Raw genomic sequence first — 141,065 nt, 5'->3', positions numbered from 1 at the left:
ATTGCTCATCTTTTTTCACTCCGTGCTTCTCGTTCGTGGCTCTATTCGCAGCGTCCTGTGGACTTTTTGGTTCGGGTTAAGTCATCCAAACATTTTTTCATCATGCTCGTTTTTTTTTTCTGTCTCTCCCTCCACACTCTGTCCCAAAACAGCAAGGCACGAATGGCACGAATAGCGGACGATAGTGACTTCGAAGCGCTGAAACGACTGGTCGACAATCACGACGGCTGGACGCTGGAGCTGTCCAAATCCGACACGGAGGTATACACGCGGCCCGTGCCCGGCTGCAACTTCAACATGGTCAAGATCCACACCGTGTTTGCCGACGTCACGGCCGACATCGTGTTCGATGTGCTGCACGATCCGGACTATCGGAAGGTTTGGGATTCGCATATGCTCGCCAGCGAGGAAATCGGCATACTGAACGTCAACAATGACGTCGGTTACTACGCAAGTGAGTAGCCCGAGTGGACGCGAATAAAAATCCGCTTGATTAAGCGCGGTGCGTGGGACGGTGGTTTCGGCAGCGATAGGAGGAGGTGTCGTTGTGTTGTTCGCCTACGGATGCGATAAAACGTTCGATAGCACACTTGATACGAGGGAGCGGGGGGGAGTGGGGACAATAAACCGAAAATGCCGCATTCGTTTTGCGCTGATTTAACCTTCGCTTTTCACGGTAAATGTTGCCCCACATCCCTTCCCAATGGTGGATGTTTTATTTTCCCGCCATTCCTCGCCGGAATTGGGGGTGCGTGATGCCCTTTTTTTTCGTTGTTATTCGTCGCATTAAGCCCAAACGCCTTTTAATACGTCATGAGAGCCCATTTTCACCTCGCGCCCGGGTTGTTTCTTCCGGGCATTATCACGCCCTTCGCCGTATCACGTGGTGATTACCGTGCGCGGTGCGGTCGTAAAGCCTGCTTTCACCGTGATCGGGCAGGACGCGCGCCCAAACTACCTGGGACGGAGGTGTTGGTGTTGGAACGATTGCTTTATTTATTCACTTGTCCCATCTTACGTCAGTGTGGCTAACGGGTACGAGGGCCGACCTCGGTTTAACCTCAGCTTCCTACCATTTTTGGTCTCGGGAATTCGCGGAAGGTTCCAGCGTTAAAAAGCTCCACTGAAATGGGACTTGAGTAAATTAATTTTTCATAACAACCGAACCCATGTTTGGATGGGTGTGTGTGCGTGTGGCAAACATACACAGCGAAGCTGGTTAAGGCAGATTTACAGACCCATTAGCAGTTCAGGCCATGGCACCTTCATCATATTCGCTTATCTAGGGGTTTGCAGCTTATTGTGAGCAGGTTATGCTAATGCGCAAAAACCGCGATGGCGGTTTAAGATCGTCTTAAGATCAACAGGATGTGTATTTATAACACGGGCACGGTTTTCCGGCGGGAAAACCATTACTGCAACCTGGCGCACAACACACCTGGTTCGGTAATTTGACCTGTGTCACACGTGACGCTAATGGCAATGAATTTAAGCTGCTTGGAACGAACAACTTGTTAACCTGCTTGCGATGATTATCTGAGCAAACATAAACTTTCTCACACACACACATACTTTTTCGTAGAAAGACGAATTAACTCGAAATCTATTAATCTTTATTCATAACGCACACTCCACGGTTTCACATTAATTGAAAAACGATTGGATCATACAATTTGGCGGGAATTTGTGGCATAATTGCCGTTAGGAAAAATCCGGAGCAAACTTTGTACTGGAAAATTTTACGGGCGAAACCAAATTTTTGCCACAAGTGAAAGCTGAAACCATCCGCCGGCTCGGGGTAAACTTTTGGTTCCAACCGAACGAAAGTATAGCGAAAACTTGAAACCGCTCATTACCATACCGCGCCACAACGCGCGTCGAAACAAAACCAATTCCCCAAACATGGCTCAAAAACAAACGAAAGCGGCTGACATGCTTTGATTTTCATTGCCACAGCACATCCTTACCGCAGCCGGTTGGGCGGTTGGGCGCGGGTGACTTTCCGAACACGGCCACGGTTTTCCGGTGCGTATTTACCCGAAGAAAGATACTAATCAGAAATTCACACTCACTCGCTAAAACAAAAGCGAACCGAAAGTACCAGCCGTGTGCCAGCCCGGAAGCATGTGTAAATGTGCGCCACCACCACCGTTCAACCGACGGGGAAATCCGCTTTCCCCCGGCCAGCTGCAGAAAAGATGTAAATTGGTTTAAATTGCTTGGGATTTTGCTTTACCTACCGAGTACCAACCAACCCCTGAAGGGATCGGATCACTGCACACAGATAATACGCAGCTGTAACAGCAACGCTTCTGGAAGAACGTTAAGCGCCAATATGCTACGGCTAAGAAGCGGACGGGCAAGTTGCGAAACGTTTACGGGCTGGTACGAACGGACCGTCGCCAAAACCGTCGGGAAGAGTTCCCATTATTGTTGAAGAAAATTGATGAATGTTCCGATTTGTAAGCAGCCTGAAGGTTGGTCTGGTTAAATCGCTTACAAATGGGTCCTAAATGTAGCCGACATAATGACAGCAGCTGAAAGCGGTTCCCTTAATGGTGCGACAAATTCGTCCCTAGAAATATTCAAAATCGCTTTTCTTTTTGCAAAGTATTGTCGTATCAAGCCTTTAGTACATTAGTTACGCCTGAATGTATGCAATCGCTTTCTTCAGGATCACTTTTAGAACATTGAAAAGAAGCTAAAAGACGGATGGAAGTACGACCAATGTCTTTGAAAGTTACTTGGCTCTCAATAGAAAGATAAATAGTTAAGAAACTATCTCAATGGAAAGATAAAATAGTCTTAAAAATGAAGTTAATTTCATCATTTGCTAACAACAGTTGAGCCATTATTTTGACGACCCTCTCCATTCCACCACCGCCATTCAATATGGCGTGGTCGTTTATTTTACGCTTGTTATTAAGTTCGTTCCTAAACAATAGAACGCCCATCGCTTTAGGACATTTTCTCCGCATAAAAAAAAGAATCTTCTCTCACAACACCAATTTCCCGTGGGACAACGAAGGTGCGGAATGAGTTGATTGGACTGGATCCTGCTTATTCTTCTTTGAAGAATCTCTTCCCAAACCTGGAACCATTACCGTGGCAAGCTTCTTGAAAATATTGTTCAATATTGCAGAGTGGTACGATCACAACAAGAAGGTACCTTCGGAAGGCAGGGAATCCTAATCTGGGCCGCTCGAATGGTTTGATTATTTTCGGCCAACGATCGTGTCGTCCGATGGGACAAATGAGGTGATGAAAGTGTGGCCCCACTCCCCTTTGCCATCGTCCGTTTCTGTTGTGTGATTTGAAGGATAATCGCGTGAAGCGGATTTCGTGAAAAGAGGAGCCCAAAATGTTTCGAATGAAGAAAAGCTGTAGAAAGCTGGACTACATACAACAGCAGCTTTTGATCATCGTTGTGAGGAAGGAATGTTCTATGATCCAGCACTTTTGGGGGTAAAAATCTACAGCCGGGAAAATCTTTCCGGATGAAAGGAAAATCTAAAAATATCAAATATAAACCACACCGAGTGGTTGGCTAGAGCGGGGAGCTAAAAAAACAACAGGCCTGGTTTGTCTTAATTGAAACCAGTGCCGCTCTTCGTTACCGGCCGCGAATCAGCGTGAAGTTTACTTTTGTCCTCACTGCTACGCTTCACAAAGCTCCCACGTTCCTTGCCGTCTTGGAAACTTTCGAGCGTACTTACCGGTGGGGGATAAAGAGTCTTTTGCTCTTGACGGTAGGATATATATTGTTGTCGCTTGGGGGATTTAACAAGCGAACATGAAACATCAAACCATAGGAAAAATTACACCGCGCGCGGTTACACGATACCGTTTGCCGTGGACAAGTGTGCCGCTTCTTAAGGGTGGGTTTGATTTTTTTTTTCATAACCACCAGCACATAACGAAGAAGACATTATTTACTGCATGAAATTGCGCGTCTTGTTAGCAAAGCATGATTGATCCGTTCCATGGCATTTTGTTTATTGTACCAAAAAACAAAAAGCAAACACTTTGAGATCGCAATTTTCGTGATAAACACGGTATAAATCCCGCATCACAAGATAAATGCGCACATAATGAGCAAGAACCGGGCTGGCAGAGCCTGACGAGGATACTTGGAATTTGAGAACGCAGATGTTGGACGGCAAAAAAAAAGCTGGTCTTTTTTGTGATGCTTTCTCATTGAGTACGAAGCGATGTATTATATTAATTTAAAGAGAGAGTAGGAAGCTTTTACAATTCCAACAAAAAAAACGCACCTTATCATGCGCATCTTTTGAATGGAAGTCATCAAAAGGCTTCCCCTGAAAGCTTCGTTTTCTTATCAATCCCACTAACTGCAACACCTATTTTATCTCATCAGCGACATACGGACTCAGTATGTAACTTCACAAATTTACAGCAACTAGCTCACCACCACCGTCGAAGGTTTCCCCACGATAACCGCGCCATGTCCGGTGCGAGTGAGCCAATTTTCCCGCGCTCGAGTATCCCAACCCGTCGAAAAGGTTTCTCCGTAAAGCGATTAATGGAGCAGAATGTTCTTGGAACTGCTCAAATCTAATAACATCCAAACCCAAGGTATCGGGATTGAAAAGGACGGTTGAGCTGAACCGAGCGACCGACCGCTTATAGGAGGGCCGAAGCGAAGCCAACGAAAACCACAAATTGAATTTACTGCTACATAGCATTGCAGGAAATCGGCGCCATTGCACGGCCGAATCAGAATGGTCCGTCCGAGGGTTTCAAATTTTGTTACCAGGCGAAACCATTTGAACTGTGCAGCCGTGCACAGAGCGAAAAAAAAGGTGTAAAAGGACAGGACCAAATGTTTGATGTTGCTCGGGAAGAGGTATGCAAAATTCTAAGAAACCCAAATCAAATTTGCAGTTCGCCGGACTAATTGATCGGTAGAATGAACATTCCTGAGCAAGATTAAACATTACCAGCGACAAAGTGTGGAAATTAATGCTTTGGTTATTCGGAATAGCCAATTTTCGAACGATATTTACTTAAAGTTTGAAGGTATCATCAAAAAAGAATTTAATACGTACAATATTTATATATGCCACCGTGATGGAAATGAACATAATGTGTAAGACAAAGGAGAAAGAAAAATTATATCCCAATCGCCCTCCAGGGTGTTTCGTGGCTTAATGGAAAAAACTTGCAAGCGAAAAGAAAACTTGTACCATTTCCATTCTATACCCTCGAGGTACGGACTTACCAGCACTTCGACGTGCGATACGCGATCACCTCTCCAGGGGCCTCATATTTCACGCTCCGAGTGGATTAGCGTTGGGTTTATATTGCCTTTTTTTTGCATGAGAATGGGCAAGATGATGCTCTGCCAGTAGCCGAAAGGAAAGAGGAATTTTACGGAATAATATCGTTTGATTACTGTATTAGCATATTGAACCACTGGGGCACGGTAATATTCATACTCCCATGAAGGATATTGTGATCAAGTTTGTACTATAACTCACATCATTAACTATTCGTTTACGCTATTTCGTATAAAAACATATATTTTTTTAAATAGAACAAATTGAAGAAAAGATATTTTTATGTCTGATCTTCAAGTGAACATCAAATCACCTAAAGGTTAACCATTAGTTAACTCTATGATATGTTCAACTACATTTTTTTTTCGACATTTGCTCGATTGTTTGACAGATGTTCGTCTTAAGATGTAAACTTTCCAACTTAAACCATCATAGACTCCATTATCTTCTAGCCTCTATTTTTCTCTCTCTCTCTCTCCTTCTCACGGTGTGTCCATCCAAATGGAAACCCATGCCGAATAAAACACGTGCCCAACTGTCCGTCAATTCCCTGCGGCATTTTTTTTGCCAGCTGAAATAAAAAAAAACACAAAGTTCCAAACTTGTGCATGTCGTAATTTACACGCGAAATGAAAACTTTGGCAATAAAGCTTTACTTTTATCATCCCACGAGTGGGCCAGAGGAATATGCACAACTCATGTTAGCGCTTCGATCTATTCCAGTGCAAGCACATACGATGTTAAAAGCTTGTTTTAAAGATTATATTATAAATCGGTTTTAAGCTTTACGTTTGCGGCAAAGTAAGCAATCAAAGTTTAACACACGCAAAAAAAAACGATTATTTAAATCCAAACAGACAACATAAACCATTCCCTTTTCATCACCAACTAATAACACCCTACACATGGTACATACCCGATGAAGTATTTATATCACTTCACACTCCCTCTCCCGAAACTACTCCCACGGCACTCATTAATGGTGGACGGGAAAGCAAAAAAAAACAAAATCTCAACCATGTTTTTAACCATTTAACAATATTTACCCCGCTGCGGTATGCGCCAACCGTTCGACGGGGAGGGGGATTTCAAGAAAAGCCACTTGAAGAATGGCTCTGCAGGACTCGGAAACACGGTGATAGTAGGAAGCGGAAAACGGTGCGGTAGGTTCGAAGGAACACAGGCCAGCGGTTGGAAAACATTTTACGAGTTTATTAAACCTCTCCATAGCGTGCCGCGCGTTTCCCGAGCCTTTGGGGGCCAATATCCCTGGTGTTTATTTGTGCTTCGGGGCTTTGTTTTTTTTCTCATGTCCATGGTGAAACCACTAGGCAGTAAAGTAAGGTGAAGAATGCTAAAGTATGGCCGGGTGCATACATTAAATACTTTCCTGGCATCTGAACGGCATGATCGAGTTCGGTAGATTGTGGTACAAGTCCGTATATTGAGTGTCAATTTTAAGTTTTTGCAATATTTAAAGCAAAATGATTCTACTAGATTAATTTCTACACATTTGGAGAATCGCATAAGAAGACAAAAATCATTAAAATTAAGCAAATGTAAGGTATTATAATCACAAATTATAATTCCATAATTTGCATAAATGCACAACCAGAACAGAAACTAATGTCTTTTAAATGCTCTTCCGTGAAACATAAATACACGCGTCAACAATCAAATCACCGTTTTTATACGACGAAAAGGCAATCATTTGTATTCAAATTTAATTAAAACCCATCATTAGGACCACAGACAGTAAACGAAGCGGTGGGCTTAAAGCAAACAAAACAAACAATTCCCCCAATATTACGATTCCCCCCAGCTCATAAACACGCGGGAAACACACACAAATGCTACACCATGCGAACCCATGCCAAAAGCTTTATTTTTGCAGCTTGACTTTTCACCTTACGGGGCTCGGCAGTAGGTTAGGGCAGTGGTGCATTGGTGCGCTCCTGCGCTTACCTTACTATACACTGTATTGAATTACATGAATTAGCATTTTACCAGCGCCCAGTGCAGTGAAATGGACAAGGCCACACACATACACACAAGTGAGCCTTGATAGAGGAAGCCTTCCTATATACACAACAGTAAATTCATGTTTCATTCATGCTTCATACAAAAAAAAACGCACACCGATTGTCTAAGCTTCCCCATATCCCGGGCAGCAGTATATTTTGCACCTAACGATCCCATAACACATCCCCCATATGACGATGTGGTAACGCTATGATGGGAGGTCGTTCCTGTGTCCTTTTTTTTTTTTTTGAATCGACGAGGATACATAAAAAACAACCATTAAGAATTTATGAATATTGAGCAATTTCAATGGAACTTTTGAGTTTGTGTACATAATTTAAGCACATATTTGGCTATCCTTCTGTATACGGGGGCGCGCGCGCGCGTTTATTTATGAGCCATTTTGTGCACCATTGCACCACCGTGTATCAATATTATTCTCCATCTCGTGGTATTGATATTGCGAACGTTGTGTTTTGTGGTCAATACTACACACGCTCAGCAAGTCTCCTGTTGAGCTTCGGGGACTAAATTTTTCCCCATTGTCCATTGTTGCGTATCGGTTTCGATGCAAATTTAACGTTTTTCCAAGAGCTTTTATCCTGCCCTGACGACACAAAAACAAAAACCACCCAACACACTTCATTTGTGATGCAAAGTGAATAGGTTCGTTCGATGAACGGCTCGATGCCAACTGCTGCCTTCTCACGTTGCATGTGTTTTATCATTTAAATGGAGGTAGAAACAGTGTGAATGAAACAGCGTATTATGAATAATTTTCTTTTCTCTTTCTGTTCTAATCCAGTGTCCTGTCCGCCTCCGCTTAAGCCGCGAGACTTTGTCCTGCAACGATCCTGGCTCGATACGGGCCCGCAAGGCGAACAGATGCTCCTATCCCGCTCGGTACCCCATAAAAACTATCCACCCAAGAAGGGTTACGTACGGTGAGTGTTAATATTGTGTAATGGCAGCTTACAGTGTACTAATGAGTTCATTTACTAATTATCGTTCCTGATTTTTATTTCCTTCCCCCCATTGCAGTGCGATGTCGTACATTACCGGTTTCGTACTGCGTACGAACAAAAACTCAAAGACTGGCTGTATACTTAAGTACGTAGCGCACTGTGACCCGCAAGGTACGCTTCCGCCCTGGCTCGTGAACAAGGTAACGCACACGCTCGGACCGCGCATGGTAAAGGACCTCAAGAAGGCCGCCCTCGGGTATGTGAGCTGGAAGCAAACGCAACCGCACCTGCGAAAACCGTGGCGCTTTCCGGAAGAGATCCGCTGTCCAAGGATATCCATCGATGATGTAAGCAAAAAAAAAAATCGTTCCTTTCGTCGTTCCGCCCTACGAAAACATGATTTTTGAGCTCGAGTGGTAGGGTTGAGACAAATATTTTTCAAGATGAAGTAGAATAGTCGATTTAGATATGGTGTTCTTCCTAAATCCAGGATCTTTTGCACGCTCGAAACGACTGTGCCCAATGCTATCTCAATTCATTTGCGAAAACTTTATACCGGAACGATGCCAACTAGCAAAAGTTGAGGAGTTCCATGAAACTACACTTTGACGGTGACTAACTTTGCGACTTTGAACTTGAAAACCTTGTAGCATTGCGGCAGTTTCTGGATTCTTCTCGAGATGATATGACTCGAGATGATCAAAATATGATCCAGAAGATAGAAAAGACCATATTTACCTGAACATATTCTACTTCAACTTGAAAACACTCCAAAACTGGCTTCCCATTTACCACTTGAACTCGAAAACCCTGTACGATCATTAAAAAAACAATTCCTTTTTTCCCTCCCGTAGTGTCTTGATACGGTCGCAGTTCCACTAGCACTTCCAGCAGCAACCGGATCGCCGAAAAGCGTTCAGCAACCCACACCGCAACCCCCGCAGCAAACCCCAACCCAACGGAAGCTACCCCAGCTGAAAACGCAAACCAATGGTCGCGTGCTGCCGATACTGCACAAAAAGGCTCAATCGACACCGTCATCGCCGGTCGTGGAGGAAGCGAAGTTCCTCAAGCGGGACGAACTGAAGGAAAAGCTCGAAGAAAAGCGCAAGGACGAGAAGAAAAAGCAAAAAGATTCCAAAGAGGCCAAAGGCAAGGACACCAAGGAAAGCTTAAAAAGCACCAAGGAGCTGGAGAAGGAAGCAAAGGCAGCGGCGAAAGAGAGCAAAAAGCTTAGCAAGGCAGCGGCAAAGGAGGCGGCAGCGGCCGAAAGTGCAGTCGCGAAAAAGGAGAAAAAAGAGAAAGGACTCACCAAGCGGAGGTCTTTGTTGAACTTGAAGTTTTAGTTAGCGGCGTAGGGAAATGGTTGACACAACAGCCAAACAAAGAACATGACAGAAGCGATGAAGCTGGATTAGCTGATGTTACATACAGGGTGTTTTGATTGAGACTTTATCAGTATTATGCATCGAAGAAGAATGCGACTAAAAGGCGAAATGGCACAATCAATTCAGCTCGAATCGAACCTTTCTTCGACAAGCGGAGAAATCAAATTGGAACAAAATACAATAATGGGACGATACGAAAGCAAAGATAAGTTTTAAACGCTCGTAAACCAAATACATCGTTACGATTTTTACTGCAGCCCTGTAGAGCCTAGACCGATCGAACTGTTGTACAGACACTCTTTAACTGGTCGGTTGTAAGTTTACACATAACCCGCTGTACTTAAGCGCATCGAATTATCGAATCACATCCAGCTGGGATATCTATCGCACTTTATAAGTTAGGTTATGAAAAAAATTAACAGCGCACAAAACAATAGTTGAAAGGATAATTTAGCTCCCAATGAAAAAAGCAAGATATGAAAATTCTAAACAACTTTTATTTGCCTAATACTCATCACGTTTTTGGAAACAACCGACCGATCTTACACACACACACAGTCCCGCATGCTTTGCCGAAAAGCTTTCCACCATTGAGGTCAATTCTTGGCAACGAATATATGTTAAGCTGCTGGAAGTAATAGCACAAAACTTCTGCTTCCACTCCTCATAACGCTGTGTAAATAGGCATTAACCAAACCAAATACACAAACACAAACGAACCATGAACCAATAGCTGGATTGCTCCCTGGGGGGTGTGTTAATTGTAAATGTGTTGTTAGACCGTTAGGATAGTAAGTAAAACTGTACATCTTGTTTGAAAAGGAACCACAAACGAACAAAACCAAACAGCCATCGGAAACAACGTGATAACATACTTAGAACAGCCTCTGCTAACCGTTACCTTACTAGTGCAACGGTTACATTGTGCTAAAAAAAAAAAACTGTGTACTAAAGCTAACCTTGTACGTTCTGAGTGAGACGTATAATAAGATACTTTCTGATTAGTTTTACGTTCGCATACAAAGGCAACCGTAGTACGGGCTGCCGGTGCAACGAATCGGAATCCTCGATCTCTTTATGCCACTAATCGCTAGCAAAGTTAGTTAGGTAGCTCACACAACAAAACGAGGCGAATGACAATTAGCATGTAAGACTTTTCACTACGCTACCGCAAATAATTACTATTACTACTACTAATACAATAATTGTAATCCCCCTCCCTTTCCTGTGGCCTTTCTTCCTTCTTTCTTTAAGCTGTGTAAATTATTAACTAAAACACACACTAATACACACACACACACACACAACCAAAAAGTCAGACTTATAGACATGTAAGCATACGGACGGGAAGAGACGAACCCTTATAGCTAGGAGCTAACAAATATGAGAACTAAACACATAATTAGGATGGAAACGAAAGTTTTATCTACCACGAACCAATTACTGTCGCGTTGTGATTAGTAGGGAAACGAAAAAAAAAAAGGTTAAAACAAACGATCGTGTTGGCGGTAGTGTGCACATTATCACGGCACATCATAAATATCCAGATCGCGATTGTGTCGCGATCGTAGCGCAACGGTGTGTTAATCATTCGGAAGGTTAGTAGCGTATCGTATTCACCTGAGTGACAAACATCAGCAAAAAAAAAACACATTGCTGCAGTACAGTTGATCCGTTTTTCTAACAACTCTCGATCACTTTCCGATCAATGGTTTTTTTTTCTGTTTTATTTGTGCGTACGTTTATAAGTGTATGTGTGTGTATGTTGGTATGTATAGTTATGTACGTATGGCATATGTGGGTATACGCTCACTAGTGACGTTGATTAGCAGCAGGACTGATAGTAATTGTGTCCATAATGGAATGTGTTAATGGTTGGGGGGAGCGGTGAGTAAGCACTGACAAGTTGGTAGTGATATGTGAAACATGAAAGTTAAACCGGGTGCGTATGTAAAGCACCCGTTGCTGTAATTACGTTGGAGTTGTAGGTTGTTGAAATAAAATCAGTCAAAACCCGATTGTGTTAAATTGAATGGGACCATTTTGAAAGCTTTATTCGAATATGATGACATTCTTTTACTTCTTTCTTTGTGTAGCACAGAAAAACATCAAGAGGTCCTCTTGTCTAACTATTGACATAACCAGCCGTTTGAATGGTTCTGTTGGATTAACGGAAGAGGGCGCCACCAGCAGCGAGGAGACCTAGTACGAGGTGCTAGGGATTTAACACGAAAATTGCCATTTCTGACTTTCACTGACTTGATTTACTATAGCAAAATAAACAAGCAAATGTCTCAGAGAGTGTCCGACATAAATTTAAAACAGGTCCTGTTGAAACATCTCAGTATAGTGAGACACCAATGGTGGATTAATATGAGTCAAGCCTTTCAACACAATCTCCTTTTTCGGGCAGTTCTGACGGTTTGCCGAAAGAGGGCGCTACCATCAACAATGTTAGATTAGTAGATTTTTTACTTGTACTGTACGAAAGATGCGAAAAAGTTTGTGACATAAATAAAACATCACATATATTTTAAATTAGTTTCTATACGATCGATTTCGAATATTAAATTTACTAAAATACCAATAAATTAATCATACATATCCTACAGGTCTATCTAATGAACACAACAAACCCTTGAAACAAGGGTGCGTATTCTATCAACAACCGCCCTATATTTTCGATATAGTGAAGGAGAACTCGTATAGATACTAAGGTGCTTGATAGGTCAGCAACAAGCATTTATTGCAAGGCTGTTAATCATTCTACATACACCTTATTTCACTCAAGTGTCAAACGCCTTTGGGACTACGAATGATAATATTTGTGTAGAGACCCTGTTGATAACAATTCAGAGATGAGCAAATTCTGCACCAATATGCTTCGCGCGGTTTAATATTGACGGCCTTTGTCGATCGGCCAACGAAGCGACCATCAGTGGAGAGATAGAGATAGAGAGAGAGAGAGAGAGAGAGAGAGAGGGATGCGCTTCGCAAGGAAGGAAAATAAAATCCCTAATCCTCAACACTATCTCCTCCCCCAGGAGTGCAGCCATTTATATCCAGCGCAATAAACGCGGCAACCCCACAAGTTTTTTCCCACTTGACCGTTACCATCGCCGTCCGCAATCGGCCGCCAGCTGGAAACGCAGGCTAAAAAATGGTGTCATCTTACTCACCCCCGCGTGTGTGTTACCATGCCTTGCCGAATCTTTTCAATCCATTCGTTCGCCTGCGCGTTACCACCGGCCCTCCCGGGACAAACTGGATGGCCGCGGGCGCGAAACGCGGTTGACAGCAAACCGTCAAGCGCCAGCCATATATCCTGGGTCCTGTGTGCTCGATGTGTCAAACCGGCTGGCCGCGGGCACAGTACTCGGCCGGCAAGCAACAGGTCCGGATCTGGATACAGCACGCAGCTGTGCCCCGGGGCCAAAAACCGTACGCCAGCAACACTACGGTCGGTGGATTTGTGTGCTAAAGCTCGTACGCGGATCTCTTCCCGGGCGTGGATAAGCAAAAGCGCGCACGCGGGAAGAGAGATATGGATTATGGTGGATCATATTTCACGAGATTATTATTCACCTAGGCCGACGGAAGACGGACGGCCAGCTGGTGCGTGAGGCGAGTTTTCGTCCGAAGGTTTTTCGTACGTTGACGATCTTGCTCTGCTGGGTATTCCGGCGTAGTGTAACACAGCTGGCTGCGGTTTTACGGTGAAATGACAGTTGCGTTAAGTGCTTCCGCGATGCGAGATGATAATTAGATCCGCTGACAAATGCTGTCGTTAGCAATTGCCTTAACTAATTTGCGCCTAACTGGCAGTGTGAAGGTTGGCCGCGGTGAGATTTCATCTCATTTCTTCGATGTAACGAGTACTCATCAACTAATTCCCGGCGCAACACCGGCCGATGTAGACCAACCGATCTGATCGTCACCCGTGCGTGGAACCGTTCCGTTCGTAGCATCCTCCCAGGAGTGCTTTAGCATACGTGATTTTCAAACTTCCCGGTGCGTTCCCGGACACGCAACTGTGACGACGCGTATCAAGTGCCAAATGTCCCGCGCAATGCGGTCGGAAAGTGTTGCCGAGGAGACACCGCTCGAACCAACCGCCGACCAACCGTTCCAACCGTCGGCAATGGATCACCGGCACAACCGGTGCCGGAAGCGTCTACTGCACCTTGGGGACAGCCTGTTTTCACTGGTCGTGATAACGCCGCTGGTCGTCGCACATTGGCGCGGGACGTGGGGCTGGATGGATCTGAACGGGTCACACTTTCCCGGCTGGTTGTGCTTTGTGCTGGGGTTCACCCTGCACACAACGTTCGCACTGCTGCGGGAACCACTGAATGCCGCCCTTGCCCTTGCCCGGAATGCACCGAAAAGTCGCTGGAAAACGGTGAAACAGTGGCTGGTCAGTCGGATGTATACGTACGCGTTCAGTATGGCCTGCTTGATGCATTGGCGCGGTGGATGGAATGTGATGGAGTTGTACTTTGGTGAGTTACCCTTTTTTTTTTGTTTTGCCTCGAGCGGGCAAAACCCGTCCGCCGGGAAGACGAGAAGAGTTCTGTAAAATGTAAATTAGTGGTTTGTACCGGTAATGGATTTGCGTATGCATTATCATAAATAAGCTCGATCATTAGAGTAATTAGTGGAATACATATATCAAGCAAACGTGCGGAATCACGTGTTACCAAGTGTTGACGCAAGACGCTAGCAGTAGTTGGAGTAAATTTTTTATAGTACATAAAAATGTGTATAAAATAGCAAGGCAGTAGGAAAATTGGAGAAAAAATTTCATTTCAAAGTGGCATGATTGTGAAGAGAACTGAATCTTGAAACATTCATCAATGTTTTTAATATTTTACAACTATTTATAAAAACTTTATTTAGTATTTAAAACCAGCAATGCACGATCGATCCTTTGATGACTTGTGCAATATTATAAACGTGACATTCTGGGCAAATCAAATAACGTTAAAGCACCAACAGCCGGAACCGGGGAGTAACTGTAACCGCCTCCATTTTTAATTGCCGTACCATTCATAACGCATAACAAGCCCAACAGCAGCCCTTACACTTGATGAGTATTTATCAACGCGGGTGTTTTTGTGCTGCAAGATAACATCCACGGCAAATCACCTCTCTCCCTTCGCCTTCTCACCCGCACGAGCGCAACATCGCTGGACAACTCGTGCCAACTGCCCGCTTACAATGACATCATAAATTAACCTGTAAAAGCTACATCCATTTTATAGCTGGTTCCCATTTATCCTCGCTTTGCTAAAAATAGTGACACCGTACGGTAGTAAAACAAAAAAAAAAAAAGGAATTTCCACTCCCTGCGCGTGGACCATTGTTGTTGCCATTTTTCATCCTCGATCGAGTGCCAGCTTTCAGCAAGGGTTGCCATTTTCAGCCTCCCCCCGGTACGCGTTCCTTTTTATCCTGTTTTTGCATTTAACGGATAGCTTTGGGGGGTAAAAAAAATAACACTATAACCACCTATCGGGTACGATCGGACGTAGAACGCAGCTGAATGCATGCTGCCAATCAACCGTTGTGGCTATTTTACACACATTACGTACACACAATTACACGATACCGTGACGATAGTGTAATTGCAGCCACGTTCTCGACCAGCCGGTCGCCAGAAACGACTGCGCTGTATGCAGGCCCCGAGCACAATTGCTACCATTAGCACCATTTAGCTCGTGTGTTTGATGATCAAACACCGGTAGGAAGGGATATTGGTGCAGCTGGGGGAGGGGGGGGGGGAGCATCCCCACAGCATGTCTAGCGGTCTCAAATCGATTATTTAATCGTTAATTAAATCACCTATATGTAATACGTACGCAGTGCGCTCTTGAGAACACGTTGCTGGCTTCTTTACAGCGTGCTGATGTGTGCTGTCCAATTATTATACACGGTGACAATTCTAGTTTGTTTAGCTCATTCCGGGGCATTTCGCATTTTATGTGCATCCTTCCAATTTGATTGCCGTTCCATTCAGCAGTCGGGTGGTTGTGTAATCATCACCCTTTATCCTAACGTGACGCGAGCTTTTTTTCTCTCTCTCTCTCTTTCATTTTCATCTTCCATTCGCAGCGTTCAATCTTCTGCCGGCCCTGTCCATATCCGCGCTCTGTCTCGTCGGGCTCGTGTGGGCCAAATCGGTCCGAAATTTATTAGCGCCACCATTCATCATCCTCACCGATCGAAAGGAGGCACTGTTTAGCTTTCCGACGCGCTTCAGGATGAAGGTAAATATTAGCAAACTATTAAATCGATTACGCGCCATCGAAAAACGTGCCCCGATAGGGACCATCACGAGATGGCTTTTGTGTTGGGTTTGTTGTGTGTCGGAGGGGAGTGGATAGATAGGGTGGGCAGTAGACTATATTTCGACCTCGAAACGTTTGTTTTGAAGCGGAAAGCTCATCAGGAAAATTAAGACAGCTATCAGTCACCGGTTAGCGCTTACGATTGATATACTAAACATATTACTTAAGGAGTTTGAATAATGGAGATTAAAGGAGATTCTGAATTGTTTTTCAAGCATAGCAAACATAGGATAAAATATTAATGATCTACACCGTAAATACAGTTTCCAGCTATAAACAACAAATCTTTAGAGCAAAACCAAACTTTGTATTAATTCACAAGCGTCAAATGTTGCGCCGTGCCAGAAGCAAGCGGCACGCACGAGTTGCATGGGAATTTTGTCTGAGATTTAATAATTACCTTCTGAGCTGGTTCAAAGAAATTACTTTGAAACTGAGCTGAGAATCTACATTATACAGAACCAAACAAGAACTCAATAGAATTCAAATTCGAGGGGCTGGGATGCCACAAAGTTATGTCCAAAAAGTCGGTTAAATCATTCAGAAACCAAGGTTTGATATAAAATCCCAAATGTTCTGGTGCACCGTCCTGCTGAACACGTAGTGCTCCATCTTCGCAGGGGTTCCAAAGGCTGGAAGCAACATACAAAACCTCAAAAACTAAATGTTAAAGTAGGCCGCGTTGTTTTTCAAAGAATACCAAGAAGGAAGTTCACATTTGGAGACTGTGCCTTAAACCATCATAGACGATGCTTTGGAATGCTTCGCATGTTCGTATTGGTTTCAGGATTGCTGTCCAATGTTCGAGAAATACCTCCATTATAAGGTCATGTAGCAAAGCATGGGGCTGCTGCAGCACGAACAGTTTCTCGCCGGGAAAAATGAATAACCCCCAAAAAAAACGACTCGTCAACACAACCTCTTTGCGCTAAGAAAAACAAACAGAGAGAAAGTCGACAACATGCTCATTTTAAAGTGAGTAAGTGTAATTTAAACTGACCACAAAATCAGAACATTATTTTAACATGGCGATGCAAATGTGCATTCGAACTTTTCGAACACGGTGTAATGCTACGGTGTAGATATCTACCACCAGAGCGTTATGTCGCTCGCAGTAGCTTCTCCGTTTGGTTAATTAATGTTTAATGATCAATTAGCGAAATCTCATCAAACGCTTAGAGTGAAGGTAACATTTCTCAATGTATCATAAAACAACACACTCTACAGAAGGACCATTGCGTTAACTACCAGGAAATAAACTCCCTGCCAAACACTCGAACGGCGTTCATTTCTTCCGCATCTCAAACACAGAATACACCACTAGCGCCGAATGCATGACGTTTTCCAGTGAAACATGATCGATCATAAACGGCGTGCGTGATAAGAGATCGGTTGACAATGATGCTAAATTAAAAGGCGCCGACCAGGGTTTATCATCGCGCGTTAAACAGGTCCCGTACGGGTCGCTCTTTGTCTCTTTGGCATATTTTTTCTCCCCCACCCCTAAGTGCACAGGGTGATCACGTGTTGGGTTCCGAAAGGTTCCGAGAAGCGTCGGTATGTTTAAACCCGCAACAATCGATTGTGTTGCTGTGTGATATCACAGCTGAAACGAAATGGGGAAAAAGGCGGTGTGAAAACCAAGATGTTGATAAACAGCATCTCATTCCTTAAGTCATGCATGTATTTTCGTAGTATAGACGAGAAAGTTTTGTCTTTTTACTTCTATTAATACCAAATTGATCTTCTGATTGCATACTTTACGGGGTTTTTTTGCCGTGCCGATAACAAAGTATAAGCTCATCAAACAGCACAAGAAAACCCCTTCGACAGACTTAAGCCTTGATGGTTTGACGATAGAAAGTGGTTCGTAAAAGAACCTTCGTGAAATCAATCACCGAAGCAGTACCGGTAGCCCCGGATCTCGCCATTGATTGGGGCTTTGTTTCGCACGCGATGTGCTCAATTTGGTTGGAAAATTTCGCACAAGCCGGTGTGACCCTCGCGATGTCGTTAATGAGTGCGCGCATCGGTAGTGTCCGCTCGTAGCGACAGATTGGAGACCTTTCCAGTTGGAAATCAAATCATGCCATGGATTAGATAACCCGGAACAATGTGACAGTTGTGTCTGCGTCCACCGCGATATACGCTGTGCGAGATTGCAGATGCTCGCGTGCGAAAAAGCTTATCATTGGTCGTGATAGGAATACGTCTATGGAGGAGAAGGGAGTCATGTATGCAAAATTTTCCTATTGCGTACAGTATCAAATCGATTCCGAATTTGTTTTATGTACTGTGGACAAGGTACGTAACAGTGACGCACTGATGAATCTGACATATTTGCTCATTATCATTAGCGCTGCTAAACTTATCATTCCGCCTCGAATTTCTCCAATCGTAGTTGTTCAAGAAGGTATTATCACGTAGGAGGTTGGAACCAGGATCCACCGCTCAGGGCGTGGTAGGCTCGTGGGATGCAGAGCCACTCGCTGGTGATAAGACCGCGGACGCAACCGCACACCGTGTGTCCACAACAATCTTATCGATACCCATCTGGGTGTAGGAGATCTCTAAGACAGCTGCATCTTACACCTCGGCACCTGACAGCATCTCTCGAAACGCCCTGACAGACACCCTACTTTCGGCTGGCCAGACGAACGGGGACGAGGTCCACGGAAAGGGCACCGACGGCACCATACGTTGGCACATAAACAAAGCCACCGCGATGAAACTATAAAACCATTGACATACTTCCGACCGTCAGTCTTCCGATCGGTGTCGGCCCGGGGTGCAGTCGAGAGTGCGATTAGCGTGCGCAGTCAGTGACAACAGTGCGTCGGAAGAAGCATCCAACGGCAGCGAACATCACCCGTGTCCAGTGTGGGGCCTTCAAGTACGCTGGAGAAGTTTGTGAGACGCCATTGCGTCTAGTGTGTTCCGTAGCGATAGTGCTACCCTCGCGCATGTGAATGTACAGCAACAGGACTAAACGGCCAAGAACACGCCCAACCAGTGCTAGAGTGCGTGAAAGATTTGGGACATTATTGGGCGGAAAGCGAGAGTACCGGTCGAAAGATCCAGATACCTGAGCAAGCTCACTCGCGACGAAAGTACCTTCCGAATTCGTACGTCTCTCGTGCGTCCGACATCTTGCAGTGGCTGCGTGTCTTTAAAAGTTTTGCATTATGCGCGGTAGTTTCCTGCGGCTCGATCAGCTCACCGGCAGTGCCCGCAAGACATTCGAGAACGATGGTCCGAAGGTGCCGGAAATCGTCAACAACATCTATGCAGCGCTTGTGATCGGTCCGTTAGTGATATGCTTCTGGCGTGGCACTTGGAACTTGATGGACAGGCTGCTCTTCCCGGAGGATGAAGAGCTGCGCATGATCGCTCTGCTGGTGGCCGGCATGGGCGGACATCTGTTGTTCATGCTGCTGCAGACGAACCTTCAACGGTGGCTCGATGTCGACGAACGGCCGGTATCGTTCTACCTGCTATCGCGCGTGTACACGTACGTGTACGGTGCCATGTGTGTCAGTACTTGGCGCGGTGGTTGGATATTGATCGATCGGTACGCACCGTCGAGCCTGGTGTTCTTCATCGAGGCTTCCATAGTGGCGCTGCTGCTGTTGGGCTCGGTGCAGAGCTTTTGCAACGTTGCCGGGGCACCGTTTGTCAATGATTCACCGGACGGTTACTTTGACGTTCCAACGTACTTCAAATCAAAGGTAAGCTTCTGCCCGCGAGGTGTCGATCTTCGCTGGCGTCCCGAAGCCCCAAACACGGGGCCCTCGTGGGGAATTTTCTCTTATCTATTTGCACGCCGTAAGCTGATACTCGTTCGATGTGGGATAAGAGATTTTGCTATTTGTTCAATTGGTTGCTACCGAGGGATACATATCTGCCTACTTGATCTACTTTGTGATTTGTTTATGACAAGCAGGCTTTGATCGGTTATTTGACCGAGGAAATACAAGTGTTCCGCTGGTGGCGTTCGCAAATGTTTTTTACAATCAACAGTGCCTGAGGTTACTTGTGCAATAACATGTAACATTAATCTTGCCAGTGAAAGGGACACACGGCGATAATCCATAATCCAGGCGTGATAGGACAATGGCAACAGTTACATATTACTGCAAGCCTATCCTTTTGTAAGCATGCAATGAACTGAGTGGAATTTTACCTTGAAAGTATTTAATCACACTCCGCATGCACCGATGCATCGCTACAAAACCCATCATCAAACCAATCGCATACCGCATGCTCCCGTCCAAGCCGCCGTATGTGTAATCAACAGGGGAAAATTTTCCATCCCCCGGTTATCGGGAACTGGCCACCGTGTGCTGATACCGTACAAGAAACCGTTCTGTCGAATTCTTCGGTTCGTCACGCACCCACCGGACCTATGCCAAATCATGGGTACGATCCAGAACGCATTCAGCGTGCGTGCACTGTGCGGGTTCCCCCTTACGGCGACCGTCACTCGACACCGGCAGTGTGCAGGCGGCGACTGATCTCTTTATTGCCCTGATAACGCGCCAGTATGCGTTTGATAATCCGGTACGACCTAGACGATGCTCTCGCGTTGCTCTCCGCGATGTCACGCGCACACCCGAGCCGCTCACCAGCTGCGTGAGACGGCGCACGCTACGCTACGGCCCTAGCCGTCTGCCGTACCCTTCGTCGTTTCGCTGCACAGGGACGCAGCATCATCTGCGGAATCGAGTGACCCAACACAGACCCATTGCGCACACACGCTCATGAAGCCAAACAAATCAAAGCTTCCGTTTTTGGTCGGAACGTTTCTCCGGTTCTTCGAGGAATGGGTCACGAGATCTTCTGTAAACTGGTGTGCTATTTTGCCCGGATGATATCAACATAAAGGCCTTGGGTAAATATTTCTCTTCACAACATAACTTCACTAAGCGAGGCACTGGAATATTCTACTTTCAGTCAGCGCAACTATCGGTCGTCTAGAATTTTCTTGCGTCCATGAAGCTATGCGGTTGAGTCACGGAGCTGTAGAGGTTATCAGAAACTAATGAAGTAATTTTGTCATTACTAGATGACGATTACCAATGCCACTTGTGAGACACGAAGGTTTTCAATATAGAAATTCTTGTGCTTGCCCTCGTCTAATTTAGTGATTGTTAAGTTAAGAAATGTGGCACCAAATTCTGACCTCCACCAGCTGCGCATTGGCCTAGAACACTATATTCTAGGTTATATCAGGCGTTCAGCTAAATGAGACATGTTCCATAAGTATTGCTGACAATACAGAGACTAAGAGTTAGACGAGCCTTCATCCACTTCAGTGTCTTAAGAAATTGGATTAGAGAGCTTGATCGAGATTTCAAATTGAAGTTAGGGTAGAATTAATCTAACGAGTTCATCACTAATTTATTTATTTATTTATTATAATTATAACGGCTCTTAGCCTTAAGCAATACGGCCTGGCCGTTCTTATTGAATAAAAAAGAACGGCTCTTAGCCTAACCATCAGTCTCATAATGATTGCATGGATTACAAATTCCTCAAGGCATTTCCCTTCTTGTCTACTGCCTTATCCCGGGCATACTCGATTAGTGTTCACTAATATTCTTAGTACGTTCAAGAATTCACATCTCAGTAAAGAATTATACGCTAATGTACTTAGAGCATTCAAGAATCACAACTGAGCTGATGATCTCTAGGGTGCTCAGTCAAACTCTAATGAAGCGAATTGCACGATGCAACGGTAGATGCATTCGGACTCCCCTCAACGGATTGGGACATCGTACCAAAAAAACAAACCTCCCTACATATACGGACGAACCTCCATGTGTGATTGTTGCAGTGAACACGTCGGACAAACATCGTTACAAATTTCGCAACATCCAACCACAACACATTTCGGAACGTCAACAAATCTTCGCATAACGTTACACACATCGGTAGCATCGGTGCACAGATATGGTTTCATTGCCCCGGGGCATGGTTTGTAGTTGCAAGGCGCACAACCACTGCCCGACCGGTAGGGTTATGTACCGAGCTAGAGCTAGTAGCTCCGGTGGTGCTGTAAGGTAGTGTAGCACCGAAGCCGACCAAACCGGACCAACATGGGGTCTCACTGAACGGAGCGGCAATGCGCTAGAACGCAATCACGCACATCATGGAAAGGGACACCATCAGTTGTCGGTGTGTGCGAAAGTCTGATCACTCCAGATCAGCTATATCCATATTGTCTCACTCGTACACGCACACACTGGACAGTGGTGTGGAACAATGGGGGAGGTGGTAGAATGGGATGTTTAGCTCGAAGATCCCTACTACCCGGTCGGTGGCGGTGGTAGTTCACTCGTCAGCTGCGATGACGACCACGATCGCATTCTGGCGACAGCGACTGGCACAGACGTCCTACACACTCGTGTACCGAGCAGACGGGAACTGTACGCCGTGCGGCAAAAGCCAAACCCGACCAGTCCCGCGTCCAGTTTGATTAGAACAATTTGGATGATAACAGTCCATTCCCGATCTACGGCTGATTCGGATGATTCGGGCTAATCTGATTACTCGATCCCGTGCTGCCAAACCGATCGGCACCACATCGGACGCGCGCCCGTGGGCTTACATTGCACGGTCGTTACCGCGGAATCCTGCGTGCCATTAGCGTCTTCTAGCCGAGCAAGGATGCGATCGGTGTGGATGTAGCAAACATACATTTTTTGGTGAGCCTTCGAAACCCCGTTCGAAGCCGATGTAGTGTGTCGGTACCGTCGCCGTGTCGTGTCAGTTTTGTAACGCTGAAAAAGTGCGTGTCGGGTGACATCAGAGTGCGCCGAAAGTGACCAAGCGCGTACGGATATCAATTGGATTAGCATTAAATTGAACGCAGCACATTAGCGCACACGGGGGGCCCAGCGATGCCCATTACAAGTGATTTATTCAAATTATGAGCCGCAAAAAGTTGCGCTACACACTGTCGCCGAACGGTCCGGTGGCCGGTGTTCTGTGCGGTTCCCAAGGTTGTTTATAAACGGTGTGCGAGGAAGTTCTTTGCGTTTTAATGCGGGGCATACTGGTTGGTGTTTCTTTTTACGTTTCCTTTGCTGAGAAATTAGCGATCCCAACCGGAAAGGTAGTGTACCGGAGAGCGAGAATCGATGTGAAAAGTGCTAAATTAAGGCGGACTTCAATGCAAATTCTGATCATTACCATCACACCACAGCTCACGGAAGGGAATTGTTTGGTGAAGCAACCGATAAGCACGCTGTAGATCGTTCCAGGTTTTATTGCACACCATACTGATATTTATCGTGCTAGATTGACTTGTTATCAGCCGCTACTAGGTTTGGGTGACTTGTTGCCGATAGCAACAAATGACGGAATGGCTCAATTGACAAACATTCTTAAATCAAAGTGCACCATGGCAGTTTGATACAGCTTTTAGAAGGTGTCATAAAGATATTACTTTAAAAGACGGTTTGAGATCTTCAATCTCCGATCTTATCCAGTTTTTCGTACTAAGCTGCAACTGGAAGATTAACTATCTTTAAAAAAAAACCACAAGAGATCTTCAATTCGGATCTTATTCAGTTTTTTTTAAATATTTCAACTGGAGGACTAGATGATTTAGTCTACCTTGATAACAAACCCTCAAAATCTCGCTCGCTTTTGCTCTTTTTACCCGCAACATCTGTGCCTTTTTACGGGTGGAAAGTTACTCCACAGCGGGAAGAAATCATACGGTACGGCTTATCAGCACTCTATCTGCTTATCAAATTTGGGGGCAAGCATACACCTTCACATAAATACATTCTTTCCTGCTGGCCACCACCCACAGTGTGGTTGTCATTTATGGTGGTAATGATCAGGCCCTGCCACATCCTTCCTGACCTGTGAAATTGTAGCGCCGCAAGAAGCGCGCGGTTTCGCGGGGCGAGTAGCGCCAGCAAAGGTCGAAAACAAAACAACATGTGCCTTAGTTTTTTCGTACTCCACAGTTCCGGTGACTCACACGGGGGCAGTGCGTACCGTTGCGTACACGTTTGCGCTGGATGACGTTGCGAAGGTGTTGGTTGATTGGTTTGGTGCTGTGACGTGCTCTCGGTACAATTTGCTAGCGACAAAACAGACAGGCCGGCAATGAGTTGAACGTGTCGCGGGGTACTGGGATCGCGACTGTCCAAGCGTAGTAGCGTTTGCGAGCGCAACTGGTAGGTGTACCAACGCCACGGAACTACGGTACGGTCGTATGCTGTGCCGCAAGTGGATGCGAAAAAGTGAATGTACAGCTCGGACGCACGAAACGGCGGTGTGGCGTATCGATAGCGCCACGCTACTACTGCACTAATTACCGGGTACGAATTCCTAGTGCGTACGGTCGTGCGGAGAAACAGAACACGATCAGGGTTTCACGAGTACAGCCACACGGAACGGTACGCCGGGAGGGCAGTATGCGGGGTAGCATCGCCGGCATTGAGGACGGTATCACCGGCACACCGTTCAAACCGAGCTACCACGGGTTGATGCTCGAGCTGGTCGACTACCTGTACGCGTCACTGGTAGTGGCCCCGCTGGTGGTATGCTACTGGCGGGGGACCTGGAACCTGATGGGCGAGTACATCTACCCATCCGATCTGACCACCAGCCTGATCGTGTCCCTGGCCATCGGCATTGTGGGCCACATCGTGTTCAACCTCTTCCAGGCGACGCTGCGCCAGCATCTGAACGCGGACAAGCACCGGATAGCGTACTACATTGGGTCGCGCATGTACACCACCATCTACGGGGCGGTATGCGTTAACTGCTGGCGTGGCGGCTGGCAGCTGATCGACCTGTACACAACGCACGACGTCCTGTACGTGGTGCTGATCACGCTCGGCTGCCTCTTCATCCTTGCCTGTCTCAAGGGTGTACGCAATGTGATGGGGACGCCGTTTCTCATCGTCAACGACTCGAGACGGGAGTACTTTGACGTACCGACGTACTTCAAGCTAACGGTGAGCAGCATTGTACATTGTGTGCAGCGAGGATTCTGTACGCTCTTCACTAAAATCCCCCGCCCCCCTGGGTGCAACGCTTCGCATTAGATAATTAAATACCAGTGTTTATGTTTATCAAACGATACTTCAAAACAGCTTTACAGATGTTTTCACCTTACAAAACAGATAACCGGAATAATAAAACGTGACGGTGGAACAACTACAAACTAGGAAGAATCAACAATTCAAACCGTTGGCCGGATAAGGCTATACGGCTGCAAATAAATTGCATCCTTGCCAACGGCCAATCTACTCATCACTAATCATTTAAGCATTTTTAAGTGTTTACTTCCTTATCATGTCCGTAGCTAGAGCCTTTAATTGTTTGACTCGCATACCAGGCACTCGCCTACCGTAAAGCCGCTCCATTGCTGCATGCATTACATCGGATCGGTGGTAACACGTGCGGCACCGGGGGAGGGGGGGTTCTCGTTACGGACCCACCAAATAGAATTGTCCTTCGGGATGATTCCTACCTTCCGTGTAATTCCGTTCCATTATACCATCTTACGTACGGAAGGCATCGTATGTCTTAATTGTGGGGACTGCAGGGATTACTGACGCTTTCTTGAAGAGTGACTCAGGAAGATGTGGTACAACCATTTTTTCGAATAACAATATAGACAACTATTCGCACACTGTAGCTTGCCAGCCATGAATAAAACATAATCAATCAAACGAATAGGTTCTTATCGTTAAATTCAATTTACAATATTGCAGCGATAACAAAAGTCCCCAATGAAATGGACGGCTATTGAGGCTATTGATAAGTGAGTGATGAAATTCGCTTGTAGCATTCCACACACCGACACCGACAGCACCACATGCTTTTAAGGTTGCTGATAATCGCTGTTAAGCATCTGCCAAACCTTGAGAAAAAACTAACAATTCATCCACTCTTGTGTGCTTGTGTTTCCTTTCCGCAGGGCTCGAAAGATCCAGGACTTTACGTGCTGGACTGTATGTTTAGCGTGCTGGTGATCGGTTCGCTGGTGGTGTTTGTGTGGCGTGGCCTTTGGGTACTACTGGACATGAAGCTCTTCCCGGAAGATCATGGCACATCGGCATGGGCATCCATAGTAAGTAATCGCACACCGCAGATGGCGTTGAATAGAGCATAGAGCAGGCTGGTTGGAGATGTAAAATTGCTTCCCTTTGGTTGATCCGAACGCAGCCCGAACGCAACAGCGAAATGAACAGCGAAAACCGGCTAATCAGGTGACAAAAGAAAACCAATCGAGCGAACTACACGGTTTTCGTAATTGAATCAAGGCGACATCATTGCCACCTTTATGGTCACCGTCAATCGGACCAACAAAGCGGAAGCTATTTTGGATCTCCAATTCCAGCGCACTATTGCACTGCAAATAAGGCGCAAAGGCGTACAATCGGCCGTACGAAAAGGCGATTTTGCTCATCCGTTTGCTGTGGTTTTGCTTAGATTATTGGTTACGGTGTGACTGGGGTGACCTTCTCGCTGCAGCCGCTCATGCGGTGGACCTGTGACCGGTTGACCGGTTTCTGGCGCGTGGTCGTCGCCGATATGTTCCTATTCTTCAGCTTCATTGGCACAATCAACGTGTGGCGAGGTATCTGGCAGGCGCTCGATACGTACTTTCTGCCCAGTAAGTTCACAGCGGTGTACATCACCCGTATCGCCGGAGGTACTAATGATCTTTTTGTTCGGTGTTCCGCGTACCCTCCCACTAGACGAACCACTGCTGAGCAACTGGATAACGCACGGTGCCGCACTGCTGCTGCTGATACTGCTGAACTGCTCCAACTCGGTGCTGGTGCGCGGTGTTTACATCGATGCGGAGGAACCGGCCGGCCAGTGTGTCGTATTCCCCGTCTACTACATCAGGCTGTTCTTCCAGAAGGAGCGCAAGAAGAAGCAGCGGCGTCTGTTCGATGCACTCGAGCGGGCGGATCTTAACAGTACCGGCGGTGTGCTGCAGGATAAGAAGCATCATCATCATCCACAACATCAGCTCCCACCGCAGCAGCAGCAGGAGCAAAAGGAGCCACAAAAGGAGCCGCAGCATCACCATCACATCACGGCAGACCAGAATCATCAGGTGATCCGCAACCTGGAAGCCGTGCCGCTTACGATAATAGACGATCCAAAGAGTAATGGTGATCACAGTAGTCAAGCGCCTAGAATGTAAGCCTACCCCGTAAGAAGCACCTGGACCCTAGTTCGTAGAAGAAGCACTGAGGTTAGCACAATAGCCGGGCTATTGAAGCACGCATCACATGTAGCAAACAGCAACCAACCCTGCACCCTGTGTAATGTATTTTCCTACCGCGTAATACCGAGACTTCCTACACATTCCACTGAAAGTATTCAATCGCTGCAGTACAACAATACAACCGGCAATGCAACACTGTTGCGCAACATTGATGCATGTAGTGTCACGTTCGCACGTATAGGTCCTTAAAAAAAAACAAAGCAACCCCCTAGCAACCCAAGTCTCGGGAAACCTAGCAGTATACCTTGAATGAAGATGAATGTTTTAGCCGTGTAAGTGACCATTAGGCGTATTAGGATGTGCTTTATTATTTTGTTCCGTAATCGATTAAGGACTCATACTCGCTAAAATGGGCCGGCTCTGCTGTGGGTCGTACATCTGCTAAAAATTTAACCATTAAGCTAGCGATCGCGTTTGCGGCTCGAGGATGGAAGACACAGACGCTTCTATTTATGAATGGAAACCCAAATCGTTTTGTAAATATACCCCAGAATCGAAATCGTCACCCCAAAATCATACATTGATTGCTAGACTTGTCGTTGGTACATTAATTTAAACCGCTCCAACCAACCTTATCCGAAACTGATTAGTTTTTTTTTTTTTTCGAACCGCTATTCATTTTTTCCTCACATAGCATAAAGACAATCTCTCATGAAGACAATCTGCCAACATAACAGCAACAGCAAACAAAAGCTAGAACGGAAAAGCATTCCAAATTTAATTAATGACTACAAATACGAAATAGAAGCTGAAACTATCAACTCTAACCGACTGGGGCTAAAAAAAAAAGGATCAATTGACGTAATTGAAAGCAATACTGATAAGGCTCTTGTTCTAGAACCCTAGGCCCATGAGGCAGCTGACAAGAATAGCAAAGCAAACGATGCGAGATTGCTCGGTCGGTTAGGCTGAATGGCGTCACTGGACCTCGTACCATCAGCTTATCCAATCAAAAGTCCAACTAATTCGTTAACGGCAAACGCGTAAGATCAAATTAATCTTACCGTTCCTTGGAACCGTGCGCCTGAAGTGGTTTCTTGACCTTCTCGCTTTCGCGTTAAGTGCGGGACCTTGCGATGAAGTGGTTGACCAGTGGTACGAGAAGCTTCATTTCATATTCCTACACTTGCGCCATTCATTCCGCAAGCGGATATAGGCGATAGTCATTTCAATGTCACACAATTAGGACCGCCGCGTCACCGTACGCCGGCAGTACTACCGTTCGGCATTAGAATCTGCCCGGTGGGATGGAGCCGGCCAACCATAAATCACTTATTGGCAACATGCTGGCAGGCATTCATTGATAAATTGACGTACGCCAGCTCGTGTGCACCGGTACGCTGTGCCACTCCGTGCGTTTGTGGAACTGCACGGAAAGGTATTAGCCACATCCGGCATACCCCTATACGTGGATGTCTAAACGCCGGAAAGGAGTGGCCCTCTCCCTAGTTTTAACTGTTCCACGCAGTGACGCTTTCCTGTAATTTATTTGACTTCCCGCACGCGGAACCATCGCAGCGGCGCACATTTTATTGATAGAAATTTTGAAAACGCTAACGCCAGTCAGTTCTGATCCATGCATGTGGGTACACAGCACCATCTGCGCTTCGGGCGCAATGAATGAACGCAAATGAGCTAATTTTCATTGCGATTCCGTCGGAAGGGCTATTTGTTTATTTGTCCGTTGCATAATTTACTTTGATTTAATTAGCATTCCAATTCGGGGTCTTAACTGGCACGGTGAGTGGAGTGAGTCCTTTTAAAACCCTCATACGAACCGCCATCGAGTGCCAGAATGTAGGGAGTTTTCGAAGAATTTGGTTTCCCAGGGTTTTGTATTCCCAACATCATGACTATTTGGATATGAAGAACGTTGGTTATTTGATGCACAATGACGGAATCAACTCCTTTAAATTTTGGGGAAAGTTTATTAATGAGCAACTCAAGTCTAATCCTATCTTTAGGAATTTCTACGATAGTTAATTCTTCATTTCAGTTAGTGTGATCTTACAAATCGTTTACTGTAATTTCTTTGAAGGTTCGACGTGCAGCTCGTCATTCGTCGATTGTTGTCACTTGCTCACCCGAGAACATCATCTTAATTTTACCCAAACCCCCAAATAGTCAATCCAACAAAGGGAATAGCACGTTAAAGACAAGATCCATAACGAACTTAACATTTACATTGCAAAGACTTCCATAAAAAAAAATATCCAAAACTAAAAATAAAGCCACTTTCGTTATGCTAATAAGCCCTCTTCACAACTTGTCCTTGGGATAGGCAATCGCATCAATACTATGATATGTTGCTACACGCAACATTAAAAATAGCACTCGTATTTACGCAAATCAAACAACACGCTTCAACAGCACTGCGCTCGGCAAGTGACGTACGACCGGTAATGGGTTTTCCGTGGACAGATGCGGTGAAAGGTACACATGTGTGGTTCCAGTTTAGAAAAAACAATAAATAATGCAAAAAGTGCGACATTGACGTGTAATCTTACACCCATCTGTCACCCTGAGACTCGTGAAGAACGATAGAAGACGATAGAAAGGGGAATTCGTTAAGTGAGCTATGAGGGTTTTGCGCTTAACAAATGGTAAAGAAAGGTCAAAGTCAAAGAAGCATTTATCAGCAAAAGTCACAAAAATTCAAGACCCGAATGTTGAGTCGACGACCGGAACTAAACACTTGGCCCTTTCCCTATAAATCACGTGGTACCGAGAGAAGCGGGAACGAAATGCAAGTGTCGCAAACTACACGACCGATATTTATTTGGCACTTGTGCAAACGGTGGCGCTTGTTACGGAAGTGATGGTATGTTAATGAAATGCCGCGTAGCAGCAGAAACTTTGTAACACGCAGCATATGGTCGAGGTGGATGCGTTTTGGCATCGTTCCAAGATTCTAGATCGTGCGGGTGAATGAATTGCTGTACCTGCACGACAAGAGCAAGGTTGAATGTGAAGATCTCAAACTTCATGTTTATTATGTTTTTTAATAAAACTTAAAAATCATAATGACCTCTTTACCCGTGCACGGCCAGTTAAATAATGTTAATCTCAATATTTATCTCATAATATCGGCCTTAATAAAGAACCTTCAGTAAAAATTCAACCCACCCCGAACAAAAGGGAATTAAAAATATCAATCTTAAGGTTAATGTAAACTGAAACTGTACGCGGTGCAATTTCGTGCCAGCACATTAGTTTTCGTTCGTTGAACTTTAATTATACGCCAACACACAAATAATTGCAACGCAATGACAATGTGCTTGTTTTTGTCTTTTGTTTTGCCACAGTCACGCACATCGGCATGTGTTGATTTTTTTTTTCGGGCAAGTATAATGGTATGAGTGTTCGAATATAATGTTTTTCATGAGTTAAAATCACAAACACACGATAAGTTATCGTCATATACTGCAATGAAAGCAAGAATTCTACGGATTGAGATATGTTTACACTCTTTTGATTTGAGTGTTGCACATCGTAATACGGATAACTACGATACGATGATGGTGGTAGTGTTATTTAAAGTTAAGAAAATATAATGTTACGGCATACAAATTGTCAAATCAAATTGAGAGAAAAGAAGAGATAATTCAACAATTTATATTATTTCCAAATATACCTCAAAACATGTGTACTCACAGTGGCCAATCAGATGAAATATGCCAATCAGCTCAACTTAACGACTGATGTGGTCGTTTTTTTCACCTACACTACACTAATTCTACTAAAATCGAAACCATATGTCCTAACCGACCATGCGCCTCCATTAGACTAAGTGTGAAATACCAGGCACCTCCATCGGTTTTATCGCAGGAGCTCGGCTTAATTCTTGCGCCACCCTACGCTCGTGATGTTGCTAACGCTTGCTATAAAAATCTTTAAGTAAGAGAGTGAAACAACGTGTCGGGAAAAAAAAGATGTTGAAAAAATAAATTCGAAATTAACAAACCGCTGATCCTTATTAAAAACAACAAATTAACTGCATTTGTATACGTTCTCAAGAAACCTAGCGAAACTGTGTATGAAAACGTCTGAAAAATGTGAGCATTCCAATCTAACCGGCAACAGACGCCGTTTGGCCACTTACATACCTCTCTAGCAACTACCACAAGCAAGATATGACATAAAAATGGATTTTCAAGTGCCCCCCGCGCGCCGTACCCCGGTTGCGCATCTCCCTTAGCCTAAAAAAACCCCCGTCCAACAGTGGGCCAGTTGACTCTGTTTGTTTTGCTCTGGGCACCAAACAGACATGTAACAGAGCACGGCAAACAGAGAGCGACGGGGCAACAAATAATGTGACATTGTAAAAAGAACTAAAAACGCCACAGCGCGTACACCACCTCTTCTGGGCAGGATTGGTGTTGGTGGTGGTGATGATAACAACCGAACCAAGTGCCAGAGTGCCGAAGACGATCGCAAGTGGATATTTTCGTCCCACGGGGAAATCGATCGGTTGAGAGAGAGAAAAAAAAACCACCAACACGACGGTGGGAGCCTTCAGCGCAATCGCACTGCTAGGCATCGGAATTGCTATCGGGAATTGGTTAAAAAATGTTACCAAAAAAAAAAAAGAATAAAAAAGGAAACGAATACATATTCCCCGCCAACCTGCTGCCGCTTTTCCACCGTACCACCCGGTGCCCGGTGTCGCAAGGAAGAAGCATCGGGAAAGCACGAATACCCACCAAACACTCCGTGAGATGGTCGTGTTGCTATAGTCTAAATGAGCTATCCACGTACGCGACCATCGTCAGTAACCAGTGAGTTGCCCAACGGAACGGAAACCAACATTCGGAACTAGCAAAACGGGTACAGCCCCTTTCCAAACCGAGCGTTGTCTTGCTTGACACAGTTTGACCTTGTCAGTGAAGAAAAGTTCGAATAGTTCGCAATAAACAACACTAGTCGGGTAAAAGGTCGACTAAAGCAACCCGTTTGTGTAGCGAAAAAAAAAAACCAACAAACCAAAACAGAACCCTCTCATCGTCATCATCATGGGTGTTCAGGATCTGCAGGATCATGTGCTGGTGCAGTGTGACTTCGAAATCTTCGGTCAGGTGCAAGGTGCGTTATTCTTCCCGAAACACGTGGTGAAATCGAAGGACAGTTTGTGGTATCAGAGTGTGAATCGTGAATGGATTTCGTGGGTGAAACTGCGTGCAGCACTGAATGGATGTTATGGACAGCAGATCAATTCTCAGTTTGATTGATGTTTAATGGTCGTGTTGGCATCATTAACTCTTCAACTTCGAGCGTTTCTTCAAGGAAAATGTTTACACCTAAAATGATAAATGATTTAATGTATTTAAACCGGAAAAGACTTTAAAAGTTTAGAAGTGTAGATGAAAACCTCTTCAATTACACGAATACAAACAACATAACTTTTCTTGATAGATATTACTCGGACAGACAGCCTCTAAAAGTAGTAAGGACAAACAGAAAAACAATGAAGCCACTTGGCCACTAATAATATCTCCATGCCCTATTTCCGTCAGTTGTTTACTTTTACCCTCCAATCGGTCAATTGTCTGTCAGCATGTTTGACGATGCTCGGTTGGACCGATGTTGACAAGCGTGAAATATGTCAACATGACTTTGTTAACTTACTGACATGGTTTGATTTGTGTTATTTTTACATAGAACATATTACGTCGCCCAGTGTCTTACATGGAAACGGTAACCATCACTAGCACATGCAGTTAAACCAGCAGCGCTCGTACTTCACAACTAATAAACGTACAGTTTGACCGAATTTTGGCGACTGTCTAGAACGTTCGCCTCCCTTGCAATGGTGAAGATCAATACACATCGATGACTTTCGCTCGATCGAAGACGTAGATTTCGATGACCCAAACGAAACGCCACCGACATCGTATCCAATCGAATGACTTCAACCGTTGGCTAGTAGCAAACGGAGCAGCACAGGCGGACACACGGGGCGGGTGTAATCGTCCCACACATTAGCTATCACGCTTCATCAGCGTCTTCAGGCAGATACACTCCGAACGTACCAGAAAGTCGTACCGGTTGCATATTTTTAGCATCGAATTTTAGCCCTCGCCCGTCCGCGTGTTGATCTGCTGCCGCGAGTTCCTCCCACTGCTTCCTTCGCCCTCCGATGGTCGCATGTGTATCCTATTACTTAATTGTGTTTGGGACGCCGCGCATTGTGTCGAGAGCGTTATTTATGGCCTCGTCTCTTTTACGGTGCTGCGCGGCACGTCTCGTGCCGATTGCTTTCGTTCAAAGGGCGTACTGGGAACTGACGTTGCTCCTACGGTGATGGGATTGGATCGGCATCAATTTTGGGATGCACGTGTCAAAAATGGGACTTACATTAACATACGATTAGGTACCATATGGTTCCTCGAACAGACACATTTCAACCACAACAAACGAATCTTATTAGCTACCATAAACCGAAACGCAGAAGCATGATATTTCGTCTTGTTTTCCAGGATGTGGCTTCACCAAGCACTGCCGGGACAACTGTTTGGCGCTGAGCATTAAAGGATGGGTGAAAAACTCCAAACAGGGTACCATCATGGGCAAGATGCAGGGTGCCAAGGGCGATGTCGGTAAAATGTAAGTCTGTCGCTTCTCCTCATCCATTCATTCATTCACTAACCAAAGCTTACGAATGAAATATGGCTTCCTGGCGTGTAGTTGTGCCGAAGATGCTACGCTAGCAAGGACATTCGCAATAAGCATTGGCAAGATGCGCCGGGAGTAGCAATGGTAGCAGTGTATCTAGGTGAAGGTTATAGAACGAATTAATTACGCCACTTGTTGCCCTACATCAGGTGCCGGAAATCATGTTGACCTAGCGCAAAACTAGCTTTCTTAACGAGAAAGGTGACCGAAAAACTAACTGCGACCGGTTGTAGTGAAAGTGATTGTCAACAGGATACGCTCTAAACGGGGATTTCCCTTACCGACGAGCATAGTTGCATGCGTTTCGTGGACGAAAAAATGTCAGCATCGTCAGAATACACGGGCCAGGAGTGGTCGCTTGTATTTTTTCTAAAAATAAACAATCATAATAAGCATACTTGTTAGCAGAGGAAAGTGTATGTGGCTATAGTACTTGGGAGGATTTTGGCTACTTTTCAACCAACCAATACCAATAGCCAACAGACGGCGACGCCGCACGTACAGTAACCGCGTTAGCGTACAGTGACACTACCTACAGGCCGCAGACAGTAGGCATGAACTTTATTCTCGTCAGGTTTTTGTCCGTCGCCAAGACAATTGTGAAGTTTATCACCCGTCGCCATCCATCGTGATGCTCTCTTTTATCGCCAAACCGCGTACGAAAACGGATTGCAAAACCGATCTGAATTGCGCTTTGAAGAAAAACGACTACCAGGGTCCGTTACCATCAAATATTGCTCAATAAATTACCTGTCAACGTATGCAATCGTATGATAAAAGATTTTCGTTGACTATCACATGAACGTACGTTGTTTTCTACCGTGCTGATTGTAAATACAGGATTTTCAGAGAAATTTCAACCTTGACATAGGCGCTTGTTTACGATGTGCTTGACCTAATTGCGCTACTCGGGCGATCGGGAGAGCGTCGCGAGAGTTCTATAGGTTTGCATATAAACCTGCTAACACGTAGTTAACAGAGACCACACAAAACTAACTTGCTGCTTGTACATGTTTGCAAATTTGTATCATAATATTTTCATCGTGCTCTTTCCCTTTTTTCAGGGTCGATTGGCTTTCCAAAACCGGTTCACCCGGATGCAAAATTGACAAGGCAGAATTCACCAACTGGGGCACTTGTTCGCGGTTGGCGTTTACGGACTTTGCGATTAGATTTTAAGTTACCAGCGTTACTTACATAGACACCACACCCTTGCCACCTACTCACGCACCACAACGTGGGATGATAAACACGTTAAGCGCTAAGCAGTGATGTATTCTATTTTAATTTGGATAATAATTCTATAATAGACATGCATGGAAGGAGAAACCATGTAACACATGTGGCACTGGTCCGAGAATGCTTCTTGAGAGAGACAGAACAATGTTCATTCGCCATTCGCGAATGTGTGTGAGAAGCTGGTTAGATGATATTATTATTATGTGTTTTCTTTGTATGTCTTACTGTTTGTCCAGTTGGCAGAACAGGACGTATCTGTACTGTATTCGAGTTACCGGTATGGGAAGAGAGGTAAATTGACAGGGCGATAGTGTAGGAACAGCAAATCAATAAATGTACTGAAGTGTAGGGATCTGTTGCGGTTCGCTAAACACTTCCGTTAAAAATCGGTAGTCATCAGAAAGCGTACTTACGCGTAACACGAATCACACCTAAAAGCAGTAGAAAAAAAAACAAACACACATATTACTCATTACATGCAGTTTTATCATCCGCAATGAACGAACTCTTCGATAGGTTAAGAATATTTATATTGATCTGTAAATACTGTGAATGAGAAGAAAGATGAAGATGAGAGCAATAAAGCGCCAATCTAACCTGTGAAGCTTTTCTATCCTTTGTTTGTTCGACACAGCGACTGCACGAGATGGTACCACCCGGCTTCTTGGGGATGATAGGTTCGGGGAGATGCTATGCACCGTTACACAATGATTTTTTGCACAATTTGCCTTACTGAAGAGGGTCACGGGTTTATATAAATGAATATTTTACGCCCTTTTGTTATAACTCGAAGAAACGTGGCAAGAAAGAACGCACCGAAACACAAACTAGCCGAAAGCACACAGTTTACCCACAGCAGAAGCGCTAAAAAAGTGAAATGTAAACAAACACCGTGTTTGACAGCCGGTCCGTGCAGTGTTGCCAGTTTGGTGGATTTAAATGCGAAACACATTTTCCAATTGTACAAACACAGTCAGTAAATTAGATATGGGAGTCAAGAATGAGGCCCGATACCATCCAATTTGTGGAATATTCTGTTCATTTAAAGTTAAGATGATATGTTTCTCTTTAAACATTAACAGATCTCTAGCTGCCGGTGTAAGCAATTGAAAGAATTTTATTTATAAATCTTGATGATACAAAAAATATCGCACAACAAAAAGAAATATTTTACTCTAATCGATGAGAAACCCCCCACTTGCTCCAATCACCCATTGCCAGCAAACGATCCCAATCTGACTCGCAACAGGCTCTCTATTGTTACATCAACATTACGATAAGAGATGCGAACAATCTTCCAGCGTATGTACAAACGAAAAAAAAAACGAAACTAATGAAATCATTGCAACAGGAGCGTGGAAACGAGCGATCGGAACGTATTGAAGGCATACATGAAACACGTTGCAAAAATGAAGCTAACTGATACGCATAAAAGGGTATAGAAATAATACATCACAATTCGCCGATTGAAAGCATAAATGATCCATCGGTTTACTGCACCTGTGCGCTGTTGCCACCCGTATGCCACGAACGTCCGAAAACGGCCAGTGGATTAAACGAGGCACAAACGACGAACGACGACGGTAGTCGCGTTCGGAACAGCTCCACTCATCTGACCGCTGCCAGCGGTATGTAGTGCGCCCGATAGTAGTACGCACAGAACCCGACCAGTATCGAGAAAGCGGTCGTAACGAAGACAGACCGACGGGACAGTTGCAGATGGGGCAGAAACCGACTGATAATGGAGTTCGAGACCGGTGGTGGTTTTTTGCCGTACAGTTTTCGATATTCACGTTCGCGCTCTTCGTTAATTCGTTGCTGTTTCCTGTGCGAGATGGAAATGTGGTAAAGGTTATTAGATTCGGAAGGTAAGTAGCTTAAAATCAACGGTGCATACTCTTTGGCGATCATAGTTTCGACATCCTTTTCGATTACTCGTGGAGGATACTTTCGGTACAAATTTTCGGCACTCTTTAGCAAATATTCAAAGGGGAGATCTTCAGGTAGCTACAAAACAAAATGGAAAACATAAAAAGAAGGTGTTATTATTGTGAGATTCTTTTCAACATCGCACTGCTAATGGTAGTTACCTGTGAGAGTAAACAGTGCAACGATGCCATATCACAGTCCTCCTGAAATATCTCATTCTGGCGAAAGATCACGATCGCGGAGGTAACGTAGATTGGCAGTAGAAAATCGGACGCCAGAAAGTAATCGTACAATCGTACCACCGAACGGTACGAGTTGAGACTGTGCCCGAACCAGGTCAGGTACCATGGTAAGGCAAAGAGTGTTCCTACCGTCGATCTGGAGGGGAATTTAATTCAAAATTAATAGTGAGGTTCCGGCTAAAATAACTTATTTTCTAATGTTGCTTGCATCTGAATCACGTCCATGAAATTGAATGAATTTATCTAAATCTCTATTTTGAAGATTCGTAAATCCTCAAAGATTCATGAGAAATTATGAATCTCTTTAGAATCGACTCCTGATATGAATGACATCTCACTGATAAATCATATGAATGAATCTTCTCAAAAGATTCTTTAAACACTAATCTTTACCTTTCCAGGTAGCTACACAGTGCCGCATTTTCCCGGCGTACAAGCGGATAAATAAACATCAATCGCCGCTGCGTGGGTTCCATCGTTTCCTGCATACATTCGACCAAATGGTTCGTGGACAGTATTTCCATCACATGAAATGCAACCTCTTCACCCACGACCAGCAGGAACGTGATGGCTACATCGTGGTATCCCTTAAAATAGAATGAAGAAGTTTAGATGTTTGTAACAAAAGAAGCTTATGCAAGGGATAGTCCACCCACTTGGTAATACTTCAGATGTGGGTGCTTGATAATGACACGAAGAATCAGCACGGTTAGCTGATCCTGCAGTGCCACACGCTGCTCGTATGGAATGCCCGGTGGAAAGCGCTTCAGCGAGCGGTTCACGTCTAGCACCACCTGATTATACTCGGGATGGTTATTCAATTCCTCCAGCGAGGGTGCTGGATCGACCTGTTGTGGGTCAACACCGACCAGCAGTGGCCAGATCTTTCGTCGCAAGTCATCTGCGGGAGATAGGAAAATATAATATGTTGGACGCACATTTAATGTCAATTAAAGCATTTCCGCTCCGAAACCTACTCTTAGATTAACCTTCGCTAATTAATATATTCCAATAACACATGTTCATGTTAGGGTGCATTTTGAAGATTTGAAATGCAATAAAGACGTTCGTTACGCCTCGGTGCTTCGCGGTACGCTATACGCGGGTTTCCATTACGCGCAAAAAAACTCCTTCCTTTGTGTATACAAACACACCTACACACACACGTTATGAATGTTCGCGCATGAACACCGTTCGTGGAGTTGTTAACTGTAACTTTCACGCGCTTAAAGTTTCCCTCTTATTCGAATGGTTCGACCTTGGCAAAATAAAGTCTGTACGATCGCGCAGACAATAAATGTACACACGAACGCGCCAACTTACCATTTATAAGACCGTACTCCGATTTGGCAAACTGCTGCCAGGCCTCTAAAGGCGTTTTCGGGTCGTCCAGTGCGTTTTCGATCTTAATGCGTTTTAACTTTTCCTCGTGATTTTCAGGAACTAAAACGATACAAAATGGGAACTAAAGTTAATCGATTTGGCGCACTATAGAACGGGGACTGTATGTACACTTTTCGAAGCTTAGCTCGGTCGGTTCGTCTGACCGTCGATGATTGTTTGGTTGTACGAGAGCAATGTTTTTCCCGGCCAGCCCGGGAGATGTTGTGCCGCTGGAGGAATTTTCCTCGTCATTCATCGTAGTAAGGCGCGTTGATTCATTAATTTCATCATCATTTTCATCGGTGCACTGTTGCACCCCACTACCAGCTTCGGTGTCACTTCCACGAACTTGCTTTTCGGATTCGTTATCGCCGTTCGCGGTCGGTGCGGTATTACATGAAATATCTGGCGTTGCTAGAGATTCAGGATGCTCGTCACTGTCTTCAGCATCACGGTAGGACATGGTACGCTTTTCCAATGGCCCATTAAGCTGTTCCACCCGTTCCATGGTGCTGCCGTTCACATTCCAATGCTTACGGTACGCTATTAATTTATCGGTGTCACTGTACGGCCCCTTATCCGAAGCACTGAGTCATGTAATCAAGTACCACCACTTCCAACGCGCTCCAGTCGCAAAACGGCAACACGGGAAAACGTTCACGCCGCTCGTACGAACCGAATCTTATCGATTTTCCACCAACGAAATTGTGAAGAGCAGCTGTATTTCTTTTTTCTCTTCTAGCTTTGGTGTTGGAGATTGTTAATATTTTTTTGTTTTTGCTTTTTCTACGCGACAACCTTTCAAAACAAATCTTTTCCTCAAGCAAAATGACCCAAGTACCATCTTCTTGCCAGCGTTGGTTGACAACAATTTCGCCCGGGTGGAAAAGTTCGTTTTCGATTTGACTTGAATTCACAGTGGAACTCCGATTATCCGTGAACATAGAGTCGACGGTTGCATGATAACAACATATCTTCATTCTGGGATAAATTATAGTGATTAATATATGATGGTTGATCCGTTGTAGAGTGCATAATTATTTGTTGCTTGGTGTTACATTAATATAATTTTGTTTGTTTCAACATTTGAGCACATTTAATCTTAAACCATTGGACCTTAAAGACAGCTGCCAAAACCCTCCTATTTAAATAGATCTTTAACTCGATCAAAAGCTAACATTTAATTTATTGAACATTATTCGGCATGTATCGACAGCATGGGCCTGTTCTTGAAGCATTGAGCATTTAGTTTAGCAGGGATAGTGAGTTGCACAGTAAAAGTGAGAACAAGGAGTAGCGTAGGAATTGATTTGACAACCCTGTAATGGAAAGCCATTTCGTTACTTGGGGAATTGTATTTGCGGTACCCTGTAAATAACGCAGAAAAATAAATTTGTAAAGATCTTTCTAGTCTAGAGGCGGTAGCGTGATAATGTTATTGCTATTGCTTGTTGCTTAAGTAAAACCAATGTAAAATTTATCATCCCTTTTGCGTATATTTGAGCCTTTCAGCATAATTACTTGCGTACAAAAGCACCGGCTGCAGGAGCAACCTGAACACAGCGGTGTCAACGATTAAATTTTTATTTTTTGCTTTCAGTGAGACTTTTCATAAACTGGATCACCTCAGGATCACACATCAGGGAGCTTTTCTTTTGATTTAATATCATCGCAAATATGTCCATTCGTTGGCTGGGTTTGGCCGGCCTATCACCCTTGTCACATGCTTCCCGGTCGTTCAACTCTCCGTCCTGATCGGTTGAATTGATGCTGCTGTTGGTCGTATCATTACTGTTTGCTGCACCAGGCGACAGAAGCAGATCGTTTGTTCGAATACCTGTCGCAGGTGTAGACGAAACGACTGCAGTTGCTGGTGCATTTGATGTATTCTTAGAACCATTCTTGGATTTCTGTCTTTTCGTTCTTGGAGCACCGGTTGCATTGGCCCCTGCGGTAGAGCTGTTTTTGTCCTTGGGCTCATGTTTATCGTGTGGCGAATCTTTGACCGTTTCTTGCAAACGCTTCTTCACATGAAGGTTGAGTTTTTCCTTGATTTTTATATCACTTTTATCGTCACTTTCCATCATGTCCTCCTCCTTATCAAAGGCGCTCACTTTCACTTTCGTTTCTTATCATGCAATAGTGCCCCGTTTCATTGGTATGATGTAAACAAATCGGTGTGAATCATCGGAGAAGGTCCGCTACACCCAACAGCAGAAGCAGCAGCTGCATAGCGCATAAATTATACCTTTATTGCTTCTAAATTATTCATACAGCATTTATCTTTACCAATTTCTATAATTCATGCACGCAAAAGCAAAGAAAACAGAATCCACAACAATTGTAAACATTATTGCTTTGTGCGGTTAATGTCAAATTTCAGGTCGTTCATCAATACAGGGTTGGAAGTACGCAAACAAAAAATCTGATATTCTTTTATTTTTAAACATGAATTGTTGCTTTATTTGTTATCAAGTTATGAAATGCATTGTTTTTTTTTATCTTCAAATTTCACTTTCATCAAACTTAATTTATAAACATCAACACGTCATCTTCGATGCGTGGCTAAATTAGTTTACAAACCCTGCTAAATTGTACTGTTGTCACATGGGGAAGCAGCACAACTGTCATCTGTCATAATTTTCACAAGCGAAGAGAGATAGTTTGTGTTTCAATCGTATTGTGCTTAATTTTACTTAAATTTACCTATTAAAATTGTGTTGCTGTTGCTGAAAGGTTCATAAAAGCAAACTGCACCATGTCGGCGCATGATCAAATGCGAGCAATGCTTGATCAGCTTATGGGAACGGCTAGAAATGGTAAGCTAAAGTTGTGCCACCAGCACGGCAGTGATTCCGTGAGGCGGAACCATGTCGGTGTGTGTGTGTTGATGGCGATTGTTTTTATGCGAAGTGCTGATAGTTTAATGTTATCGACAATTTTTCTTCCCATCCCCATCAGGCGAAACCAATCGGTACTCGGTGAAGTTCTACGACAGCAAAGTATGTAAGAGTTTTTTATTAGGCTGCTGCCCGCACGAGATCCTGGCCTCTACGGTAAGTAATAGCTAACGGAGTGATTCGATACGTTGTGTACGCTTTAGGTATCAATGTCTTCCACTACTTTACACACTCTATCCAATCCATGTCGATGTCGTTACATCTCTTCCCACTTGAAGGTGTTTGTCCAAAATCGTCTAAACGAGATTCAAGTACAATTAGATTACATGTATAAACAAACCCATAGCTTTTGTCACGGAGACGGTTGTGGTATTTTGTTGCGCGTTTTATGAACAGTTTGCTCCAACTACTCTATTTTCCCACTCTTGTCGGTTCTGTTCTATTTTACAGACGGTCACAACAAGTCGCTTTTTCCTCATATTCCAAGCAAACAAATAAATAGAAAAAAAATCATTTCCAAAAAAAAGAAAGCATATCCACACTAAAAATGATTAATGGGAAAGTGAAGGTGCGTGTGATTGGTAAGTTGCTCTCACCGCAAACGTGGACACCAATCCGTAAGCTAAATATCAAAATCTGTCCAAAACTAGATGTGCATGTGCCATGCATATATAAACAAAAAATCCAATCTCATCTTTCGCTTAGGGAGCCCGGTCCGTGTTTTGGTTGTCGTTTGGTTCGTTCGATTGACTCACGCGAATGATAAACAAGAAAACTGAAAAACAAATTCCTAGTCGCAGGGTGGTAACACACAAGTTCTTGTCCGTCCGACAAAGCACAAGCTACTCTAGCGCACGTTAAGTGATGAAGCACTGGTTTTGATGAGAGAGAGAGGGAGATGGTTGGTGATAGGAGATATTATACTGAAGCAGAGTCGTAAGTACACTGTACCCAGCTCATCTTCACCTGTGCTACTTAAAGAACTCCTCTAACCAGTACCACCTTGTTCATTCGCTCATTACCGCTCCCCAACGATGGCCAACCGTTTGGTTCCCTACTTTACCCACTAGCCCACAAAAGGGTGGTTTCGCGCAGGAAAACCCACCGAAAACAGGGGTTGCGGTCACTTTAGTAGACAGGCTGCTGCTGCTTCCTGGCCGTGTACCGTAAGTGTTTCCTACTGCTTGCCGCAAACAAAAACAACATATCAATATTCCTTATTCTCTCAACCTACACTACCAGCGATAGATCTGATAATCTGATTTTTGTTGTATTTTGCTCGATAATGGCGGATTATGCGATTCGATCTCACCTTCTTCCCATAGTAAATCATCAAGTAAAAACCAAGTTAATATCCCCGTATTAGTAGTACAAATTGAACGCATCGCAGAAGAAACATGTGTATGGGTGTCACTAGTTATGTGCACCCTCCTACACCCCTCCCAGGCATTGTTCATTGGGCTCCGTTTAGTGTAATCAATCGGTCTTGGGTACGTATTAATAACGAAACGAAACCAAAATCACACACACGCGAGATTATTGTATTGACTTCATCGGACGAACGGGTACTGTCCTTGGTGCGCTTACGGGTACGTAAATAATTTATGTGACTGAAACCACAACAGTGTGTATACGTGAATGGATCGGATACACAATTTTACAGATCGATCGTTGTTAAAGGCTGCTATTGCATACAGGAAAAGCTGGAGAAATCAAGAAGGGATTAGAAGAGAATAGTAAAGCTTCATAAAATATTATAAATAATCGATTGTAAAAGATTTGCAAACAACTTTTCTCATATGTCTTTTTTCCAATGTCTCAATTGGAGCTATGGATAAATAGCGAAATATTTACTTATTGCTCACATTGTAATTAATAATAATTAAGAGTTTCTCTTTATTTTTTTTACGTATTAGTTCAACATTTATATTGTTATCTCTCCATTACAGAATTCCGTAATAGATAGGGTATGGCGCGTAAAAGAGAAGCGAGGCGATTTATCCGGAAATACATGCAATCTCTCGCATTCACTAAACTGTGCACGCGATGCCATATCTGGTTTTACTAATTCAGTAAAGTTATTTGTGTTTGTGCTATCAATCGACCCGTCTATCTTTTCCTTTTGCAGTATTCAGCAAGCACTGCACGCCATACTAATCTATTGCGGACTGTAGGTCAACTAGCGATATATTAGCATTACTAAATGTAGAAAACAAACGCAATTGAAATATCTACTGATTGTTTAAGAAACTTTAGTAATAATGCTGGTATGCATAGGGTTAGGAGGTAAATTGTCAGGGAAATAACTAAACATCCGTAACATTCAAACAATCTCACCGTTGATTTGTGGACGTATTTTTTTCATTATTTAGCTGTGTGGTGTTAAATATTTTGGTGAGTAACAAACCATCATCCAATGTACATTTTACCTAGGTTGATTTTACGCAAAATCGATTTCTTTCGATAGTAGTATTGTGTTTCTTTTTTTTTCAAAATAAGCTATTTTTTGATTTTCAGGTTCATCCTATTGCTTTCCATGCATGGCTGCACCATCAAAGCGAGTGATATAATTTTGTACCATATTTCGAATGAATTATTAAATCGTTTGATGTATGCGATTGGATGGTGCAGTGCAAGGGCAAATTTTATCGATGCAATTCGCAAGTGGCTACATTACATAAGAATAGATTTAAAATTAAGTCGCGTTGTCTCTTGGCCTTGTTGGTGTCAATGTATGTTTGTGCCGCCCGTACTAAACGATCGAGTGTTTTGTTTTTCTTTCCTCTTTTTCCATCTTTTTCCCCCCGTTCTTTGACGGTGTGTAGCGTATGGATCTTGGCGAATGTCCAAAGGTGCACGATCTGGCCCTGCGAGCTGATTACGAAAACGCGTCAAAGAACAAGGACTACTATTATGACGTTGATGTAAGTATTTTAACCGTATGAGCGCATTTTTCCCAAATAAGCACACAAATACATTGCTTTTGTTCTCCGTTCCCTATAGGCCATGGAACATCTGCAAGCTTTCATCGCCGATTGCGATCGTCGCACGGAAGCGGCAAAGAAACGGCTCGCTGAAACACAGGAAGAATTGACTGCGGAAGTGGCTGCGAAGGCAAATGCGGTCCACGAGCTGGCCGAGGAGATAGGCAAGAAGCTTGCCAAAGCGGAGGCACTAGGTGAGGCAGGACAGGTGGAGGAAAGCATGAAGCTGATGTCGGAAATTGAAGAGCTCCGGTCGGAGAAGAATCGTGCCGAGCAGGAGTATCGTAGCTCGATACCGGCCAGTACCTACCAGCAGCAAAAGCTGCGCGTGTGTGAAGTTTGCTCCGCCTATCTGGGCATACACGATAACGATATTCGGCTGGCAGATCATTTTGGCGGTAAGCTTCATCTTGGCTTTTTGGCCATTCGCGAAAAGTTGGCCGAGCTGGAGAAAACGGCTGGGCCGCGTCAGAAGGAGTTGCGTAAAACGGGCCGTGATCGCGATCATGAGGATCGTAGCCGTTCGCGGTACGTCGGCGGAAGGGAGCTCGATCGGCGTTCCCGTGCATTGGCTCGCAGCCGTGATCGCAAAGACACAGTTGGGTAGGTTTGACTCTAGTAAACAAAGTGCTTTAATTGTAAAGTTTCTAGTAATATTTTTTTGTCCCTTTTATCCATAGTCGCGAAATAAAACCTGCGGAAGAACGGAAGGATCGAAATGAAGGGTAAGTTCTAATAGAAGTTGTTCAAAATTTCAATTCCACTTATAATTTCTTTCCATTTGCAGTCGCGACCGTGACCGTGATCAACGCGATCGTGGCGAACGACGCCGTTCAGCCGAACGCAGTAGCAGGCGGTCTAGAAGCCGAGATCGTAGCCGCGAGCGTGATCGTCACAACGATCGCCGGAGACGATCGCGATCGCGTGAGAGATCCAGACGGTAAGCATCTATAATCATGTAGACATCCTAATAAAAAAAAAACAGGTACTAGAGGATAGGTAGCTGAAATGTCATCGATCATGAGGATGTAGGACGCAACAATTAATAAACACAATTATCTGCAACAACTAACGACACGCGGTGGATGATCCATCTGATCGGGCCGTGAATGGACCGGAGCATCGCTTAATTTGTAAGCATAGTATTTCTTTACTGTCATTCTTTTTAACTTAACTTTTTTTTTAACACATTTGTTACACACACACGCACCACATGCTGATTTGGCAAATAGTCAGAAGTGCGAATTGGGGATGTTTTCTCACGCGCTAGAGCGATTTTGATAGAATGATGATTCTTTGTTTTCCTTTCAAAATTTAATTATCTTCGTTTCCCGGGGCGTAGTGTGTTGTTGGTGAAGTTGAGTTAAGAGCAACGCTGCAATACGATATTTGTAGTGCGAAATTAGTTGCGAGAGTGTATTGCGTATTGTGCTGTATCGTCGAAAATTTCTTCGATTCCGACCCTAGCGGGTGAGCAACAAAATTGGCGGTTCTTCTGAGTATGTATTTCAAAGCGTGTTATACAATATTATCTTAAGTGTCTAATTGTAGGATAGAACCAACTGTAAAAAAAACATAAGAAAGTAAGAATAACCCAAGAAGAGTAGATATTCGCTCGGATGAGCGATAATTGAACCTGGCATAATGTTCTGTCTTAGTTTGTCTTTGATTTCAAGTAAATAGAATTTTAAAATATATACATTTCACGCATATGAGTCTATCCTTTTCGCCAGTCACTGTCCAGCGTGTTAATGTTGCGATCTTCAAATATGTTCGTGCTTTTCATTTTTGGTAAGTGAAAGATCAGTTTTTTCACCTTTTGCATGAAACAACAACCATATTACCTGCTGTTACTATATGGCAAAGTGGATCGCGTGTCCGGGTGGATCATTATGTCTGTTGAGGAACTACACAACACGTAAGATTTTGTATAGCGATAAGCATTACGTCAAATACAAATTTAGCAGATAAGCAATTGAAACAAACCCTAAATAAAAAGTCTGTACCATCCCATACAGATTTTGTAGCTGTATAGAAGAAATAAAATCGAGAATACGTGTCAATAATTGTGCTGCAGTTTTTGTAAACTAAAACCTTTGGCGGAATCCGAAAGTTTGGAAAATTGATCGGGCAAAATGTGGCACGTGTAAATTTCTGTGTTGGCCACTGTAAATCATCAACAATCCCGGATGGCAACACTGCCCGTTGGTGTATGTGACGTGTTTCAGCTGACGTTTGAATGTTTTGGTCGGCGTCGGCATTTTTTCAGCGGCTGTGGCAAAAACAAGAGTAAAGCAACAAAGCGTCGCACTATTCGTACGCGAGACAGACGCGTTTTACCTTAGTAAATCGGTATTTTAAGATAATGCAACATTAGAAACACCTGAACAAGATTACAGTTGCAACAATGTTGACCACCGAGTTTGTCCAGCTAGCGCTGTTATTTGGTTCCGGATCTATATTTTTTCTATTCGTTGTGGTAAGTAAACGGGTGCAGCGGAAAGGGTACTTGGAAACTGAACGATAACACTACCCTTTTTTTAGCTAGGGATAGTGCTCAAGGTGACGACGACACCGTTCCCAACAATTGTGCGACATAGGGATGAAGAGTACTACATGGATCCGGCTACAGGAGATGATCGACTGTTCGCATCGTTGGATGACAAACCTACGCTCAAGTTGAGTGTGATAGTTCCAGCATTTGATGAGGAAAACAGACGTGAGTGGCCCGCAACAACGGTAGAAACGTAGAAATGTAATATTTTAACCGTCTTTTCCAGTGCCCCTTATGTTGGATGAATGCATAGATTATCTGGAAAAACGTGCCGAAAAGGAGAAAGACTTCACCTACGAGGTGATCATCGTAAGTGATGGTAGTCGCGATCGAACGGTGGAAGTTGCGTTGGAGTACGTCGAATTGCACGGTGTACAGAAGGTGCGCGTCCTGGATCTGGTAGAAAACCGTGGCAAGGGCGGTGCGGTTCGTCTCGGTATGCTTAGCAGCCGCGGTCAATTTCTACTGTTTGCCGATGCGGATGGAGCGACCAAGTTTGCCGACTATGCGAAACTTGAACGCAGCATGGTACAAATGACCGACTCCGATTGGAAGCGTGATGCGCTGGCAATTGGTTCTCGTGCCCATCTGGAGAAGGAAGCCACAGCGCAACGAACAATCTTCCGTACGATCCTAATGCACGGGTTTCACTTTCTGGTGTGGACGTTCGCGGTGAAGAAGATACGGGATACACAGTGTGGATTTAAGCTGGTTTCGCGCTCGGCCGCCCGGAAGCTGTTTCAGGTGATGCACGTCGAACGATGGGCATTCGATGTGGAGCTGCTGTTCATTGCACAATCGTACAACATTCCGATCGAGGAGGTTGCGGTAAACTGGACGGAGATCGAGGGCTCGAAACTGACGCCGTTCTGGTCCTGGTTGCAGATGGGTCGAGATTTGATGCTGATCTGGTTCCGGTACGCGATCGGTGCGTGGCAGTTGCGAAAAGAGCATGTGAATTGAACACGGTAGAGGAGGTTTAGTTTTTAAAGGTTTTCTTTTTCCGATAGGTTAGTTATGTGCAACAGAATGATCTAAACGTAGACCTAGATGAAACAGATGGAATAAACATAAGCAAAACGCGGTAGCTTCTGTACACAATTGTAGTGATTCATGTTGAATGTGACACATGGAGGTTCAGCTCGATGATTACTTTTTTTCTGTACGAATCAAATAATTATGCGCAGTTTTCCATTCACGGTCCCTAAAAATTTTAAACCGTGGAAAATGTTACCATCCCCAAAAAATAACCCTTCTGTGCCGTGTCAGATCTGACGTCTCGCTCAAACGTAAACAAACTCCCCAGGCCAGCAGCTGTCAAAACAGACCGCGACTTCAGTACAGCAACCGCAGCGAAGAAAAACATTGCTCTTTGCGTGCATTTTTCGGTAAGATGCCTGTTTCGGTGACGATAAATTAGTGTTTGGCATCAGAGTGCTTCGGTCGAACGCATTCGAGGATGGAAATAGTATCGTGCAAGTGGCAGTGATATTGCAATGGCGTAGAATGTCCCACACACATTCCTTATCTGTTGCATTCTGCGCTTAAGTTCCAGCACATGCGATCATGTACACGATGTCAGGCAAGAAGGAGTGATGTGATGTGATGTTAAATTACACTTAACTCCGAACTCCGGTTTGGTTTTGCTGTGAGTGTGTGTTTATAGCAGCAGGCAAGAGAAGAAAAAAAACAAGGGAATAACCATCCGTGTCGCGTATCGTACCATACAAGCAGAACGTGAAAAAAGAAATCGTCGCGGTTCGGTGAAGTCTTGTCGTTCTCCAAGTTCAGTTGCGTGCGTAGGCTGACCGCGGAACCAAGTCCTTAACGAGAACGTGGCCGCCGACGACGACAGTAAGTGTTCGCGTTTGTCGCGATCGATCGCTCGCCGCGTTCCGGTTTGCCTCGGGAATCGCAAAACTCACCCCCGGAAAGGCCGGTTGTAGGGCATAGCGAAGGATCACAAGGTTTCGGCGGGTCGCGGGTCGCAGGTTACGGTACGAGGTTCGTCTGGCGATAAGTGGTTTCGTGCAGCACAATCAGCTTCATTGTGACGATTGATGATCGCGTACAGACGGTACAGCTGGTGCTGTGGTACACTTAGTACAGAGAAACAACGGCACATTGGCAAGCGTGCGTACATATGCGAAACATGTGCGCGAAGTGTTGTGCCGGAAGAGAGAAGTAGAGAAAACACGAACACAGTAGGCGCGGAAACGTTTAAGAAAAACCGATCGATTGATCATACCCTCTAACGTTTCTATTCGGTTGTGGATCTTCACGAACCCCTTCGCATCAGGCTGTAAATAATGAGTTATTAGCTAGCATCGCACATCTTTCTTTCTCCAGCACCCGCACTATTCAATTAAGGCAAATCACTTTCACTTGTTCTTTTCCCTTTTTAGTAATTATCTGCAATGTTGTTTCTACACCTTTACTGTGCCATAGATTCGAAAGAGTTTTCCTCAATTATAACCTTTTCCTCCTATTATAATCATCGCTTCGTATCGAGAAGAAACAAAGGGGCTCGTCAGGACATTCCGTACATCACCGTATTACCGGACTGACACCCAACGGAATGGCAAACATTTCCGGATGTTAACACTCACGGACCGGTTTCCCCACTGTCCACGGGACGGTCGGGAAAGAAGCGGTCAAAAAATATTGCTCAATGGGGAAAGGTAAAGAAAGCCACTGTTGGGCAGCAGGTTACACCATTCACAGTCAACCCAGCTGACTCACCGGCACCGTTTTTTTTTTGTTTGCCAGAACCGGTGGCACGCTTGATTGATCTCAAAAAACGCCTCCCGAAGAACCGGATGCCAGTGAAGGGCATTTTATGGCGGGTACCTTGACGCTGTGATATCACGCGCGTGGAATGCATTTTTGCACAGGTTCCCAATGACACGATGCCCGGGATACAGGTGCGGTGTGGTTATATAAATTCCATCCACTCCGGGCACGATCCGGGATATGGTTACGTTGGATGGGCATAATAGCTAGCGATTGGAACACGGTGAGTCATCACAGGGAACCTTCTTTGTTTGACGTTTAAATGGCTTTCTGTGGGTCAAACTTGAATTGGTTCAGATTACCATTTCGCAAGTGCTTTGGTGTGAATATTTTGAATATTGACCGAATTAATTTGAGGATCCCAACCAGAGCAGATGCTCCTCGAATCATCTTGAGGAGAAAGTGTGAACTTGGTGTGCTCAGGTGCTCAAAACAGTACACCTCACGATCAATTCGATTCAAATACAAAATGACCCTTATGTCATTTCAATGGAATAATATGGGCAAAGTTGTCATCCGAGAGGTGCAGGTGATTAATTTATAATTTATCTCCATCCCCAAAAAAACCTAAACTTAGCTTTATTCCTCTTTTTAGCACCATTTACTACGCGCTTATTTCCATCCCATTAGCACGGCGACATCATTCTTTTGCAAACAAACTCGAAATTTAGTCGCTTTAAATCGGCTGCAATGCCCTGCTCGTAACAAAAAAAAAAACTGGACACTTCCTAATCGGATCCTGCTACAACATACCCAACCCCACGGATTCTGAGAACCGAACCGATGACGGGTTCCGAAGAAACAAGAAAGCAAATCTCACCCGATGGCAACGAAACAAAAACAACAAAAAGCGATCATTTCGTTTCGTGCCTCCTTCGCGTTTGCGTCTGGCGCAAGAACCACGAATGCGTAACGCGTCCTGTTGCCGATCGGTACGATCGGTCCGGCGGTCCGGTACGCTGGCAGAATTAATTATGCCATTGTATCGGGAATATCGGAGCGGGTGTTTGTTGTGCGTTTTTTTTTAACTTCGGTTGGCTCCTACATCGCACCGCAACCGAATCTTACTGACCGTTCACGGGGCCGGGAGGTCCAGCAAGTTGACTCCGGGCTTTTACTTCACAAAACTTACGGATTGACCATTGCCTTTTTCGCGCTAATGTCTGTATGCAAATGAACCGGTTCCGCACCGCGTTCCGGCGGCGAGAACGTCGCTTTTTGTCGCGTATCTGTGGTTTTTGTTGTTTTTCTTTTATTATTTTTTTTTTTTTGTTTTTGTCCATTTCTGGAGTAAAGTGTATACTTTGATGAAATTTTCTGTTTCGATGTTTAAAGTTAGCTTAAGATTGCGAAGCAAAGGAAAAACTTAGTTTCAGTATGTTCCCTCCGTATACATTCAGCATACCTTAGATTGCGATGTGACATAATCAAAAACATAAGCGTGTAACTTGATCTTATCTACCGGTCTTTAGGTCTTTAGTGATTAGATTGTAAATCACCCGTGGCGATAGAATCATAGTTATGGGTCACCATTGCGAAAGTAATGTTGAGTGAGCGTGATTGATCACCTTTGTCGTCCATTTCGTTTGAAGGTAAAACCAAGTGCAGTGCAGTTGATTTCGCAGTTTAGAAACATGAAAGCAGGCTGAAAATATTCTGTTCCAAGTGTTTTTTTTTAAATCGGTGTGTTCAACGTTTAGTCAAATTTTTGGTTTAGTTTAAAATCAACTCGTACAAGTTGGTGGCCATAATGTGGAAAGCCGTGCAGTAAGAAAACCATTCTAGCTCAACGCAACCCAAACGGCATTAGTCCATTATAACGAAGGTCTTGGGCCTTACACTCAGCTAGTCGATGCCGCAAACAAGTGCAACTAGTCGCCGTACAGCAGCAGCAGCAGCAGCCATTGACAGCGATCGGTCCATCGGCAACGGTCCACGTGCGCGAAGATGATGACCGAACGGCGGAGCGATTTCGTGCTAAAGTCCGGCTATATGGTGAAACGGTCCCAAAACAAAAAACGCTTCACACCGGTCAACTACAAGACGCGCTGGTTCGAGCTGACGCGTTTCTATCTTTCGTACTATGATATTGGAAATTTGGAGGTAAGTTTGAAGTTTCGGCGCGGGCATCCCTGTATCTGTGGGTGCAAAACCATCGTCGGTTTACTTAAATAGGGCTGGCGGTTGTGCAGTGAAGGAAATGCATTTAATCCGACCGACGAAACGTCGCTTCCAGGGTGCTTTGGAGTGTGATGTATTTTAACATATTAATCGCGCGTGTGTGTGTGTGTGTGTCCTGCGATTAACTTAAATTAAAACCAAAAAAAAAAACATTACTAATAAAACCGTCTGGCGACGGTTCGATTTAACAGAAATGCTTTTAGTTCTAAAAAAATACTCCCAAACGTCGCATACTTTGATGCATTGGAAGTGCAGAGTTATGAATGTTGGGAGCATAACATAAACCTAAAAAGAAAAATATAACACCCGATATATTGTTAACAAAAAGAACACAAACCAAAACAACACCCCAAATGCTCGCTGACATCATCATTCTAATTCACCAGTCATCGGTGCGCCACAACAAGCCATTCCACCGCTTTACCATCATCAGCGCATGATCATCGGAAACCTTTCATCGATCATTGTCATCAGCTTTTCGGGCAGTGAAAGAATCATGTCGTCGCCCCGTTCAATTAACTGTAGTGCTTCTAATTGCGTGTTTAGTATGTGTGTGTATGTGTGTTTTTCCTTTTTACGGATTTTTTGGTGCATTCGAGAGTTTCTCCGTCTTGTTCTGCTCATGTACGGCGGGGTATGTTTCCGTACCGGAAGTAGAGTATCTTAATCTTGGCAAGATGTTTACCACCCAAAACGGTTCGGACTAATACAGACGCGGTCGCACAACGATAACCACCGTACGCTTAACAGACCGTCATCAATCAGTGTCATTTGATTTGTTTTACGGTTCTTCGTTCATGTTCTTGCGAGAAGCGTCGTGCAAAAAAAAAAAAAGACTTCGAGATTAGAGTGCAGAATCGATAAAACTGCACCAAATTTATTCATATGTTATTCCATATCGTTTCCTTATTTTATTTTGTTCACTATCGTTTCTTTCTTTTTGTGTTTTTTGTCTTATACTTTGTTCCTTTTTGTCACGATATTTTAAAACAATAATTTGTATAATTTGTGCAACAAACCCAACGCCCGTGCTCCAAATAATTTACTAACCTTCATTTACAGTTTGTGCGTGAGTGTGGTAAATGTGTATGAGTATAGTTTTAGCCATAGAGAAGCATTTGGCAACAGCGTGATGTTGCATGCGTCAGAGAGTCTAGTTTCGCCCTAGTGGGTTTAAAATATAATAGCTCCTTTTTCGGATTGTTTACAGTTAAGGTATGTAATATTAATATTTATTTTTTTTTCACTGTGTACCGTACCGTTTATCTCATCCAACCCGTAGCATCGTGTATTTAATGTTGATTTATGCTTAATACTTCACTGTAATGGTTTTTTAGACTTCAAAGTGATCAATTGCATACATTTAGGCTTAAACGGAAATTGTACAGTGATACCTCGAGTTGCGTGCTTTATTTCATATCATAAACTTGTATCGTACCTCAAAGCAACTTTTTCATTGAAGTTAATCGAAATGCCACTTGTCCGTTCTGATTAAAATGAGTGGGGCAAATTTGGTTGAACATCGTTTCGGGCTGAGGTTTAGTCTCGAACTCTTCCACTCTTTCCCAAATTCTCAAGATCTTCTTTATATGCTTTGTAGAATAAAAACGTTAGCTCTAATTAATATTCAAATTTAATTAATTGGTGCTACGAATAGGTAGCCTTTCGGTCGGCAGCTCCTTTGACTTATCCTCGACGAGGTCGTTCATGTGTCCTATTATACTGATACGTCGAGATCCAGGGCTTCGCAGGCCCTTTCAGCTGTAAGTCCTCAGACCACAGGAGCTTCCAACCAGACCAGACCTGAACAATAATTCTCAGGAATTCCAAGGTGCAAAAGTGATCCTTCTAGAACTCTCGAGGGCAAAGACTTGTGTTCTGCGTAATCTCAAAGGAAAATGAACGTCACTTAGTTTGAGGTTTCTATTGAGGTCTCGTATCTCAAAACAATTATATCTCGAGACGGTCGTATCTCGAGGTACCACTGTACATATTTATTTTTCTTCTCTAGAAAAGTTTGTTTTAATACGGATTTTTATAATTTCATTTTACTGTATCTGCACGCATGCTATTTTTTAAAATATCGTCTCATTTAGTAAAAAAATCGTTATCCCCTGCACATTACTCTTCGATTGCCGTTTTGACCCACATCGTCGGTTCGGTTCGGGTTTGATTGGTCCGATTTGTTCACATCCTCTCTCTGCTGTAGATGAGTTTATCTTCCAAGGCGCAGTAGTTTTGTACTGCCGTATCATGTTACTGGGGGTTTTGCTCGCGATAGCTTCTAAAAGCATATACGAGAATAAATTTCGCACACACTATCGCGGCGGAACGCGTGTTCTTTGCCGCGTAATAATAAACCAATCCGACAGCGTATGGCGCGATAGAGCGTTTTCCCATAGATCGCCACCAATCGCACCACCGCATAGCGCAGCGCTTATAACAAGCTGATTAAAGACGCCGCAACAAGACGTTTGACGTTGTTGGAATATTTGCGGCCCTTCCCACTTCGGTTCTGCTTCGCTATCCGCTTCCACCGCACGGGGCGGCAAAAACCTAACCTAACAAACGGCAAACAAATCATTCACATTATTCGACAACGGATGAATCGCGGAATTGGACTTGGGCAAAGGTGAAATCAGAAGAAAAAGAAACGAACGAATAACCACACACATCAAAATCCACACACATTTTCCATCGCTACCATCCCCCACGGACTTGCAGGGGGCTGTCTTGGGTGTCCGCATTCAGTGAGAACCACTGGTTTTGGAGGCACGATCGTGCCCCGCACACGCAACACTAACCGATGCAACCTTTTTTTTTTTTGGTTCGTCTATTTGCCTTTGGGAAGCTTTTGTTTTCAACTTGCCGCCCTCCTAAAATCTGCAAAATCGGCAAGATTTTAGTCGCCCCGGTAATGGTAATGATTCATCTTGATATCATCATGAACGGGCGCGGAGGGAGAAATGGCACACGAAGCCGAGCTGCCGCTGTGTGAAAAGTGCGGCTTAATAAATTTGATATTTACCTCAGCGATCGGTGATCGTAACGCACCGATAAAATGGCGGGTAGAGAAGCAACAAAACGCAAACCACCGAACCAGCGTTGGACCGGTGTACTTTAAGCCCGGTTCCGTTCCGCCGGTGGTCCAAATCCGAGTGTCAGCGGTGATTATATTTTAGCGGATGTGGTTTGTTGTTTCCTTTGGTCGGTTTTGCCGCCGCGGCGATATGCGATTTTTTGTTCCTATAATTTGCCCCGTTTACTAAGAACCGTCCACGGGGAGGGGATGGAATTTTGCACGCGAGAAGCAGCGCCTTGATTGTGTTTAAATGTATCGTCCAGTGTTTACCTTTTTGGTCCCGGTCTGTGTGCATGTGATGTGAACCGGGAGGACGCCAAAGGACACATCTCGACACGACAAGACATTTTTTTTTGTCGGTGATAATTTATCCCCTTCTTTTACGCTTACGCTTCGATTCCGGGGTGATCTCAGTCAGCGACACATTCCCACGAACAGCTCGATCGACTTTTACGATCCGGCCGATCGGACGTGTTGTTGGTCCGTGGTGCATTCGGACCGATGATGGGTGATGAGAGAGTTTTCTACGAATCTTCCGCCATGATTCATCTGCGCACCACGATTTTGGCCGTGGCGGCGGGTGGACATGTTTATTGTCGCACGGAGCTCATTTAAATATTTGTCGAACGATGCAATTTAATTAACATACTCAGTTTAATTGTTTCGCTGAACAATAGCGGGGCACATTTTTATTTTAGTGTTAGTTTATTTCGGGAACAATCCGGTACCCACTTTCGTATTATTTATGGTGATTTATGATGGACAGATTCGTTTTAAACGGCGGCCTTTTAGTTTTGAACTATGTGAGGGGTTTTGATTTTCGAATTGATTTTATTCATGTTTTATGGTTGTTTTTAATATTCGGTATGATTTATGTTTGGTTTTGTTGGGTTTTATTAAGGTAGTGTCTTGTCATTAATCATCATTCGTCCATAGTAGAGTTTCATATTTTTCAGGATGAGGAAATTTTCAAGGTCCTTTGTTATAAGCCTTTATTATTCTCAGATTATAATATGGTCTTAAAAACAAAAAAACCCCTTTTACAGTACTCTATTTTCTGCTTCTTACCTTTATTTTCTTCATATTTTATCTTCCTTATCTTTCTAATGATTATTTGTATAAGATTTTTATTTGATTTTATTAATTTAATCTTTTTTAGTTGGTCATTAAGGTTGTTTCCAGCCATTAGCCATGATTTGTGCAGTTTCATGAAGTAGTCATTCTTATATAGCAGAGTTTTATATTACAATGGGCAGTTTTTGTTATTGTTTCTTTGCTTGTTTTAATTCTGCATTATTCTCAGTTTGTAATATCATGTTACGCAAACAATCTTTTTCAAACTCTATTTTCTAATTTACATTACTTGCTTTCATTGTTTAATCAATTTGATCTTCCTTACCTTAATGATGATTATTTATGTTTTGTTTTTATTTAGTTTCAATAATTTTATCTTTTATAACGTTGCTTCCTGCCATTAACTATGCATTGTGTAGATTTATATAATTATCTTGCTTCTATAGCAGTGTTTTAATTTTGTCACTTAATGTGATTTATTTGTTTTCTTCTATATACCTTTATCATTTTCAATTTGAAATATCATCCCACATAAAAAAGCGCTTTTTTATATAACTTTATTTTCTCTCCAATGTTGTTTTCCCACTACTTTTATTGCACAAAAAATATCTCCTTCCTTCTGTCTCACACCATATCACCATATATCCTTTTGTTTTCGTTTTGTGCAAGAAAATTCGCCTTTTCTTGTATTTTTTTTTTGACCCACCGACGCGCATTTGTCCTGTGTCTCTTTGTGTGTGTTGCGGGGGCCGCAGGTTTAAATGCCCCTTCGTCACAATGTTGTGCCGTTCATTATGTTTCACGTGCCGACCGGGCGCGCTTCAATGGGTGGGAGGAACCGACCGGGTGGCACTCCCTCGAACAGGCCAAGCGCTGGGCCCAGCAGCAGTAATAATAACTGCACACTCGGTGCGCAATTTATGCGATAAGTGGTGGTTCGTCCCTGTCCTGCCGGTTGCAGTTTGAACCAGGAAGCGCGCTGGTAAAAGCGGGAACTGCTGTTGTTTTGCTGGAAGAGGTAGAAATGAAATGAGGTCGACGGTCTTATGGTGTTGGCATGGTTGTGTCGCATACTGTTTTTTTTTGTTGTTGCTTCTATTCGTTTGTGCTGTACTGTACGGTGGCTACATAACGAAACTGGCAAACAATACAGGGAGAGGATACTCGAACACAAAACGGTTAGATAGACAGTGAAGCGCTCGGAAGTTTTCCCACCTTGGTCAACACGTTTTGGGAGGGAAAAGGGTAGGGAAAAGAGGTTGAAGGGGGGGAGGATAGGGAAAAGTCATCAGGAAGGGAATTCTTTGCATTGCATGCGCATCGTTCAGCATGCATTGGAAACCTAGCAGATACAAACTAATACTTTGTTATATTTGGTGTACTTGAAGAGTTGATTCAGTTGTGAACGTTCGTCCCGTGCTTTAGAGGCGAAACAGTTTTAGTGGCATGAAACAACTCAATTAATGCATATTGCATTCAAAAATCCTTCAAATAACATAAACAAAAATATAAAAAGTATTAAGGAAATAGGCGAAGGAGATTTTGCCCGACGCTAGTTCTACACGGCCGAAGGATCATCGCTATTGCGCATCCTTTTCGCCAATCGAGTCTAGTGTTCCGTTTCACGTATGGGTGACGATAAGAAACGGATATATGCTTTATCTAGTCGAACCGGGCCACTGTATTAGTATCGATGGCCCTACTGATGAATGCGAAACACCACCAACACCAGCGTGCTGGTTTGAATTTGATTAAGGATGCGGCACTGGCGCTGGATGGGCCGCATTATTGTTGATGTAAGGGATTAATGGGGCGCCGGGGTTTTTTTTTTGTTTGTGATTCACCACACCCTTAGGTAGGGGTGCCCACAGTACGCGTCGGGATTTCCCCTTTTTCTATAGTCAAAAAAGTGCGGCGAAACTCTTCAATGTGTGAATATTGGTTTTATGCTTTGGGAGTTTCTTTAAGTGCAGTTTAAAATAAAAATTATTAAATTTTTTAAATAAAAAAAAAAATGTTGTGTTTTGAATGTTTAGTATAAAACAATTAAATTAAATTTATTAAATACCGAAGGTCCACCTATCACTCTTTTTTTTCGTACTAACCCTTGTTGCATTCCTGTTCAACACCCCTAAAAATTGGGTGCTTGTAGAATTTTCTCGCCCGCCACCGTAAGGGTTCGCGGGGTCGGAAAACTCACCCATCGTACACACACACACACACAGACGTGCCCGTTCCTTTCGGGACACTCCTCTCTCAGCAGCACACTGTATTGGTGCCATACATCAGCTGGTAGTTGGTTGCGGTATACAAAGCGCGCGCGCGCGCGCACACACACTCTCCTGTATTGGTATGGTCGCGCCTCCGCAAGGAACCGAGTTTTCCCGTGTGTTCCCCCTTTTTAGCGAGATTGGAAAACCGCGTTTGCGTGCCCGCTGATGCGAGTGTGTTGGTGGTGTCGGTGGCCAAAAAAAAAAAAAAACAGCCGTACCACGGTGTAGCGCCCAGGAGCCGCCCAATCCTGTTTTTACGTGACCACGGGACGGGATAGACAGGCGGTTTGCTGCGTGTTGGAAGGGCGTCCACAAGCGTCAAACGTTGCAAAACGTCGTTCGGTACGGTACGCCGCACGGATAGTCAGCCCAGTAGGCGTTAGTTTTGTTGTAGTCCGCGACACAAAGTGGCTGTGAGCCCTGTTCCCCCCAGGAAGCGTCGTCAAAGCGTTGTGAATTTGGTGGTGATTTTCCGCTTTACTGACGTGAGGTGATCACGGTTTTCCGGTTCGATTTGCTTTCTTCGGTGCGGGTGAAATGAGGAGCATGTTGGTGTGAAGTTGTGAAGCCGCTGGGAGGTGTGTTTCCGGTACGCTTGTCCTTACGCTTGTGGAAAATCTCTTCAATCTCGCTATTTTTTCCCCCGTGTGGTTCCAGATGTTGACGGCTTGGAAGTTGCAAGCGCCAACCGAAAGGATCACACTCAGCGCCCGAGTACCATACGCGCGTTGGTCAATGAATTGGATTAATCATCAGTAATCCGTGTGGAAGTGGATATTTTGGAAATTTTCATCACGCAGCAACACACGCCACCCATCGGTCGGGACGTGCTTTTCTTGCCGAATCAAATGGCAAATCTTACACCAAGCGGCTTTTAACACAGTAAAAGGCAAAACAAAGCGAAAAAAGGATTTTCGATTGACAAGCCGTGTGGGTGTGTCTGTGTGTGGAGGAGCCGCGTGTGTGTGTGTGCTCTTTTCGGTACGCAGAAAATACAGATCAGTGTGTGTTTGGGTGCGAGCGATCCAGTGCGTGTTGACCATCGGTGTGCGTGTTTGTGTTCCGGTTTTTCGGGGTGGACACACAAGAATTCATCCCGCAGTAGCAGCAGTGCGTTTGCCACCCTTCGCCACCCTTCAAAACAAGCCAGCAAAAAGGGTCGTTTGCGGGTTGGCAGTGTGTGCTTGTGTGTGTGTTTGTATTTGGCCGGCTAGACTCGGTTTTGGAACTGCGTTTCGAACGAACTTTCGATTTGGGATTTGGATTACGAGACGAAACTGTTGACGGGAGCGCGTGCAGGCGTGCTCGGGCGCACTTGATTAAGGTTTAAAGAGGTACGTTAGACGTGCGACGTGCGTTGTTAATTGTGGTAACGAGGTTATTAATTTCATGCTTTAAAACAAGCTATAAAACTTGACGACTGTTTTTTTAATTTATCTTGTATCCCTGTGTGTGGGTCCGGCAATGTTTTTGCTTAAATTAATTTCGTTGCAGCTTTAGCCAATCCGCATCTTGCATATCCTTTTAAGGCATTATATTTTATTGGTTAGAGTCGTGGCTTTAGCCTGCTCCTGGCTGCATTTGTGGATGTCCTGCATGATCCTATCCAGCGGCAGGAGTCACAGGGAGTGGAAAATAATTTCTGTTGGCAGCTTGCACTTGCAAACACCCCATTTTGCCGGAAGGCACACTCAATCTTCTTCCAAGGAGTTTCACCCTTGCCCCATCCCTGGCACACAGCGGGCAGTTTTGGCAGCTGGCCAATCAACCTGCTCGAACGAAAGCGGAAAACCTTGGACCTGTCTCCAGGTCCGGCAAACGACCCAGATACGTGCCCTTGTGTGTGTGTGTGTGTGTGTTTGTTGGTGGTCCTTATTTAAAACTACATTAATATCGATAGTTTAGTGATTATAGTGTTTTAACTTTATTGAATTAAAGTTGCGGCATTAAACAGTTCAAACAGTTTCGCTCGGAATTTGGCACCTAAATTGCCAACCCCTTTGAGGGCAGCTCTTTATCTGGGCAGGGAAAGTCTTCCTCTTTCGAGCCGATTTTCTCATTTCTGGTTGAATGCTGTCACATTAATTGAATCCAGCCCTACAAACAAAGCATGACAGATGTGTGTGTGTGTGTGTGTGTACGTCATTGGATCGGAAATCGAAATCGGCTTTTGTTTTGAACGAACCCGGTTCCCGACGCCTTGTTGCCCCCTTTTTTGCGCAGTCGGCATCCCCGAGGTCGCCAGTAGGCAGCAGGAGGAAGTGCAGCATCTTTTGTTTTTGGACCACTAGTGGCCCCGAACCGGTGGCATGGTACCGTCTCCCTACACTTACCGTGCAGTTCCTACGTGCCGGGGACATAAATCAGCTATCAGCTGGAACAACAAAACCCCTTCCTGGGCCGGTGTGCATGTCCATGCCGCGCCCGGGAGCGCATCGTAGCTCAGCCAGTTCTTTCTCACCCTCGTTTAATAAACCTGAAGCATGAATGGCTTCATCCGCCGAGTGGACCTAGTTTTCCGATCAACAATGCATCGGAACCACCCTGTTTGTACTGGAGGGCTGGCATCGCGCTAATGCAAGTCTTTTCACGGGACACTGCGCGGGACGGGACGGTCCCGTAACACGACACCCTCTTCCTGGTGCTTGAGATTTGGACGTTCCGTTGGTCGGTTGTGTCGCTGTGGTGAAAAGGATCCCCCGGGTGGGTGAGGTCGGACTGTGTAGCATGATTTATAGAACGCTACAAATCTTGTGTGTGTGTGTTTGACAATGTAATAGAAGTTGATAGAGAGATGCAGCTTGTTGATAGACGAATGCACGGAAGGATTGTGGTATGACGGGAGGTTGAATTTAATCTTCAATGGCAGTACAAGAATGGAAGCTAAAGAGGTCTCGATAGATCCTCGCCCTTATTTGTGTCCCATTTCTCAGACAACCCCTTGCTGTGGGCAGAAGAGATGGGTGAATCCGCTCGAAGCCCACGGGGAGGTGGGAACGTTTTGGATTTCTGTTACATACCGAAGACATGGTGCGGCGGCTGGAGTCCGTATTTCGAACACTATTGTTACCTTCAGTTTACATTTCATTTGCCGTATTGGGAGACGTCTTTCGGCGGACGAACGCCCTTTACTTTCGTTCGTAAACTGAACAAGCGGTTTTAAAATGAATCCCTATTCGGCTGTGATGGAAACGATGATTAATTTATGTCGCGTTTCAGGGCCTGATTGAGGGGGATGGATGTGTGTGTTATACACCTGCATTAGCGCTCTATTTGTAGCTTGAATGACCTCCGAAAGGGATATTGTCCCGGCAAGAATGTATTCTGTCTCTTCCAAGGGTCGGGCTTTATTGAAGATCCCTTTCTTGAGTGACAAATTGACAGGGTTTGATGAAGTTAGTTGTGGAATTTCGATCCCAATATACCCTATTGGTTGGCTAAAAGGTCAGACCAGATGTACTTTCTGCGTTTAGATTGAAGGAGCATCCCACCAGCATAATTAATGTACGTTTGATGACCACTTGAAATAATGTAATGATTAAAAGGATGCAGACCGTAAAGCTCCTACAAAGTACAAAACGAGGTTCAAACCCGCCTGAGAAACCGTTCCTACTGTCTTGCATCTTGCCGAAATAAATGGTCCACGATGATCGGCACCACCTTCCAGAAGCGGGTGAAAACCCTCATCCCGCAAAGGTCATCGGACGCTAATCCTTGTGCACGGTGAATAATTTAGATCGATGGCCCGGAACGGATAGAGTTCTGGGGCTGCGGTTTTAAAATATTACCTTATTCGTTCCACCCGAAACAATTCCGCCGGTGGCAGCGTGACGTGTACCGTCGGTTAGAAAATATGATGAAGCGTATGGTTCTCTGCTCCATACCTTGCTGTCTGTACATCAGCCGTCATATAGTTCTGGAACAGCCGTACGCAGCATGGAGCAAGTTCTGCAAAGCACTAGCGCCTTCGTTTCGATAACGCGGTGAAGACAGGAAATAAGACACGTTCACGGTTCTGCACGAACGCTGCAGAAAAGTGATATTTCCGGCACCGTTCTATATTTCTCGCAGGAAATATGCAGGGAATTGAGAAGATGTCCGTGCGAGGATGGATTTGATGTGCTTTTCCGGTGGTGAAGTTTTATTGTGAGGAATAACTTCTTCGTTTCTTGCAATGTTTAAATACGTATACGCTGTTTTGTTTATGTTCTAGTTGAAGATCTTTCTGTATCTAGTGCATGCGCATGTTTTAATGTTCTTTTAGTTTGATTGCTCCTTAAATATGATATAATTTCGTTAGTTTTATATTTTTTTTATAATTTATTGGCTTTATTTTCTTATTTCTAATCTATTTTTTACATGTTTTCTGAAAAAAAAAAACTGTCAGTTCCGTTTTATTCGCTCTCACTTTCTCCATCCGATGCAATTCTGCGCTTCTGTTCGTGTATTCTGTCGCTCTTTGCTTCTGCTTCAGCTTGACACCAAGCCTACTGCCTACTGAGCTTGAGTGTTCAAGCAAGCTTTTCATCTTGCATCATTTCCATCACACTGCACCACACAACTGTTTTGCTTCACAGCGCCTCAGCTAACTTAACCGAGCACCGAGTACTAACAATAACACTTGCGTTAATGTTTCCTCTAACAATACTTTGCCCTAATTCTGCGGTTTTTTTTTGGGGGGGTATTGGCAAGCGCGCGTGTGCATTATTAAGTGCAATAAAACTTTTGGGCAGCAAAAACACAAAGTTTTACTAATTGTTGTTTAACTTCTTTTTCCCCCCTGCTTTGAAACGACGAACTTGGGTTATGGTTCCGACCATCTAGAAACGGCGCGAACGGGGCAGAATCAGTGTGAAGGGAGTGCGGCTCGTTGAACCAGCCCTACTGCACGGTGAAGGCGGTGATGCAGCGGCACCGGATGTAAGTTTTCGCAGTGCGCTTTGCCGCACCACAATCCAACCGTTACTATTATCGTTCCTTTTTTTTTTTTTGGGGCTACTCCACAGGGCTATCCTTTTCAAGTAGGATACTGCGAAAGTGACGGCATCTTCCCTGGGACGACACTGCCACAGTATACGCTGTATCTGGTGGCGGATAGTGAAAAGGAACGCTCCGAGTGGATCTCGTCGATACGTAAAGGTAAGGATGGGCGCTGCCACTTTGACGCGCAGTTTGATGCTATATTTTATCCTTGTTCTTACGTCTTCTCTTTCTTTCTATCCGTAGTCTGCGAAGAGTATAGTCCGAAGTCGTTCAGCTACCATCTGGGACTTTGGCAGGGCAGGAAGTGGTCCTGCTGCCGAAGCTTAAATCGTCGAGCGCTCGGATGTCAGGTGGCAACGGTATGGCCGGAGTACAACAATAATCCAAGTAAGTGGCCACGATGATGCAGTTTTTTTGGGTTTTCGTTGGTGGGTTGACCAGCAAAGCCCCAATTTTTAGCAATCTAATTGAATTGTTGGGAAATCTTTGAGAGACACATGTGTGGATGCAAGTTTAGGAGATGTTGTATATATTATTTAAGTTAATTAGCCTTTTAGAAGAAGGAATTATTTAAATACTCTTCAAACTTGAAGTGTTCATGATATTGGACTCTTTGTTATGTTAAGCTAACTGATCACAGGCTCACAGGAATTTAATTGTGTACTGTTAAAAAAGCATATGGGGGTGTCAAGTAAGAGCTACCCGGGAATATTAACATTCTTCACAGGTTTGTTTCGTGCAATTACTGATGCCTATTCTCCACCAAAAAGGACCTCTGTACTTAAAAAAAAAAGAAATATCTCGCACTTGTTTCAACACAAAACCCAAATCTTCTCTGAAGGACAGCAAATTGTTTTATTTTCTTTTAACCTCCATTCTGCATGCGTGAACATAAAACATAACATCTTCAAAGCAATTCTCTTCAGAATGCTGATTTGTTATTCCGTATGTATGCGTTCAATTGACGTTTCAATTGCTTTACCACCTGTCACGTGTAGTAATAGGTTTTTGGGGTTAGGTTTTTTAAGCTGTTTAACTTTATCCCTATTCCAAAGGCAGCCCTCAAGGTCAGTGGCGAAATCGCCTTCTAACGATGGACGTTTTATGAGCAACCGAATGTAAATACGAAAACTGTCCCGAAAGGTGAATGGGGAAGAACCTTTCAGGAGGACAGGTTAATTCCCCTATTTCTGGTGTGTTTTGTAGGTGGTGGCGTTACGATACCACTTACCTGCCGTTCTGTCCCAGTTTGAACGTGCAGTTTATTTCTTCTCCAGTTGCTTTCTATGCTTTCTTTTCTGTCCTCTGCAGAAGCTGCCTGCTTCCTAATGGTGCCACCAGTTTGGCAGTGTGTGCTCTATTACCCACCGGCCATCCAGCACCACCATCCATCTAGCGAAGAGGGATTAATTTATACCGCAGCTCGGTAGTGCGCTCGTGCGTTTTTCTTTCCTCGGTTTCATGCTCTTCTTTTGCCGTAGGTGGTGTGTGCTGTAGGCCTCTGTAGTGAAAAGGAAAAAAAAGCTATCGCTTGCTACACCGGATGTCCCGGCAGCAGATTGCACCGTGCTCAAGTCCATCGCTTTGGTAGGCTTTCTTACCGCATTGGCACTGCGCCGTGTTCGTAGCGTTCGCAGGCGTTGGTTCTTATCTGCACCTTCTTGTGAACCCTAGACCCAATTTAACCGTTCAACGGTTTTCCGGGGTATTCGGTCAACGGGGCAGCTGAGTGTGGACCTACTGGCAGGGCGGATTGTTTCTTTTTCCCCTTCGCCCTATTACCACCAGATATATTGCCGTTGAAGAGGAACGTGCGGCAATTGCAACCGTTTATCCTCGGCAGGTATGAGCGTAGGAAATCCTTTTCTTCTTCTCCAGCGTTCTTCGCATGGGAAGGGAAAGTTTGCTTCTAAGGTGTCCCTACCGGAGCGCACGGCATGTTGTCTCGCAGCTATAGAATGTGCCTAGAAGTAGAATAAAATATACAGAAATGCATTCTTGGTAGACATTCTTCCTTTCTTACCTTCAATGAACAATGATGGGCTGAACATTGTGTCGTAAATTTTTTTCTATTCTCTTGCTCTTTATCCCGAAACGGAACTAATTTATCCATAATGAAATGGCACCAAACATGCAAAGAATCCGTGACAAATGTGTTTCCAAATACGAACTTCTTTCAGGGAAGAAGGAAGGATGGTTTCAAAGAAGTTTTCAATCACTAATTCCGTTTTCTTTCTCTCGTAGTAGCTGGAAGAACTTGTTTGCTGATGGATTTTGAGTATGAAGGATAAATCAATTCGGCACGGTAACCTGGATTCCTAAAGCAAGAAGAAGCAAGGAACCTTCGTTGCGATAACTCAGGAATGTGGATAATTAGGTGTGGCTTTACAGTCACAGCTTGTAGCCTTATTTTTTTTGTAAAAAATACCAAAACGACAATGAATGAAGCCATGGACGAATGAATTGGCGCCTTTAGCGAGCAAGATAAATCGAATTACTCTTGAGCGTTTAAAGCGTTTCAGTTTAAATATGCATATGAACCCGTCAAGTGCTGCAATCAGATAAACCAATTAACGCGTATCTTATTTGCATTGATAATAGCGCACCAAACAATGTATCACTTCATTCCCCACGGTACGCACCAGAACCGGTGGCGTGATCGTTTCCCACCCAAAACGATCTGTTGTATGCGGCCCAAATGGCATAAATTCTGAAATTGTTTGCAACCATGCAATGTGCCGCCCGGTTGTAGTGAAACTACTCCAACGTATTTACTTCCCCGTTCGCGCATGTAAAGGACGGAGGGTTGGTTTTTTCCGCTGTTCCGACTCATCGTGTCATTTTCCGGTTGCTTGGCGGTTGGTTCGTGATGAGTGAACGATCGGTTGGCATATCCATTTCCCATCTGCGGGGCAAACGGGTGGGGGGCCACGAGGAGCCAAACATTCATCTGTAGATGCACGCACTACAGAAAAGCCGGGGCTTTGCAACATCGCTGCTGCTCTTTTTTCTCACCTCCTAATGATTCACGATCACACACACGTGCCCACGGCTGGGAAGTAGTTAAGCTCCGAATTGCAAAGGAAGCAAAAAAAAAATCAACTCGCTGTAAGTTTATCAGCAATGAATAGTAATTTGCTTCTTAATCGTGCGCATCAACCGCATCCTTCGCCGTCCCGATCGGTGTTGTTCAACAACGCACGGAAAAGGTATAATCGTACGCTGTCGGAGCAGGTCAAAAACGAGTCGTGAGAGGAAGTCATCATCGTGCGTTTTGATTAGCTGTACGTTACATCAATCATGGCTAGAGGCGAAAGTGTTTTTTTTTCCTGTGTTTGTCTTTCTGCCTTTTCATTCATCGATTGGCGAGAGAGTAGTTCATGAAGATCTACAGAGAATTTGAACAAAATGGAGATTATATTACCATGGTACAGTACATTGAGGGGTAATGGAAACAGCAACAATCAATAATTTATGTTGTTATAAAATAACTCCTAATCAAAAGTTGCAGTGCAAATTGCCTACATTTGGGCGACAATTAAACATAATTAAGAACGAATAATGTTCGTTGTATATATGCATTTTTCTTTTTTGCAAATGACTGCATCAGTAACATGATTCACTCGATCACCCAAAAAAAACCGGAAACAACCGATTCGTACCTCAAGGGTCGATCGATTATTGAGACGAAATTCCTTTTCCCTGTGTCGGTGGTACACCGCAAAGAAGCTTTAACGACTTTAACCTCGTTGACGAACGTGTCCATCATTGAGGGCAACATGTGTTGTGGTTCGTTTCGCACCCCGGAACCAGCAGGAAAGGAGCACTGGAGGCGCATGCAAAAGCATAAAACCGGAAAGGGGTCGTGTGCCAAAACATGCTGTCCCAGCCACGGCTTTTCTAATTAGCGTCATTAGGCGTTTGGACCAACGATTCCAGCGCGTCCACTGCGATGCTGTCTGTGGCGAACCTAATGATGGCGAGCGGTGGCGTTCGTCTACTTTTGGCCCAAAACGAATATGCACGGAGGGCACAACCGGTACGTAACAATGTTGTTATGTACCATCTGCACACCCAAAAAAAAAAATTTGGCGAAGGAAAAGGGGAAAGGAAGAAAAGGTTTCTTATGCATGACCGTGATTCGATGTTTAGTACCGGAAACTGTATTCTGTGTTTTGTGTGTTTGTGCGAGGTGCACCTGTTGCGTTGCTTCAATTAGCATTTTATTCTCGGCCAGTACTGCCACTGCCGGAAGCGTGCGCGAGTTAGAAGTTAATTGGGTTTGGCACGGACGACATCAGTGCAGTTCCTAAATGCACCAGAACAAAGTCCTTCACAGTGCGCCATGTCGTTGTTAATTTGTAAGCAATTTTCGGCAATTTCGGCATTCGGCAAAGTGTAATTATGAGCTTAATTTTAAATGCATTCAAATACGCTAATTAGCGTATGCCCCCAATAGCCGAAATGACTTACCTTGGGAAGACGTCTGCAAGCCTTCCAAACTCATCCAATCGCTGCTCATCTAATAAATTCTAAGCGATTTGCATATGATTAAAATTAATTCACAGTGTTATATCGTTTTAGATCAAGTCCCATTAAAATAACAGATGTTTCATCGTGCCTTTATTAATCAATCGTAGCATTTTGTTGCGTTGATTGCCCGATCGGACGATCTTCATCGTTTCTTTCCCGCACCAAACCAAGCGGCCACCAAAGTTCAACGATTCCATGTTTGATCGTATTTTAGTGGAATTGAAACATGAAAATCATTCCAAGAAATGCGGTGGTGCGGCTTTACCCGTCGACAATAAATGAGACGAATGGGGAGTCCGTGTATGTGTTCAGGTGTTCCGGTGAACTCCCCGGTCGGAGGTGGATAGGAATAAAATCGAAAATGTTTAAATGCGATGAGTTTTACTACCGTCCGCCGGTCGGTTGTTTGAGGGTTTCGGTCGCGTTTTTGGTGAGGTTCGTCACTGATGCATGCATTGAAATTTATCGTTCGTTCGGGTCATCGTTGAGGTCTCCGGCCGTTTCCCATTCCGGCTGTCGCTCCCCCGGGAAAGGAGGCTTTTTTTTGTAACGGGTGGTAGTAATATATTTTATTCTTTCTCCACACATTGTGGTTTGTGCGAAGGCGCGATCAGTGACGGACTGTACGCATGTTTTGTTCGCCGCACTTTAATTTTTGTTCTTCCCCCCCCGAAGGGGTAAGGACTAGTGCGGCTGCATGCTGTGACGCTTGCCGTGCTGCTGTTCCCTTTTTGCCTTTCGGGTGGGTAAAGCATCGGGCATGTTGTGTTGTGCTGTTTGATGGGCATCCGTGCGGGTGCGCCCTCTGCCCAAAAGGCCAAACGCCAGTTGGTGTTTATCCGGAAGGCTTCATAAGCTTTCGGGCGAGTTGATTTGTTTGGTGAGGATAATTCGAATACCGCCACGGTCGTACCGACTCGCGAAGTTTTATAGCCGAGCTGTTAACTGTGGACCTGCGCAACGTGTGAGATTATTATCAGTTCGTTTTAAAAACCAAATGGAGGAGAGGAATGTAATGCGCTGGGATGGCAGAAACGGGGTTGACGAATCGGGAAGAAAGTTCATTCTTGCGCATCATCGAAGAAGATCGACATTTATGGTGCTTCGTTCCCGGTTGAATCGGGTCTTTTTTTCCCATCTCCGATACCACCAGAACGAAACTGAAGTGAAATAAAGCTGTATGGAAATTGTTCTTTACGTTTCTCCTTCTTTACCGGTTGGAAGCTGGTGTTTTTATTCGTTTCTTTTTCTCTCCTGCTTAGTTGCCATCGCAAGGGAACTATAATTCGTAACGAATCGAAACGAAGTGGAAGTTTCCTAGTGCACGTGTCAGCCATATGTCGTCCAATGGTCCGTTGACCCTACAACTCATGAATAGACGTAATTGAAGACTAAATTAAATTTATGTTTGGAATTATTCTTCTAGTGCTGATTTCCGATAATTTACTTAGTTAACATCGTACCAATATTCTGCAATCATGCAGCCAGCTACAATTGCTCTACGCGATAAGCTCTCGTACACTATCGCTTCTGCCAATCTGCACAGATTCGAAGTAAACCCATCAAACCCGCTCCCGCGCTCATTCCAAACCCCCGTCGGACATGAGAATCCGTTTGCGATTTTGTGTCTTTCTATTTCGCAAACGTTCGGTTTTTGCACGACTGCCGGACCATTTTTTTTTCCATTCGCCAAGCATAAGGCGTGGGACCTGCACCAAGGTGTTGTGAAATCAATTTCAATAAATTATTCAAATGATCGTCCAATACTCTTTCCCGGTTCGACGCGGTTGGAGCTTTTTTCGTGGCCCGTTCGATGGTCGTGATGTTCCCGGTCCGGTTCTCGGGTGGATCGACCCGGTTTTTTTTGACGGTGGAATAGACAGTGCGATGAGCGAAGCAAAGGGTCCCCGGACTGTCGCAGATCGTTTGGTATTGAATATTGACGTCAGCCAGCATCATTCGGGGTTTGTGATGTTGGGCTGTGGTTGCATTGAGGAAGATTCGCACGAAAGCACACGAAGAAAGGAGAGGATTGTTGCTTCTTGGTAGTGTATTATTGACCTTATGCATTCACTTATGGTACTGTACGAAGCAGGCAGATAAGCGCAACAAAGATACGATAGCAATTTTTTAGTTTGAAAGAAAAGGTTATCCAATATAATTATGTGCTTAATATTTGTTCTCTTACGCTCTCTTTGTTGGGCTCATAATAAACAAATTTATATTGGTCCCACCAAATAAAAACCTTTATTTTTATTATTTAAAAAGAGCGTGATTATATCATTGTGACTGTTGTTTTTAATTAATTAAATTTAAACCTTTTGTGGAACTGTCTCCCGTCGGCAACATCAGACTGTTTGCAAGGCAAATTAGTCCAAAAGAACCTCTCTGTCTCTCTTCGTCACTATGATACATGGCCTGTTGTTCGCCGACACCACTTATCTTAACCCCTGGACTGGCCCGATCTGATCATACCCATACCTCACCCACCCTCACCCACCTACTAGGCACTGGTACGAACAACCCGAGCTGTGCAAATTCTTTGTTGTTCTGTCAGTTCCGCCCTTTATTATTACCATTAACCATACAAACCGTTCCTTCCTGTATGTAAGTGCCTTATCATTGCGATCGCCCAGCGGGTACAGTCCGGCCCGGATACGTACCGCGTACATTCGCATTTTCCTCCCAATTAGCAGCTCATAACAATTTGCTTAGCTCCAACACGGCTTGCCCCCTCGGTGGACCAAATCGAGCAGAAAGTTACACGTACAATTACAGAAAACCTTCAGCATTGCTCCACAAGACATTTGTTTGAATTATTCGCCTATACCGGTTGGGGCTGTAGTTTAGTTTGTCCTGCTGGCTTTTAGTCAACCCCGGTGTATATAGGGCTATAGAGCCGCTTCGTTTGCTGCAAAAACCCCGTAGTGCACTGCCCAGGTGTGCATACTTTATTCGGTTTACCAGTTACTAGCTCTTATTGATCGTTTTCCTTTGTGCAAATAACAGTTTGTTTGGGTACCAAGCACAATGCATTTGTTACCGCTTGAAGTATATTAAAGGACATCAATAAGCACTTAATTTACAGCTGATCCTTAAGTGTGATCGTGAATAATATAATGCAAAATGCTTAACTGACTGCGGTTGAGTACCGATACTCATTTCTACCAACTGATTTGACACACCATAATAGCTTAAGAACAACTTATAGGTCCCACATTTTATGGCTTCATATTTCGCTACAGTAAAAGTTCCCCCAGCTGAGAAAGCAGCTGAGTAAAAGTTCACAATTCCAACTCCGAAAAATAAATGTCATTTCCCGCTTCACAGCCGCGAAGATTATTTATTATGCAGCGCGTCACCATTGCACCACAAAATCCAATGCCGTTAATAACAATGATCAACGATACGGCCAGGTTTTGGGACGGTATTGCAATCGGGCTGGTGAACATCTGAGGATGATAATATTTGCACATTTGGGTTCCTTTTTTTGTGCTTTACTTTGTGCGTGCGTGTGAGTGTGTATTAAGAAGGAAATAAACCTTCCCAATCGTAACTGCAAAGCGAAGAGTGTGCGGGTTAGGTCAGTGGCCTGGTACGAAGACGGAATCTACATGCTCTCCAGACACAAAGAACCGCCGGGATGGAACCCTTTTTTTTCGCGAGGTTCTTTTTGTTGTTGTATTGTGCTCACATGAGTTAAGATTCTCGATTAAGGTTAGAATGGAATACGAGAATTGTAACACTTTTGGGTATTTATTTCATAAAAAAGCATACAAAAATGTTATGTTTTAAATAAAATTCGTATTGAGATGGTTTTGTGCACCTTTAATCCGTCGGGTGCAGTGACCCTTTCAAGCCGATTTAATTCCAAAATGCTGACGAAAAAAAAAACCACTCGAAAAAGATAAATGGTTCGTAGATGTTTCGCTGTATCCATGCTTCTATTTATCTTTGCGTGTCTAGTTGTATTCTGACTAGTTTTTTTTTTGTGTGTGACAATCACTTAATCATGCTCGTACCAAACACTTCACTACGCAAGCGCTTACCTCTCGTTGTAAGCGGTAACAACAATGAAAGATCATGTTTTTATTGTAATCTCGCTCCCTCGTACTATCCTCCCCCATTTTCCAGCCTCCAGATCGTATGAACGCGCGTGTAAGCGAGACGGAGCAGCCTTTCTTCGCGCGGTGCACTTACTTTTCGTAGCGGCGGCTTTCGACCGCGGAAGACCTGTTCTGTTTCGCGCGGTTCGTTTGCATGTGTTCGTTTGCCACGCCAGCCCGGTACAGCCCTTACGGACGGTGGTAATAACCATTTGAAATGGTATAGATAGTACCCCTGGAGTCACGCATACACCGGCTCCACACCGCGTATGCTAACCCCGTGCTATGTAAAATTGGGTTTAATTCGGTCACAAACACACACACTCTCTCCGCTTCGCTCGCTCGTTCTTTCTTTCACGATCCCTGCTACGGTCTTTTGTTTGGGCCAGGAAGAAAGAGCATCCCTCAGAGGGGGTAAAACCCGCACCCTCACTATGCTGTGTGTGACCCTTAAGCCAGAAAACGAACCCCTACGGGAGAGAAAGATCGACCTGTTGCAGGCAGTGCCGTCGCCTTGGTTCGTTCACACGGACAAAGAGACGAGCTCATCCCCTGCTACATACACCACCACCAGCACGCGCGTACTGCGCACGATCGAACGCGATCGAACAAGACTTGTTTAAGCGAGTTCGATCTCCCTTCCCGGCCATGGGAAAAGGGGAGCCTTCGGGAGCTTCGCCACCTTCCAGGAGGATTCTACCCCTTTTTGAGATTTGTCCAATTCTTGATTCTTCTTGAGGAGTACTTAGACATCTTGGGGAGACTGTTGCATTGGGGGGGACTGTTTGTGTGTTTGGGATCTCTTAAGAGGGTAGTTTTGGAACATGATGATCACTCTCTTCGCTCCAATGTCGATCGCGACTGGTGCCGCGAACTAGTGGTTGTGAAGTTACCCACCATCTTTATGCTCCGGGTACGGGTTTTCGGTCTGCCTGTGCATGTGTGAGTGGTTCGCACGCGTTCATGTTTAAGCATGATTGTATGGACGAGAGGGAATACAGAGCGAAAGAGCGCGAGAGAAAGAGAGAGAGAAAGAGAACGAGACCCATGTTTTGATGGCACGGGTTTTCGATGTTGTGGGCTTAGTCGTTGCGTTTCTGCCGTACACTTCGGACGTACTTACCGCCGAGGTCCGTCTGTTTGTCGATCGTGGTTGTAGTTCCCTTCGTTTGGTGGTCCTGTTCCCAGTTCGGTTAGTTTCTGTGCATGTGTGTGTGTGTGCATACCTCGATACTGTTAGAACCACTTGCACAAAAACTGTGTGACAACGTGTTTAGCAAACGTAAGAAGGCGATGAAAAGCTATCGCAAGTGAATATGAAATTGGTGACACGGCGAGGGTGAGAGATCCGGTGGAAAAAGAGAGTGATGATCAGACGATCACCGCGAGTGTCCAAACCGTGCAGTGTTCCCGAATTGAAAATTGATGACGAAAAAAGAAAAAAAAAATGACGGAAAGATCAAGATTTTGTGGGATTCGATTTCGAAAGTCCAGATCGGCCGATCATCTCGCGCTCCTTTGCCGTTTGCACACACGTATGTGTGCGCGAAGTGAAAAGAGTGTCACATAATACAAGCCAACAGCACCACCAACAACAAAATCCAGTCAATCCAGCAAATGCAGATTGAATTCGCGTGAGATTGTGATCGATTCGTCGTGCGACGCCCTCTCTTGCGCGTGTTGCGCTAGCTTTCGTCGCCTGTCTGGTCGTTGATGTTTTTTGTCCTTCCGCAACAAAAAAAAAACCCCTCTCCGCTGCCGCCTGCTAATTGCAGGTTGTGTGCGAAGACCTTCCAAAGTGCAATGGGGTGGTTGGGGTGATTGGGGGGGAAAAAAAACAGATGAAAGTGGTGTTATTTACTGCGTTGCGTTGCGGACAGTTTTTGAAGCCCTGCGCCGCGCTGACACGATTAACCAGCGAAAACGAGTGCATGATGTGTAGTTTTAAGCGTGAGACTGGCTCCTAAAACCCCTGTTGCACCCTGTCGTTATCCCCCTTCTCCCACATCGCCGCCCATCATCGTTCAAACTGTTTTAAAGCCAGCCAGGTATCTTCCGTTTTGAAGTCGATCATTCTCTTCCCTTTTTGGGCTGGCGCTTGTACGATCGTTGGGTTTATTTTGTTTTTTGTTTTCCAAAACTTGTCCGCACTTCGCTGGCCGGGTACGTGTGTTTAGGTTTAGGGTTGTTGTGTGTGAGCGCTTCACGGCCAGTTTTGTTGTTGTTGCTGTACGTGTGAGTATATGCGTGGCGAAGTTGCGTCGATCGTACCTGGTGCACCAGCGATAGCACCCCCGAAACGGTGGGACAGGTTTTCTCAGCAGGTCAAGTTGGTTGGTGCCTTTGTATGACGTCGATTTGGACGCAGACGAACTATTTGTTGTTAGGAGGGTGTTTGATCAACAAGAATTAAGATCCCGTCAATGATCGTCTTTGAGGTTCGATGTACGACTAAAATCCTGAGCTCAGTCTACTGATGATTAGTCTCAACTCTGTCGCCGTTAAATGGCTTTTGACAAACGAATTTATCGCTAGGACATTTAAAATACTGAAAATACGTTGTCAAAAAATTAAAGAATTGTTAATTTAGAAGAGATCAACCACAAAACACAAAACAGTTTCATAATGTGTAAAATTTTGCAAAAGGGCAAAGAGCATAAAGACGGTGGAGAAAGCACCGTTTTGCTAGCACACATCAGCACTATAGGGCCCTGCCTCTTGCCACTTCAAATTCTACCATTCCAAACAGTACACAAACAGCAACACGCGCACCATAGCAAACCGGTTAATGTGTGTACAAAAAAAAAATAACGTTTGCATGGTGAGGAAATGTTGGCAAATGTCGCCCCAAGAACGATAGCGGGTTGGTGGATTTTTTTTGCGTTTGTTCAGTCCCACTGCTATTGACACCGTACCTGTTTGGCAAACACGCTTCCGGAGCTTACCGGAGGTGGCAGGCAGAACCCTCCCCCCCCCCCCCCCCCCCCCCATGGTTTGGCTACCTTGCTGCACCATTAGACGGTGGTGGATCTGTTCTGTATGCAAATATGCCGGAGCATCGCATCGGCACAACGCAATCGCAAAACGGGTTGTGCGAGCCTTCGTTTTTTTTTTGCCGGCTGATGATCTTCGGAAAATGTCATAAGGCTCTCGTGCGGGCGTGGAAGGTGTTGCGTGATAAAAATTTTGCACCGCGCTTAAACGGAACGGAAAGGAACGCCTTTCGACCATCCGGGGCCAGTTCGAGTGCGGAGTGCAGTTTCAAGTGCATTGAAGGAGGAGGATAGAAACAGTTCGAACACTCCTGCTTAATGCTTATGCAACGTGTAGTTGCAGTTCGGCTCATAATTGTCAGTTCGAATTGACCGCCATAAGACTAAAAGGTTTTGTTTCTTATTTTTTTGTTTCGGTTTTGGGGGTGATCATTTTCGTTACCGCGGTTCACCATGTTTTGTGGTCGCTAGTGTGTGTGTGTGTGCAGCTTAGCGAATGTAATATATTTTTTTGTGTGTAAGAGAAACAAATAGCAAAACAAAAAAATCCATTCCTTGCATTACGCGATCTCCACAGGGTTGTAAGACGATTAAGATTCGTAGATCGTGGCTCCGTGCGGTGCGGTCCGTGCAGTGTACGGTGTCGCACTTTTTAACGTCGTCGGTGCCGCTCGTTGCAAATGGAACCCTGCTAGAGGCCAATTGTCCACCACCAGCGGCCTGTTGGTGGTGGCTGTTTGAGAAATGATTCCAACTCCAGCTAGGTGCTCCGTAGGGCAAACAATGCGCACTTTTGTGCCTTTTAACCGCCCGGAGTCGGCGGACAGTGAGTGATATCGCGTTTGAGCAATGATCTTGCCGCCGGCGATCGTAACTTTAGCACGCGGTACTATGACAAACGTGACAACTGCCCGGGGTAAGGGTGAAGGGAATCGGTGTGCTGCAGGTAACCATCCCTCCCTGCAATGCTGCTTAACGTCCGAATGGTAGTCCGACCCACCCGGGGGAAGGTGTTTTGCGTACGAGCGTTGCGTTCGCTGCAGTGGTTGAGGTTCTTTCGCCACGCTGGACCAGCTGTGGGTTGGTAAAAGGGGAGCCTTTTTTTTCTCTTAGCAACTTGGCGATTCGATCCGCACTGAAGCCCGCTGCAAGATATCGACCAGTTCGGACGTGTTTTGTGAGTGCGCCGCGCAACCCAAAATGCATTCGCACGGTGACGTTTCATACCCGCAAACTGAACCGTAAGTGGGCTTTATCGTGGCCATGTTTTCCGATGACCATGGTGTAGGTATAATTGATTGAAAGAGCCAGTGCTGTCAGCCGGTGGTACGGTTTGGCAAGATGTGAGCTCGACAGTCCAGTCGATTCTGAGATAAGCAAATGCATGGAATTGAATGCTGTAAGCAGGGTTTGCGATACAAAGAGTGAAACCTGTCAATTGAGGGTGAGATGTGTGCAATAAAAAGGCTCACTTTTACTGCGATTAATATTGCATTGATGCTAGCCTGTAGAATGTTGGATAGAAGAAAAAACCCCCCCTCGAAGTCACTAGAATACTTGAGATGTACTTAACAAAAACACAACACGCAACGCTTTATTTGGTATTTGATTTCAAACGTGCAAGGATAGTACTGTCAGAGCAACAATAAGGCTCTAGCTGAGATGGGTTTTTTTTGAGCATCACAACCGAACCAGACCGGCCAAGTGGATTGGAACCGTATGGAAATCCCATCCTCAACCACCTCGAGATGCCAATCACGTACCGCACAAACGGATGGTGTGAAGGTCACGCACCTTATGACGATGGCAAAGGCAACAACAACCCTCCTCTGCACCAGCACAGCATCCAAAATTGTAAGGGAAGGATGGCACATGCGACAGGTTTTCGTTTCGTAGCAGAAGACGCACTCGTTGGTGTCTGGCGGCTGAGTGGATCTTCACGAAATCTTACCAAACCGGTCATCGAAGCTAAAATGGGGTGCACAACACGCCAAAAAACGCTGCTGCCTGCCGATAAACGATAGCTTGAAACTGGTTTGATTGCGGTCCGGTGGTGTTGATGCGCAAAATCTGAAGGTCATCGTGTCGTGAAGATGGTGGAGAAAAACAACATACATCCGTACAGGTTGCACTGGAAGGAAGGAAAGCTTAAGCGGACTGCTTTCGTTCGTTACAACGTATGGGAAAACGTTTTACCTGCAGCCATGATGCAAGACTCGGGCAATTGAAACCACAATCGTTATAAAACGTTTGCCAGCAACACTCTTCTTTAATTAACGGCGATCATCGGAACATTTTTGTTTGCACGTGGAAATTAAAAATGATCCACCAATGATCGTTCCGGCTCCGTTCGTCTACCGTTCGTGAAAATTATTCAATATAACACTCTCGTTTTTCCCCCATCCGCGATTTGTGGTTTTCCATTATTTTTTTTTCACTTCCGATTCGCTACTGCTGCTGCGTACGATCATTTTCATTTCCCCGATGCAATTTTGGTCGCTTGGGCGGAAAATCACTTTCGATTGTTTCGATCATGTTTAATTCAACCTCAATCTTTAAATGTCTCCGCTCTCCACACACACATTTCACCTTTTCCACGTATATGTGTTTTGTTTTGATGAAAAACTCAACTATCCATCCGGATTAGGGGGGTGCGAACAAGGCAAGGTGGAAAATTAGGACACGCTTCACGGCTTATTAGCACGCGGGTTTTGCAAATGGATTTTAGGCGGAATTGGACGGTGGTTTGTTTGGGGGTTTTTTTTTCACTCTCCACACACCTGACGCATTTCACGAATGTCGTTTCGGAAAAAGTTAAGCTAGAGCGAACGTTTGTATGCAATTGATTTGCTGTTGGATTAGCTTGATGTGTGTGTGTGTGTTTTCGTGAGTCGTTGACTTCGACTGTCAGCAAATTTGGCGGACATACTGTCGTGTGTTTTTATCTTCTCACTTTCTGCTCGATGCGGAAGTGAGAGAAAGTTGCGCATGAACCAATTGCGCCGACAGCTTAAAAATCAGTTCCTCCAAAATTACGGACTCAACTTTTTGACGCACGGCGAATGAAGGGTTTTTTATAAATGCTCAAACTTGGCGTAATGCAGTGAAGATCGTAAATAAAGATGCGGTGCGTTGTTCACAAAATCACCCCGAAGTAGCTTGCCTAAACAAGTAACTGGTAGTATTATGAGTGATTTATGTAGCAGTTAATGGTTTAAAAAGGTGATTGCTTCAGAAGTGTTAATAAAGCGCTGCTTACATTTAATGGCTGCATCTCGGGGGCTTTACTTTGGCAGTTCTATAGAGCGAAAAAAGAACATCTACATCCCTACCAGATAAATCCCCTCCGAATGATCGGTCGGCTTGACCCCATTTCTTGGCTGACAAAATTCATGAACTGGTCACAAACCTGAAATCTGACGTTTTTTTTCGCTTTCCTTTGATGCTCCATCCAGTACGTCTGGACATGAATGTAGGTGGTGGAATGAGTTTGGCACGGTGATTCAGTTAAAAAACCCCCTCACACTGTGTATTGTACGTCTGTAGATGAAGGTCTTGCGGGAAGCGCTTGGAGCGGACGTAAAATCGCTGGGACGATTGGTGTTTTTGGGGAGTCTTGGAACGAACTTCACGAACTTTCGGCGAGCGGGAGAGAAAGAGACCCTTACTTACACGCGAAAATTCGCCACAACGAATCGTACGCGACCTGAAAGTGGTGACCATTCGCCCGGGAAGTCGGCCTGGTAGATACATTGACTAAACAACTTGTCTTACGCTCTCTACCATCGACTCCCTCCTTCGTGCGAGGTAGAAAAGATTAAACCCGCTTTTTTACGCGAGCAGCTCGATTCAACCGAGCCTATGTTTTGAGAAGTTTTGTTGTTTGGGGTAGTTGTGGTCTAAACCGATTTGTTTTTTTTTTTGCTCCAGACGCTCACAAAACTGTTCTGCTTGAACCAAAACAACGCCCCAAAACACAAAAAGAACGAACTATTCGGACACTTTTTGCGGGCTCGTTCCATAAACCTTCCCCCCCAGTGGAAGAGAGTTCTTTTGCTTTCGCGAGCCCGAAAGTAGGTCGTTGCTGTGGATATATTGGGGTTGGGAAAATAAACAATGTGTCCTACCCTTGGTGGAGCATTGAATTGACGGAAAATTGTTCCCGTAGGCCTTAAGAGGCTACCATCGTGCATTGAACGTAGGGTTTTCCTTTATGTGTCTAACCCTATCCTGGAGCTGGTGTGCACCCTATCCGATTTTCCCCACCCTCCACGGTGAGTCAGTTTTTTCGTTTCGTTCGCGTCTTCTGCTTCCAGCACGTCGATTAGATTGGAAATTAGACTCACCGTAAATCGATTCCGCCAACGCCTTCGTTCATCGAAACGCCATGATATTGTCCACAGTCCGTTGAACCCCTGACTGGCTGCCGGATTTGGAGGTGTTGGAACGTCGGGTATCAATCCAAACTCCCCCCCCCCCCCCCCCCCCCCCCCCCCGGGGGTGGACGATTTAGTGGATTTGCTGATTCCGGTGGTAGTTTCGATCGATCCCACCCCTTAATAGACATGATGATGATGATGACGGTAGCGATCAGTCGCGGGTATTCGGGAGAAAAATTAAGGGAAGTACCCATACAAACACACGCTCACCAGCAAGCCAATGATAGGGAAGGAAGGAAAGTAAAAGTAATTTACGTTTTCGATCCGATCCGTCTGAAAAGAAAGTCCGCGTCTGCAAAACAGGGCACAAATGGTGTCGTTTTGTTTTTGGCTTTCTCCATCCGTTGTTTTGCCGATTTGTTTACATTCGGCGGTAGCGGTTCCAGCCCCCCCCACTAAATACGGATATTGCGGAAGATTAGCTTTTTCACCGTGCGTTTCGAATGGATGCTCTATCTGTGGCGGTTTGTGTTTATTTGGGCTAATGGGGAAGTAGGGGTCCTCACCATTTCGTCGGTGCGAAATGGCTTTTCACACGTTGCGAGCGATTGGGGATGTAAATGGGAGTGGTATTGGTTGAGTTGTGTGTTTCAACACAACCCAAACGATCGGATGCATGTCAAATAACTATCGGCTGTTATGCAAATAAGCAGGTACGCAAGAAATCTTTCGTCTCGTTGTGTCCCATGTGCGCACAGTTCGAAACGGGTCAGAATGCAACAGCCACCAGACCTTCAATTGGTGGCTCGATTTATTCGATCGTCCTCTGCATTTGCACTCGAAAAAGGGAACGTTTCGAAACTCGAACCCCCCCCACACTACCACGCGGTGACGTTCCGTGGGCCGAATAGACGGCGGACGGTGTCACTTCGATCCGACCCGAAAGTCCATCATTATATGCGCGTGCGTACTCGGATGTTTCGTCTTCCATCCATGGCACTAGAACTCACTCCACTTGTCCTTCAAATCCGGTAACCCACCTCCCCCCGCTCTTGGTGTGATGATGCTTTCATCGTCACCTTCGTGCTTCGAACACTCGTGAACGGTGTGTGTTTGTCGGTATGGCTGCACAAGATCCAATTGTGGCAGCTGTCCCTCGGATGGTTTTACATTTGCGAACTGCTCATGAGACAAGGTGAGCCGAAGAGTGAAAGAATAATAATAATATTTTTGCGTACCGACCGCACCGTGCGCGTACGGTTGACCTTGGTGGCGGAAATGCGATCACCGACGAATGCAGCAGGGTTATTATGTCTCGTTTAAAGCCCTCCCCTGCCTTTTTAACGCAGCATGCTAATGGAGATCAAGTATCGATGGCACCGACCGTATTGTAAAGCGTGTTAATGCAACCTGTAATTTGAATATGTGCGTTTTGTGGTTTTTCTTTTGTTGTTCTGGAGAACGACCGTGGATATGCACAAGCGGCGGGTGTGTGTGTGTGTAGCGAGAATGGCGAAGGAACGGTTCACTAAATTGCACCACACGAATCGATCGGCTCTGGCTGGCTTGTCTGGATGGTTGTGTTGCGTGTTGGTTAAAGGATTCATTGGTTTGTGGTTTGTGCGAGGCACGAAAAGGCACTCCCGTTTTAAGATACGTTTAATGTGCCTTTTGTTTTGAAAATAATAACTTGTCAGATAATACGCGACACAGCTGCTTGGGAGTTGGTGGTTACCATCGCAGGATAATTGTTCAATGTTAATTCTTTTATCCTTTTCGAGATGAAGAGTTGATAAAATATTCAGCAAAGCTTGACGATATTCTCTAACGTTGTGCTTAATTAATCTCACGAGTTATTCAAATCAGGAAACCTCAGAGATTCATGAATCCTCAAAGAATCATGAATTTCTCCAACAACTTAGAATCTTAATTTTTGAAGATTCTTGAATATTTGAGGATTTTTGACTCTTTCAGAATTCTTAAATCTTTGAGAATTCTTGAATCTTTGAGGATACCTTAATCTTGGAGGATTCTTGAATCTTTGAGTATTTTAGAATGTTTGAGGATTCATGAATCTTTCAAAATTTTTAAAGAAACCTCAGAGATTGAACCTAAATAAGAATCATGAATTTCTGTTGCAACTGTGAAAATGAATCTTTGAGGATTCTTGGATCTTTGAGGATTCTTAAATCTTTGAGAATTCTTAAATTTTTGAAATTGATCGGATGGAGAATTTGAATCTTGATCATAAATCTTTGAATATTTTAGAATGTTTGGGGATTCATGAATCATTCAAAAATTTTAAATCCTTGGAATAGATCGATGGAGATTCAGATTAATTCCTTCAGTTAAAAGACCCATCAAAAATTCAAGAATTTAAATCAGATTCTGACAACTCTAGTTATTCTCAAATAACAAAAAACGAAAATGAACGCATAATTGGGCAAACTCCCTCTCCCGATACACGATTAGTGGGATATTGCAACACGCTGTAACTCTTTCGGTGTTGCATTATTTTTCTCGAATTAATCGCATTTCAATCTCTCTTGGCCATTCCAAGTACACTGCGCGCTTGGTGAAAAGTCATTTCACCACGCGCAGCAAGATCAATATCTTCTCCTCCGTTGGCGACGAACGGTTCGAACGATCAGTTTGTTGTCTCGCGCCACTTGCTTTTCGCTCTCCGTTTGCGTGATGAATGATGGCGACGAAGATGTGGTTGTCGCGTATCTCGCGAAATCTCCGTAGCAGCAACCCATTCCTTGGGAGTCCCTGATTAAAGGTGCACCGGGCGAATAAACACGAATAAAGCCACCAGCCACGGAGCCGCAAATGATTCGGCATCGGTGAAGGGGTAAAAAAATATTCGTGGTGCATAAAATTGGCTGTGCAGTTCTCCGAGGCGCACGTCCTTCATCGGTTCTAGCTGGTGCCGTTGCGGGGTGATGACAAGTTTTCCCCCTCAAAGGAATAAAAACTCCCTGAAACGCGTTACGGAGAGCTTTCCAATTAAGTTTTTTTTTTGTTGTTGTTGTGTTTCTTTTTTACCGAGACCACCCCGTCCGGTGTGAACATTGCATTACACCACAACGGGAGTCCGTGCACAGCGAGCCCGAGACGTCCGCTTAGATGCTGCGCGTGATGCGATGATGCAACGATACCCGGGCGACGGTGCGTTCTTTAAGGGCGATCGTGTACCGTACCGCGCTTTATGGGGGTTTTACTCGAAATGAATGGAAAGGCACCCGGGGTTCGTGTGATGTGGATTGTGTGCGGTTGAAAGGCCCACCTTTAATAAAAACGGGTTTTATTTTAGCGGGTGCGTGATGGTATCGTGTGCCGATACCGTCCACGGACCACGCGCTTCATAATTGCTCGATCACGTTCACTAATTCCCGAAGCTCCCTGTGTTTTTTTTTTTTTTTCGTGGTTCAACCTCTCCACACACTGCGCAACGCGTTCATCATCTTCTGCGGGTGTATTGTACTGATGGACAACTCTGTTCCGCTGGCGTGAATGTGTTTACATAGCTTAATTTTTGAACTCCCTTCTCAACAGCCGAGTTCTTGCACACGACTGCAAGTTCATGTGCGAGAACGAACATTTTTATGGCCTTAGCTTGCACCAGATAACAGTCTCGAAGATTGTGCATCTCGAAGGTTTTTTTTTTGCTGTCGTAAAACAGATGGAAACACATAATCATAAAACTGCAACGATTCTACCGTGGGTGTCTCGCCCGTTCCGTTTAGCTGCGATGATGTTCTAATCTCACGATCTTGGTTGAAAAATCTCCTACAAGACACGGTGCTTGATTGGTTGTTAAGATAGATCATGTTTTACAAGCGATTCAATCGATCAGATGGAAAAGAAATGTGAACGATAAAGGTTCTTATTGAAACGTTTTACAATGATCTTCTCTCTGTGGAGCAGATGGTGTCTGTTTTTATCTCGAAATGAGTCCCCCGGCAAGAGTCAATAACTCACTGTTCCAACTGTTCATGATGTGGCACACACATCGATCCATACCCCTGCGGCTAGTGCATACTAATTTACGCACCGTGCAGGCAAAAACCTCTTGCTGGCATTAGCTGAGACTCGCCAAACCACCGCTCGGCTCGGTTGTTACGTAGCTGGCGAAGTTGGGTGTTGGGCCCGCAGTCGCACGTTGTGCAGAGACGCTTTTGGCCGAAGGGGACCAAACAAGTACCATGCGTTACTTACGCGTGTGTGTGTGTATGTTGCTGCAGCTTCCAAAGTCATCCACTGCTTAGTGGCGGCTGTGAAGCTAGCTAATGGGTAATGAATATAATTATCATTACTATTATTATACTGCTTTGCACACCGCTCCACCCCGCTGTGCTGTGTGTTCTCACCCCACCGGTGTTTGGAGTCTTTGGAGGACGTCTGCGCCAGCGTGTCGCCTGTCGAGTGTACACACGCTCGCCACAAGCGGCTAATCCAGCGGTAGGTTCGCCTGCATCAGCACAGAACCGGTACCGAGGCGCGGTTGGTCTAAGAAGATCGACCCGAAAGTAGGCCACCATTACCGCCGTATACCACCGCTAGGGGTCTTTGGGGGAGTGGTCGCTTCAAGATGAGTGTTCTGTTGCGAGTGATTGTGTGTGTGTGTGTGTGTGTGGCGTTGAGAAAAGAGTCACTCCCTGTAAGATAAACGAGGCAAGGATAGGTGATGGTTATGGGAGTGCAAATGGACTTGCAGCGGAGATCAAGGAGAAAAAAGGGGGTGCTTGATTACTCCCGGAGGGTTTCGGAAGGTGTAGGCCGACTGCAATGATTGATCTGCAGCTGTACCGTTTGATTATGTTGGTGGGAAAGATTATCAACGAACGACGCTTGGTTGAAGCGTCTTTCCATGTTGAGGATGTAGTGAAGCATGAACAGGTTGATCATAACATGATTAATATATTTATTGGTGATGGTGACATGGTGAGGCTATCTGTTTTTTTATTCTTTTATTAAAAGCTTAAAAGAAATTTGTTCCCAAAAAAAAAACCCCTCAAACACACCTGTCTCGAAGTGATACGAATGTTTATGCTCCTATTTTGAAGCATCTGCTAGCGATCTTTCAGCTGGAAAGAATTCCCAATAGAAAGTTTCGAAAGGTCTAATAGAATGTCAATTATCGTTACAACTCACACTGAAGTAAATTAAAGAAGAAACACCTGCGTGCATCCAAAACTGACGCGTCATGCAATGAAGCAGTCTTTCTTTAAGAGAAACATAAACCGTTCCAGAAAGTGTTGTTACCCGATAACAACTATTTACCCACGTGCTCCATTTGTACAGCAAAAGGTTATGTTTACATGCATTCTTTCTAATCTTATCATCCAACCAAACCAACCTTATACGAGCTTTTAATTATCGCCCTGCAAGCTGCATTAATGTAACGGAAGAAACAGGTGGTATCTGGCGCTCTTCCTACAAAAAAAAAAACGAATAGTATATCTCTTCAGATCTCTCCATTCACATCGTTGTACACCGCTCGGTGTTTCTGTACTGCGTTACATAAAATTAAACATTATTTACACGGAACCTTCCGCCTAAATTGCGCTTAATAGTTTGGGGCAAGTTTTTTTTTCTTCCCCCAATGGGGGCTTACCATTCAAACCCCTAAGGTGTTGGCTTTACACCGGGAACGAATGCTAGTGTCACCGCCAAACCACAACAGCGCCCTAATCGCGTGGTAGATCCCCGTTTTTTTTGTTTTTTCATCTGTCGCCGGTGAAGAGTTCGGACGTTTCCTCACCGAACACGGTAACACGGTTTGCGAGCGAGCTAATGACCGAACTAAGTCGGGGGAAATGTGGAACTAATAGGAACAGCACGCGTGAAGTGATGCAGCACGCGCAATCCGCTACTCCACATGCGTGCGCGTTCACGAACACTCCACCCGTGGCGTATACGATCAATCCATCTTCGTCAAGGGCCTCGTGAAGTGCGAAGTGCGGGCATTATCATTACAATCCACCAGCCCGTTCCAGACGGGGCGCAGCACTCGAATAAGCCCCGTGTCGAATGGTGAGATGATGCGAAGTGTGCTAGTGGTTAATGCATCGGTTTGGGTGGTGTTGTTTGTCGGGTGGTTGCAGTACCAGCAGAGACTAGTTTTTCACACCCTTCACACAACGCTCTGTTGTTCCGGACCGAAAGTTCTAGTTTTGGTCGTTGGCGTCGCAGTAATATTTATTAGTTTCGGCTAAAGACGGATTCGAACTGCTTTACGGTGTACACCCGAGGTGCATAAGCTTCATCAGCGCCAGCGTGTAACGAATATCCAGAGAATATCGAACCGGATCCGATGGGTCGACACACGGTGGCCGCTCTTGTTCCACAAATCTCCACCCGCAATGGAACGGTTCCGTATCGACCAAACCACCATGGTGAAGAAACTTCAAGGCGATCGAGATTTGTGAAAGGTGGTTTGAGATATGCTGCATGCGCGCGTCCTATCTTCGTCCATCCACACAACACCAGCATCCTCGCTGTGAAGAACCTCTTCAACCTCTTCTTCAACGCCCGTCGCGCAAGATCAGCAAGCAGATCTACTGTGGTCCGGTAGTAGCCGCACGCCAGAAAAGGCATCGGAGATTAAGCAATTTTTGTAAAACCTGTTTTCGGTTCGTTTACTCCTTTGTGCACACGTTCTCTGCCCATTGCCCAGTATCGTCGGTTGGTTCCCCACAGCCGCATAATTAGCGTGCAGAGCGGGTTCGCGAAAACGGGAGCGTTCACTTCACAAGAACTTCGCGAATCGAACTGCCACGGTCGGTGAGAATGTGTTAATGATGCGCTGAAGGACGCACCAATTCCTTGTAAATGGGGGGCTTTACGTAGCACTCTTTTTGCTCGTGTGTGTTTGTGTTGTGTCGGTCGAGAAACAATGCAACCCCAGCCGATGCTCTTAAGAATAATGTGCACCAAAATCATAGGTGCATCAAGTGATCTTCAGGGTGATGGTGTGCTAGACCATGTGAATATGTGCTTCGGTTCTTCTTTCTCAGTGCCAGAAATTGATCATTTTGTGCTTTTAATGTTTTGCAGCGGAATAGGCAGCAGCTTTCGAAGGATCCGGGCGTGCGAGTAGTGTGTGTGTGCTTTTTTGCCTGTTAAAAAAAAACGAACGTGCGCGTGTTGTGGAAAGAGCTTCCAGCTTCCAGCAAAAACCGTCCGAGTGCGCTAGTGAACGAAAGCAAGTGGAAGAAATTCAACCATACCGCAGGCGGTACGCTCGTGCGGTGGTGTAGTGGGTTTGGTTTAGTGTGGCCCCGGTGGTTGTTGGGCACGCGAAAACCCACACTTCCGATGATTCCGTGCGTGAGTCTCACGGAGAGCAGTGTCCTTGGGAATATGAAAGAACGCGTTAAAGAGATGCGCGTGTTCGGGTGTCGCTTAAATTTTTGGAACAATGTAACGCTGAACTTCGGTAGCAATAAGGGTAAGTGTCCCGGAAGGAAACGTTCTTAACGGCGTTCTGAACAGATATTGATAAGTGGAGTTACTTGTGGTCACCGTGATGATCATGCCGAATAGACGAGCATTTCCTCCAAGGGTATCATCAGCAATTCCGGAACGATCGATGATCGATAAAATGATCTGATCGTGCACATCTTCGCCTCCATAGCGCTGTAATTGTGGATTAATTTAATGTGCTTTCTGAGCTGATGCTTAGAATTAGCCGCCTTTTGAGGTCTTTCCGGGCGAGGTTCAATTATCGAATGGAGGAGAACTAAATACCCTGGCTGATATTAATAGCCATGATGACGTATGCTCTGAGAGCCGTCATTGAGCGGGTGGTCCAGGCGTGGTGCCTACATAAACGGGAGCATCGCAGGGAGGGATCGCTTCCAACCTCCACCATCTCAACCATGATGTCCATGCGCGATCTGCCATTGCGCAAGCAAAACGATCTTTCACGAACCGGAGGTTCGGTTGGCAGCGAATACACACGCCCGTTAAGCTTCTCCGCGCACGCCGTGGACGCGGTAGGTCAAAAGGAAGGTGCGATGCAGTCATTAATTATCTGAAATCAATTACCCATGCTCACGATGCAGACATCGGGAAACATGGTTTACGATTTCATCGAGTGCGCGCAAACTGATGGTGCCCGGTTTTGGTAGGAAGGGCCTATTCTCCTGGCCCCTTGAGATGTGTAGAGTGCCCCCAGTTCGATTCACCCGCCAAAAGGGAGTGAGAAGGAAAAAGGGAAACACACACACACACACTCTCTGAACAAGAAAAGGAGTATGTAGGTGTGTGTGTGTGCACATCAGCTGCCTAGAGGTCTAAGCCCAAGATGTATTCCTGCTGGCGGAATCTGTCGGCGGACGTCTGTTGTCTTGTCTAATAGCTGACACACACGGCGTTGCTGGGGTTTGCCGTGAGGGGGAGGGGTGGCAAATTGTGGCGGGCTGTGTGGTCGAATCGCTCCACACTGTACCGTGCATGTTTTGCATAATCGTGGCCATGCTAACGGTACTCCATCCCTTAGTCGGTTTCAAACCGACTGGACACGGCGGATCGATGAACCGTGGAGAATTGTGCGCGTTGTAGCTTCTTTGATCGGTTCCCATTCTGCTCCATTCCCAAATGGCGCCGTAAGATGAGGTGTAACACTGGAAAGTGTTATAAGTTGCGCACTGACACCTGGGGAAGAAGAAATGGCAAATGAAAAATACGTACAGTGATAACTTTCAATACCTGCGAGTGTTAAATATTTCCATTATTTAGAAGTTTAGAGTATGTTTTTACGCTAAGTTATCTAGAAACGTGTTTAACAGACCGAATCTTCAGTAGGTTTCTCTCAAATTATGCTTCACACTTGGTGGTTCCCGAAATGAAGATCTCAACTCTACATGTGGACGATCGACTCATCACCAACAGTATCATAGGTGTTCGTTCTCGCTGCTTTTTTGTCTTACAACTGAATCTACATCGTACCGGCAGCTAGCTGTATTCCGGTAGCGGAACCAAAATGTAGAACAATTTCCACTTAATGTAAAGCTATTATATGGTGTGTGCCTTCCAATCTACCTGGAACTGCCAACCGGAAGCGTACGCTGGTCGATGAATGACGAGCGGCGGCCGTATGCATGGTTTGGAATTATGAATGACGGCTGCCAGAACAGGCTGCCAGTGGTACGCCTTCGGTAACGAGGTAAAGGTTAAAACATGCCCTGTCATTCTGTGGCAATAGAATATCAAACTACATTGGCAATCCGTGTGCTGAGCTTCGCTCGTTCTACTGCAAACGCGTGGAAATGGGTTCCATTTGGTACCTTTCGCCTTGGTCCTTTTAACAAATCCTCAACTCATTCCATGGCGTGCGCTTCAATCCTTCACCATGGACGCGCTTCATTTTCTACCGTTTCCTAGCTAAACGCTGTTTAATCGATAGCACTAGAAACTCCCATATCCTGCAACAGCTGTACAATGTTGTGTGTAAAAGCCTTCGACCGGGGCCGAGTGCCCCGATTAGTTCCATGCTCTCATGCGTGTTCCTGTGCCTTGGTTGTGGCACTTAAATTCAATATTGAAACGTGTTGTCTAATGAAGGGAACTCCGTCAAGAAGTGTGTTAACAAATAAAAAAAAAAGCACAATTTATAGAGCACCAACCGGCGGATGTAGAATCTCATGCGGCTTGGCGTGGTGGAATAAGGCGTAGACGAGCAACTGCAAATTAACTCATTTCCCATGACAGGTTGTGTCTCGGGCCGAGTTGAAGCGATATGTTGCTTGCTGCATTTGAATAGGTCTTGATTGAGGCTCCGTAATCTCAGAAGAAGGTTCTCCCGTTTTCTCTACCACAGCGATGCCAGTGATCGGTGTATCACGCGGGAGAAACTGAGATGTTTCCCATCCGCCATTCATCGCACGCCTAGTTTCGTTTTATGAATCGCTGTAAATTTATCGCACCCATCATCCTATCCTCCAGCGTCCAGCCCGCTGCCCGCCAATTTTGTCCAGATGCGCAGCAGATATGCACCTGGTGTGAAGTGTCTATTTTTTAACCAGCCACTTAACAACACCATTCCCGCGGTGTATCGATCGCGTTCGGGTCCCAGCGGTTTGGCCGATCAATGCGGGACCGGGCGGTAAAGATATGCAAATCCGGATGCCACTAACGCTGGGGAGAGGGCAATCAGCAACGCAGACACGTCCCCTTCCATCCCACAGCGAAGTGACAACCGAATGAGGGACCTCCCCCAGCGGTACAATGGGAAGGGTGCCGGGATCTTTGGAGCCCCCGAAGCATCGTTTTGCAGTTGTCACGTTTCACGTGTGAGGTTAATGACGGGCTTCCATCTGCATCTGGCGGGCTCCAGCGCTAATGTATGCAGCGATAGGCATCGGGCGGGAGGGTAAAAGCGTATGTTACCGTGCCGGTCCGGTGTCTATCGTGCGCGTGCCTGAAGCTCATCGCGTTTCTCGTTAGCAGCGGGCATTAGTTCTTTACGATTAACCCTTCTGCAGGAACGGGGATTTACATTGGGAAGCTGGGTTGGGACGTTGATATCCGTACGATGCTGCCTTGAATGTTGAATAGCACTAACGTTGATATTTTTTATTGATCTTTCTCTTTTTAGGTAAGTTTGATGTCGATGTCCATCTGCCGGGGGCCTTCAAAAACGGAGATGAAAAGAATACGGAATACAGGTTCGGTAGAATATGAAAGGATGAGCAGAGCGAATGTCGGCCGTAAACTGGCTAGCTTTATCACGGCATCATTCCGATTCGCCGCTATGCGTAATTACTGTTAATGGCGGTTTATATGTCATGCAACGAATATGATAGATGGCACTGGACAGGTTTCACGCATATATACATATGTAGACGTTCGTTTCCACCCGATACGCTTCGCGGCTCGTTAGAGCTTGTACCATTTTCAATACCGCATTGTAACACCCATGATGAAGGCGATTGAAACGTTCACCGGGTTTACCGCCGATCGCGTCGTTCCATCGCCACCATTACCCACACATCACACCACCTGTCGGTATCGTGTATCGTGCAGACCGCTTGTTGATCGAACGGCGTCCGCACCTCCCGGTCCGGTGAAAATTTCGATGTAACTCCAGCGATGAAATGTGAAAAACGCCCAAATGTAGGCATTTCGTGGCACGGTGTGTTTTGGTGGGTTTTTGCACCTGCTTCACACCGCAGGTGTTGCAGCACTACAAATCCAATCAACGGTGGTTAGCACCGATGTCTGGTCGGCTGACACCTGTAGCAACACCCTCCGACAGTGGCAGCTACGCATGTGGTGTTACCCCCGCTGCAGGAAGTATTCTACTGCTGACTGACACAACAAGTTTTGGGCAGAAAAGTAAGGGCACTGAATGAATGGCAAGAAACAAAAAAACCCCCTTGCACAAGCAATAAAAATGTCACCGTTTTGCCCTCACCGTTATATCTTCCGGGTTCGATCAATCGGGTTGACTGATATATCCTTTTAGAAGCGCGGAGGGTAACCGCGTACGCATCGGCAGCTTTAATCGGGGGGTCGTGTTCTGTGTTTGCAATAAGGGGTTCCCCACTTGCCGTGACGTCGTGTGGCACTGTAAAGTTGGTGATTCTTGATTGACTTGTTCAGTCATGTTACATCCTACACCTTTACGGCTTGCAGAAACTGCGGTGTGGCAAACCGGGCAATTGGGGTAACTTTGAAGCAAAGGGTGATAGCTACGTCGATTAGGTGCTTGATAACGGGCATGAATCGCAACCCCCGGTGTCTGCAGCGGTGAAGCGTGTCTGACGGTGGAACCCAATAAAACAATAAATCGATCAATGTACGGCAGTGTGTGGTGTATGGCGCTAATGTAAGGCCTGTGCGCCTGTCGCCCGTATATGGGGTAGCATTATAGGAGTTTTGTTTTTCTTATCCCCTTTGATTTGAGCTTATTTATTAGGTCTTAGATTTGTGCGATAGTTCGATACAGTTTGTTCCACCTCAAACTCCTGTCAGTTTAGTCTTGTCCTGAAGGAGAAACTATTATGAATGAAATTCAACGATGATGTTTCATATTTTCTAATGTGAATAACAAATCTTTGCGATGATGAGGAACAGACTTGCTGTCAAAGATATCATTCTACCCGGCCCAGCTCTAGTTTCATCCTTTTGTGCTGACAGGGAAACGAACGTGAAAGGTTACGGCACTGAGAAATTGTCTTGTAATCTTCTGCCCGGTGTGTTGGAATCCTTTTCCCCGTATCGCTGATGTTCTTGTTCGTCATCCGTAGAACAAACATTGACCTCTCTTTATGGTTCAGATGGACAGTTGGTCGCTGCGGCAGGCGCTCATGTGCAGTAGTAAAAGGAACGCCGATTGGAAATGAGATGAAGGAATGGTTTCAGATTGTGAGATTTTTTTTCTCTCTTCTGTTGCTTTCAACTTCAACAACACCCATTCATCCATCAATCATCGCGCTTCGTTGTGCGCGTTACGTTGTTGTTGTGCGTACGATCGAAGCGACTGCAGCGCCAACTGCATGTTCGATATGCGTCACACAACGGTGGAAAATTGGGGGGATTCGTTTCCACGAACGGTACCGGCGGTACGCTTCCACCAACCCGGGGTCGATCGATATCGACACCTTTCAATCTGCGTTTCAAAATAAAATGCGTGTCGATGCGTGAAGAATGTGAAGAAAGTCGTGGAAAAAAAAAAACGGCAGAAGAGCGTCCGATGAGAAACACAACCGGGCCCCGGATTCACATTTGTTAAATGGTGGGCGAAAGGAAAGCTGCGCATTAAAAAGAGCTATGAGATCTCCATAATCCAAACAAAAGCTGGATCCGGGGCCGGGGTCGCAATCTTGTCTCACATCTCAGAATCGAAGCGCGAAGGGAGCAACACTAACGGGATGCATCGGGTGGTTCCTGGAACGATTCCTCTGAAAGTAACATAAAACGGTGAAACATGTATTCTGGGTTGGTGTTGTTTTTTTTTTATGGGCGGACTGGCCTAAAGGTCAGCTTATCCTAAGGAGGGCAAATAACCTCGTTTGCCGAACGCTGTAGAACGTTCGAAAGGAGCTCAGACAAAAGAATAAGAATTGACGCTTTTTTGGGGTCTAAATCGAAGAGAATGTTTTTTCTTTAAGGTCGGAATGTGTTTCTTCCGATGACAGCTGACGAGCGGAAGAAGCAACACCATCGCGGTGCGGTAGGATTTGAATTATTATTATCCCTTATCTGGTTTGGTTTCACGTTGTGCTCGAAGCATCCCATCCGGTACAAGTAATTTGTTCAACAGAGATCCAGTTTCATCCCAAATCTTGCGAAGATGCATCCGATTATGTCATTTTTAATGCTTCTTCAACATGGAATGCCGCCTGCGTTTCCATTTTATGGTCACATTAAGGTAGCTTCAATCGATCTTTATCGAGCCATTTTACGATCGGCAATGATCGTGAGCGTATCGTCTGCCCTCCAAACGCCAATCTGACGCTGGTAAAACATTGTAAGCGAAAGTAAGGACATTATTTACTTATTGCTCCCAAGTGTCCGGCAGTGAATTACCATTTCAATCTTCCCAGTGCGCGCGTTATCACAACATCCGCAATGTTGTCTGATTGCAATCACGAGAGCGTTTCACCGCGACACAGTTCTCACATTGCAGATGGAATCACGAAGCACATTTCAGCACAGAAGCCTGCAGAAGGAAGTAATTTAGATTGATGTAGGGCACAAATGTGTACGGGGTGTTCAATTTGTAAGCAATCTGTTGCAATGAACGTTATGTGTGTTTTGCTTACGCCTGCTGGCAATCGCGGCCACCGCTCGCGCGCACTTTTCGGAGGTTGTCCTCCGGTGCCATTTGGGTTTGGATAAACTGCCGTTTAGGCACCGTTTTGCGATCCATTTGCGCTGCGTCAATTGACGGTAAATGGTGGCTTTGAGACGGCTGAAGCATTTTTAGTTGAAGATGTTAGTAATTGAGTGGTAGCTTCTTCGTCCTTTTTTTTTTGCTTATACTTGTGACTTATAATCTTCTCCAACTGACAGCTGATGAGATGCACAAACAGGAGTTTTGCAGATTGATGCTGTACCGATAACAATATGCTGAAGTGTATCTGTATGTTTCTCACTGCTCACCCGTACAGCATGTTGTAATGTGCATTCAGCCTCTTGTACGAGATGCCAGTGACCATCACGGTTTGCTCTTTCCTTTCTGGCTTTCTGGCTGGCGATTATCAAGTCTTCACCCATGGAGGTGAGGTGTTGCGTGAACAATAAGCGGCCAAACAAAAAACGCAACCTCAACAACAACAACCTCTTCTCACCGAAGTGAGAGTATGTGTATGTGTGTTTCGTTATTGTGAGCTGTAACTCGCCTTCAAGTCTTCTCCAGCGCGAACTGGTGGATGATACGAGCTCTGGCAGTCCGCACGAAACCATCTCCCCACGGAGGTGATGAACTGACCGGACCGATTTTAACGTTTAGCAACACACATTTTGAGCAAAATAGCGGACAAAGAAAGAAGGAAAGGAAAAAAAAACAACCCCGTCAAGATGCCAATTAGCGTGCGCCCACTGTAGAGAACTGTATGTATGAGTGTGATGTTCGGGTGGTTTTTTTTTTGGAGAGGGTAGCTTTTTGGGGGCGCACATTCATGGGGGCTTAATACATTCGACTGATAAAGGCGGGAGGGCTTTTGAACTCTTGCCCCTCAACCCCCCTTCCCCCCCCCCCCCCCCCCACTCCAGCGGGTTCATATATGCCAATTTTCTACCGCCTTTGGTATGGCTTCTGCTTCTGCTGTCACGGGTTTTTCCGCGGGCATATGAATGCGATGTTGCTGTTTTGGCATTCGCTTCGGTGGATGGCTGTTTGGTTTTTTTTTTATTTGCCTTTCCGTCAGGTATCGAACCATGCCAAAGACCTTTTCGATTTTTTTTAGCATAAACACCCAGCCACACCACACTAACGCACCTGGAAAAGAGCATGGGTGAAAGGGAAAGTGGTTTTTCGGCAATTTCTGGCAATGTCGATGGTTGGAAACCTTCCACCGTTGTGGAAAGCGATGATTATTGGGTGCTGGACATTGTACGGAGGGACGTTTTTTTCTTTCACCTTTCTTTGAAGCTATTTTCCCGAATTTTAGGTCACGCGGTTCCTCGACCAGTTTAGGATTTGAGAGCGCGTCAGCGAACGCTAAGCGGCTTACGTCACGTTTATCATTCCACTTGGCCACCAGGGAGGTCGGCGGCATTGGAGGAGAATTTTTAATTTTCCTCCGGCAAACGTAAACTGCAACATGTCCTGAATTTCCTGAATTTAATCTCATCCCGTGTCCCCGCGCGGAAACTTCCCATTTAAAAGGTCAAAAGGACAGCACTGGTGGTTCCCGCACTGCACTGCACCCGAAGTCGACGGGGTAGACTTTTATTGTACGTACGTTGATGAGGGTCATGTATCTTACCGGCGGATCTCGTTAGAGTTGTGCACGAATGTGGTGGCAAGTGTAGCGTTCACCATGCCAAAAGGATACCATCAACCATCTTCCGGAGTGGACGTGTGACATACTTTCCTGGGGTCACGCCGTCCATCCAGTGTAGAGATGTGCAATAGGTGCAGCATTTTTTCGTTACGTTCCTGTTTTGGCTTTCTACTGAGCTTCATAATAAACCTCAGTAAAAAGCCGGTTGGGGGTGGAAAAGTTAAGTGCAGCAAAATGCTAACGATGCAGTTTGCAAGCAGAATGGCAAAGGACAAACTTGTGGCACACAAAAGAGGTGCGGCTTAATTATGGCCACGGAGTCACACGCCTAGTAAAGTGGGGAAGACATACCATGGCTTGTGTTTCTCCCCGTTCCCGATAGCAAGAGCCCAATGCTTCTCTCTTTCCGGAACTGCATCCCTTCGGTCGCAGATGCGTCGATTGGTCGATGGTGTGTAATCAGTTTGATAAAAAAGGTGGTGTGCGGTACACAATCGGAATATTATTTTATTCAACCTCGTGATTGGCGTGATGAATAGAGATCTTTATCGGTGCCGAAGCCGGCCGGAGTGGAGTGTAAGTGGTTCGCAGAAAAGGAAGGCGACACATTGTTGCTACATTATCGAGCGCAGATCAAATTGAATGTTGGCAAAACATGGTGTGATTGCATGGCTAATGAGGACACCATGTGAAGGCATTTGTTTCTTCGGCTGGTGGGGCAAACTGAGCGCCGTATAGTAACCTTCTGTAATGCATAGTTTTAGTCCTTCGGAAGCCGCCGGTGTCATGCTAAGGTGTCATGGATTGATGAGTGGTTCGCTCCGGTTCGATGGATGTACTCAAACATTATTCAAGAACACTGTGCTGAGCTGAGGAAAGCTAGCACAAGCCAATTTCCGTTTCATTTTATCTCCCCCGAGCGTCGTCTGCTTCGCTCAAGTAGCAGCAGGCACTCAAGATGTCTGAGATATCTCGAATGTCTTTCCCCCCGTTTCGTCACCACTCATCCTCACGTCAGCCACGGTGCATGTTGAAGATTTTGCTGGCGATAGATAGGTGAGCAGCAGTAGCATCCTATTCACTTTTGCCCGGTTGGCGTACGCTTTTGCATATTCCTGCTCTGCTGAAACACTCGGTAGCAATGCGGGCGAGGCGCACTCGATTCAATACCCACTACACGGAATGTATCTGGATTGAGTGCCAACCATCATCTGCCCCCAAGTTGCGCGCACAAAAAAAAAGAGAAGAAATAAAAAAAAAAACTACATCTTCCATTATGAGATGGCGCCATATTTTGCTCCACCGAAGACACCACCAGCAGAAATGGCATCGCCTTACCTCTTCTGACGAACCAACCATCACTAGCAAACAGCCATTTCAATAACATCGACCTATTCTTTTGGCTGGTGGTTGCTACACCACTACCAATGGTACAGTGTTTTGCTATGCACCGCTCTACTATTCGGTGCTCCAAAACCGTTCGAACTGCAGATGCATCTTGGGTTGTCTTGCTGTGTTTTGTTGATGTTTTTTTTTCCTCTGTTCTCCCCTAAACGCACGATCCATTTTCTCATCACGATCGACTTGGTTGTTCAATGCATGTTGCCTCTTGCTGTGGGCTCGGTTGGTGCGGTTGTTGGTGGTAGTGTTACCACCATCCACCACCGTGGGGCGCAACATTTCGGGCCAACTTCGCCGTTCCCCTTCCAGACAGGGGAAATACATAAACGTGCGCGCGGCGGTGGTGGAGCACATTTTCCAAACCAAATCTTGCACATTGGATGCGCGAGCAAGAAACGGTTGCGATCGAGCGAGAGGTGGAAGGAAGCGGGTGGGTGCTGTTGGTGTGTGTGTGAGCGAGAAGTGGAACAAACGAGTGGCAAGCGGCTAGAGATATCTAGCGTCAGCGGAAGGGAGTGAAACAATGCCATGTCGAAAAGTAAAAGCTGGTGAGCACTCGGCCAGTTTCCACCGAGCGACTCCACCGTGTGGAACGACGTTGGTGTGTCTTACAGTCGGGTTCGGATTAGTTTTCCCCGTGCGGTTGCCGTACCAGTCTACGTTCTGTGTGCGATCTGGAGAGTGTTGTTTTACTGATTTACTGCGATCTTGATCGGTTTCGTACCAACGTGTCTCATCCCAGTGTCACCGGGGGTTGCTACCCTTGAGCACGCGCACATAAACACACACAAACGTCACCTTCTAGAGCAAGTGGAAGATTTTATTGCAGTAGCGAGTGGTTGTCGCCAGTATCATAAAAGTTCTTGAACGGTGCGCCATCCCGCAAATCGTGCGCACCAGTCAGTGTTGGGGAGATTGACGCGAGGCTTTGGCGCACGCGTTACACCTGTCTCTGCCCGCTCGGTCAGCTGCGAGTGTGTGGTCGTTGAAAGTGAAGGGGATACCACCATTTGGTGCGGTGGATGTTCTAATGCAAGCTGGCGGGAACCGTTCAACAGTGTGTTTGAAATCGGCAATTAGTCGCTCGCCGTCTGGTGTACTATGCAGTTACCCACAACAGAGTTCCCTTTGCGCCAACACGGTAGAATTAGTGGACAGTCAGTGTTTGGAAATTTTGGAACCATTTCCATCAGCTTTTGAGGCAGTAGTTACCGAACTAGCGGTGTGATAACCGTGTCTGTGCAGCGTGTGTGTGTGTGTGCCTCCACAAACTGCAGTAGTTGACGAGGTGACCCTGACAGGTTGGAGCGTCTGCTGGACGTCTCTTAAAGTGGTGCAAACTGATAAGAGGTGCCCGCAGTAAACAACCCGCCACACATCATTATCGTTGGCGAATCGGCGCCCCTATTAAACGTAGCCTGGGTCTCGGTGGTGAAGTGGGTGGTATCATTATTCCTGCAGTCTGTCGCGCTGGTTGTGTGTTTTTTTTTCTCTCTATTTATCTCTTCGTTGTTTTGTGTTTGCTGTTGTGTTTGTTGTTTGTTTTTCCAAAACCTCCAACGCACCGTTGTGAAAGTGGGTGGTCGGTCGGTTTCGGGAAGGGGCTGATGTGTGTGTTTGTGTACGTGCATTTGTGTTGCACATGTGTTCCGCGGGTTCGCGCTGTTGCAATATCAATATCCAAGCGATACGGCACCGCCGTCTGTGAGCGGTGTGTTGTGCGGCAAAAGCGAAGAAGTTCCGCATCGAGGGCAGAACCGGTTGGTGGTCCACGGACACAGGTGAAGAGGAAGGCGCCCCAGTGCTCAAGCGTAACCGTGCGCACGGAGCGTTCGTCGAAGCAATGACGCTGCTGTCGGTCTGGAGACTAGGTAAGACTGTGCGCGAAGGTGCCGCCACTGTACGGTGTGGTGACAGCAACATCCACCTCAAGTGGAGCTTTTCGATGCACTAAGCAATAGTGCGACAGAAACAAAAGGTGCTCCAAATATGCACCAAAGCCGTCATATTCGCGAGACATTTCGAAACCAAATTAATGCAAATGTATCCTACAAAACTTCCCATTTACCCCCCCCACGGTGACGTGCGGCGCCTCCGTTCACCCGGAGACGTCTAGCGAGTTCGGCTTACTATTGGCAACAGTGTTAATAATTTCGCCAACAAAGCCACCACGATCGTTGTTTCACGCCTGACAACACACCGTCACTTTGGGAGCGACACTTGTGCGCGATGCCATTGTTTCGACAACAGTTGTCCCCCCCTAAAGTTGGAGGGTCGCAAAGGGTTGCTAGTACTCGGTGGGGAAAAATGTCAACCTCCGAGCTGTCGCACCTCGATCTCACGGTGATCCGCATTTGGCGCAAAGCCTTCTAAGGTCCGTACGGGTGCTGAGCGGGTATCATCTCAGAATGCAACCGACAGCAGGCACTAGCCCCACAGGTGTCGTTGGTACACGGTACTTGGAGTCAACTTACAACCTGTTCGTGTTGGGTGCACAACAGTCCTTGACGCGGTGGCGTGTCTGTATATGCCACTACGTGCAACTTCTGCCACAGATAGGTCCGCATAGTAAGCGCGGATTGCTGTCGCTGCCGGTTGGGTTTCCTTCAGCACAGCTCCCACAGCGCTGATGTCCGGCCTCTTCGCTGGAATGGAAATCAAAATCACGAATTAACCTTTTGTATGCCGAGTTCGAGTTCGATGCGTGTTGCCAGTTGTTGGGTTCTAGCGTGAGCTTTACCTCCAGAAGGCATCAAGTCTTCCACCCCATCCTCCGCATTGGACGGAGTAGCTCGGGTTGTGCTTCTCCTTACAACACGACTCCGTTTCATAATCTCCCTTCGATCGCCTAGCTGCCTGCACACGTGCAGCACCGATCATCGATCCTGGCAGTGGAGGTGAGGTGAGCTCCGCTCCGTGCACCGAACCTCCGAAAGTCCCACCGTAATAGATGGGCCATCGCAATCGCCATCACCACCACGATTTGACCTCGCGATGAGCTAACGCGTCGTGGGTCTTCGGTTCGCCTTCGTATACCAATCAATTGTGATTGCGGTGTCGCCGTGTGCGCCGAGATTTGGCCGAGATTCAAGATCGATAGGATTTATGAGTGTGCCAATTTTGAAATCCCCCGACGCTACTCCCCCACCGAGCCCACGGGGTCAAATGTTTTGGCCGTCCCTTAATGTTACCATCGGCCATGTTTTGCGGTGGTGCTTCCGTCAGTGTGGCTTCCCGTGCCATTCGGCGAACGACAGCCGCATCAGGCTCCGGTGCGAGTGATCGTAGGGTCATGAGATCGTACCCGATGAACGGTTCACTTTCAGTGGAGAGAAATTAAGCGCTAGTTTTGAGCTGCGCCAGAGAGATCCACGGCACGGTGATGGAAGATGGAAGGTACTACGGTACGGTGGTAACCTTTGTTTTTGTATCCACCAATTTCATCAACGTCCAACCACATGTAGGTTTGTGTGTGTGTGTTTGTTGTGAACGCTGTGCCAAGCGAGCATTTTAGATGGCTTGTTGAATCGCGATCGCGCGGTTGTTTCGCTTTCCGTTCGATTGCCAGCTTTTAAGGCACGGCACGGTAAATCAATCTGTACGCCTGGGTGAGCGATCCTCTACTTATGCCCTCAGCTAATGAAGTGCAATTTACCCTAATTGATTCTGTCCATCACGTCTCGTTAGCGGCTGTTCGATACTTTTTAAGGGCTGCAGTGGTGGTACCGGGTCGAAAAGGGAAAACATTCGATGCAAGATTTATTGTCGAGGTTACGAGCGGTCAACAACAATAGAAAACATTTATAAACGATAGATTTTGTGTGTTGGACACAAGATTTTTCATGAATGAAGAGTTTAAACTCTAGCAGACATTGTGTATTGTGTCTCATGGTGTTTGTTTTGGATCTCCAAAGCATCAAGCCATGGACAACAATCCTCCCGAACCACTAATTGCTCAGAAATAATTGTCAACCAATGTGACGTAAGGCAAGAACTGATTCTCCTCATGTAATAGCTCCAGGGCAAATGGTTTTTTTTATCGTCCCTTTAATGATCGTTTTCCAACACTTCCTGAAACCTTGGAGACGACTTGCAATTAGTGTCGATGCAGGACAGAAACTCAGACCGTTTATCCTGTACACACGCCATTATTATCTACTGTGCACGAAAACACTGATCCTCGATCGCAGATGCAGCTGTTAGTCTCCTATTCTAGAGCAACAAAAACATTATAAGCTCGTCAACGACAAGTCAATGTCCTGTACGTCATGTTTTGCCTTAATTTGGCTCACCGTGGTTCTTCGGATCGGTCGCTAAAAGGCAATCGTTCCAAACTAATCGGATCGCTTGTTTAACGTTTCCCGACCATCACCTTCACACCTGTGCGCAACAGGTGAGACAATCCTTTATGGAACACATTACCAGCCGGACAATTAATTCTACTTTGCTTTAATGAGCAGTGACAACCTTCCGGACCGGACCAATGGAAGCGTGTGTGTTCCGTGGATTTAGCGACGTGCCGTGCCTTCAGCGGTTCGGTTGCACCGGTGACTGACAACAATAATAATAGGATAATGCGACATCACTTCACTGTGGGAACGACGGTGTGCAAGTCCCGGGACCCGGTGGGACGTGGTGCAGGGAACTAACGCCCGCATCGTGGTTGGGTAGGGCCAGAAGCCGCTACCAAACATCCATTTAGCGGTGCATATAAATTGCGCAAGCCCCATCCAATTCCACCGTACAAGAAAAGCCACCACCCCGGTGTGCTAAACGGTTCTGACAATCGTGTGGGGTAAGGGAGCGTTGGAAGTCCCGCTGTACGGCGTTGAAGCTGGTAACTGATTGCACCTCCAGCCAACCCGTGCCTGTGAGGCCCGCATTATAATTCTAGCATCAATTACACTCAAAACAGACACAGACGCGCCGACTCGGCTCGTTTTGCCGTGCGGCGAGTGCTGTTTTATGTCTTGCTGTGTTAATTTTCATTTCATGTAACAACGATTCGAGCAAACATGGCTTGTTCGAGACACACATACACACGTGGTTTCGGCTGAACGATTGAAAGGAGAAAACAATTGATTTCGTCTCCCCGGCGTACATCATCCACTGCATCTTGGGGAGAAAAGTCACTTTATTGGAACGTTGGAGAAATTTCCTTTTGCAGGAAAGAAAAACGCCGACTTTTTTTTCTCTCGCTTCATTCATGTTCGATCACTCCGATCGCGTCTCGGATGTTGTGTTGTTTGTGTGGGGGTGAACCAGCATATTGACCGGCATTGCGCGTGTGTTGCAGTGTCGATACATAACCTCGCCCCCTCGGGGGATCGCGCATATCTGGCTCCTCTGCTTTATGGCATTTAATTTTCACTTTCACCCATCACAACACTTAACGGTTGGAAATCGAATGCCCACCGAATAGGGGTTTTGTAACCCAGACGCCAGTGGGGTGTGTCGGGGTTGGGTTTGAATGTGAATGAAAATTCAATAGCACCAGCTAGCGCCGATAAGGGAATGTATCCGGGAGGGGGGGGTACATGCAGGCGGCTCGCCGACCATCTACCAATTGCACAATAGAAAACAAATATTTAATGAGGCTTGTTAAAATTACATCCCCCGCGTTGGGGTGCGATGTTAACAGTAACATTTAACATCGCACAGGTTGTACTTTCTTGCGAACGGATGATGGTGAAATTGTGCTGCAAAGCTGTCGATACATGCTGGGAGGATTTTACGTAAAAGGGTATGAAAGATGAGAATCCGATGAGAATCGATGCCTTACAGCAACTTGTTTGAGCTGTAAATTAATTACATTTAGGTGGGACCAATGTTTAATATTCTATTATGAGTGCTAAATGCTTGATAAAAATCGCTACCTTAAAGAAAATTGTTCGCGCTTCATTTTTTGTATAAATTTCGGTGGGACCAATATGAAATTTTCTATTATGAGTGTTAAATGCTTGATAAAAATCGCAACCTTTCAAGAAAATTATTTGTGCTTCATTCTTTGCATAAATTTCGGTGGGACCAATATGAAATCTGTTATTATGAGTACAATTCGTATCCTATGTGTTTTATCCAAAAAAAAAAAACTCCTTCAGAAGGAAGTTAAAAAGTATTGTTGCAATATTTCAAGAGCTTAAAGCTCCACTCTTTCTCAAACATCTCAATCGGTCGGATTACCATTTTTCGCACCACGATAAGTGCAACGATCGCATGATCACGTTGTGTTACGCTTATATGGCCCTTAATTCCTCCCAGGAGGACATTCTCAAGACGCACTCACACGTGTTGATTGTATTGGCGCGTTAAGCCTTTAAAGCAGGCCCATTGTTCGGTGCGGTGATGTTTGCGAAAGTTCTCACTTTTCCCGCTTAACTAAATGGTCCTTCAGACCAAGACCCTCGGTATCGTTTTATCGACTTTAAAATTTCAAATCAGAGTCGTAAAAGAGAAACAAACGCTTTAGTCAGAAGGAGAACGCGATAATAGCTGAAGATGAAGCACTTGTGTCCGAATGCTACCGTGTCCGAGTGGTTCACATTGAAATTGTTTCAATATCGCAGTGGATTTCGTGGTGCTGGTAGAAGACGTACCTGTTTTTAATGAGTTTGAAGTGTTTTATGATGATTTATTAAGATTCAAAATCCATCACTTGGACACTACGGCCCCCCAGTGTGCAACCAGAGTCAGGCAAGCTTTGCGGGCACGTAGTAGCAGTGCCACTAGTACGCAAGACCTTCAAATCTGGTGGCAAAAGTTAATGCCAAAGACGCACGCCAAGCGCTCCAAGAGGTGCTGCTAAAGCAGCTGAGCGTTTCGTATCGTTTCGCTTGAGGGCTTGCTTTTCATTTACATTGAATGAAATTAGTTTGGGTGGAAAATTCGCCATCGGGTTCCCTTTTCGTACCGGGTCTCCACCGTCAACCGTGTGGTGCGCTGCTAGGTGTGACCTCCAGCTGACCTACCTACCGCCAGTTTGACTATATGGCTATATTAATATGTTTGAACCATACGATCGCTGGGTGGCACGTGCTGCCAGGGTAAAGATTTCATGCGACACGCAATCCACTCCATCATTATGAATTGAATTTATTAAACGGTAATGTGTAACGCTAAAATTATAAGCGAATGATGCGATCAAATTTACATATTAAATCGTTCAAATGCAATTCACTTTAAATGTTGCTGCTTTTTAGTGAACCCTTTTTAATTCAACTGTAGAACATTCTGTAAATCATCAATATTTTAAGCTTCAGCGATCACTCACCATGAGGTAAGGATGATAAATCATTCACCCAACTCACCGTGGGCGCATCATCTTCCATTGCCCAACCCCGATGCATTCCCACGGTGTGTAAAATGCTGCCGGATTTTGTTTTGCCCGATGTCGGTGACTGTGTGCGCAAACTAACGCCCCAAAATGAAGGAATATGTGCCGTTAGCTTCCTTCATGGGTCGTCCGGGCAGCGCACTACGGAAAATTTCCAACACCTTCCCAAAGCAGGGCTCTCCGACTGCTGAATGTAAAGCCCACGGCTAAGCGGATTACAGCCTCTTTCGTGGAAAGGATTTTCATTTCACTCCCTTATCCATTGCTCACGACGGCGATGGCTACGTTGTCGACGATTGGTGGCGGAGCAATGTTGGGTGGTTCGCACCTTCCCAGCCTCCATAAGATGTGGCCTTCGAGTAGAGCCGCCGGTTTCATACGAGTACGTATGCCACCTTTACGAGGGCCACTGTTTTTTTTCTTCTTGTGTTTCTGTGTTGCGTTTCCTTCGGTATGATTATCACGCATAATCGTAAAGTGGACTCGGTTTGTTTACGGTAGCGGTTGCTTGTAGCTGCCACCTCAAGAAAGTCTGGCGGTTGATTTTTTTCTTCTTTCGCTTCTTTTGCCTTATTAAAGCTACATTTTCTTCATAGTTTTCGATTTTATTACGGTTAGTTAATTTCTGTTGCTACCCCAACCGGTGGAACGGTACAGAAAGAACCGAACCGAACGGTCTAGCGGAGATTTGGCTCTGGGAATGCCAAGTTTCCAATGAGCGCGTGAACGTTTGACATTTCGATACGCGGGCATAGTCAAAATTATAATGTCTGGCAGATGCCGTACCTTTGATCTTTGGGTTTTATTAGTTTTTCGGGCTCGGACACAATCGATAACGTCGTGTGTTTAATTTTTTTTTTGGGAGCTATAAAAAAGCCAAACGACTTGTGATATAATTGATGCAAATAAGCCCAGAGCGAGCGGTTTTGTTCGCGAGATTAGATTAATTTGCCATACAATGTCAACATTGGGTTTGATCATACTTTAAGCTAGTTTTTTTCATGCAATTTGACGTTTGCGGGTTTATTCGCTGTCAGCTTCCCACACATATTGGCAAGCCAAGTTAGCCTCAGCAAAGAAGGTTAGATTGTTTTCCTAATATAAGGTTTGGTCGGCTGTTCAACAAATGTTAAAACAGAGCATTTTTCTAATCAGATATGGGGATATGGTTTTAGCAATCTTCCGTATGCTGTAATAACTGTAAATAACTTTAACTGTAAATAAATAAATGCTGTAATAACTGTAAAAATGTAAATAACAATATTAAAAAAGTCACATTAGTTTAACTTGTTTAAATAATTCAAGTGATATGTATACTAAGTAATATAATGTTGGTTTTTATTAATTGGCAATCGTTCTTTAAACGTTGGATAATCATTTGGAATTCCACAAACATATTCATGAAATTTATCTAAACATGTTTTTCATCATTAGAAGGTATTATTTACAAAATCATAGTGTAGGATCATTTAAATAAAGATGACTTATAATTAATTTTAATGTATGGTTACATTCATAAATTTTAATTAAAACTCCTCAAATTGTGATCCCGCAAAAAGGATGCCTAATGTCATTCTTTATGTCAAAATGCTATTTCCTTTGCGAATCGCCACAGAATGATACAACTTGGTACCTGGGCTATTTGACAGATGCCGTTGTAAAGCTTTTTTTTTTTTTACTTAATGTATGATCTGTTCCATTGTTTGTTAAATGTTTTACAAATAAAACAAACATGCAGACTTGAATCAGTTTATGAATTCCTTAAAGATGGGTAAAATAGTTTTCTTCTTGTAATTTACCACTTAGAAAATAAGCATTAATTGGTATTTGTTTGCAGACTGGTTGGGGTGTTCGTTGGTTGCGTAACTACTGCTACATGTACCACCTCATAGAAATGCTTCCCCGAGGTCAAAAAAAAGGGTGTAATACTGGAATCACTGCCGAAGAAGACATAACTCGTTACTACAAGCTCGACAGATGGATGGTGATCCTAGTCGTAGATGGTACTGTTGAAGCATCACAGCACAAAAAAACCCCCAAGACGATCGTAAAAAAGCTGATCGCAATTAAGGGGGACCATAAATGTTGCTACCTACAACTGGGTGCTACCAGTGCGAGTGTATCTGATCACTACCAAAAGTCTATATCCGTCTTTAGCAATAGCGAGAGGATCGAGAACGCAGCGAATTCACCACGATCACCGCTTTGTTGAGTGGGGATTTCTGGCTTTTTTTTTCTGTTTGTATTCTTCATTTGGTTGGCTGGCATGAGCTTTTCGGTTACGACTGCTGCCACCCTGCTGTGCTCAAGTCACTTGCGTCATGGTATTAAATTAGAATGTAGCACCATGCGAAGGTTGCATCTTGCAATGCCGCCGTACCGTTGGCTAGGTAACGCATAATTATGAGTGTCATTCTGGCGTGTCCCTGAAACCGGCTCAAACCTATTCGCAAGCTGATGCATGTTTGCTAAAGGTTTATAATTTAGCCACCGCTTTTGGCTTGGTGTCTATACGAATACCTTGATCATCGATCCGCCTGCTGGTAGCAAACGTTTCAATCTTTAATCTTCCTGAAAAAGATGTCCTCCCCGAATTCATCCACATTGTCATCGGATTAGCCATTTTACAGCACCCGTTGCCGGGTAAGGTTAACCACTTGCAATCAAATTGGACGCATATCTGGTGTGAAACGGTCGCGCGTGCACTCTGCCATTTTGCCGTCTCTTGCCAACAGGTTTTCCCCAAACTGGTGCAGTTATTAGCACCACCCGAAACAGGATCTTCTCATGATGAATGTGGGCTTCGGGCTGGCCCAATATGTCACAACGGTCCCCCTGTCGATTTTTGGGGGGTTTTTTGTTGTTGTTGTTGCTGTTGGGTTGCGTGATTATGTTCCCCTCGGTGGTTAAAGAAGGGGAGAGTAAATGGACGTACCACCTTGCCCAAGGATAACACCTCTTGGAGTTCACTTTCTCGCCCAACCGAAACCGTGCCAATTACCACCGTGTTGTCACTTGTTTCCTTCGCTTTTTGTCTTTCGCAAAAGGGTTCCTCTCTCACTCACTCACTCTCGTTGGCCACATTTCCCTTTCACTGGTCGGTTAATTATCGGTGTACATTTATTTCTTTTAAATCGAGTGGTGCACCTTTAAAAGCTGTGCTTTTAAAAAAAGTATATTTTACTATTCTTGGTTGATGTTTAAGAGCGTCGAAACACTCGAGTTTCCCGGTGACGATAACTTTACGTCCAGCCGCACAGTTTGTATGAATTTTAATTATTATGAAACAAACGATCGTAATGTGTAATGTTTGTGAAGTGTAGTGTTTTAACCACTGCCAAGAACAGGAACTTTGGAAAGCGTTCACATGAACTTTGCGCCGGTTGGTCTGGTGGATTTGATTTTATTACCAGAATGTGGCGCAAGTTATGTTTTTCCTTCGCTTCGTTTGCCATCGTGTGAAAGCAGACCGTTCACACCTTACTCGCCGTTCTCCCGCAAGGCTAAAAGGGCTCCACCTATTTAATGTTTCTGTTCTTTCTTCTGTGACAAATTTGCAATCTATTCGTTTTTTTTCTTCGTTGCTTAAGTTATGCTCCGTGTCGTAAGTAAAGCAGAACGAATGCGTTCTTACCAGTCATTCGCTTGCTAAATTAGACACCTCAAACCCAAGATTAGGGAGGATCAGCAGCGAAGGAAAGATTAACAAAGCTTTTCGTCATGGATGTGTGGATGGTTTTTAAGTGCATTTTAAATTTGCTTCTTTTTTCCATTGGGACACATCAACGTTAGGAAATTTTAATAAAGAAAAAAAAAACAGGGACACACCCTTAAACAGGCGCACCCACCCGGAACGGGCGTTCTTGGGTGCGAGTTTTTTTTTCATAAGATAGAGAACAAAAACGACCATGTGAACTGTTTTGTTAACATAAAACATATAATACCCAAAACAACGTATTAAATGAAATGATGTTCGAATTATCTCGCTACGGGGGCAGATCCATCCGTGCGGACGCATCCCTTGGCGCACCCGAATGGCTTCATTTTGTGCTTTGTGTTTTCTGTTACCCCTTTTTGTGACCTGTCGACATGGCATGGCATAGAAATGGTTGCATATCTAATCGGGCTCATTTAAATTCGCTCCCAACAAACTGGATGGGTTCGGTTCGCGGGCGGTTTGGACCCACTTTCTCATCGACTCCATCAAATTGGACATTTTGTTACGGGAGGTGGGTTCATCCTTCGTTGCCCTGTTTTTTTTTTCTTACCTTTCCGATGCCATTCTAAGAATTTTCCATCAAAACTGCCGCCGCCGGTTGTGACGAAAAAAAAGTCCTCGATTCGGGAAAAAGGTATGTGTGTGCACGCGGTGTCCGAAATTCGTTGCTTCGCTTCGTTGCGTTATTAGAAACAAATGAATTTTGAAGATCAAACCCTCGCGATAGTAGTTTCCGGCCATCAATAGCTTAATTACCATTCTGTCTTCAAGTTCGCTCCGCTTGCTGTGGATCGTCGTCTTTTCGGCCATTCGCCATTCTACGGCTCGTCCGACTCGTCCGACTTACAGAAACCATCCCTCAATCATGCACGGAACACGACCGAGAGAGGAGCAGCAGAAGCAACAAAAACCATCCTTACTTGCGATCCTCGATCTCATGTCTGCTGCTTCCAGCCGGACGATAATTTTAGTTTTGTTTATTTTATTCCAGTTTTGTTTCTTTTTTTTCGGGGAGGGGGTCTGCGATGCTTCTCGCATTTTTGTGCGGTCACCTTTACGTGTTCTAGTCTCGTGAACATTCCGATCGCGATGGAACGATTTTTTGTCAGTTTGGTTGTTGTTGATTGTTTGGCTTTTTGAGCATGGGAGATTTTCACAGCTCACCGTGTGCCGTGTTTATTACTTGACGCGCTGTTGCAGCCGGTGGAGGTGGGTACGATGCAATCAAAAAACAATTAAAAGCAATTTTGTCTACCGTCACCCGATGCGCGGGTGCGTATTTTTGGAAACGTGGGTACAAATGAAAATACTTTGGGGGGAGGATCGGTATCTGTGTCTGTTTTGGTAATAGCTTAAAAGGGGAATAAAATTGAAGGTGTAAAGATTTGAAACTGCATGCGTTGGTAAGATAAAGTTGGTATTTAACTGGGAATAACTTAATGCAACACAATTGACGTGAAGAAGATCTCAAAAAGGAGGGCTGGTCTAGACGAGATTTAATCCAGGGTTTTCTTTATGTGCTACCTTGAGGTCAATTTTTGTTGAGAATAGTGGGTCCAGATGAGATTTCAGCTAAGAATTTCAGTGTAGAAACCCCCGGGCTGCAATTTTTATTCGCAACTAATTAGAAATTGGTCAGAAATGCGATAAATGTCTGGTTTGTCAAAGTCTTATGATGAAGTTCAAACTGTTAGACCCAATTTGAAGGCCGGATCACGAAATTATTGTTCAGGTATTACTGTCACCTTCTATACTAGAATTAAAATAAAAAGACATCTTTAAACCAATGTATTCTTCGCTCAGAAGGCAGTTCAGTACCACCGAGTTCCGACAGGAAGCCACGGTCGATTTACGATGCGCGCGTGGATTCTATTTTGCAGGAAACACGAAATTGCTCATTCATAGCTCAACCGCTCACGGATATGGTACCGGGTCTTGTTTACGCATGCCCTCGCGATGCATGCGTGCGACTTCAATCGTTGGCAGCAAACAGAGACGCAGTTAAATTTAATACACCGCTCGAAAGCGAGAAGTTCTTCGGGTGAAAATAGAAATTGTTGCGATCGGTGCGCACTGTTTGACGTATCCGGTCATCAACGTGACACGCCGGCAGCGGATGTAGCAAAGTTGCGTCCACGGCCAGTACATGAAGGTGTGTTTTACTTCGATTTTTGTTGAAGCCCACCTCTCTCTCTTCCTCGGCTGGGTGCATATAGCCTCTTTTGCATGCTTGAATGCTCGCGTTGTAGTTCTTGCTTGGGGTCTAGCGTAGCCTGAAGCCATTTGTTACGTTTGCTATATATTTCTAGTGTAGCGATTTTGTTTCTTCACCACAGTTAGACGAACCATGTCAGGATGGACACTTAACCGGTGACGTATAAACAGCCACCTTCCAATAGCCTAAGTCAGCTTTCCTGCCAGGTTTCATAGGCAATTGTTTTTATGAAACTCTCCCTTATTGTTTATGCAATGGTTGTATTGCTACACGAGCCAGCTCTTCATGCAACATTAACTCGAAATCTTGACCGCTTACCATAATTTTGTTTGAAGTATTCTAGAACTAAACCACTCTGTTTCGTACGAACCATCCAGCTACAATCAACCAAACCTTCATTTGTGCAATGAAATATGACGAAATTTATAATGCAATCTCTCCTCAGCGGATGGCTGCCGTGATAAACAACAGCCGCTTTAGTTTATCACTCCTGAGGTGTTTATGAAATATCCATCACACTGAGGAGCAGAAAAAAAGTATGACCACTATTCTCGCACTCCGGTTCTTAGCACGCGCTGGTCTCGCGCTCATTGTTCTAGGTAAACTTTGGCGCGGGTTTGGTGGTTGTGATACCGCCAGGAAAATTTCCCACGCACCGCAACCACTCGCAAGGCGCCATTATTGCCCCGTGTGGATAATAAATTAGATCTTAATTGCCGACTGACCAAAACAACTGCCCCGCGGCCAAGTGAGCTGGTGAAGACGCCTTGGTTCGAAGCTAAGCGTAGCGTTTGTAGTGTATGTGGCGTGCCATTTCCACCGTACCAATGGTGGTAGCGATGTACGAACCATTATTTTAAAAAACTATGCAATTTCACTGGCATTTCCTTCGCGGCCATCGAGCGTTGATGGACAAAGGGTGATTTCTTCCACTGGTATGTTGCGATCCGTTATTTGCACTGCATCGCAATTGCAAATCGGGTGAGAGCATGTGCGTCCCGTGGTGCGAAACGGTGTGACTCATCGGTGCAGTCACCAAAGGTTCCAGTGCGAAACTCGAACCATCCGAGTGATCAATCACACCTGCCACCCCCGGGAGGCACGAAAGAACGAGCCTTAACGTCCACAGGATATTGGCTGCATGTTGTGATGTAAACATTCCACACGCAATTACGCATCGTGGATGTCGTCCCGGAGCAGAGGATCGTCTAAATTGCAAGAAGGTCCCATCGAAGTGCAAGGGAGCGTTACGCTGCCACGCCCTTTCCTTCCCACGGTGGTATGGCTGGGTAATAACGTTATGCGCGGTACACGGACTTTACGGTGTTGCGGTGCAATAAAATTCTGAATGAAAAATCTTACCATCTTACCAGAACCACACCGCCTGGGTATGGGGGATTTGTGCGATGTTCGAATCACGGCACACAAAGAACGCCTGAAGCTTGTATTTCCCTCTTACCGGGAGCGCAATCACTTGGTGGTGCCGCCGCCGGGCATTAAAAATTTCTTTGTGCGTGCTTTTCTTTTCTGCCTTACTGTGCCCGTGCTGGACCGTGATCGTACAGCTTTTGCGATTTGATAGCTGGGCAGAGGCAATGAATGAACTTCAGCAACTTGTACGGTTGCATACCATGAATGAATGCAGGGATGAAACGGAGCAATACCCGGATGGGATGGGAAGGAGCGCCGTTCGTTGGCTAATCGTGCATTATGAGACAGTCTCGTTCCGTTCGAGGGGTTGCCTTATGAATCCTTTACGAGGTGCCACTTAAAACATTCCAAACTTTCATGCCCCCCCTCCGATTTCGGGAGGCAAACTTCGTGCATACCCCGGAGGCATTTAGCGCGATGCATCCTTTCATTTTGCACCCATAAAAAGATGCAGGAGATGGTTGAGAAATTTGATGATGGTCCTCATCGGCAGAAAAGTAATTATTTCCTGTTCGTTTTTTTTAGCAACGCAGCATCGATTAATCGTAACGTACCATCACCCCCTATCGAAGCCTGTATTTATTAATAGGGTATTTTCTACTCTCTCCTTTTTTTTTTTAGGTACTGGAAGCTCTCCTGCCCAAAATTCTACCCGAAGTACCAGCCCCAACGTGCCGAACGGTCACCTGCCGTTGCCGCAGCAGCAATCGCAGGTTCATACCCAGCAGCAGCAACTGCAGCATCACTCCGGCACGGTGCCGGTGCTACAGGCGCACCAGCAACAGGCACCACAGCCCACACAGCACCCGCCGCAGCAGCATTCCCAGTCCCATTCGCCCTCGCTGCAGCATCCGGCCCAACAGCAAGTGCACCTTCAGCAGCAGCAGCAGCAGGCGGCCCTACAGGCGGCCCTCCAGCAGCAGCAGCAGCAACCGCCCCAACTGCAGCAGCAAACATCGCAACAGTCATCCCATCATCTTAATAGCAGCTCGAGCAGCTTAGGCAACATAACGCCCACCTTCGTCGCACAGCCACAGGTACGGGCAGGACCCAAATGGCCCCTGGGCGATATATTGTTACCCTCCAAAAAAAATAAGCTTCACGTTTGGACAGCACAAACCCATCAAAATGGCAGTGGCAGCAACGCATTATTATAGGATCACATGAAACGAACTCCTGCGGGATGCTCATCTTCTGCCCTTTAGGGGTGGGAATCGTAATAAGGCACCGGAAGGGTGATATTTGATATTTATACACACAAACACCCCGTTCGTGCTCGTTCGCCGTACAAACCGTACGATGGCGAATATGTGTGTCCGATCGTTATCTCGTCTGCTCGGTCGATCTCGTTCGCATCTCCTACTACAAATTGCGCACCGCGCACGGGATTGATTTTCCACGCTCCCGCCTAATGGTGGAGCGCCTAATTTCCCGAGCGATCACCGCATTGGTAAAAGGGGAGTGGTCACCGAATTACTGTCGATTTCGGTGTGCGGACCGATCTCGCATCGGGCCAAACGATACCAGATTTGAGCGTGTGTGTAACGCTTTGCCGATGTTTACAATTCTTCGCGCACGATGCGAATGATGTTCCTTTCCTGCGCAAGAATTAAAAACAAAAAGTGAACGGACAATAAAACATCAACAAGACAAAAGAAAAGAGCATCAAACCCACAACCAGCAGGGAGAACGAACGGTTAGGTTGTGTTATTAAATTCGTTAAATTCGTGCGTCTTTTCGTTTTCCAGTCTATCCTGCCTTGCACAGAAGGAAACATCACCGGGCACCGTCAATGGTTGCAAGTGGAGCGAACAACGAAATGGAGAGAATTTTTTCTCACGATTTTATTAGTGCGGGCCGGGAGGAAGATGTTTTTTTTTTGTTCTGCTAATGCTGCTGTTTTGCCGGTCGCGTACCGTCATTTTGTCGCGACTTCTTTTGAGGACGGGTTTTATGTTGTCTCGCTTCGTTTTGAAATCGGTTTTGGAAATTTGGTAGAATGACTTATGGTTTTATCGCACGCATCGGATGCAACCGTACAACACTTGAACCTATGTTCGGTTCGCAGGGGTTGCCTGGCTTTTGCCTTTGGTGAGCAGTTTTAATGGCACGGTAATTCGGTGGTTGGCTTTGTTGTGGGTTCGGTGAGTGTTCTATCCCTTTTTTGGTAAAGAAAACAAAAAAAAACCCATAAATGTTGAAGGGAGAATCTTCAGCTTTAGCCATTCCGAAGTCGTAAAACGTTCAATTATTCCTCCGTTTATTCTAATGATATCGTCCTTCCAGTGGCTGAATATTATTCGAAATTATGTTGGTTATGAGTTTTCAAGTGTCGATTTAATAGTCTGTGCTAATTTAGGGAAATAGTTTCGATTGAATGGAAGTAAAAGCTACCAATTATGATGTTTTTTTTTTACTTCGATACATAATTTTACGATATTTTTTTGTTACGCTTACATCATTGAATCGAACTCCCCATCAATTAAGCAATCGGGCGTTTTGTGGAAATGTTTTGAATTGAACTGCACGATGTAGACCCCCGCTGTCCATTAGCAGTGATTATCGTTGTTGAAAGCTATCAAGAAAAAAAGTGAACAAATGTACTCAAATTTGTGCATCTTGCTTTTAACAATTATGAACTCTCCTCGGAAAAGCATCGCAGCACATGGAAAAGGCACATTAACCGTGAGCAGTGTGACTTGCACGAATATGTCTTGGAAAATGATAGTTTCGAATAGACCAGCCAGTGACAAAATAATGGGTTTTGTGTTTTGATATCAGTGGGAAAATGGTGCTGCCATTGGTGAAGTTTATAATCACCGGGTTCTAACGCAACGGTTCACGGTACCCGAAATTCTTTACGGTTGTGCTTCCTCTTCTAATTTTTTTATTTTATTCTTGCCTTCTCATTCCATACATTCCCGGCTCTCCGAACTGGCATTATCAACCCGTCAGTCTCCGACTGTGAATTCCTTTAAAACGGCGTCCCTCAACGGTGTTGGTTTGCACGTGAACGGAGGAGGGGATTTAAATATGCCCGGTGGTCCAACAGTAACGCCTGGAACACCGAACACAAAGGCAAAGGTAAGTGATGATTGTTTGTGTGGATGTGTGTGTTTGCGTATGTCCCCGAGTCATCCATTTCCGGTTTCAATTTCACGACTCACACGATGCAGCGAAACGTAAAACGTTTGATACAGCGTTAACCTAACGCAGAATTTTTGTCCTCCAACTGTCCAGTGCGCTCAGCATAGAAAGACAACGACACACCCTTTGGTTCACAATTCAGAAAAAGTTTCTCATCGTTAATAATATTGTAACTATTGCGAGCTTTTTTTCAACACGATCCGGCAAACGGAGTGGGCATTAGATGCCCGAAATATAAAATATTCATTCAAATCGGCTGTGCACCGCCTAAAGAAGACGATCCACGTTTGCTGAGAAGATTCACACGCTGACGGCCGGAATCGGATGCGGTTCAGCTAGCGCGCGATGTAAGCCTTTTTTGCAAAAGATGTCCATCCATCGAGGCGCGGCTGTCATCGTCAGTTTAAGATGGGCGATACCCATCATCATCTTCATCATCCGATCGTCGCGTCACGCGTGTCTGACGATGCATTGTAAGCGCGCATCACGGCGAACTAATGCCCTTCATTTTTTGTTCCCCTAAAGCTGAAACGTTTTTTTTTTTTCGGGGTGCGTCTTGTGGATGCACTTTATTTGATGCAAAGGAAGATTGTATAATATAAGAGGCAAACAAGCAAACAAAAACAACTTCTGACTCCTAATTAATCGTTCGTTATTTGCAATTTCCTGTGGTGAAGCTGAGACTTGCATTTTGCGATGCTCGCTTGCTGTATGTGCTTCTTTTCATTTTCGACACTCCCATGGGTTGATTTAATATAATTCGCTTTGCTTGACTTTTGATGCAACCGGATACTCTACTTAGTGCAATTAATGTGCTGAAAATGTTTCATGACTGGAACGAGATTATTATTTGCCTTTTTTAATTGTATCTTCTTAATTTTCACTCCTCTTCAACACAGGATGTATCACCACGGGTGAAGATCGTCGTTGCGCTCTACCCCTTCAAGGCAATCGAAAGTGGTGATCTGTCCCTCGAAAAGGTGAGTTCCGTACTGTAGTGTAAGTGAAAAAGAGAGCATCCCATCTAACTACCTCCGTTTATGTTATTTTTCTCCGTAGAATGCCGAATATGAGGTGATCGACGATTCCCAGGAGCACTGGTGGAAGGTAAAGGATCAGCATGGCACAATCGGGTACATTCCGAGCAACTACGTCAAGGAGAAGGAGCTGCTCGGTTTGCAAAAGTACGACTGGTACGTGGGCGATATGTCCCGGCAACGTGCGGAATCACTCCTGAAGCAAAACGACAAGGAAGGCTGCTTTGTTGTGCGCAAATCGTCCACCAAGGGTCTTTACACACTATCGCTACATACCAAAGTGTACGTAATTTTCATTAACCCCGTCGAGTTGTTCATAGCATGTAATTTTCTTTTGTGGGATTTCTTATCACTACAGACCACAATCGCACGTGAAGCATTACCATATCAAACAGAATGCTCGCAGTGAATTTTACCTATCCGAAAAGCACTGCTGTGAAACGATTCCGGATTTGATAAACTACCATCGCCATAACTCCGGTGGGCTTGCCTGTCGCCTCAAGACGTCACCGTGCGATCGTCCAGTGCCACCGACGGCTGGTTTATCTCATGGTACGTTACTCGTTTGCCTAGCGGTAGTTGCCATAATGTGGTAGAACAATAGTAACTTTAATCAACCCCATTATAGACAAATGGGAAATTCATCCCTCGGAATTGATGATCCTGGAGGAGCTCGGTTCGGGACAGTTCGGTGTGGTACGGCGTGCCAAATGGCGTGGATCCATCGATACGGCAGTGAAGATGATGAAGGTTGGCACCATGTCCGAGGACGATTTCATAGAGGAAGCAAAAGTTATGACGTAAGTAATTTTAGGCGGAGAGAAAATTGAAGAATGCATGTAATATTTTTTTATCATTATTCGATTTTAGTAAACTTCAACATCCCAATTTGGTGCAGTTGTATGGTGTTTGCTCCAAGCATCGACCCATCTACATCATCACCGAGTACATGAAGCATGGATCTCTGCTGAATTACCTACGAAGGCACGAGCAATCGCTGATTGGAAATATGGGACTGCTGCTGGACATGTGTATACAGGTAAGATAGAGACTAAGTTCCTTCAAACCGACGACTTTCTACAAAACCCTTTGTACATCCTCGTCTACAGGTCTGCAAGGGCATGTCCTATCTGGAGCGTCACAACTACATACATCGCGATTTGGCTGCACGCAACTGTCTGGTCGGTTCGGAAAACACAGTAAAGGTGGCAGACTTTGGCCTGGCGCGGTATGTGCTGGACGATCAGTACACTAGCTCCGGTGGTACCAAGTTCCCCATCAAATGGGCCCCACCGGAGGTACTCAACTACACGCGATTCTCCTCCAAGAGTGACGTTTGGGCATACGGTAAGCTACACTCACGGTTGTGATAAAATATCTAAAGAACAAGTTACTAATAGTACGGTTTATTTGTCTCCATCTAACAGGTGTGCTGATGTGGGAAGTGTTCACGTGTGGCAAGATGCCGTACGGTCGCCTAAAAAATACTGAAGTTGTCGAACGTGTCCAGCGCGGCATCATACTGGAGAAGCCCAAAGCGTGCGCAAAGGAAATTTATGATGTACGTATTTCTATAACGCGAAGATCAAACTCTTTCTGTACGACACGTATCAATACCGGTTTCCCTCCGTTTTAGGTCATGAAAAAATGCTGGTCCCACAGTCCCGAGGATCGTCCCGGATTCCGAATACTGAAAGATCAGCTCGCTGCCGTCGCCCAAGGACTCACAGATTAGAGAATAGCCGTTCTTGATTTGATGGAGTGGCATTTTACGTTTCGCAGGATGCGTCTATGTTTAAGCTAGTTCGATAAGCTCCTAGCTCGAAAATGTCTGAAACGATAACTTAGCGATGGCAAGTGTTAATCTCCTCTTTAATCTTCCTTTGTTGGATTACGAATATTTGAGTATCTTCTTTTTTTTGTAAAAAATAATATCTCTAGACGAGGTAATTTGGCAGCCCGGGATAGTCTTGCTACCGTATTCCGTTTAGTTTTGCTTACCGTCTCTTAACGCAACCTTTTTACAGAGTTGAAGCAAGACGCTCGGCGGAGGAATTGAAAGCGAACACGAAGATAGAGTGCCAGATTTATATGTTCTAGTATACGTTTGGGTTCCGTGTGTACGGGTGAAGGCATCGTGTGGTATGATATCCGGTTCATTTGCAGTAAGAGGATAGGCTTTTGAAACATTAATGGAAGCATTAAAATGACTGAGCGAAGCTAAGAGCTGATGTGGGAACGGAAGATAGCGAATACAATAAACCGTGTGCGAATACTTGCTTCCTATGCGGTAAAGTCTGCATCTAAATACATTACTATCGTTATATCGTAACGCTATGATATACTATCTATAACATACACAACTGCAATTGCGCTGCGAATGCGACGGGTGTGCACATGTTCGGAATTTCGCGAGTGATATAAAGTGATTGGAAGGGAGGCGCACAGAGCAACACAGACATCACGCGATGCTGCGAGTATTCCAACCGTTGTTGTGCGGTACTAGATTATGCAGGTAAACTAACAAAAACATACACACACACAAAACAGAAAAACCTATCGTAACATACCAGTTCTCTTAAACCTAAACAAAAGCGTGAAAAATGTAAGGAAAAGGTGAAATCGAACGTATGCGGCGGGGCACCATTGCCGCTCCAACGCTGCTAAGCTAGATTAACGAACTAATCGCAAACCAGCAGCCACAAATGCTGCATTAAATGGGAACATTCTAGGAAAGTATTTAAGTGATATTTAAGATTATATTTACCTGTTTCCCCTTGGGCTGACAAACAGTACGTTTGTTTTCTCTGTTCTCAATTTCATCTCACGCGTAAGGGTGCATTGTGTTGGATATGCATTTCCTATCCTTCGTTTGCTTCTTTGTATATAGGTTACTGATTGGGGAAATGCAAAATGAGCTGGATTAATTTTTTTCCCTCTTCTTTTATTTAGTTAATGTATCAAGTTTCTCATGTGCTCACGGTCCTGTGCTGTGGCTAGCATCTCACCTCAACCGTTAGTGAATTGTATCTTTCTCATTTGATTTACTTGATGTTAGCAACAAACGTTTGATCATGCAATTTAGCAACACACTTGCAATCGACAGTAGGGATGAAAATAGGAGCAAGTTGTCCGTGGTGTGGCTACCATGGATATAATTATGTTGTATTATTTAATCATCGTACTCGTTCGATAAGAAAGGCATGAGTGTATGTTTGCCCGATACGATGATACAACTTACCGATGAAACTCAAACTAGTGGAGCGATCTATCATCGTAGCTGGCAGAAGAGTGCTGAAGGCTCCGCTTCTACTAATACTATTACTATGAACTACTACTATTACCTTTACTACTAAGCAAACCCGTTAATATCAAATCAAACACGTACCGATCGCTACGATTACTGTTGGGCGAGGAACCGAAATGCCATTCGTTTTGTTTTGTTTGATGTTCAGCAAATAATGCAGACACAAGTCAGATCCAGGTCAACCAGTAGCGATATCGATGGTGTGTAATTTACGTCCGCTGATGATGGTGTTAAATGGATTTGAAAGCAACATAGAAACAAGAACAAACGTAATACCCGCTAGGAGAGGGATGTAACGGTGAGATAGTAATATCGATACGAAGGTAATAGTAATAATGCAAAGGAAGGAATCACACACGAACACCCAATGGCGTTAAAGCGTTGGTGGTATAAACTAGTAACTACAGTTAGCATAGATATCAAAATGTCAGCATACGCGGTAAAAACAACAATGCAGAATACAATAACAAAACCATTTACGTGAAAGCAAGCTAATCAGCTAATAGTCGTTAAAACGTTTTTTTTGTTTGTTTTGAGTAGCGTACGAAGCATTCGCAGGAACCGCGAAACACAACTCAAGCAAACTCGACGGATAAGCAAGTAAGAAAAGAAAGGTGTGAAAAAACAGTAAAACACAAAACATATGCAGTGGATTAACTATATCAAAAGAAGCAAAACAAACAACAAAACATGAGCTAATCTAACTATTGGCGAAGTATTTGTAACGAACCCGAAGTGGACATGCTCTGTCCATGCAAAACAGGGAGTTTAACGCAACGCAAACTCAATCCGACTGTCGTTTGGGATTGTGGCGGAACATTGCAGGCCTGCACAACAATGCAAAACCACTGCAGCGTTAGTGCGTTCGAATGCAAAGTAAGGGGTTCAAAAAGCGGAGCAAAACAAAATATGCCGATAACCGATGGAAATCTTATTGGATAGATGTCGATCCATTTTTTTTACACTACAAATAAACAAAAAGCAAAATGTCTTGTATGAAATGAAAAACAAAAATCGAATGTTGAAGCCGTGAACGAAAGGTGATAAAATCACATTATTTAGTAATATTTACAAAATCACTCCGTACAAAAGGTAGATTCTTTTTTGCGGAACTACAACACCGTTGGTAAGTGGGTCAACGTTGCGGGTGTGTACGGGTTCAATAAAAATGATTTATTGTACATCCATTTGTAGAAAGTTCCAACCCAAGCCCTGGTACCCAGGTGACATCGACTCGCGGCGACATGGATCTTCCAGCTGATGTACACACACCTTAATCGAAGCGATACTTGCTACATCGTCTCAATTAAAGGAAATGGGTAAAACCTTCACATAAGGCCGGTCGCTGTGGGATGATGAACCTGTCTACTGCAGAGGCGTATGAAACTTTAGATGCACCAAGCGACTCAAATCGGACCAACAATGTGCGCGCGTGACATCATGCGTCTAACTCATCTCTCTTTCTCCCTTAGTGCTACGAATCATTTCGCTACCGACCGGGAACCGTAACGGAAACCGTATCGACAGAAATTGCCGAAAATGGTTAGAAAATCGTTTCTCAGCCCAATGCGAGCAGTTGATTTCACCAGGATGATCCGTTTTTGGCCGGTGGTTGAGATTCGAGCGCGCAGTCCACACTTCCACCATCATCGTAAAAGCTTAACCATTTTACACTTCGTTACCGGAATGGCCGCGCTCGGGGGGTTAAACGTACCGCGAAGAAGGAGGCCACATGTCTAGGAGCAGTAGTAGGCGAACGGTGCGAGTATCCGGCCACGGAATGGTTTCCACCTACACGCGTTATAAGACACGGTACGGCCCCCAGCAGGGTAAGGAAGTGCCTTGGATTAATTCAGATTTTTGCATATTGGCTTCCCCCGAGAGGGTTGCTGACCGCGCATTTTGCTAAATACAACACTCGGGCTCGGACGGGGAATTTCGGTGTGTCATACGGGTCGGTAGTGGTCGCCTGATCGTAAAAATGACTTAAATCTAGTTAAGCAGTAACGGGGTAACTTTTCGTCATACCCGTCGCACCAAGGTGTTCTAGAGATTCGTGTAGGTGTGACGGGTAGGAAGTCCATAAAACAGCATTTTACCTTCGATGGCACAAAACAAACTACGGATCTAGTTGAGGGAGACACAATTAGAAGACGAAACTTACATATTGCACTGAACTGAAGAAATGATTGCCTTTAAAGGAAAGAGATAAATTTAACAAAAGGAATGAACTGTTTTCTTGCGTTTCGAACGTATTATAACGAACATTTGAGAAAAAATCTACTTAAACGCTTTCTTGTTGCCATATAATTACCAATACTTTCAGTTTTTAATTCAGTCTCATACAACGTTTTGTAGGAAATTTGTTACTAGTTTGAATTATCTTGAATTACGAGAGTTGTTTAAATTTATATTTCATGTACTTTTCAGAAAACCTTGTCATCAAATTTAGCATTAACAAAGTTTCGCATTGCAGGAGTGTTGCAGTGGTAACGTATTTTTAGTAGACGTTTCTGCACTATTTACTACTATATTTAGAATCCCGACAAAATCACCAAATAAGTAAACACGAGCACTCAGCGCTGAGTTGCGATGACTCAAACAACTGAGAGCCCGCCGTGCAACTCACGTTCAACGGGCCTTTTCTCACGCGTTCGCTTTTTTCCTCTGCTAAGCGTTAGTGAGAACAACAAATCTCGTAAGACAACCGGTTCCCCACGAATTGCCCACTTTGGACTTTTTAGCCACATTTCTGCTCTGCTTCGGGTACGGATGGTCAGCTTAAAAAAATCTCTTTTGTACCATCGCCACTGTGGGACGACCATAAAATCCCGCGCTAGTATACACGCAACAGTGAGAGCCGTTTTGCGATGCGTGAGTTGTTTGCTCTCTCGTTGCGATATTCTGTTACACTGTGTTAAATATGTTTAAGGCAGCAAGCGGCGTGTTCGTGCTGTTTGTTTTTAGAGTTTTTATGTTTATATTTATCCAAGCAATCGTTTTTCCTAGAGCTTTTCTAAATTTTATCATAATTATTTATGGCTCAATAATTTTAAATCAATAATAAACTACTGCAAAATTAGCCAACGAATGGGGTGGATATTTCATTGTTAATCAAATTCATAATTGTAAAAGAATTTTTATAGTACTTCTAAGACATTTCTGAGCTAGAAGAAAGAGTCTTACCAATAGTTTTACTGTAGCATACCTGCTCAGTAGCTTAGTTTTTATACAGAACATAGCATAATATTCTCCTGCCCAAGGAAAGTCCTCAGTATGTCCTGCGAGTCCAGTAAGTTAATCACGGGAACAATCAAGGTTGACCAGTTCTAAACAGGTATAAAATTAATGATTTATATATAAAAAAACAAGCCAATTATGAGTCTGCCAGGTGTTGTATTTGGTAGCGGCGCCTGTTCTACACGAAAGGATCGATCCAAAATCTCATTCGGAACAATCCCTCGTACACAGGGCGGATTTACCAGCTAAGGAAAAATAACGCCAAAGAATGTCAGAATAGTCGAGCTTTGAGATTGTTGTGCCACTAAAGAATAAATAGAAAATGTGTTAATCATAAATTTGTAGTCATAAACAGAAAAGGCAAAGCAAAATAGTTAATTTTTGTTACATTTTGATTACTATTTTTTTTTCTTTATATAAAACCATCTTTCATAATTTATATAAAAAATGTAACACATTTTGCGGAAATGTATAGAAAATGGTGAATTATTTTTTGTCACCCTGCCAAGCCTTAAACACACCGTGCGCAGTGTGCAAAACAGCGCGCGAGTTCCACTATATTAGTACTCAGCCGACGATGGCTGCGATTCATTTTTGAATTCACTGCGAACGGAAACGAACGAATCGACGGAAACGCTGCTCTTGGTGACGGTTGGAAACGGTTGTATCGAACCAGTGTGCTAGTGTTTTCCGAACCAAGTGTGTGCTAGAGGTGTGTTAAAAAGCACTACCAGGTGGTTTAAACAAATATCTCGAAAAGTGTTCTGGCGGACTGTTGTGCAGAAGTGGATTTGGAAAAGAATTTCCAACAGTCAGATACAAAAGACTTTGCGCTCCTGTTTCCGTAACTTACCGTGATTGTGTGTCCCTTTTTTGTTGCTTCACAGTGCCACAGACGAAGGAAAGATTATATTGAGAAACACTCGGTGGAAAAAAAATCGCACACACACAGACACACACACCCCAATCAAGTGTGGTAAGTGATGGAAATTGTACTAAAACCGACGCTTTTACCTCATACAAAAACGAAAACAAACCCATCATCCCATTGACTGTGGTGTTGTTGCTAAAACAAAAAGAAAACCCCATCATCTTCTGCTTGCAACACGCGCATTCGTGTGTCGGTAACAACAGCTGCCCTGCTAAAACCCTTCGTGTGCCGTGTGTTCAACAAATGTTTAACCGAAAATGCACCGTTGCGAGCTGCATGCACCTGAAGGCATTTCGCACCCGAAGATCAGGTTTTGCTTCTTCACCCCGCAGCGTTAGGGGTGCAATTTTGTGCACCCGCAGAGACACATTCGCGTTGGAGAGTTGGGGAACCCGCACGGGAAGCATTCCCCAACATGGAGGTCCTACCGCCAGCGGAATTCCGTATCGATTTATCTTGATGTCACGGATACAGGAACGCGAGCTTTATGGAATACGCGAAATAGCGAAGGCAAAAAAAAATGCAGCAAATAGGAAGGGGAAAAAATGGAAGACCCCTGGTTAGGCCAAACACCGATTCGACCTACCGAACCGAAAACACGGCGTCCTGTTGCCAGGACAGCGGAACATTGATGAGCCAAAAAAAAACGGAAAAAAGGTAGCAATCTACTACAATACGCTTCTCGTACGTTCGTAGTGGGTAGTATTTTTGGCTTTTTCGCCAAAGCGCCATGGCGTCTATTTTTAACGGACAAGGGAAGGCTCGGCTCTGTCTCTCTTTGGTTTCGATTTCATTGTGTGGTTTATGTTGTTATGAACGTTAATAATTTTTAAATTTCACTCCTACTTGGATTGTTTTTTTTTTTTCGTTTCTGCACCATACAAACTTCGTGACTCGTGAGTTGGGAGCTTCTCAGCGTTAATGGGGAAACATTTTTGCCCCCGCATGGAAGCATGCAAAATGATTGCGATCTAAACAATGTTTCAACACGCGTACGGATCCGTTTGTGGCGTGTTGTAAACCGTCTGTTAAAGGCATTTAACCTCCGGTGACTGTTAGAGCTACCGTCTCGTGACGGCATCCTTTGGGCGTTACTGTTCCCAGGCTACTATGTCGCCAAACGTTGCCTAATCCAATTTATTCGCTCGCCAAGAGGAAACCCGTGACAGTGAGATGCTATCGGTCGGACTATTAACCTTGCCGAAATGGATGAAGATTTTAATCAAAAAATTACTCTTCTTTGAGAGATTCTTCAAAAAAAAAAAACGAAGAAACTTTATGGTGGTATCATATAAATGGATCGGGGAGGGTTGTAAATGGAAACATTTTCTTCAGCCCCATCTCATGATGTGCCTTTTCGAGATGGAAGTTGTTCGACCACTGCTCGACAACAGGTTTCATCTCATTAGGCAAACAGAAAACAGCTAGCAAGATAAGGCTTCTAAATGAAAGGAATCAGTTAAAATTTTGGGGTTGTTTTGGTGTTAAAAATTGCTTGCAAATAATCAACCCCACCCCCGGCACCGGTCCGGTTTTTCGGTGTGGTGACCGGTTTGGCATGTCCCATTCCCAAGCAGATGTAAATGTGTTTTCTGCTCCCCATATATTACTCTATCGGCATTTATTTCTTTTTTTTTTGGTTGTTGCTTCTGACTGTGGGGAAATGTTGTAGCCAGACAGTTTTGGTTGTCTGCAGGAATTGGTTTAACGATGGGGCACTGTTGTTTACAGTCGTTTCCCTGGCATCCCTTGTCATGTTGATAATCGAAAGGGTGCAGTGTGTGTGTGTGTGTGTGTGTGTGTGTGTGTGTGTGTTTGCTTTGTACACATGAAACGATCGACCTTCGAATAGGTTGCGGATGGCAATTCCCGTTTCCGGTCTAGTCTTTACACTTTGCACCAACTGGGTGGCGGGGGGTTTATTTCGCTTGCCTGCGGGAACAGTGGAACTAGGTCAGAGTTACACAGGCCAAACCTACGCAACATTTGCAGATAAAGTTGTGAAGGGAAACCGTGAGTTTGTTTTGCTCGGTGAAACAGTCCCGTTTGTTGGGAAGAGACTTGGGAAATAGTGGAGTAGAAGCAGCAAGCTGTTGTTTTGGCTATTCGATTACTATAGGACGATGATACTTCAGAAACTACACTAATGAATTTCACCCTTTTTGTTTATCGCCTTTAATCACCCATGTAAACGATTTGCTCGGTGAAGAGACTTGATATGGGCTCCTCAACTTAAGCGCACGAACAGCGCTAGAACGCACCGCGGGTGGTGGTTTTGCTCTAGAATTGGACACCACAGCGCCACCCTACCTTGCCGTGGAGTTGGCAAACCAGTTCCGCACGCCCAGCACAAGTTCCAGTTTCCAACTAACCCTTCGGGGCGAACGTTGACAGTGAGGAGATTATGTAAATCGCCACCTGCCGCCAGATTCGGTCCCAGGACTGCAACGGGGGTTAAAGCGACGAACTCGCGTGGAAAACAAAGGTTTTGAATTTATTAAATTATTTGTGGCAATTTTTGTTAAAGGAAAACGATCCAAATTTTGTGAACTTTCCACATCATTCCTTCCCATTCTGAGGAAAGCATGTTAAGTGGCGACACATGCAAATGAATAAATCGTAAGGCAAAAGCTGTGTGACATCTTTTCACTGGACTAGTACGTTGCTGCGTGCTCCGCCGTACGTGATCAGGTACGTGTGGGTGCTCGTGGGCTATAAAACATGGTTTGTTGGTTTGCAACGAAGTGACGGTGGTCTGAGCAGTTGAAATACATCCCCAAGCCATTACTATTAAAGAGGTCAGAACATTCTCACGAATCAAACACGGCCATTGATCAGCGTGCGGCGCCGTAGTTGCTGTCTGAGAAAGATGGAGTTGGAGGAGTTTTTTTTTTATTGGAAAGTAGGTCTTACATCTTATTTATTTTTTGTATCAAAAATGGACTTAAATTGATTTAGTGAAAGCAGAAAAAAACTTTACTAAATTTCTGCCCTTTTATGAGCTCCTGAAGCGTGTCTTCGTTTTCCTTTTCGCTCTAACACCGGAACCACTCCAATTCGCACCAAAATTGGCAATCAAAATTCAGCATGTTGGTATTACAATCCATTTCAAGGAGTAGCAAAAAAAAGAAAGAACAGCAATATGGCAAACATGCACGACCGTCACGCAATTGTGCATTGCGCCCGTCAAGATCAATGTCAAACCTCCCGGGGCCGTGGTTGATTCGGTTGGCGGCATTAAACCCGCGCAATGCTTATGCTAACTGACCACCCACAACAACACGCGAGGTGGCCCCATGGCGGTGCGCCCACCAATGCCTGATGCTATTGAAAGGATCAGCCAGGTTCGCTGTTTGTAGTACGCCTGCATTGCGGAAGTCGCACCGTTGATCGCTGAGACGAATTCACCCGAACGCCCGACCAACAACACCCTCACTGGAGACTAATTTCGATTGATTAATCTGCAGCAGGAAGAGCGGGTACGGTAATTAGCAGACGGTATTTGTGTACGACGGTGCCTCAAGGCACTATACCCCCGGAACGAAGGTGCGTTCGCTTTGTGGTCGCGTGGGATTTAATGGATTCGTCCGCTGTGAGCAAATAATCACCGCAATGGGAAGAAAAAATCACGCCACACTCAAGAAGGTGGTAAACATCTGTCGAGCTGTGTTACGTTTACCCAACGAAAGGCACGAACTAGTATTAAGCTATTTTTTGGCCAAATGGTCAACAGCTTAAAAGGACCCCGGGTTTAATTGATTCGAGTAGTGAAGCTTGACAAACACGCTTTTAATTACATCCTACACGAATCCGAACACGACACGCACAATCCGAATCGAACATCGAAGCCTTTTCTTCAGCACGTCAAAGATCAATTAATGTTCGGTTTCGGCGTTTCTTTGTATTACTCTCGATGTACAACGCACCTATCATACCTTTCCACAGTATTATACCGCATTGGAAATTGCGACGTCCTTTCGAGCGTGCAAATCCCAGCAAGAATACTTTGTCACGGAGGGCCCAGCATAAATTATCCACTTCCTGTCACCAGGGCAGCGTGTCAACCTTGCCGAGGGCTGCATTGTTTTCTTCCCATCCGACATTGAACCATTCGGTCCTGTCGCCCCAAACCAAGGACGAACCGTATGCTCCATTCCGGTGGTCCAGTTGCGCAAAGAAAACCATTTCTTATTTACATAAATAAACACCTCGGGGACTCTCGTGTGGCTTTCCCGCCCGTGGGGACGAGCAGTGGCTCGGGACGGTATCGTAACCAAGGGGGGGTCATACGTTTGCTGCCGTGCCATTGCACCAGCCTGAATTGGCATTTGTTTAACCGTATCGGCACGCTTCCCTTTTGCAAAAACCAGGTGTCCTTCGGCAAGGAGTCACCCAGGTATTGTACCGCTTCGGGTGTAATACTCTGGACCACCGTTGACCTCACCGGCACAAACCCCCGGCTTGACACGCGAAGAAAATGAAACATGATCAGCCACAGAAGGTTTTCAGGGGGGTAAGGTGCACAACTCCAATCTCCAATTGTTTTTCTCCTTTTATAGCTCCGCTCCAGCCATTGGCGTATTCCCACTGCTAATGATGCTGTTAATTGCCCAATAAAAGAGTTGTCGATAGTTGGAAATGCAATCGGAGTGACCCGTACATTTGACCGAGATTGTACGGTGGGCGCTTACAATGCTTTTCCTTTTTTTTTTAATGCCGTGCTGGATGCTGATTACAAAGTGAGATTTACTACCAACACATTTTGCCGATAAGCGAAAACAAGAAGGCAAAAAAATTAAGGCCGCTTAGCTCCTGAGGGCATCTTTGGGCAGTGATTGCGCCACGGATTGCGGTTTGTGAGAATTGGTGCAGAATTTCAACCTGTTTCACGCGCGTAATTGCTTTTGGCCTGTTTTGGGCGCTGGCAGCATTGGAGGGATCTGGTGCCGTTGATGTCTTCGTCTTGTTGTGTCCATCAGTGGCACAACCGCACGTAATTTCGCAGAATTCCCATACCGAGAGTGGCTTCTGGTGGTCGATTGAAATTGGATTGATTTGTATTATGTAAGCACGAGCGTGAGAATTATGTTGCACGCTGAGTGTTTTTATACTCCTTGCAGTTGGACATTGGATCATTGGACAGATGCCTACACTCCTCTTCCACGTTTGCTCTCTTATTCGCCATGTTTGTTTACATCGTGAAGCTTCCATTCATCATGCTACTCCATTAAATTCACAGTAACCTTTAGCTATTTTTGGGACGTTCTCGGTTTTTTTTAACAACCTTTTCGAATTAGTACTGACCACCCCTTCCCAAACATCAGCATCACCGTCTAAACCCACACCTACCATTCTTGCCTATATTCGGTCGGCTACAGATATCCATTATTCGCAACGTGCCCTCACCGTACAAGGAAAGAATATCGAATAAATAGGAATAGCTCCAAGAATAACCTCGGAAAGAGATCAAAAAGCGCAGAGAAACAAACCCGAACCGCCGTCGCGTACGGTTTTGTTTGCGCGAACGCAAAGGTGCGGACGTATCACAGATGATAGTGAGTTGAGCGGGGGACTGGACGTAGTAGAACTGGCTGAGAAGCTGTAGCGCCATGTATGGACGCCTACCAGAAGGGCAAACGAACAAATGCCGGCACCCGCCGTATGATCTGTCTGCATGCACAGTGACCGTCGATTGTGTGTGTATGTGGACCTGTCCATTCGAGCGCCGTGCCACGGACTGATCGGTTCGCAGCAGACCTCCAGCGTTGGTTTGAACGCACGCGAGGTGACATAATCAATATGCCAATAACAGCAGCAGCCACAGTAACAGAAACATGAACAGAAACTTCACTCTGAGACATGTTATGCTGGGTGCAATAATTTATTCACCAAAGCCAAAGCCAAGGTACCCGATACGATGCTCAACCTTCTTCTGGTGGAAGGTAACCGTCTCGGCAGATGAAAGATGGAACACGATTGATCGTATACGTACACGTGCACGTGCGCTTGTCGGATTGAGTCGACTTTTTAGCAGACGAACGAGAAAAAAAAAAAACGCGCCAGAAGACGCGATGGACGTGACGCCACGAAAGGGCATCCGTACAGCGAGCCGCATGACTTCGTGACCTATTTATCCGAACCGGCCCTTCACGGAGCGGTCCACAATCGAGTGCATTCATTCGGCAGCTTCGATGAGACGTGTGCAATTAAATTAAAAACATGTGAAAATTCACGGAATCATGTGCGCCGATACGAATGGAATGCGAAGAATTCGAGGCTGCTCGCAGATAACGAATGAGATGCAATCAATTTAAAGCCTGGTTACTGCAAATACAAATTTGTACTTGCCATTTTTTTTTCACCCAGAGCATGGTTATGAGCCGAAAACACTGGATTGAACTACAAAAGATGCAAAAAGAAAAAAGCCCCAGCCACTTACTTCAAATTGCGAAACATAAATATAACATCACGACACGCTTACACTCGCCATTCTCACCGTGCTACAAATAACTGCAGAATAACTCGTGCCGTGCTCGCCGTTCGTGTGCACAAGCACACACTAATCATTGCACTTGTTTACGGCACCATGCCGTTGCCCCATTCCGGATCCGTTGTTTGCAAGATTGCATGCTGAAGCTTTCTTTTTTAAAATATCCTTGAACCAATGCTTCCCTCGGTACCGAAGGGAGTGAGGGAAAAGTTCTTCGTATAGCTGCATGCACATGCAACGAACAGGAATAGTTTCCTTGGGGACTTTCTTCCGGGTAAAGGAAGCAATAAACCTTGCCCGTTTCCCGTCGTGTGTTTCCCATAATTATAACTTCATCCATTTTAACCATGCTCATGATTTGTGGCCGATTACAGTATCGTGCCTTGTGCTTTGCTACGGTTATAACGCCATTGTTGATGTAAAGATTGGTGAAACTTTTAAAGGAATGAAGTATACAATCTACTAAACTTCAGACTCTAAGCTTTTTTATGTCAGCTTGTGTTACTATGTTTTGTGTCTAATTTTTTGACAGATGGATAGGGCATCGATCTAAATTGAATCTGTACTAACAACAAACCTGTGTTAACAATCGCAGCAGGCCGTTCTGTCAAGAAATCAAGAAAAATACCAAAGTTTTACAAAAATCCGTTTTTGCAGGTTTTATTTTTCTAAATTCAGGGCGCAGAATTTCTGCAGCTTGTTGCAGGGGATAATCAACAAGAATTTAAAAAAGTTTGAGTTTTGTGACAGTATAAAAGTTGTTTGTGACCCGTTTGCGCGCCCTGCGTGTTCCAAGCAAGATGGTAATAGTCCGTGTGCAGGAATACAACCCTCCCTGTAGTAGAACCCCATCCGCAATGATATTTCCTCACGCGTAATGCTCTGCTTCCGGCCATTTTCGCAGGTTGTACTAGCCAGCACGAAAACGAAACATCTGTCATCGACGACGACCACCACCTACCGGCAAAGGAGCACTACCATCAAGAGGCGGTACAGAGATTCCTATCGCGTGATGGGTGGGTTTGAGCAGCGTCCCTGGACACCGACGAAGCGGCGGGGACCGATCGCGGCGGAACACCGTGGCCCAGGGCCACAATATCTTCTACCACAACTGCTCGGTGAGTCACACGGTGGAGTTGAAGTTTGATGCGTGGGTTGTCGCGACCCGATCGTTACGTTGTTCTTGCGCAGCTGGTTAATAGCGGTCGTGTCGGGAATTAGGTTCTCGTCCGGCGAGAACATGTAGTTTTCTTCCACGCTTCCTAGCTGCACATCGGTGTAGTGTCAAATCGAATTTAGATCAATCCGTGATTCGCCTGCTGCGTGTACTGATACTCCAGTTCGGACGTGAAGGCCATGCTCTTGGTTTTACCCCGAACGGAACAGACGAAACCTAAACCCCTTGGAATCTGGTGGGCGTTGAACTGTGTGTATGTGTAGGGGAAGCCACCCAGCCAACCGGTGTGTTGATGATCGGAGAAGCCAAAAAAAAAAGAGTAAACAAGTGCGCAATAATACCCCCGAGGGTATGGACGTGCCGCAATCTCGATCTCGGCAAAAAAGTTCCACATTGCCTTATAAGGTGCGGTGAGCGACGAACGCACCACAAAAGAGCGACGTCACACTCACGCTCTGATCCATCTGGATTCGGTGGCGTCGGACATCACTTCCCGTCTATATGGTCATTTGGTAATAAATATTTATTTTTGCTACCATATTTATACAAAAAGACCGAGCAACGACGATCGGTTTTTTGTTTTGAAATTATCTACAACTAAATGGATGAGTAAAGCTAGGCTCGACGCCGCTCGACGATCGGTTGGTCCGCCCACGGTCAAAGAGTGTTTGATATTGCAATATAACCGTTGGTATAACTAGCTGCGAATATTTATCATCGCCACGGAACGCGAAAGGCAAAACAGCTCTGCAAAACAATGAGAGAATTAGCCAGATGAATGGCGGCGAGCGTCCGTTTTAGGAAGCACTCTTACAAAACACCTTTGGTTCTCCGTTTTTTTTTTTTTTTTTGGTTGCCAGGTACGAAAGTGGTAGACTCGAAACGGCAAGCCGCACCCGCCTACAGCTTCGGCCAGCGACACAAACCGCGCACGGAATCGTTCAGCCCGGGCCCGCTCTACAACATCACCGGGCTCGGCTGCAAGGGAAAGGATGCACCACCGGCCTACTGCCTGCAGAGTCGTCCGAAGGAGATACCCAAATATCTGACACCGGCACCGGGCGAGTACAACATCGAAAAGGCGGACAAAATGCTGGTGAAATCCGCCCCGAAGTACACGTTCGGTGTGAAGAAGCCGCCAAATCCGACCAGCCAAACACCAGGTATCCGTTCGCACCGTGGACGGGAACTGTTCCGATGATTTCCTCTGTTGCTTCCAGCGGGAGTCCAAGGGTTCCCTTATCATATTCACACTGTCCAAGGAAAGGTCATACCGCACCTTCATTCATTGTGGAACACATTCATTGGATACAGATACAAAACAGCTACAGAACCATACAGAAGCAAAACAGTCCCCATGTTATCATAACATTCGTGTCATTAGTGCATCCCCAGAAGCATTTTCATGTGTCATCGCTTCACTCACCCACACACTTCGTCATCATCACCATCATTCGCCATGAGGTCCTTTTCGCCACACAAAAGCCTATAGTAACTGAGAACTAGATAACACAATGCAGAGGACAGATGAAAACCATTGGTTTGTGCTAGCTTATCTGATACCGTAGAGCGTAGTAGGGTTCGTTTCCCCAACAAAAAATTGTAGTTAATTTTGAGTTTGCACTTTTCCGTTGAAGATTGGTGTGAGTTTTTATGCACCGGGTTTTAGTATAGTCTAGTGTACCTGTGTGTGTCAGTAGAAATAGGTGGGTTTTTTTTAAAGAATTTCCTCATTCAAAAGTAACCCTTCATCCCATACCTTCACCGTCCGAAGATTAATGTTGTAGGTCGCTTGCCTAAACCTAACCGAATGCCTCTATTAACTCTCCATTGGTTGAGAATGCGAAAATCCACAAACACCGTGCCATATCTTTTAGCTCCCGGAGACTATAAGCCAGAACGCGTCACCTTTGACAGCACCCCGAAGTTTTCGTTTGGCATCAAAACGGAGAGTAAGATACGCAACGACACACCAGGTAAGCGCCTAGACGAGGATGACTAGTTAGTAAACCAATCTAGTGTAGTACTTTTGATTACCTTTAATTCATCTTCTAGCACCCGGTACCTATTCGCCGGAGAAAGTATTGAAAGACAAATCACCAAAGTATAGCTTTGGACTGAAGGTAATACCGGAAAAGATTGAAGAAACGCCGGGTAAGTTGTTGTGTCGCCGTCATTCGTGACTGTGTAGGTGTTTTAATGTCCCTCCGCTGCATCTTCTAGCACCCGGTGCCTACCAGCCAGAAAGAGCACTTGCGTTGGATAAGAAACCGGCGTACAGCTTCGGTCTGAAGACGATCGTCGAGAAACCGAACAACACACCGGCCCCGGGAGCGTACGAGCCGGAGAAAGTGAAGATCAACAACACACCGGCGTACAGCTTCGGCATCCGGTCCGCGATCGAAAAGCCGAACTCCAATCCTGGTAAGTGTGCCGAAACTGGTGGAGTTTGTGGAGAAGATCATTGCACTAGAATTAAAACATGCAGCAAAATTGAGGCTACGCTTAACGAATTGGATCTTATGTTTCTTTTCTTCCGTTTACCCATCATCATGGCTGCTTCATTTGGCCGATTTTTCTGGCACGTTTCATCCATAACTGGCACGCGCACAACGTTCATCCGCATCCGCAACGCATCGTCACCAAAGCACCGGGCGCGTACGAGCCGGAAAAGGCCAAGAAGCTGATCGATAGCTCACCCGCATTTGCATTCGGCATGCGCATCAATCATGACAAGCCAAACAATACGCCCGGCCCATCCGCGTATCAGGTGGAGAAGGTGAACCTCGATCACCAGCCGGCCTACAGCTTCGGGTTGCGCACGAACGTGACCAAGCCGAACGTTACGCCTGCGCCGGGTGCCTACTGCCCGGAGAAGGCGCACCAAGACTCTGCCCCGAAGTACAGCTTTGGCATCCGACCGACAATCGACAAACCGGACAATATTCCCGCTCCCGGAGCGTACTCTCCCGAGAAGGCCAAAGTAGATAGTAGTCCAGCGTACAGCTTCGGTGTGCGCTCCAAGCCAGAGAAACCAAGTGCCAATCCCGGTCCGGGAGCGTACGATGCGGACAAGGCGGTGGACGGAAAGTCACCGGCGTACTCGTTTGGGTTGCGGCCAGAGGTTGGCAAGCCGAACACCATGCCCGGTCCGGGTGCATATAATGCGGATCGCGTTGATCACGCTACACCGGCGTACTCGTTCGGTGTCAAGACCAACACGGACAGGGTGGAACGAATCCCTGGACCGGGTGCGTACGATGCGGACAAGACGATGGATAAATCTTCCCCGGCGTATTCGTTCGGGGTGAAAACGAACGTACAGAAGCCGAGTGTGGTGCCCGGGCCGGGTGCTTACGACGCCGACAAGCAAGACAAATCATCTCCGGCGTATTCGTTCGGTGTGAAGACTAGCGTAGAAAAGCCAAGTGTTATACCCGGACCGGGGGCGTACGATGCGGACAAGGTGGTGGACAAGACATCACCAGCGTACTCGTTCGGTGCGAGAACAAATGTGGATAGGCCCAGCATAGTTCCGGGACCGGGCGCATATGATTCGGATAAAGTGCACGACAAATCAGCTCCGGCATATTCGTTCGGCGTTAGGACGAACTTGGAGAAACCGAACGCAATTCCCGGTCCAGGAGCATACGATGCGGATAAAGTGATTGATAAAACTACACCAGCGTATTCTTTCGGCGTTAAGCACAACTTGGACAAACCGAATGCAATTCCAGGACCTGGAGCTTACGATGCGGATAAAGTGATCGACAAGTCTGCCCCGGCATACTCTTTCGGTGTCAAGACGAACGTGGAAAAGCCCAACGCAATTCCCGGTCCAGGAGCGTACGATGCCGATAAAGCGATCGATAAATCAACTCCCGCGTATTCCTTCGGGGTGAAGCCTAATTTAGGGAAGCCGAATGTAATGCCCGGCCCAGGCGCCTACGATGCGGATAAGGTGCATGATACGTTCTCACCTGCCTATTCGTTCGGTGTTAAAACGAACGTCGACAAGCCCAGCACCATTCCGGGCCCGGGTGCATACGATGCGGATAAAGTGATCGACAAGTCTTCCCCAGCATTTACTTTCGGCGTTAAGCCAAACATCGATAAGCCCAATGTTATTCCCGGCCCAGGTGCGTATGACGCGGACAAAGTCACCGACAAGTCCTGCCCGGCATATTCGTTCGGAATTAGGACGAACGTTGAGAAGCCCAACGCTATACCCGGACCGGGTGCGTATGATGCGGACAAGGTCATAGAACGGTCCTGTCCAGCGTACTCGTTCGGGATCAAGACTAATGTGGAGAAGCCGAGTGCCATACCCGGCCCGGGTGCGTACGACACCGACAAGGTGCAGGACTCAAACACACCGGCCTATACGTTTGGTGTGAAGCCTCAGACGACGAAGGTGAATCCAACACCGGCCCCGGGTGCATACTCCCCGGAGAAGTATGTCTGTCACCATCCGGCCTTTACGTTCGGTGTGAAGCCACATATCGATAAGATCGATATTATACCGGCGCCGGGTGCATACAATCCGGAAGCAGTGAAGTTGGACAACAGCCCGGCCTACACGTTCGGTGTGAAGCCGGTTATTGACAAGGTCGATATGACACCGGCACCGGGCACATACTCGGTGGAAAAGGTTAAACTGGATCATTCGCCAGCATATCCGTTTGGAATGAAGGTTCACCGTGAGAAGCCGAATAATGTACCAGGTAGGTCTATAGGATGTAGTTCAGTAGCTTAAGCGCAGTTAGAATATAAGCAATCATCTTCATCATCCCCTTTTGGAGCTTATATCGTAGTGCTTCTCGTCGTAGTAGATTCGTTGTTATTACTTGAAGGAATAAGCACACAAGGAAGCGAATTGTTTGTGGACATACGTTAATCTATCTCATTTAATGTTTTTACAGCTCCCGGAACCTACAATCCCGATAAAGTGAAGCTGGACCACTCGCCAGCGTACAGTTTTGGCATTAAGCATAAAGGTGAAACGCTGCGAGATACACCGGGTAAGGGTCAGAAGCCCATGCTACTAATCGTTAGTGACTCACAAACTGTTTCTCCTTCCTTTCGCCTTCAATCTCAGCACCATCTGCCTATCAACCGGAGAAGTGTAAAACCGACTGTTCCCCCGCGTACAGCTTCGGCGTGAAGGTAAATCACGAAACGATCACTCACGACGGTCCAGGTAATGCTTTTTTTGGCGCTTATTCCACATCCGTTGCGTTGTCTTGCGCATGCGATTTGTCGTTACTTCGATGTCTGCATGAATGTTATCGAATGCTCGTATCTGTTCTCTTCTTATGTTTTGTATTTTGGTTTCATTGTGTTCGATCCTGTATGATTTCCCGTTACTGAATGTTGTTCGGTGCATGACCAGTGGTGACCAGTGACGAAACGGCAGCGGTAGCTGCTATGAAATCGATGGTGATCAGCAATGGCAGCGCGACTGTTGACAATCGTAGCGAAACTCGGAACAGCTCCAACATCACCAGCACCAGTACCAGCGCGGTACAGAACGGCCATAATGGAGGGGCCACCTTCACGACCGTCACGACCACGAGAACATCTGGCGGTTCGATGAAGATGGTCCGCGAGCGGAAGACCACTACCGAGGAACGCTCGTCGGGCACGGTTGAGGCGATCGGCGAAGGGCTCGTACCGAACTGTATTGCGGGCGTCAAGCAGCTTGCCAACGTGCAGCATCAGCGCATGGTGTGCACCGGCCACTTCAGGGCGTAAAGAGGGCCTCGATCATCGATCGTGCCGCTTTGAGACGTTTATCATCCGGATGTGTCCACCAAGGACGCACGGACTCCTGTTAACAGTAGTCGTTTGTCTTGCATTAGTTAGTAGTTTACGTTGATAGCGTTTTGAAGGCAAAGTGTCCTATATTGCCTTGTCGTAGTTTGTACTGTGCTTTCGTGTGTTCCTAATCGCTTTCTGCTACCCGATTATGATTACGTGCATCGTGGTATCGGCACCTGCATCTGCCCGTGTTGGTCTAGTTCTCAATACTACCCTGGCTGGCTTACTGTGTGGAGGGAATGCACTACTCTCCAGGGGGTCTTTCGACGATGTCGAACCATGTCCTGGGACGCATCAATGCATTTACGCGATCGAATCGTAATTTGTTTACCGTTCCGATTTCTCTGCTCTCCTGTTCCGATCTATGTCTGCACGAACGCAACCAGCACCAAACGAATACCACATCCCGAACGTGCTCGGTTCGAGCAAGGAAGGGCCGATCCGTTCGGCGCCAGCCTACACAATCACCGGCCGACAGAAGCAAACTCTTCCTGAGTGCATTGGGTTCCCCGGTCCCGGTCACTACGATGCGAAGATCGATCCGCTGGTAAGACGGGCCCCGATGTTCTCGATGGCAACCCGCTTCCGACGGCCGACGGACGAAGCGCTCAAGCCCGGACCGGCCGCACACTACCCGGAAAAGGTAAAAGCGCACCATTGTGCATCGGTTGTGTTGTGGTTTATTTATGACTGTGTGCTTTCCTCCTCATTTGCGTCCATTACGTATTGGGGTGGGGTGGGGTTGGGATTTTTATTTTGGTATTTTTTTTTATGTACTCACTCACTTGAACATGGTTTATTTGTTAATTTTTTCAACCAGGGTTTGAGTCTATTACAAAGAGTTCCTGCCTATTCCTTTTCCATTCGGCACTCCAACTATCTGGCACAGAAGGCTCCCAAATATGTTAACAGTTTGAAACCTTGCTTCTGGACTTGAAGATAGCCCCATTTGTTTTGGCATGCAGTTATCATTTAATTATAATTGTATCTTTCTGTTCCGTACCGGTATCGCTCGTGTTTCTGTTCTGTCATCTTCGTTCGTTCATCGGTGCCGATTCCCGGGGATGGGGATGCCATACTCATCTTTGCCTCGTTCACGTTCACGATCACGCTCTACAGATTAACCTCGGGCACGTTCCGGCCTACAGCTTCGGCATCAAGCATTCGGAATATTTGGGCGATTTTCCCGAACCTCCTCGGTACCGCAATCAGCTGGTCATTTAAGTTACACTACCGTGCCACTGCTGCATGGAATACATCAGCACTCCACAGTGACTTTCAGCTTCGGTAACTTGCAACACCCGTCCGCAGCCGCCGTTGCACAAGCGAACGCAAAGAACGCCCCTTTGTTTAACACTGTTGTCCGAAACCGTAACCGCCTTTTTGGTGCTTTTACTCCAGCTGTGAGAAGCCAACGCTGCAAATGCCCGGTTTTGCGACAGCAAGAAGAAATAAAGCATACACATCTAACATACCGCTGCCAGCACTGGTTGTGGCGATAGAATTATAACGAAAAGCAAAACATTAATGTTCGATGTATGACTAATTTTTGCAAAAAAAGAGCGAAGAAAACAAGCAAGACAAAGCAGATGTTTTGGTGTGTGTGTGCGTGTGCTTGAATGAGGTGTGATCAATCCGAAAGAGGTGTGTGATTGGGGTGTGGAAAATTTGAGATAATGTGTAAGTAATGGTAGGTAGACATTTGTGGGAAGTGTGTGTTGGTATCAAAACTTGATATTATTACAGCGTGTTTGAGCGATCATTCCTTATTTCCCAGATGTTTGTAGTAGTTACGTCTGTTCTGTGGCTTATCGTAACGAAATAATAGGGCATCGAATTGTTGTTTGCATTGCGCCAGAGTCGAAGCAATTCAGTTTTTATTCTTAATTTAGCGTTTGTTCCGATGGGAGTCTGGTGTAAATGATAACTCCTGGATAGTTCTCAACGTTCATGACTATAACCAGTGCAAAAGAAATCCAGGCTGGACATGAAGCCATGAACCAATTGTTGTGTGAAAGTGGAGGACTTCAAAATCCGAACTTCAATCTCTTTTTCGTGCCATGTGTATCAAAGCAGTGGCGCGATTGTCGCTCTAGGAATGTCAAACTGAAGCTGGAGGTTGTAAGAGAAAAGCAATCGTATGCAGTTTTAATAAAATGCACTAATAATTAAACTATTTGTAGGATAATAACATCGTTGAAAAGCACCCAAAAGAGAAGAAATGGCTAAAAGTGGTTCCCAACGTACCTGGAATTCTTATATGTGAGGTATCATCGAATCAAGGAAACAAAACCACAGAAACACTACTTCAGTCACAACAAAATATTGACAGTGAAACAAAAACATACTTCATCATGCTGCTTCTAGCGATCGCAACGATATTTCTCATCCTGCTGATTGTTATTTGCATCACGTGTGTTCATAGAAAGTCGGCGGGAAAAAATGGTGTCGAAGGTGGTCCACACTGCAGCGCAGAAGATGTAATAGCGAAAGTACATCAATTCCAACGACAGAAGGTACAACTTGTTGAGAAACTAGAACAGGGTGAGTACGGTGTGTGTTGGCAGGCAATCGTGACTGGAGTTGCTGGTGATCCCGCGATGGAGATACAAGTAATGGCAAAGGAAGCTGCCGGGCAATACGATCAGCACGCACTGCTGACGGAACTCAATACGTACGTACGTGTGGGACATCACGTGAACATCCTGAATTTATTAGGGATCGTTAGGGAAAATATGGAGCAAGGTGAGAAATAATTAGCTGATACCATTTGAAAAGCACCTTATATTTGCGAATTATCTTTTAGGGGAGCTTTACATAATAACGGAATACTGTCGATTTGGCAATCTGAAAGATTTTTTAGCCCAGAACCGGTATGCATTTCGCGACGATAGTAGCAGTGAGCTTTTGGTGTATGATTCTGGGTAAGGATAAACCCCATGGAGCATTAAATGTACAACTAATATATAACATATTTGTTGTCAGTAACGCTTCATCAAGCTCGTTCACTGCAAGACGCCCCTTTACCAAGCTGGATCTGCTGAGCTGGTCGTATCAAATCGCATGCGGTTTACAATATCTCGTAACCCGCGAGCTGGTGTATGGTAATCTGTCCGTTCGCAATGCACTACTCGGTGAGGGTAATATAGTGAAGCTTAGTCACTTTGCTGTACCTCGCCGAGTGCAGTCCAGTAGTAAACTCACCCAAACGAACGTCCTGTCGCTAGAGCGCATGGCTCCGGAATGCCTTCAAAGTGGAACGATTACTAGTAGCTCCGACGTGTGGTCGTACGGTGTACTGCTGTGGGAGTTGTTTACATTGGGGTGTGATCCTTGCTGGGGTATGATACCGCATGGAAATATGGAGGGGATATTCGAGTGTGGAGTTAGTTTACCTCAACCGGAGTATGCGAACGATGAAGTGTATCAAATCATGAGGAGCTGCTGGAAGCACGACCCTTTAGCGAGACCGTGCTTTACTGAGCTGTGCCACAAGTTGTACTTTATGATTCCAAGCAACCATATAAGAGTAAGTTTAAGTGTTACATAACCGTATTGGTACGATATTTATTTAATATATTCTCATTTTGCAGAATTATGAAGAGATGCGAAATGTGTACTCTTGCATAAATGCGGTAGACAGTGCAATTTTGTAGCAAAAGCAAACAACTTCCAAGTATAAAAAAAATCTAAATTTATACACTCCTTGCCGTAATCTTCGTTCCCGTGGACCTCTTTCTTTTTTTTCTTTTTACTCCCTTCTTTATTTTGCTTCCGATCTTTCCATTGCTACGTTCCGCAGCCAAATTACCACTTCTTCTGTTGTTGTTCATTCCTAGTTCCTTGTCTTCTCCTTCCTCCTCGCTTCCACTCCTACGATTTTAGTTTTTTTTTCCATTTTTAGTTATTTTAATTTAGATTATTAAATTATAAACACAGGTTACAACACTAGGCAGATCTGTTGAAATAAATTAATTGAATTGAAAAGATAAAGATATCGATATAAACAAGGTTCAAGTTAATTTAAAGTACGGTAAGAACAATTAAATCATTTTTTATGGAATGTTTGTATCCTGAAATAAGACATGCGAAAAAAAGGATTGCTTTTCGGGGCTCACTTTTTTCCCCTTTTACTACCGCAACTCACATACTCTTTCCTCCATGACAGCGCTCATCTCTGCGCTCCATACACGCTGAAAATTCGCCTGTTCCACCCACCGTTAGAATCGTTACTAAGCAACGTACAAAAAAAAAACACATTTAAAACAATGCAATAGGCTGTTTAATTAAATCTTCATTTTTACATTTAAAAAATGCATTACAAACCAATGTTTTACTTTTAATTTTGCGTTACAAATTTTATCGCAGAAAAGCTTTGAGCTTTATAGCAAACTATGCTATAAAGTGGAATACGAACGGTTTTGGTTTTTTTGTGACGAACAACATTTTATCACTTTTTCTCTCTGTTCTTGTAAACTTTGTAAATTGCAAAAAATGAAATAATTGAAAGTTTGTCTAAAATTTTTATTCGACGCTTTCAAGTTACACCATGCAAAAACACTGAATGGCAAAAAAAAAACAGTTCCTCATAATTTGGCAGACAAACTTCCCTAAAAGCGCTTCTCATTCTAATAGATTGTTTCTAACTAGTCATCAATTCTTTCCCGTTTTTTCTCTTCCTTTTGGGCCACTTCTCCAAAAAGGCGCATTAATGGAGCTAAAACGGGTAGGTTGACAATAACCAACCGACATTC

At 45.1% G+C, this 141,065-nt stretch overlaps 12 protein-coding genes across 12 annotated transcripts; 10 read left to right on the top strand and 2 right to left on the bottom strand.

Annotated features, from left to right (window-relative positions):
• The first annotated feature begins 162 nt into the window (after positions 1 to 162).
• LOC128714940 (START domain-containing protein 10-like) lies at positions 163 to 9,633 on the top strand. The gene is made up of 4 exons (XM_053809822.1): positions 163 to 454; positions 8,128 to 8,266; positions 8,364 to 8,634; positions 9,142 to 9,633. The coding sequence occupies exons 1-4, from the start codon at positions 163 to 165 to the stop codon at positions 9,631 to 9,633; spliced, it is 1,194 nt and encodes a 397-aa protein (XP_053665797.1).
• Positions 9,634 to 13,732: 4,099 nt separating this feature from the next.
• On the top strand, positions 13,733 to 23,560 carry LOC128711063 (uncharacterized). Its single transcript, XM_053805930.1, has 4 exons — positions 13,733 to 14,177; positions 15,790 to 15,944; positions 19,202 to 19,753; positions 23,519 to 23,560. The coding sequence occupies exons 1-4, from the start codon at positions 13,733 to 13,735 to the stop codon at positions 23,558 to 23,560; spliced, it is 1,194 nt and encodes a 397-aa protein (XP_053661905.1).
• Positions 23,561 to 24,460: 900 nt separating this feature from the next.
• Positions 24,461 to 27,216, top strand: LOC128711062 (uncharacterized). The gene is made up of 4 exons (XM_053805929.1): positions 24,461 to 25,006; positions 25,975 to 26,127; positions 26,490 to 26,673; positions 26,759 to 27,216. Exons 1-4 carry the CDS (start codon positions 24,461 to 24,463, stop codon positions 27,214 to 27,216), a joined length of 1,341 nt encoding a protein of 446 aa, XP_053661904.1.
• Positions 27,217 to 32,312: 5,096 nt separating this feature from the next.
• Positions 32,313 to 35,151, top strand: LOC128713703 (acylphosphatase-2). The gene is made up of 3 exons (XM_053808565.1): positions 32,313 to 32,382; positions 33,777 to 33,903; positions 35,037 to 35,151. Exons 1-3 carry the CDS (start codon positions 32,313 to 32,315, stop codon positions 35,149 to 35,151), a joined length of 312 nt encoding a protein of 103 aa, XP_053664540.1.
• A 1,619-nt stretch (positions 35,152 to 36,770) lies between these two features.
• Positions 36,771 to 39,273, bottom strand: LOC128711493 (TBC1 domain family member 20). Its single transcript, XM_053806371.1, has 7 exons — positions 38,895 to 39,273; positions 38,706 to 38,825; positions 38,039 to 38,283; positions 37,776 to 37,969; positions 37,302 to 37,518; positions 37,109 to 37,218; positions 36,771 to 37,036 (listed from the first exon to the last, which is right to left on the bottom strand). The coding sequence occupies exons 1-7, from the start codon at positions 39,271 to 39,273 to the stop codon at positions 36,820 to 36,822; spliced, it is 1,482 nt and encodes a 493-aa protein (XP_053662346.1). The 3' UTR covers positions 36,771 to 36,819.
• Positions 39,274 to 40,348: 1,075 nt separating this feature from the next.
• LOC128715129 (uncharacterized) lies at positions 40,349 to 40,849 on the bottom strand. The gene has a single exon (XM_053810010.1). The coding sequence runs from the start codon at positions 40,847 to 40,849 to the stop codon at positions 40,349 to 40,351; it is 501 nt and encodes a 166-aa protein (XP_053665985.1).
• A 674-nt stretch (positions 40,850 to 41,523) lies between these two features.
• Positions 41,524 to 45,593, top strand: LOC128711937 (putative RNA-binding protein Luc7-like 2). Its single transcript, XM_053806828.1, has 6 exons — positions 41,524 to 41,584; positions 41,727 to 41,821; positions 44,491 to 44,589; positions 44,669 to 45,252; positions 45,330 to 45,374; positions 45,437 to 45,593. Exons 1-6 carry the CDS (start codon positions 41,524 to 41,526, stop codon positions 45,591 to 45,593), a joined length of 1,041 nt encoding a protein of 346 aa, XP_053662803.1.
• A 1,463-nt stretch (positions 45,594 to 47,056) lies between these two features.
• Positions 47,057 to 48,166, top strand: LOC128715382 (dolichyl-phosphate beta-glucosyltransferase). Its single transcript, XM_053810273.1, has 3 exons — positions 47,057 to 47,128; positions 47,194 to 47,368; positions 47,430 to 48,166. Exons 1-3 carry the CDS (start codon positions 47,057 to 47,059, stop codon positions 48,164 to 48,166), a joined length of 984 nt encoding a protein of 327 aa, XP_053666248.1.
• Positions 48,167 to 51,943: 3,777 nt separating this feature from the next.
• On the top strand, positions 51,944 to 117,081 carry LOC128715381 (tyrosine-protein kinase Btk29A-like). Its single transcript, XM_053810272.1, has 14 exons — positions 51,944 to 52,099; positions 63,431 to 63,526; positions 63,613 to 63,745; positions 63,833 to 63,976; positions 111,784 to 112,199; positions 114,118 to 114,246; positions 115,209 to 115,289; positions 115,369 to 115,628; positions 115,705 to 115,898; positions 115,975 to 116,146; positions 116,217 to 116,385; positions 116,456 to 116,693; positions 116,774 to 116,907; positions 116,983 to 117,081. Exons 1-14 carry the CDS (start codon positions 51,944 to 51,946, stop codon positions 117,079 to 117,081), a joined length of 2,421 nt encoding a protein of 806 aa, XP_053666247.1.
• A 13,230-nt stretch (positions 117,082 to 130,311) lies between these two features.
• On the top strand, positions 130,312 to 136,245 carry LOC128715245 (uncharacterized). The gene is made up of 9 exons (XM_053810125.1): positions 130,312 to 130,432; positions 131,352 to 131,654; positions 132,369 to 132,467; positions 132,547 to 132,645; positions 132,715 to 132,915; positions 133,140 to 135,215; positions 135,414 to 135,512; positions 135,590 to 135,691; positions 135,884 to 136,245. Exons 1-9 carry the CDS (start codon positions 130,327 to 130,329, stop codon positions 136,243 to 136,245), a joined length of 3,447 nt encoding a protein of 1,148 aa, XP_053666100.1. The 5' UTR covers positions 130,312 to 130,326.
• Positions 136,246 to 136,675: 430 nt separating this feature from the next.
• On the top strand, positions 136,676 to 137,535 carry LOC128711056 (outer dense fiber protein 3-like). Its single transcript, XM_053805923.1, has 2 exons — positions 136,676 to 136,954; positions 137,431 to 137,535. Exons 1-2 carry the CDS (start codon positions 136,676 to 136,678, stop codon positions 137,533 to 137,535), a joined length of 384 nt encoding a protein of 127 aa, XP_053661898.1.
• Positions 137,536 to 138,306: 771 nt separating this feature from the next.
• Positions 138,307 to 139,967, top strand: LOC128711054 (platelet-derived growth factor receptor alpha-like). Its single transcript, XM_053805921.1, has 5 exons — positions 138,307 to 138,432; positions 138,495 to 139,056; positions 139,118 to 139,235; positions 139,297 to 139,840; positions 139,905 to 139,967. Exons 1-5 carry the CDS (start codon positions 138,307 to 138,309, stop codon positions 139,965 to 139,967), a joined length of 1,413 nt encoding a protein of 470 aa, XP_053661896.1.
• The last annotated feature ends 1,098 nt before the right edge of the window (positions 139,968 to 141,065 follow it).

The sequence above is a fragment of the Anopheles marshallii genome, chromosome 3 (assembly GCF_943734725.1).
Source record: "Anopheles marshallii chromosome 3, idAnoMarsDA_429_01, whole genome shotgun sequence".
NCBI lineage: Eukaryota > Metazoa > Arthropoda > Insecta > Diptera > Culicidae > Anopheles > Anopheles marshallii.
Note: the sequence above shows the minus strand (reverse complement) of the source record. Positions and strands in the feature narration are given on the sequence as shown.

Excerpts from the sequence above, each read along its gene's own strand:
- LOC128715381 (XM_053810272.1), top strand. The coding sequence starts at position 51,944 with ATGATGACCGAACGGCGGAGCGATTTCGTGCTAAAGTCCGGCTATATG. Across the intron at positions 52,100-63,430 it reads ATGATATTGGAAATTTGGAG|AAACGGCGCGAACGGGGCAG; the intron begins GTAAGTTTGAAG and ends CCGACCATCTAG. Across the intron at positions 63,977-111,783 it reads GGAGTACAACAATAATCCAA|GTACTGGAAGCTCTCCTGCC; the intron begins GTAAGTGGCCAC and ends TTTTTTTTTTAG.
- LOC128711062 (XM_053805929.1), top strand. The coding sequence starts at position 24,461 with ATGCGGGGTAGCATCGCCGGCATTGAGGACGGTATCACCGGCACACCG. Across the intron at positions 25,007-25,974 it reads CGACGTACTTCAAGCTAACG|GGCTCGAAAGATCCAGGACT; the intron begins GTGAGCAGCATT and ends TCCTTTCCGCAG. Across the intron at positions 26,674-26,758 it reads CGATACGTACTTTCTGCCCA|ACGAACCACTGCTGAGCAAC; the intron begins GTAAGTTCACAG and ends CCCTCCCACTAG.
- LOC128715245 (XM_053810125.1), top strand. The coding sequence starts at position 130,327 with ATGGGTGGGTTTGAGCAGCGTCCCTGGACACCGACGAAGCGGCGGGGA. Across the intron at positions 131,655-132,368 it reads TCCGACCAGCCAAACACCAG|CTCCCGGAGACTATAAGCCA; the intron begins GTATCCGTTCGC and ends CATATCTTTTAG. Across the intron at positions 132,646-132,714 it reads AAAGATTGAAGAAACGCCGG|CACCCGGTGCCTACCAGCCA; the intron begins GTAAGTTGTTGT and ends TGCATCTTCTAG.
- LOC128715382 (XM_053810273.1), top strand. The coding sequence starts at position 47,057 with ATGTTGACCACCGAGTTTGTCCAGCTAGCGCTGTTATTTGGTTCCGGA. Across the intron at positions 47,129-47,193 it reads TATTTTTTCTATTCGTTGTG|CTAGGGATAGTGCTCAAGGT; the intron begins GTAAGTAAACGG and ends CCCTTTTTTTAG. Across the intron at positions 47,369-47,429 it reads ATTTGATGAGGAAAACAGAC|TGCCCCTTATGTTGGATGAA; the intron begins GTGAGTGGCCCG and ends CGTCTTTTCCAG.
- LOC128715129 (XM_053810010.1), bottom strand. The coding sequence starts at position 40,849 with ATGGAAAGTGACGATAAAAGTGATATAAAAATCAAGGAAAAACTCAAC.
- LOC128711054 (XM_053805921.1), top strand. The coding sequence starts at position 138,307 with ATGAACCAATTGTTGTGTGAAAGTGGAGGACTTCAAAATCCGAACTTC. Across the intron at positions 139,236-139,296 it reads CTTTTGGTGTATGATTCTGG|TAACGCTTCATCAAGCTCGT; the intron begins GTAAGGATAAAC and ends ATTTGTTGTCAG. Across the intron at positions 139,841-139,904 it reads TTCCAAGCAACCATATAAGA|AATTATGAAGAGATGCGAAA; the intron begins GTAAGTTTAAGT and ends CTCATTTTGCAG.
- LOC128711937 (XM_053806828.1), top strand. The coding sequence starts at position 41,524 with ATGTCGGCGCATGATCAAATGCGAGCAATGCTTGATCAGCTTATGGGA. Across the intron at positions 41,585-41,726 it reads TATGGGAACGGCTAGAAATG|GCGAAACCAATCGGTACTCG; the intron begins GTAAGCTAAAGT and ends CATCCCCATCAG. Across the intron at positions 45,375-45,436 it reads CGGAAGGATCGAAATGAAGG|TCGCGACCGTGACCGTGATC; the intron begins GTAAGTTCTAAT and ends TTCCATTTGCAG.
- LOC128713703 (XM_053808565.1), top strand. The coding sequence starts at position 32,313 with ATGGGTGTTCAGGATCTGCAGGATCATGTGCTGGTGCAGTGTGACTTC. Across the intron at positions 32,383-33,776 it reads AATCTTCGGTCAGGTGCAAG|GATGTGGCTTCACCAAGCAC; the intron begins GTGCGTTATTCT and ends CTTGTTTTCCAG. Across the intron at positions 33,904-35,036 it reads AAGGGCGATGTCGGTAAAAT|GGTCGATTGGCTTTCCAAAA; the intron begins GTAAGTCTGTCG and ends CCCTTTTTTCAG.
- LOC128714940 (XM_053809822.1), top strand. The coding sequence starts at position 163 with ATGGCACGAATAGCGGACGATAGTGACTTCGAAGCGCTGAAACGACTG. Across the intron at positions 8,267-8,363 it reads CCCAAGAAGGGTTACGTACG|TGCGATGTCGTACATTACCG; the intron begins GTGAGTGTTAAT and ends CCCCCATTGCAG. Across the intron at positions 8,635-9,141 it reads CAAGGATATCCATCGATGAT|TGTCTTGATACGGTCGCAGT; the intron begins GTAAGCAAAAAA and ends TCCCTCCCGTAG.
- LOC128711063 (XM_053805930.1), top strand. The coding sequence starts at position 13,733 with ATGTCCCGCGCAATGCGGTCGGAAAGTGTTGCCGAGGAGACACCGCTC. Across the intron at positions 15,945-19,201 it reads CGACGCGCTTCAGGATGAAG|TTTTGCATTATGCGCGGTAG; the intron begins GTAAATATTAGC and ends TGTCTTTAAAAG. Across the intron at positions 19,754-23,518 it reads CAACGTACTTCAAATCAAAG|TTTTTCGTACTAAGCTGCAA; the intron begins GTAAGCTTCTGC and ends GATCTTATCCAG.
- LOC128711056 (XM_053805923.1), top strand. The coding sequence starts at position 136,676 with ATGTCTGCACGAACGCAACCAGCACCAAACGAATACCACATCCCGAAC. Across the intron at positions 136,955-137,430 it reads CCGCACACTACCCGGAAAAG|ATTAACCTCGGGCACGTTCC; the intron begins GTAAAAGCGCAC and ends CACGCTCTACAG.
- LOC128711493 (XM_053806371.1), bottom strand. The coding sequence starts at position 39,273 with ATGGAACGGGTGGAACAGCTTAATGGGCCATTGGAAAAGCGTACCATG. Across the intron at positions 38,826-38,894 it reads CGAGCTAAGCTTCGAAAAGT|TTCCTGAAAATCACGAGGAA; the intron begins GTACATACAGTC and ends GTATCGTTTTAG. Across the intron at positions 37,037-37,108 it reads GAAACTATGATCGCCAAAGA|GAAACAGCAACGAATTAACG; the intron begins GTATGCACCGTT and ends CATCTCGCACAG.